General features: G+C 37.5%; 1 protein-coding gene across 3 annotated transcripts; it reads left to right on the top strand.

Moving 5' to 3' along the window:
* Nucleotides 1–39,161: 39,161 nt before the first annotated feature.
* On the top strand, nucleotides 39,162–103,392 carry LOC131075068 (transcription initiation factor TFIID subunit 14b). Of its 3 annotated transcripts, XR_009113164.2 has the most exons (7): nucleotides 39,164–39,383; nucleotides 60,584–60,681; nucleotides 60,981–61,202; nucleotides 61,330–61,520; nucleotides 61,682–61,806; nucleotides 102,611–102,875; nucleotides 103,086–103,392. XR_009113164.2 is itself a non-coding variant. In XM_058011862.2 (6 exons), exons 1-6 carry the CDS (start codon nucleotides 39,279–39,281, stop codon nucleotides 102,695–102,697), a joined length of 819 nt encoding a protein of 272 aa, XP_057867845.1. In that variant the 5' UTR covers nucleotides 39,162–39,278; the 3' UTR covers nucleotides 102,698–103,392. The 3 variants fall into 3 exon arrangements, 2 of the variants coding, with proteins under 2 accessions (XP_057867845.1, XP_057867844.1); XM_058011862.2 differs by having other exon boundaries at nucleotides 39,162–39,383; nucleotides 60,593–60,681; nucleotides 102,611–103,392; XM_058011861.2 differs by having other exon boundaries at nucleotides 102,611–103,392.
* Nucleotides 103,393–144,179: the final 40,787 nt, after the last annotated feature.

Raw genomic sequence — 144,179 nt, 5'->3', positions numbered from 1 at the left:
GAGGATTAATTCGCCCAGGGTCTAAATTTTGGCCAAAATATAAAGTATTATATATCGTTGAAAAGCTCTCAGAGTGAGGAATCCGATTATGAGGTTAATTTTGACAAATGTGGGATATTTTGGAAGCAGTTTCCACGGGAACAAAATTTAGTTAGAGGGAAGACACTTGGCAATTCAGTTGAAGATTTGATTTGGTTCCATATCCCTTTTTATTCCCCATTCTTCTCAGTGGTAAGGGTTCCAGAAATTTGGAAAAATGCTCCAGATTTGATGGCTTCCATTTTCTGAAGATCTTGACCCAAGTTTGTAAATGCTTCTGTTTGGTTTCAGGGTATAGAGATTGCAGTGCAGTGTTGTAAATATGGTTGTAATTACAGGTCTTACTGGTGTCAGGCATGAGTAATTTCCCACAAGATTGTCTCTGTGATATGTTTTTTCATTATTATGAATTCAATCCTCAAGGAGGATGAAATTTGTCACCTCAAGGAGATTGTATGATTGTTTGTAGGCATTCTTCAATGAAGAGTTTAAATTCTAAAGTCAGTCATAAATAATGAAATATGTATCCAGATCTGATGAATTTGTGAATGAATCAAATAGTGCATTAATATAAGGTATTGATGCATGAATATCTTGTTTAAGGAAAACAAACTTGCATCTATGATTCATATTTGTAGTTCTGTGAGTGACTCTACTGCCCAATGAACAAGGCATTAGTCTTTGACAGATTTGGGAATGGTCTCAGATATACATTTTAAAAGATAAATCTATTTCCCTTTATGTTTAGGGGTTAATGTTCTATCCTTCCAAAGCTCTATTTCACCTATTATTTGTATAAGATCCAGCCCATCTGTACATGTTACCTAATTTGGTGAGCTTGTGGAATGGTTTGTCTGCTCATTGTTGATGCAGTCTTATGTTTGTGATTGTTGTATTCAATGCATCAAAAGGGTGTCCCCCCTAGGTCTAGCAGAACCTGAAGTGCAGGAGGATCATTAGGATCCTATGTTATGTTGTCCAAGCCCTGAGGTGTTTCATTGATTGAGATTGGCTATCTCATAGATAGATTTGCAGGTATACTTGGGTTATCACTTTTGGTGAAATTACTCAAAGTTTTCCCTATAGTTTAAACTATATCATTTATTCATTTTAATTTTGATTTTTGACTCCATTTGTCGTTTTCCCATTTAGTGAATAACACTAGTCTAGAGGGAAAGAGAGCTTCATTTTTGGAGATTTGCCTGAGTGTTCGCGCATGGGCCCGCCTTGGGCGCCCATAGGCACCATTTGTCAAAAGCCTTTATGGCTTAGACATATTATTATAGTGCGCTTTTGCATATAAACATTAAAAAGAACTACCTCCCAGTGCATGTGGGACAAAGCAATTAAGCCTGGAGCTTCATTTTTGGAGATTTGCCTGAGTGACTGCCTGGAAGTTTCATTCGCCAATGCGATTTGGTTAAAAGCTTTTGAGTTTGCCTCCTTCCCATGCCACGCTGAAGGATCTGGAGGAATCAATGGCATTTGCATTTGTTGCAATAAACTTCAATGCTGCCACCAAGTTCAGCTCCATTACCACACAGGTTATTCTAATTCCAAGCCACGTAGAGGGAGGAGGAGTGAAAGGGAGGAGCCACCACCAGAGAACCCCATACACCACGCTACGATAGAGAGGGAGGACATTGAAGTTTCAATGCCTTGCTGCTTTCCACATCCCTCCCCAGTCTCCTACGCTGCTCCAGAGGTTTCTACGCATGGGGCATTACTTAGAATTTTAGAACACTCCAAAACCACGTACATGGAGGCACTTTGCATTGTCTTCTCCCACCTCATGAAACTTGAATGTTGACACTACAACACCTTCCCATTTTCTACGAGCCATTGGAGGATGTAAAGCTGTTGGATGTCAACGCCATTTTGAACACTACGCAAGGGAAAGAAGACATAGCATTGGTTTGCAATTGCTAAGGGCATCAGCACCCTCTACCAATCATCACGTGGAGGAAGGAATGAGTGTGGGCTGGGTTTCATTTATCTCTGTAGCCCCTTGTCTCTTGCTACATTAACATCCTCATGCCTACCTTTCACCTTCCAGCATAAAACACACTTTGCATTCGGTGCAAATCTGAAAACCCCCACGCAGAGGAGTCACAAGCTCTAACATACCAAATTTGCATTGCATCTGTTTGATTTGCTGGTAACTTCAACGCCCACATAGAAGCCTGAAGTCTTCTACGAACTACTTCAAAAACCACGCTACCTTTTTGTTGTTCACCAAAAGTGATAACCCAAGTATACCTGCAAATCTATCTATGAGATAGCCAATCTCAATCAATGAAACACCTCAGGGCTTGGACAACATGACAAGGATATGAATCCTTCTACTCTTCAGGCTCTGCAAAACCTAGGCGGGTATACCTTTGATGCATTTAATCAGACCTATTACACACAAGACTACATCAATCAAAAGCAGATGGATCTCAAAAGGTTCAAAAACTAAGAGATAACTGCAGATGGGCTAGATCCACACTTGCAACTCAACATTTTGAATCATGAGATGGAGGGACACTTCCACATAACATAAAATATAAAAGATATTCGGATTTTGGATTTTCAAATGGTGTTCTGACAACCTTTCAATATTACAAGAGACCAGTGCCTTATCCAGGCCACAGAGTCGTGCATAAAACTGGATGAGAAATCTCAGATGCAAGTTCTTTTCAACATTAAATTTTCATGTATCAATGCCTTACATTAATACAATCCTCTGCTCTATCACAAAACCATACTTATATGTAGATATCCAATATGCATTCAAAATCATTAATGCTGGGCTTTAGGATTTAAATCCTTCCTTAAAGAATACCCAAAAGACAACATTACACTCTTAGAGGAATCTAAAAGAGAGAACTCAAATTATCCTTGATAATATGAAATTATATGAATCTGAGTACATTTTGGAGACAATTTCATGGAAACTCACACATGCCTTGCATATGTGTGAACCTGCAAACTGAAACTTAACCTACAGTAAAGACAACACTGAAAACATAAACGAACACACTGTCATTTGCATTGATAAAAGGATGCCATCACTGGAACCTGCAATTTCAGATTTCTCCCTTGGAGCAAATCTCTCAAAAACTGGAACCCTAAAACCCACAAAGACAATCTTGTGGGAAATTACTCATGCCTGACACAAGTAAGACCTGCAATTAAAACCATATTTACAACAGTGCACTGCAATCTCTATACCCTGAAACCAAACAGAAGCATTTACAAACTTGGGTCAAGATCTTCAGAAAATAGAAGCCATCAAATTTGGAGCATTTTCCAAATACTTGGATTATCAATTTTGTTAAGAAACGAGTGAGATATGATCATTTTACTGAAACTGGTTTTTTGTCTGTTTTAGCACTTCCAGTCAACAACTACATTTGTCAACTACCAACGCGTTCCTTCTTTTTTTTAGATGCATTAATGACTAAAACCACTCATAAACAAAATTTTAATCATTCTAAAATACTTAACATTTAATAATGACCATTAATCATTATTTAGCATTAACTAGCTAGACATACAAATGTATATCAAACACCATTAATCCTAGTTAATGCTTCATAAAACTAAGGTAATGTTTGGAAATGAATTATAAGGACATTATAAACATAAGTTAAAGGTTCATAAATCATGGAATAATATGGTCAATTTATAGGCTCACCACACTCAATCATTGGGCAACATCTATGTACCCATATATGCAATCAAGATTTCAACTAGCAATATTTTACCAATTTTAATGCAATGCAATCCTTTCCTTAAGAAAGAAGACTTATGAATTCATTTATTTGTGAAAGGAGAGATTTGGTGTCTCACACACAATGAATATACCTAATGCATGACCAAGTTTTACTTAAAGTGTCATATTCACGAGGTAATAATGTTCACAAGGGTCTCACACAAGATACATCTTAATAGCATATTCATCACACAAGGTCCATCATGATCTCCCACAAAAAGTGTTTACACATAGACATACACTTGATGGTGAATCACATGGGTCATGCATGAGCTTCCACACAAGGTTCATGGCTATCATAGTAAATGATACTAGCTTCTCAATAAAAACACTTTACGGTACACTACGTGAGGTAAGCACAACACAATGGCATGGCTCACAACACACTACACACAAGATGTAGATGAATTGAATGATCTTATTTGTGATGTTATAAAACTATAAGCCTAAGGATTCTCATATGAACTCAATGAACAATGCAAATATAGAAATGCCTAGATTTTAAAAACCTAAACTAATTCTATTTCTATCATAAGGAGTACAACTCTCGCACACAAGTGTTAAGAATTGCTCATTTAGGATCCAATAATTAATATCCAAATCTAATAAAAAAACAATCAATCACATATTCCACTAGGGACAAAATCAATAGGGCCACTCAAAGGCCAACATACACCCAAGAAAACAAGAACTAATCATCAAGGAGATTGTCACTCCATAGAAACTCCTTGATACACAGGAGGGTCATATATACCCTAACTACATACACTCATCAAATATTATGCTAGATCATGCCAACCATTGTAGCCTAAATCATCCAAACACACAAACTGATGAAGGCCAAACAAGAGCTCACTCTCACAACGTAACATACCAACAACTAATCCTTATCCCACTCAAGGCTCTCACACAAAGGTATCCATTCCTCCTTCAAAAGTTTCAAATGATCTAGGAGAACTACTCTTCCTCCACCACAAGATACCTCGCTCAACTCACCCTAAACTCTCAAAATTGCCACACAAGGCACCCAAGCAACAAGCTAACAACTATCCCTCAACATAGACACTCACACAACTATGCACCAACAATATTAGCTTCATGGGAAACAATGCAACTAGAGATCCCAGTGTTGCAACATGAGCTCTGATACCATATATAATTCATTGTCAAGGAAACCTATAGGATAAGAGAAAACTATAAAAGAAATGCATAGAAATATATTTTGTTTTAAACAAGATCAATTATCATTAACCAACTACGCACATGTGAAAGTTTGACTCTTGGAACTCCATCCAAGATAACTCAAGTCACCTCTACGGGCTCCCTAACATCACTACCTTAGAAACACATGCAAGACTGGGTCAATATCTCTTCACCCTTAAGGAGATGACTAAATCAACCTCCAACACTAAACCATGCATATCTATGTTCATTTAAAACACTAATTGAAATATTCATATGATAACCATAATGATATATCAAGAATAGAGAAGAATAATAAATCATACATCATGCCCAAATCTAACACTAGTGCGCGAAAAATAATACCAATACATCACCACCATCAACTATTACATCCATATCTAGCTGGAGTGTTCAAAATATACATGATCATTGATATGATATGTAAATGATTACATCATACAAGAAATAGAGGAGAATAAAAAGAATCTAGTTCTGAGGAGGGGAGGTATAACCCATCAAGCCAATCACAAACCAAGTCCTTCAATCCCTAATGGTGGTTGGCAATGCCACCCGACCATGTGGTACCCTTAGATCCACCCCATTGTGCTCGTGGAGATAGTCACACAACCTAGACAATCATACAAGAGTACAATGGAGAGTAATAGGTTTTCACAAGAACCAAACATGGAGCAAATGCTCAATATAATACATAAATACAACAAGAGTCATAAAGACACATCAAGATGACAATGTCAACTATTCATCACCCATATCAAAGAGCAACAATCAAGTAAGAGAAGGTGCTTGAGAAGACAACACATAAAATACCAAAAGAATGAGGAAGCATCCTCAATCGACAACAATAAGGTCAAGGAGGCACCCATAAGGACAACACCAAATTTCCTAGACAATGTATATCACAATGAGATAACCAAAAGATCAAGCAATAGTAAAACCATAGGGTGCCACTCAACTATCAAGATCTGGATACTAGAGTGCTAGTGTAGTGAGTGTCATCATGTGTGCTCATGAGGACACACCGCATGAAACCAAGAATTCTCTCATATGGATGAGAATGATGATCATGCAAGTCCAATCACTACATGTGTGGGCTTGCCTCTTCAGACAAGTCCTAATTGCTCAATGTGTAGGCATGCCTTCCCAAGTAATCATTAGCCTCATACTAGTGTTCAAGGAATGCTTGGGGGACCATTTATCTTAATTAATGTGTTATCCCACATTATTAATTTATCACTGGATTACAAAACTCCCCAATCAGATTGCCAAGCGTACCACTTACGGGTTGAGGACATGATTGGGAGCCATTCCCTAAACCCACTTTAGTACCTAGACCTAGGCTCATCCCATTCAATCAAATGAGGGATCAAAATAAAATATAATGCAATGATACACTTTCCATATCTTCAATTGCATCAATTATCTCTTTGACACAATGCCATATCAACCACATATATAAGGCATACTCAATTGGTCTTACTACCAAGAGAATGAATCCACTTGATCCCACAATGAAGTAAAATCATATAATATGATTCAAGCATCTATTTAAAATATCCATAAGTACTCAAGAATTCATAAGAATCTCTCGTATAAAGAGCTATCAATTCATTACTCCCGAAAAAGGTATAGGTCAACAACAATAGCAACCTCATTGCAATTCAGCATACCAACATTAATGCATCATCTCGAGCATCAATAACACACACTCAATTACTCATTAGTGAATGGGAGCAAGGCATATATACAAATACTAATCATAATAATAACATCACAAGAGGTCACATACTCAATGCATAACAAAGCTATACTCAAGGAGCAACCTCTAGATCTTCGACCTAGGAATACAATCCCAGAATGATCTCAATTCAAAAGAATGAACACAAATACTCTTTGGCACCTCAATGGATGCATGCCTAGACATAAAAATCCATCATACCACTGTTGGATATGCTTGGTCATTTCTGCTTCTAGGATATATTGCCATTGATGTCAACATATTCCTGTGATTTATTCTGATGTGATTGGGAAGATTTTCTGATCCAGTTTTGTAGTTTGGTTTTGTTGATCACTGTTTTGCAAAGTCCGGTATTCCCTCCGGTATACTTCAATGTGATTATATTTGGTGTTGTGACTTTGGGATATTGTTTTGGTTGGTCTTGTGTATCTTCATTTTAGATGGTTCATGATTTGGTTCTCTACAAGTTATCTTTCTTCGTGATAGTTGTTGATTGGTTGTGTTCTTGAGCTTCTAGATGTTGATAGATGAAAATTTGAAAAGTGGTGTTGGTGCAACTGTTCCAGATGATTCTAACATGCTTGTTGGTGTTTCCTAGTCATGTCCTATTCATTTTGGTGATCCACATTGATTGTTGTGTGAGTTCTTGGTGGTTTTCATCAACCGATATCGATTTTTGTGTTGTGTGGTACTTCTGGTGGTGTAGCGTGTTGCGGTTGATCTTGGCATAATTTCTGGTGGAGTTGATCATTTGGGAATTTGAATTAGGTCCATGTTATGTCATGTAAATTATTATATTGGTCCGATGGTCAATCCTTGTATCTTGTGATGTAATTTTGTAATTGAAGGTTGAGGGCTTAGCTGAGCTTGTTATCAAGGTTGATGAATTGTATTTATAGGTGATATAGTCATGTAGTTTGGGTGTCGTTGTTGTGTCTGCATTATCAGAGAGAGATTTATGTGCGAACAAGTGATTCATCATTGGGTGTTGAGTTTGAGGTGAGATTGGTGTTGCAAGGCAGACATTTGTGCTTAATCAGAACTGTAATCAAGCATTTGAAGATGCTACTCATTTAGTTCACTTCTTTCGGATTGTAGTCTGAATCTTATTGTAATTCAATGAGACATCCCTGAGGGTTGTAGCTTTCTAGGCAAATATCTTATGAGCAGTGAGCTCTAGGCAGTGTGTCTGAATGCATGTGCATTCCCCATTGTAATATTTTCACATACTACTGCAGAGTATTATCTTACTGTGGGTAGGTTCCCATCGTGGTTTTTCCCTTAACCGAGTTTTCCACGTCAAAAATATTGGTGTTGTGTTGTGTTGTTAATTTTCTTATCTATTTATTGCTACAGTTTGTTAGATCTATTGTTGTGCTTAAAATTTTATATTCCGGTGAAGACTGATTCACCCCCCCCCCCACTCTCAGTCTTCCATCTTGGTTGTTGCTAACAACCACAAGTCAGTTAGGTCCATACACTAAAGCAACAAGGAGGGACAACTCATCGAACCCTCAAAGAAGGTAAAAAACCCAAAAATCAGTTTAGAGCAACCAATTACGAAATTATGGGAGCAAATGCAAAATACAATTAACAAATTTAAAATTCCTCAAGAAAATACAAAATTCAATTAGAAGATGTGAAATTACTCAAGAAAATGCAAAATTTAATTAGCAATTACAAAATTCTACATTTAGTTATGGGAATCTAGAAGTAGATGCTTAATTCAATTATGAAAACTCAACCAGGACATCAATTTTGGCAAAAATAACACGTGGGAGGCGAAATTGGAGACCAACGTATTTGAGGACTACATCATGACACCTCAAAACCATAATTAAAACACCCATACAAGATTTATAAAGTGAATTGGGCAACTTTTTTTATCAAGACACCTCATATGAAGCCCACATACACTAAGATTGATTCACATATCATGCATACACAACCAATTCAAATCACTACAAGTTTGAAAACACTTATTGGACCATTACAATTAATTTGCAAATAGTTTTACATTCAATAATAAGAAACCAAGGGATATTTGAAGAGTTCTACCTCATTTGACCCAAATTGGAAAAATGCAAAGATCATCCAACATACCCAACCAGTTCACACACCCTTTGGGTAGCTAGACGAACTCCAGATTCCTACTCCATTGCAACAAAAGACATCCAATTCCACCCAAAAATGAATTCAAACTCTCCATTTAAAAATCCAACAAGGAGGGGGTTTGTGGGAGAGAGAAAGAGGAAGAAAAATGACTAATTGTTGAGCAAATGAGCTCAATCACACAATATAAACTCACTTTTCTTATTGAGTAAGGAATATTTTAACAATAAAAAACAATTTAAAATCCAATTATCAATTAAACTCCCAAAAGACCCCCAGACTAAAATCACTCAATACTCATGATATCCAACATATATAAGGCATATTTCACATTTTAATAATAAAATTACTTCTATAGTATCAAATTGTCATAGATGCATGCGATAAATGACCAACTATTTGAATATGCACAAACAATCATTATGACTCGACTCAACATGATGAATGGGTTTTCAAAAGTTACCAATTTTAGTAATTGTGGCTCAAAATAATCAAAATAATCAAATAATCAAATCAAGGAAATTTACCTAATCAGGGGCACGGGTTTTGGGTTGGGACAATTGGCCTATATATTATCTCTTGTCAAACACCATTGGGGATGCAGACTCATTCAGACTTGTGGAGCTAGGTGGAGTCGATGCCTTGTACTTTAGTCACTAAAACATAATAAAATCAAGGGAATTGCCCTAATCAAGGGCACGAGTTTTGGCTTGGGACAATTGGCTCGTGTGTTATCTCCTATTAACCACTGTTGGGGATGCAGGCTCATTCAGACTTGTGGAGCCAACTAGAGTCGATTCCCTCACTGAAACATTCACACATCAAGCATTTTTGCTCATATATATATATATAAACACACACACACACACATATATACATAATCAGGGGCACGGGTTTTGGCTTGGGACAATTGGCCTATATATTATCTCTTGTCAAACACCATTGGGGATGCAGACTCATTTAGACTTGTGGAGCTAGGTGGAGTCGATGCCTTGTACTTTAGTCACTGAAACATAATAAAATCAAGGGAATTGCCCTAATCAAGGGCACGAGTTTCGGCTCGGGACAATTAGCTCGTGTGTTATCTCCTATTAACCACTGTTGGGGATGCAGGCTCATTCAGACTTGTGGAGCCAACTAGAGTCGATTCCCTCACTGAAACATTCACACATCAAGCATTTTTGCTCATATATATATATATATATATAAACACACACACACACACATATATGCATATATATGTGTGTGTGTGTGTGTGTACACATATACATATGTGCACACACACACACACACACACGCGCACACACACACACACACACACACACACACACACACACACACACACACACACACACACACACATATATATGTATATGTATATGTATATATATGTATACATATACATATACATATACATATACACACACACACACACACACATATATATAGATATGTATATATATGTGTATATATGTATATATATGTATATGTATGTAAATATATGTATGTATGTAAATATGTATGTGTGTGTGTAAATATACATGTGTGTGTGTGTACATACATACATATACATATACATATACATACATACATACATACATACATACATATACATGCATACATACATACATACATACATATTAATATATTGATGTTCTAATATAATTGAATGATAAGATATCATCATTTTCACATCTAATTGCCAATTAAACTTTGATAATAATAATTACATCTAATTACCTACATAAACAACACCATCAATATGATTCATCTACCATAATGAGCATATAACTATATTCCTCGAATGGGGTCAAGATCATGACTTTGTTAGTAACATGATATCTCATCAAATCAAAATAACATAAAATATGATTCGCCACTTTTAATCAACTAATCTAGTTCACATCATTTATCTCATGTTGGTGATTACTCAAATTAACATTTCACATATGATAATAACAATCATGTCATAGGTCCATCTCAATCATCAAAACACAAGATGTCTAGATTATGCCCTAACAATCACCTAATGAGTTAAGTATCCAAATCAGTCATGCAAAGGTTCTCACGACTAAAAAAGAAGAAAACATCCATCTCAAACCAACAACATAATCAAGGTCGCCATGAAGCAGTCCAACACATCACTGACTAGAACGATCATGAACATATATCAAAGAAGAGCATAAGATAACACTCAAAATCACCTACACAAAAAATAATAAAGAGTCTAGAGCAAGATCAAGCACCACAAAATTGATTCACATCCAACTTACAAACGATTCAATGCATGGTTATAAAACCAAGTCTACAATGCAGAAAAGTAGACAGGAGGGGTGAACCAAGGGAAAACTAATGCAAGGCTAGAGTGTTAGTTTAAATCTAAATAACATAAGAAATCAAGTGAAAAAATTAAACCAACGAATCAATATACCTTGAAAGAGAGAGTTCTCTCTTGTTCCGTCGATTAGACCTTCAGTGAAGCCAATAATGTGCCCCATCAACTTATTTAGATTGGTCCCAGATGGGTAAGTGGATTGCTCTCCAAAATGCACAACAAGGGTGATGGATATGAGGGGATGGATAGTGTATAATGGCTGGATGAGATGATTATGGATGCTTAAAGGATGCAAATTGACTATAATATGGATGCTAAGGGATGATTTCAAAAGCTAAAATGACAGCATAAGATTACTTGACTTGGAGATGTCAAATGAAGGGGAGGAGACCCCAATTTATAGATTTGAAGGGGGATAAATAGACAGTCAAGATTGAAGATGGATCAAGGGTAGAGATTGAAAGAGAGGAAGCACATGGATTGAGAGGACATGAGAGGACAAGGTGTGGAGACCAAGAGATTTGCCATAAAGGCATTTCTTGTCTCCACACTCCACAATATACATGGGGAAGACATCCCAAGTACATTGGGAAGACAAGAAGGAATTAAAAAATTCCTTGGGGGATGAACAAGAGAATTAAAAATTCTTAAATAATGAAGTGCATGGGGAAAGGAAATGAGAAACTAAATTTAAAATTCCTTGGGAAGATGAGAAATATGGGAGAATCTGAGATTTTGAATTTCTTGAAATGACCCAATTAGGTGCATTTAAGGTTGGAAGGTGAGGAGGGCACACGTGGACTTAGCCATTTATGGCTATTGGTTGACTTGGTGGCTAATCATAGGGATTAGCCACTAGCAAATGATTAAGGGAGATGATTAGGTGGGATGATGAGGGATTAGAAGACAAGTGGGATTTGTAGGAGGATTTGACAAGAGGAGAGAGAATGAGTGGGGGGAATTAAAAATTAGGAAATAATGTTAAGCATGATTATGAGGGATTCTAGAAGAATTCATTAGGCTAATCAAGAATTAGAGGAATTGATTTGTACGAATCACATGACCAAGTTAATTAATTGTCATTAATTAACTAAAAGGTTATTTTGGAAGAATTAATTAATTTTGATGACTTTAGAAGAATAAGGGATAATCAATTTATTTAATAAATCAATTATTTAACTATATTGATAGGATTAATTAAATTTAATTTAAGTAATTCTGAGAAGAATAATATTAACATAATTAAATCAATTAATTACGTAGAAAGGCTAAAATTAATTAAATCTTTAATTTCATTAATTTTAGATGTCTATATTTTGCCCCTCTTTTACGCAGTGGCAAAATTGGCGATGGATAAAAGACCAGAAAAAAGATGCCCGAGTGTGAAGACATGAATGGTGGATGCCCCCTCGAGAATTTAATCGGGAATTTTTGAAATTTTTTTGGGAAAATTCTCAAAAGAAGAAGAATTACAAGTGAGGAAAGAAATGAAAAAGATGAAGAATTGAAGAAAGCGGAAGAAAAATGAGGAAGGTGAGAAAAGAGGGCTACAGGGGGCCCAATATAAGGCACACGGGGCCCAAAGAAGGGTCATTGTCACATAGACCTTTAGAGATTATGGAGAACACAAAGCCCTAGGAGAGAGATGGAGTGCATTCCTCTTCACGAGCACCGCGCAAAGAGAGTCCAACAACACCAAAGACCCGAGAAGTATGACCCACCGGTAGGTACCCTCGCCCCATCTTGTGTTTTAGTAGGTTAGAGCATTTATTAGCGATAGAATTAGGGTTAAAAGGATAGCACGGCAGAGGCATTGATCATCGTTTCAACGCCTCTGCCTTAGGTTCAGTGTGTGCGCTGGCGATTAGCGCCAACGCGCGTGAGGAAAGGGTGAATAGGGGGGATTGACTTAGGTGTACGCGTTTAGCTTGTGTGCTTGCGCTGGTTAGTCTGAGAATAGGGGTCAACAGGGTCAAAGGGGGCGGGGGCCTATGGATTAGCGCCTCCACCTGTGGCATGGCGCATGCGCTATGGTTTCAACGTGTGCGCTGAATGAATTAGCGTGAGGGCTAGGGAACTAAAGGGAGGGAAAATGGAAAGGGGATCGGGGTTGAAAGGGGTTGAAGGGGCATGTGGATGCCCTAGAAATAAGCCAAGGTGGACATAGGGTAGAATTAGATAGGATTAGATAGGGTTGAGATAGAATATGAGGGCTAATGAAGTTGATTGGTTGGGTGCAGGAGATTCTAGGGCCACTCACATCACGTGAGCACTGGTCAGCCACCATGAGGCTATACAAGCAACTAGAGGCATATGAGAGGGAGATATTGAGCGCGGTGGGCTTGGTTTTCATTGGCAGATGGTCGAGGATCAGGGTGTATATTTCGATGATGACTACATTAGTGGAGAGATGGGACAACAAGACGTGCTCATTTCACCTACCTACATGGGAGGATTATATCACCTTACTTGATGTCTAGAGGATCTTGAAGATCCCCATCCACGAAGTTATTCTTGAGTATCAGTTGGACAAAGCAAAGTATTACCTACACCAAGTGTGTGAGCATGACAGGCTGCCTATGGACGGGACACAAATGCATCTCAGACAGGCGATGTAGATTAGGCACATTCCGCGTCTGGTGCTCTTTATTTGCGAACTGATCAGTGGACGAGTGCTACCAAATCTGGGTGGACATGGCTTCCCAATAGGATGGAGCATGTGCATTTACTATATGGTGCATAACTGTATGGAGTATGCGTGGGGTGCGGCGATGCTGGGACAAATGTACCATGATATGCATTTGGTTCTATATCGGGAATACCAGAGTCTATCTACAAAAGTGAATCTCTTACACATATGGGCATGGGAGCATGTTGTAGTTACATGGTCGGTGGGGATATAGGATAGGCGACGATGGTTCCCATATGTGGACCACTACAAGGTTCTACTCCATTACACTAGGGTTAGAGCAATGTGGTTTTGGAGGAGGATCTTAGATGAGCTCATGGTCTTCACGTGGAGGCCATTTTTGGATTGCAAGAGATGGAGGGCAGATTGGTAGCTACATTGGGCGCAATCAGAGATGTGGCTATTTGATAGGAGTGTGTATGTGATAGAGCATTATGTGCCACATCGGGTAGCAAGGCAGTTTGGTGATGTGTAGGATGTAGTGGGTTATGAGCAACTATATCAGAGGATTGTCAGGGAGCCAAGGATATGGGGGCAGGCCATTAGCCCTTTGGAGGTGCATGTGAGCTGGGAGGGTATAGTCACCATGATATGGGATGAGCGAAGAAGAGCGAGAGAGGATCTAGGTATGACTGGAGCTTACAGGTGTTGGTGGGAGGCTCACCTACCAGCGAGACTCACGATTCCTGGTATGCTAGAGGAGGATGAGTTGCGACCATCGATTGATGAGGTCATAGGGGGAGAGGATGGTGGTCCTACAGATAGAGGAGAAGCGGGAGGGGGAGAGGGAGGTCAACGATAGAGGAGGGGGGAGTGAGGAGATAATAGGATCGAGGGAGACAGCCGATCTCGCTACAGGTTTAGCCACCAACCACACAAATTGGACATATGGCAGCAAAGGGGGTAGGAGGAGAGGAGAGGGGGGATCCCATGGACAACCCCGACATACAGGTACAAGATGAGGGGGCACCAACATAGGTACATGCACAAATGATAGCAGAGGATAGGGTGTCGAGGGATGAGTATGACAAGGTCGTACGGGAGAGGGATGGAGCCAGGGAGAGGGAGAGAGACTGGAGGTCAAGCTATAGGCCTTGGAGGCTGGATGGGGGAGGCTAGGGAGCTTAGAGGAGGAGCTAGTGGTGGAGCGGGCCAGGGCAGCGAGCCTACAGTCTGAGGTGGATAGGCACAGGAGGGAGGCAAAGGATCTGACAGAGAGCCTATAGGTACCTCGGCATAGGTGGTAGCTCTGAGGGAGGAGAGGGAGGAGACAAAGCAACTCTTGGAGGAGGCTAGGAGTGGGGGGGCCATTAGCCAGCTGAGGGTAGAGTTGGAGAGGATGGATGGGGAGATGGATACACTTCGCACCCGAATGAGTCGGGAAGAGGTAGATGTAGTTAGACTGTGGGGAGAGAAGGATGTGGCCCTCCAACTTTTAGAGCCTACAGGGTTTGCATAGGTCTATGGCGATCTGACCAGCCAGCAGTGATGGACAGAGAGTCTGAGTCAAGAGGTAGCATATTACAGGGGACTATACCACGGGGCAGTGCCAGTAGACCAGAGGGTAGCATCATACACCGAGAGTATGCGATCACACAGGACTCGTAGTGAGTAGTTGGGAGGGTCAGTGACGATGAGGCCACCTCGAGGCCGCGGGCCAGGATCATCCAGGGAAGAAGGTAGAGGAGGTGGGGATGAGGAGACAGGGAGTGTGGGCTAGCCCTTATGTATGTGACATTTTGATTATTTAGACCCTTCGGGGAGGATGTATATTGTACCATGATTGACACATTCATTGATTTTTTATATTTATGAGATGATTTTTAGCGGCGTATATGCAAGCATGGACTTTATTATGGACTTGATGGACTTTGATTGTTATTTTATAATATGATGGATGATGATGCTATGATTATGATTTGACGTGATGCATGTAATGGATAGTATTTGACTTTTTGATGCAGGATGGATGATTTTATATGTATGCATATGTTATCTATGATGATACTAACATGTTTGTGGATACAGGATGCCTATGGATGATGTGCATGTTTTGCATTTTTTATGTGATGACAATGCTTATGCTTATGTGATGCAAATAAATATCCTATATGCATTTTTGTGGTGTGATAAATATGATATGATTAATGAAATGCACCTAAATAAATAATAATTAAATGTGTTGGGTGATGCAATGAAAATCCTTATTTAGCCACTAAAAAAATAACAAACCAAAATGTGACTAATTAGGCTGGTTAGTGATGTATGGACTACTTGATGACTTACCATTCACATGAGATATTAATGTTTGAATAAAAAAATTAATGGACCTAAAATGATCTAAGGATGCAATGCAATGAGATTACTTTCAAATGTTTTATATTGAATAGAGTGATTATTAATGATTGCAGTTCTACATGAGATACTAATGTTTGAATGAGATTTAATTAACCTTACATTATTATGAACCTAAGATGTGTAATTGTAAACATGCATGACATATACATTTCGATAGATAGTCAAGATTGTATGTACCAACTTGCCTATCTCAAATGCAATGAATAATGCAACTAAATGCACTTAATGATTATGATACTAAATGAACAAAATGATTATTATTATGAATAAAGTGATAATGCAACTAATAGATAAAATGATTATGCAACTGAATAATTCAACTAATGACTCTGCAACTAAATAGATAATGCAATTAATGATTATTATAAACAAGATGATTATGTAACTAAATGAATAATGAGATTAGATGGTAATGAATTGATTTTTTTTGGAATGTGCCAACCATAGCACAACAACATGGGACTAAAAGAAATCAAGAGAGTAAATAAATTGAAGTCTCCAAAATGCATAGTGGTAGGATGAAATGCAAATGATGGGATTGAGATGGAGGGATTTGTTGTGCATAAAATGTGGAGAGAAACCCTAGTTTTGATTTTTCCAAGGATAGTCTACAATCCTGATTATAGGAATCAGAATGTTATGAAAAATCGGAGGCGTGGACTGACTCTGAGACAAACAAGTATCTCTAGTACGCAACCATGTAAACACCATATAGATATAGGTACAGGGCTATAGGTTTGTACATGAGAGACCTTAAAACACGCCATACCACAAAAACATGCCCCAGTATGACCCCATCCTGTAATATACCAAGATATAGATTGATCCTGGCAGCCGTGGGTAGGAGTAGTCATAGGAAAAAATGATGCAAATCAAAGCAAACAGAGCAAATCATGCAAGCAAAATGCACAAGGCCAACTGACATCTGTTACCAAGAGTAGGACTTAGAATTTTTGGATACACTGTCGGTTAGGGGAAGGATGCATCCCAATGGGCAAGACTAACTGATGAAACTGAACAGACAATAGAGCAGATGGATATACACATGAATGCAGATGTGGTACTTGACTGCAAAGACTTGATGGAGTAGATGTGGATGGATGTTTGAATAACACGCAAGTCAAGAAGAAGCATAAGCTCATGATTCAGGATTAAGCTCAGCGTGATGGGTGAAAGCTTAGTTTGATGGGATGGAAGCTCAATTTGATGGGATGAAAGCTTAGTTTGATGGGATGAAAGCTCAGTTTGATGGGATGATCCTTATTTATGACTCAAGAAAAGACTCATCATCATCATATGAGGGTACGGTTGTTGTGGAGGATACTAAAATGAATCACAATATCTGTGGGGGTGATCAAAAGCACCTTGTTCCTTTTCCTTTTCTTGCAAAGGGAATGGATGACAGTATCATTGGATCAATTTTCTGATAGAATGAAGGAGACAATAGACAGCAAGCAAGGTGGTGGATATTGTATGAGAAGGTTTATGTAGTGGTGTGGATTGAAGAAATGGATGGGTCAGATGGTTGGAAGAGAGCAAGGGGAACGGGACAAGAATGTCTTTTTTTGTAGAATGAAGGAGACAACCGACTGCAAGCGACGTGGGGTGAATGATGGCAGGAGTCATCCTACATAGATGTTTGTTTAATTAGGCTTGTACAATCCTCCTCATTGGTAAGGGGCGGGGATGACGTCAAAATATTTGATTTTTATTATGGAATATAAGCATCAGGCGGGATATGTTATGAAATGAAATCGGGCGAGGGGGGGGGATTTGAGTCTATCCAGATAGACAATGGATCTATATTATTTACTGTGGTGCCTAAAACCAGGTTTTCACCAAGGTACTTGTCCATAGCACCACAAAGTGGTTTTCATTGATGGACATATTGATTTTTCTTTACTTTTTCCATTTGTATATATATATATATATATTTGTATTTTTGTGCTTTTTTATTTTTATTTTTTTGACTTTTTCCATGCTTTTAGACAACTGGTGACCTTCTGAGGACCAAGCATAATATCTTTAGGTGCATGATGTTCATAGGCTCACCCAAGGGATCTCCTTCGGGAGTAGCCAACTGATATGCCCCTGATCCATACTTTGTTGTGATCACATAAGGTCCAAGCCCATTGGGCTCAAACTTGCCTTTCTTTTCTCTTTCTTGAAGGTTTCTCTGATATTCCATAAGGACAAGATCATCAACTTCAAATTCCCAGGTTCTGACTTTCTTGTTGTAGCTCAAGCATAAACGATTTTGATATACTCAGAGATGGTTCAAGGCCTTGAGGCGTCTTTCATCCAGCAATTACAGCTCTTGCAACTTGACAACTCTATATTCCTCATCAAGGAGGATATCCTGTAGCGACACCCTTAGGGAGGGGATCTCGATCTCAAGAGGGAGGACAACTTCAGAGCCAAAAACAAGGGAATATGGAGTGGCACCTATGGGTGTGCGGGTGGAGGTGTGATAAGCCCACAGAGCAGGATGGAGTTGGAGATGCCAGTCACGACCAACTTCATTGACTATCTTTTTAAGGATTTTGATTAGGGTTTTATTAGAACCTCAGCTTGGTCGTTACCTTGCGAGTAATAGGGGGTGGAGAAGCTATGTTGGATATCAAACTTCTGATAGAGTTCTTTAACATCCTGATTTTTGAAGGGTCTACCATTATTTGTGATGATAACTTTGGGGATTCCATAGTGGCAGATCAAGTAGTTCATAATGAATTTAGAAATATGCCTCCTAGTGGTGAACGTAAGGGGAATAGCCTCCACCCACTTGGTGAAGTATTCAGTGGCGGTGATGATGAATTTATGATCGTTGAAGGATGTGGGGTGGATTTTTCCAATGAGATCGAGCCCCCACTGTGAGAAGGGCCAAGGTGTGATAAAAGGTTGTAGATCTTATGATGGAGCGTGAATTTTGTCACCATGCTTCTGACAAGGGATACATCTTTTTACATAATTATATGCATCCTCTTCCATTGTAGGCCAGTAGTATCCCGTTCGCAAGAGATTTTTAGCCAAAGTGAGACCACTTGAGTGTGCCCCACAGATACCCTCGTGCACTTCTTGTAGTGCCCATTCAACCTCTTCTCTATCTAGACACCTTAGGAGGGAACCATCAAAATGCCTTTTGAAAAGGGTGTCCCCAAGGATGGTGTAACAGGCGCAACGATGGATGAAGGTTTGTTGTTGGGTTTTGGTGAGGTGGGGAGGGATAACGTTGTCTCTTAGGTAGGTGAAGGTTTCTTGGTACCAAGAGGATTCGGGACCAATGAGTACACACACCATTATAGACTTAGGTAGATAATATGTCGGTATGAAGAGTTTCTTGACCAAAAACTCACATTACTGACTATGTGTTAACATCTGAAGGAGAGAACCAATAGTAGCCACTGCATCTGTAGCCTTATTGTTTGTGCATAGAATCTGCTCAAACTAGATTGTCGTGAAGTATTGTTTTAGGTCTTTTGCCATGTTGTGATAGGGAAGAAGCTTGTCATCTTTTGTTTGATACTCATCATTGACTTGTTTAATGACAAGTTGGGAATCACCATAAACATGTAATTCCAATATCTTCCATTGGATGGCCAAACAGAGCCTAGTGATCAGTGCCTCATATTCTACAATGTTATTGGTGCATGCAAAGTCTATCTTATATAATTTAGGGATGCAATCTCCTTGTGGTGTGATCAACAATATGTCTGGCCCCAATCCATTCTAGGTGTAGGAACCACCAAAATATAACTACCATGTGGAAGATGTGGTGACAGTCATTATGGACTCATCAGGGAATTATGTGAGAATGGGGTGAACACCTTGAAGCGGGGCATCTACCAGTTGATCTGCTATCACTTGTCATTTGATCACCTTTCTATCCACATACTCAATGTCAAACTAACTCAGTAACATGACCCATTTAGTAGTTCTTCCTGTGAGTGTATAGCCTTTGATAAGAGATACTTGAGGGGGTCAATTTTAGCAATCAATTTTGTTGTGTGGTTAAGCATGTAATGCCTAAGATTCTGTGTAGTGAAGACAAGTGCCAAGAATGCCCTTTCAATAGGGGTATAATTGAGCTCATACCCTACTAAAGTGCGACTGATGTAGTAAATAACATGCTCTTTTCCTTGATCATCTGTTTGTGCCAGTAATGTCCCAGTGCCACTGCGGTTGGTGATATATACAAAAGGAGTGGTTGTCCTGGAATAGGAGGCATAAGGACTGGAGGTGATGATAGGTATTCCTTGGGTTTCTCAAAAGCCTTCTAACACAGGCGGTCCCATTTGAATTTGGTATCCTTGCATAATAAGTGTGCAAATAGGTGGCACTTATCTACGAGTTGTGAGATGAAGCGTTTGATAGATTGGAGTTTTCCTTGAAGGCAGCATAGTTGTTTGAGGGTCTTCAGAGGAGGCATTTCTAGGATGGCTTTCACCTTTGCAAGATCAATTTCTATGCCTCTACAGGAAACAATGAAACCAAGCAGTTTCCTAGATGTAACACCAAAGACGCACTTCTTAGGATTTAGGTGCAACTTATACTTTTCCAATCTCTCAAAGATGTCTTAGGATAGGAACATGTTCATCTCTTGTCTTATATTTTCCTAGGATATCGTCCACATAATCTTCCATGATTTTGTGCAAGAGGTCATGAAAGATGGTTGTCATTGCTCGCTGATACGTTGCTCCGATGTTTTTGAGACCAAAAGGCATGACTTGGTAACAAAAGGTGCCCCAAGGCGTTGTGAATGTTGCTTTGTGTTGGTCCTCTTTTGCTATACTGATTTGATTGTACCCAAAAAATCCATCCATGAGTGACAACATTTCATGTCCCATTGTGAGGTCTATGATCATGTCTATGTTGGGAAGCGGGAAATCATCCTTAGGGCATGCTTTATTCAAATCCCAGAAGTCTGTACAAATTTGGAGGCCCATAGTAGCTTTGCCAATGGGGACAATGTTGGATACCCACTCAAGTTAATATATTGGTTTTATGAATCAAACATCCAACATCTTTTGAAGTTCTACCTTGACGAGGAGTGCAATATGTAGATGCATTTTGCGTAATTTCTGCTTCATAGGTTTGGCATCTAGACGGACAACAAGATTATGGACTATTAAATCCGGATCAAGGCCTAGCATGTCAGCATACGACTAGGCAAAGTTAATCTTTGTTTCTGTGAGAAAATTGATGAAGTTATGTTTTTCTTGATCCGACAAAGACTTAGCAATGAGAAATTTTTTAGGAGCATCTTTAGTGCCCACGTTGATAGTTTTTGTTTCCTCTATAAGTAGGGTTGACCTATCCTATTGTGGAATCATGGTAGGGAGGTCGAGTCCCTCATCCTCAAGTGTCTGATTAAGGTTTTTGCTTGAGGATACGCCTTTTATTTTTATTTTTACTTTTTCCTCATCCATAGGTGCCTCAGTCGGTTTTCACCTAAGGAATCATGTTTTTCCTTTTTATTGTCTTTTTTGCTGCTAAGGGCATTGACCTGACTACCAAAGTATCCTTCCTCATGCAATTGGATCCCATGGACTTTGTTGCAGTCTTCCAAGTTGTGCATAGTCAGGAGAGTCATGAGAGCATTGTCGTCGGCACATATGTCCAAAGCAGGTTTTCCTCATTGGTCCCTGTCTATTAGCTCAAGATGGACAAGTTGTAGCTCATATGGAGTAGAAGGGATTACGAGGGTGATGGTGTTGATATGGGTGTCAAAGAAGATATCATCTTGGTATTCAAAAGGCATTTCATGAAATTCCTTTTCGTCAGAGTCTTCAACATCCAAAGGAGAGTCTAAAGGGGGACCAACGATAGTGATATTAGGTACTGGAGTATAAACCAAGCCCCTGTTATGTTTGTATGAGATGGGATTTATCGGTGCTTTGATTCCTTTCTCTTCTGGTCCCAAGTCGTGTCCTTTATGACCCATCTTATCCACTATAGTTGAAGATTTTGGATACATTTTCTTGATAATATTTGATGGTTCTTCATCCTCTTCATGGTATAACCAAGAGGAAACATCTGCCTCTAGACTTTCTTCATCAAGTGGGCCCCACTGCTTGAAGGTGGTGTCTTTGCATTGCACAGTGGGTTTCTGGTCCTTTTTTATTTCTTTGGGGTTGCCAAATGATTTGGGAGATAACAAGAGTTTGCCCACATATAAGACATCCTGAAGTTTGTACTCTCTGCAACCATCATCTACAATCTTGACCTTAGGTTCTGGTTGGGATTAAGTGGAGGCAACGTTAGATGCATTGGATGGAGGAGGCAGAGCGGGTTTGTTAAGCAGGTAGTGGTATGGATGCTTCCCCTATAGAAGTTTGCAATACTGAAAAGGTTGCGGATCACCCTTAATAGTGATCTCTCTGTCATTGAAGGGGAATTTAAGGCATTGATGATAGGTGGAAGGAACAACTTGAAGGGAATGAATCCATGGACAATCGAGGAGGATGTTATAGGGGAGGTCAAGATCCAAGACTTGGAAAGTGGTTTCAATTGTCGTAGGGCCCACTTAAAGAGGTAAAGAGACTTTGGAAACTCTTTCCGCATCTTCATAGGCTTTTATTGTGATTCAGCCTAATGGGTCAACTGGCTCCTCAGAAAGTCTCAGTTGCTTTATTAACTTGTATGTATAGAGATTGAGTCCAAAGCCACCGTCTATTAGGATCCATTTAACCTTGTGCTTCTGGATGATAGCTTCAATGTGCAATGGTTTATTATGATCATCATCGAAGGGAGCATCATTGGAGGTAAAAACAAGGTGGTGTTGGGTAGCGAGGTTTCCGATAAGGGCTTGAAACTGGCTAACATTAATGTTGTCGGGGACATGTGATTCAAGGAGGGCTTGTTCCAAAATCTCCTTGTGAACGAGAGAGGTCTTGAGGAGCTCTAGGATGGAAATTTATGTAGGAGTCTTTCCAAGGTGATCTAGAAGGTCATATCAGTGGGTGGATGAAGTTGGGGGAGGATTGGGTGAGAGAGGAGCCCCTTGGAAAATTACTCTTCGACTACGATTGGTTACATTACATTTATTTTGAGAATAGGAAGTGGAGGGGGCGACGCCTTGAATGACTATTTTGGTAGAGTTGGGCTTGCTTGCCGGTTGTGAAGGGGGAGGACCACCTTGAATAGTGACCCTAGGTCTATTTTGGGAAGGGGGAGGGTTATTTCCCTGGATAGTGATGACATTGACATGGTTATCTGTAAGATTTATATGACCCACCAAGGAGTCAAAGCCAGATATATGATTAGTATAATCATAGTTGACAATGTTAGATGATGAGGCCTTGCCTTTATCATGCTTTAGGAAAGATTCCTGGTACATCTTGAGTTTTTCATTATTATTACCAAGTTTTTTCGTTGCCACCTCAATATCGCCCTTATCAATGAGATCTTGGATATAGTTCTTTAATTTCATACACTTTCGTGTATCATGCCCATTGATGTGATGATACTCATAGTACTCATTCTCATTATACCACCTAGATTTGGGTTGATTAGGATCAAACGGGTGAGTTATTGGGAAGACAACTGCACCAGCTTGGACAAGTTTTTGGAACACAACCTCGATGGGCTCGACAAGAGGAGTATACTCCCTTGGAGTCTGATTATTAGATCGGGGTGGTCACCTTTGGATTGGGACATTGTTGAGGGGTCTTTGAGATCGACTTTGATTATTTTGTTGATTGTTGAATTGATTGCTAGTGGTGGTGGGTTTAGGAGGAGCGGCCACAGTTTGAACTTGCTTTGCATCAGTGACACCATCATTGACTATGTTCTTGTTTTTTGACCAAAATTTTGGTTTATAATTGTTATAAGAGGAAGTGTTCTGATTTGATTTCTGATAATATTTTAGAGTGCCTTCCTCTAACAAGACACGTTCAAGGGCTAAGCCCCTGCTAGTCAAATTTTGAAAAGATTTTATGCACTGACCTATCAAGGGTTTTGATAGTTCGGGTACTAGATTCTTTTGGAATAATTCAATTTGGTGTGCCTCTAGCATATCCCATTGGAACCTTTTGATAAGATGCCACCTTTGCAAGAAGTTGGAAAAGGTTTCTCTGGGCCTCTGTTTTGTGTTACATAGGTCCATCATGGAAACATCATTGACAATATTGTAAGCATAGTGGGCCACAAACGTTTTTGCTAAGTCTGAGAAGGAAGTAATAGAACCTCGAGGTAGGGACGAGAACCATGCAAGAGCATCTCCTATAAGACTTTCAGGGAAAAGACTACGAAGGTACAAATCTTTATAGGAGACCTCTTGACATAAGATGTGAAACTCACATATGTGGTCTTGGGGGTCACCCTTGCCTTCATATTTCGTGAACTTAGGAATCTCAAACCTTGGTGAGTAAGGTGTGACTGACATTGATGGATCATAAGGGCAGGGATAGAATTCCTCAAATGAATAAGGTTTTCTTTTGTTAGTACCTTCCTTCATGTTCTTGATGATGTTCTTCATGTCCTAGATTTCCTTGATTAAATCATGTTGTGGATCTTGGACATGATGGACCGTGATTGCCTCGGGCATTTGGTGAGTCGTGGATGACACACCACCACCACTAATATATTGGTAAGACATAGAAACAAGGATTTGAGACGTAATGACTGATGTGATGGGGACTTGAGAGGTGATGATTGGACATGTCCCGCAGGTTGTTGTGGCATGATAAAGAGAAGTGTTGATGAAGTTAGCGGCATTGTTGAGGGGAATAGAAGATTGCTGAATAAAGACATTTGGGAGAGTGGAGGAAGATGGGATAGAAGCATGCTGAAGAATAGATGTGATCGGGTTAGATAATGACATAGATGCTAGAAAAGAAGAGGAAGGTTGGACATAAATCATGGGGATGGATATCGCGGGTGCTATAGATTGAGGATGAAGGATAGGGGCAATGATGTGACTAGGAGCAAATTCTCCCTATGGTTGTTGATCAAGAATGGATCTATCAAAATCGGGGGGAAGGCGAGCCCCATTTTCAATGAGGGTCCTTAAAAGACCACTAGGATTATGTCAGATGAATTTCTCCATCATTTTCTGATTGGAGGAATCCTCTAGGAATGTTCACATTTCTAAGGGGAGGTCGTCTTGATCAACCATGTTAGGGTCCACTTGCGATTGTGGATATTGAATGTCTAGTTGTGAATTTTGACCTTGTGTAGGGTCTTGATATAGGATACTAATATCTAGCATATTGTATTCTTGTTTGACCATCTTCTTCTTTTGAGATCGAGTTGTGACCATACAAGAATAACCTTAGAAAATATTGATTGGAAGAAAAGGCTTGATGAAAGGACTTAGCAAAATTTTTGGATTTTTGATTCGATTTAGATTTGATTGGATGATTGATTAGGTCCTTAGATTAGGAAAAAGTTAATTAATATTGCACCTTAGGCCTTGAACAGGGATTTCAGGTGGAGGAGATTGATGACGAAAACCACAAACAAGGTGACAATCAAGTTGGGTGAAATTTAGACCTTGGGATAATGATCAAAGTCCTTTTCTACGAAGGATTAACTAATGATCCTAAGTAAAATAAAGACATAGGATTAGGATCTTGATCGACCCAAAGGATGAGGAAAAGGTACTTGGAGGAGATTCTTTCCCAAGCACAAAAGCCAAATGATTAATTGATTTAAAATGAGGTCTAAATAAAACTTCACAAGTTACAAAACCTTGGAATGAGGCTGATTTGATTTGGATGATTGATTGAAGGATTGGATGATTAATTAAAGATTGATTCGATTAAGGTTTGATTGTTCGATTGATTGATGTGCTAAGTCCTTAGAAAATTTAATGTTGAAAGATCAAATAAGGGTGATAATGATGACTAGAAGAAAGTGGTGACTAGATTATTCTTGACAAGAGAACGATTCAATAAGTGATAGGTTCAGACGATAAATTGTATGAAGGGATGCAACCACCCTAATTTTGATGATAGTTGGTATTAAAAGACAAGCCTAATCCTTGGTGTAGGGGACTCTTAGTTCATCACTAGCATCAAACTCGTTGCTATGACCATGGGTGTAATCATGATATCGGTGCAAGAAGATCCTATGTTTAAGCAAGAGTTTGTTGTTGGTATACCAAAACTTCCAATGTCTAACAAGTTGTGCTTGGGTGAGTTTCTTCTTCTTGACTTGATGATGGATAGACTTCTTGGGATGCTTATACAACTTAGGCTTATGGAACATGAGGTGAAAATGAGGTGGACTAGATTTGGACTTTGTGTATGCAAGTGCAAAAGTTTGGGTTTGGAATGTTTGTCAAATGTGGAAAATGAGGAAGTTGTTTGTCAATCTACCCTTGGGAAGAAAAAAACAAGCATAGTAAACATGTTGGCCAAGTGTACCACCAATAATGAGAGTGCAAGTGATGGGGGGCGTAGATTGCCCCACATTGATTTTACGAATATAGCACAAATGAAGACACTTGAAGACAACACAACTTAGGCTGGAAAGTGGAAACCACTTGATAGGCCCCTCGCATAAGCAATACCTCACTCAGGTGGACAAATAGAGATTCTAGTAGGACTGGCTCCACTCCACGACACTCACTTCTAGGGCATACTAGATTCTCTTACCCCAAAGATCCAAGGATCTATTACATGGGGAATTTATGTCTCATCCAGAGCGGATACACGAGGAGTAACTTCGGGGTATGATCCACATCCCCTACACTATCAAATGTAGGATTTTGCCTACTAAAATTGGTGTCTAGTGTAATTTCCGAGGGATCACTAATCTAATGATAGATTCTTGAAGCAATCCACTTAAGGCTCTAACTAAGCTTATCGGTGCAGGGAAGGCCCCCACATACATTGAATTCATTCAGCACTCCAGCCGTTTGACCGGCTTATTTATATAGCAGCTTTGAAAACCTGCTCTAGATTGCATCGGGAGAGTCGATATCCCCGACGTGTCCCAATTCGAGATACTCTTGTGGGGTGATGAAATCCCCAATCAAGCCAATCACAAACCAAGTCCTTCAATCCCTAATGGTGGTTGGCAATGCCATTTGACAATGTGGTACCCTTAGGTCCACCCCATCGTGCTCATGGAGATAGTCACACAACCTAGACAATCATACAAGAGTACAATGGAGAGTAATAGGTTTTCACAAGAGCCAAACATGGAGAAAATGCTCAACATAATACATAAATAGAACAAGAGTCATAAAGCCACATCAAGATGACAATGTCAACAATTCATCACCCATATCGAAGAGCAACAATCAAGTAAGAGAAGGTGCTTGAGAAGTCAACAAATAAAATACCAAAAGAATGAGGAAGCATCCTCAATCGACAATAATAAGGTCAAGGAGGCACCCATAAGAACAACACCAAATTTTGTAGACAACATATATCATAATGAGATATCCAAAAGATCAAGCAATAATAAAATCATAGGGTGCCACTCAACTATCAAGACCTAGATACTAGAGTACTAGTGTAGTGAGTGTCATCATGTGTGCTCATGAGGACACACCACATGAAACCGAGAATTCTCTCATATGGATGAGAATGATGATCATGCAAGTCCAATCACTACATGTGTGGGCATGTCTCTTCGGACAAGTCCTAATTGCTCCATGTGTAGGCATGCCTTCCCGAGTAATCATTAGCCTCGTACTAGCATTCAAGGAATGCTTGGGGGACCATTTATCTTAATTAATGTGTTATCCCATTCCAAGTTCATTATTATTTTATCACCGAATTACAAAACTCCTCAATCAGATTGCCAAGTGTACTACTTATGGGTCGAGGACATGATTGGGAGCCATTCCCTAAACCCACTTTAGTACCTAGACCTAAGCTCATCCCATTCAATAAAATGAGAGATCAAAATGAAACATAATGCAATGATACTTTTTCCATATCTTCAATTGCATCAATTATCTCTTTGACACAATGCCATATCAACCACATATATAAGGCATACTCAATTGATCTTACTACCAAGAGAATGAATCCACTTGATCCCACAATGAAGTACAATCATATAATTGTTAGACAGATCTGATACCGGGAGAAAACTGAGAGGGGGGGGGGGTGAATCAGTTTTCTATCAGTAATTAGAACTATTGTAGATTATAACCTTTATATTGGAGAACAAGGAAACAAACACAATGAAATAAAACATGAAAGCACAACACACACAACACCACTATTTTTGACGTGAAAAACCCGACAAAGGGAAAAACCACGGTGGGAAACCCTACCCACAATCAAATAATACTTCTACAGTAGTATGTGAAATAATTACAACGGGGATTGCACTTGAATCATGCCAACTGTCTAAAGTTGACTGCTCATCACAAAACAAAAGTCTCACTGACTTAAAAAACCATCAAACTACAATCCGAAAAGAATGAACTATGAAAGTAGCATCTCCTAATGCTTGATACAGTTCCGATTAAGCACAAATGTCTTCCCTACAACACCAAAAACCTTCTATCAAATGATATATCACTGTTCGCACATAAACTTCGTCTGATAATGCAGACATAACCGTCGATCCCATACCATCGATACCCATACACGACATGTTACATGAATGAGTTACCTATAAATATAGATCATCAACCTTATGATAAGGTCGGCTAAACCCTAAACCCATAAACCCTATAATTACAAAAATTACATCACACGATATCACAAGACCAATATTATGATTTATATTACATAGCATGGACCTAAATCAAATTCCCAAATAATTATATCCATCGAAAATCACGCTAAGACCAATCTCCAACACGTTTCACCAATCAGTAGAAACCCTCAGTCCAATAACACATAATATCTAATCGGATCCAAATAGGACCACCATATTAGCACGCCAGCCAATGCGAATCCACCAAACAATTGGGACACGATCAAGAAACACCTTCAACATGTTAGAAACCATTCCCATAAGTCGGACCAAAATCACTTAACCAAATCATCAAATATCACTAATCGGTAGAGCTAATCGATACCAGGAAATACCAATCGGGAACATAAGCGATAGTTTTGAAAGCACCAAATCATGAACCAACTGAATATGACAAGCATATAACCATCCTGAATAACCACCCAAAACCAAAACCAGGGATTTGATCATATCGAATCATAATCATAGCCAAAACCAAGTCTAACCGGGATAGGTCCAACCGAGATAGCAGAACCATATCCAACTGGGATACGGTGTTGACATCAATGACAACATTTAACCAAATCCAACATATTGCCAACAATCTCCCCCTTTGACATTGTTGACAACACTGAATGTGAAAAACATCCAAGTGCCAAGGAATGCCAACAATATCCCAAAGACTGATCTGAAATATATCTCCCCTTAGATTAACATGAATACCATCTCCTCCAAAGATTAACTATTTTTCACATGAACCCCTTTGACATCAATGACAATGGACGGATACCAAACCAAAAAGAAAACTGAACCAAATGGCTGACTACTCCCCCCCGAGCAACAACAACATCTCATCAACCCGGATCGAAAAGTATGTCTGATAGGTTCACCGGATTGATGTATTTATGCATCTCTAAGTCTCTTCTAGAGGGGTGGTGACCCCAAATGATCTCCGAGATATTCAAAAGTATCTTTAGGCAATGGTTTTGTTAGAATATGTGCAATTTGTTCCTTAGTAGGCACATAAATCAATCTGACTTCCTTTGCTTCAACCTTTTCCTTCAAGAAATTATACCTTATAAAAATGTGTTTTCATTTGGAATGAAATACCGGATTATTTGACATATCAATACCAACAGTATTATCACAGTGAATAACAATAAGCTCATCATAACTTACCCCTATATCTTTCAACATCTATTTCATCCATAAAATATGAGTGCAGTTAGTTGCAACAAGTACATATTCAGCTTCAACAGTAAATAATGAAGTGCATGATTGTTCTTGCTAAGCCATGAAACCAATTTCTTTCCAAGAAAGAATGCACCACCTGTAGTCCTTCCGATCATCCACATCCCCTACCCAATCAAAGTCTGTATATGCACACAGTATGAAATCATCTTCTTTTGGATACTATAACCCATAATTTGTTGTACCTGCTAAATATCTTAATATCCTTTTGATAGTAATATCATGAGTTTCTCTAGGATCTGACTGAAATCTAGAGGTAATACAAATAGCATTCATTATATCTGGTCTAGTATGAGTTAAGTACAACAATCCACCAATCATTGATTTGTATCTGCTTGGATTTATTCTAGGAGATTCATCATCCTTTGACAATTTGCAACCGGTTATCATAGGAGTACCGACAAGTTTAGAGTTCTCTAATCCAAAATTCTTAAGAAATTCCTTCACATACTTAGTTTGACAAATGAAAATACCTTTATTAGTCTGAGTAATCTGCAAACCTAAGAAAAATTTCATCTCACCAATCATAGATATTTCAAATTCATTCTTCATATCATCAGCAAATTTCATGCACAAAATTTCTTCTCCACCAAAAATGATATCATCCACAAAGACTTAAATGATCACTATATCATCATGCTCAATCTTATAAAATAAGTTAATATCAACATTACCTTTGCTAAAACTGAGCTTTGAAAGATATTTATCTAATCTAGCATACCATGCTCTAAGGGCTTGTTTCAAACCATATAAAGCTTTCTTCAATATGCAAACCATGTCTTTGTCCCCTGATAAAGAAAATCCATCAAGCTTCTCAATGTAGACTTCCTTTTCAAGATCTCCATTCAGACTTGCACATTTGGCATTCATCTTATATACCTTGTACTTCTTGTGTGCAACATAGGCAAGAAATAGTCTTACCGCTTCAATTCTTGCAACCAAAACATAAGTCTCATCATAATCAATTCCTTCTTCATGTGAATAACCTTTGCAAACCAATCTAGCTTTATTTATCACAACTTGACCTTCCTCATTTAATTTATTCCTGAAAACCCATTTAGTTCCAATAATATTCTTATCTTTAAGTCTAGGAACCAATTCCCAAGTTTTATTCTTTTCTATTTGATCTAGTTCCTCTTCCATTGCTTTCAACCAATTTTCATCATTACATGCTTCAATAAAAGATGTCGGTTCAATTTGAGAAATTAAACATACCTCTTCAGCAACTAACCTTCTTCTAGTCATCACACCTTTCCTTTTATCTTCAATGATTTGATCTTCAGAATGATTCAGTTTCACATACCTGGGTGTTTTCTGATTGTCTTGACTTTCTGATTCTTTCCACGCTTCATCAGTCACTATGAAATTCTATGATGCTACCAGAGCAATTGGACCTATGCTCTGAACATATTCTTGCATTGTCAGTTATGATCTGACAAATTTATCTTCCGGTCCATAGTCATAAGATCTGATCTGATTGTTATCCTGCTCATCCACCTTGACATTTATGCTTTCCATTATCCTATTCAATCTTTTGTTATAACATCTATATGATTTTCTCTTAGTGAAATAACCCAAAAATATTCCTTCATCACTTCTAGGATCAAATTTTCCTAATGCATCATCTCTTCTAATATAACATTTACTTCTAAAAATTCTTAAATATTTGACAGTAGGAGTATGGCCGAACCATAATTCATAAGGAGTCTTACTCGTATAACCTTTTATGTGTACTCTGTTGAAAGTGTATACAATGGTATTGACAACTTCTCTCTAATAGATATTAGGTAATTTGGCTTCCATCATCATTGTCCTTGCGACATTTAAGATAGTTTTGTTCTTCCTTTCCACTATTCCATTCTGTGGTGGGGTTCTAGGTGCAGAAAATTGTCTTTTGATTCCATGCTTCTCACAAAAGTTGTTGAACTCATCGGATGTAAACTCACCGCCTTGATATGATATTAAGCATTTTATCTTCAATCTTGATTCTGTCTCAACCATAACTTTGAAAATTTTGAATTTCTCAAGAGCTTCAGATTTTTCTTTCAAAAATGCAACCCACATCATTCTAGAATAGTCATCAATAAGCAACATAAAATATCTATCACCTTGAAAATTTTTAGTCCTTGTCGGTCCACATAGATTAGTATGAATAGGATCAAGAATTTCATCAGATCTATCATGTATGCTTCTGAAAGAAGTTTTGACTTGCTTACCCATTTGACATTCTCTACATACCGAATTGTGAGGTTTAACAATCTTGGGCATATCTCTAACAACTTGTGTTGAACTTATCTTGACTATGCAATCAAAGTTTACATGACACATCCTCTTATGCCATAACCAACTTTCATCAATCTGAGAAATCAAGCAAGCCTTCTCACCGGAGTTCAGATGAAAGATGTTACCTTTGGTTTGAGTTCCAGATCCAATCTCCAATCCAGATCTATTGATAATCTTGCATTTACCATCCTTAAATTGCAAATGAAATCCTCTATCCACCATTTGACCTACACTCAAAAGATTATGCTTCAATCCTTCAACATAATAAATATTGTCAGTATTAGTCTTACCATCCAAGGATATTGTTCCTTTGCCTTTGATCCTACATGCCTTGTCTCCAAATTTGACTAGTCTGCCATCAAATTCTTGCAGAGTTAAGAACTTCCTCTTGTCACCGGTCATGTGATGTGAACATCCACTGTTTATAACCCATTCATCCTTTTCTTCAATTTTAGCAGCCAAAGCCTTCTCCTCAGTATAAGTTGCTTTAATGACAGGTTCCCGAGAATCATCCTTGATAGCAATAAAGACCCAATCTTTACTGGAGCTTCCATTACCAGATCCACTTATAGGTTCATCATCATCGTCATCAGTAATACCAAAATCATCATCACCAACATAATAACATGATTTATCCTATTTCTTCTAAATCTAGGTATGTTATGATATTCCGGATTAGGCTTATAATTCCTCATAAATCTTTCTTGATTCCTAGCAGCTCTCTCTGGACATCTATAAGCAAAATAACCAATCTTATTGCATGAAAATATTTAAAAGGTACTTTTCCTTCATGCTTACTTGCAGCTGGTCCTTTAGGGATTCTTCTAGCAATCAGGGCTTCCAACTCTTCAAGTTCTTTGTCTTCTCTCTCAATGTCTTCCAAATCTTTAGCATATAACTCCTTCCAATCTATCTTCTGCTTACCAGAGGGGGATGCTTTAAATGCAGTCTTAGATGCTTTAAATGCAGTCTTTGTTTTAGTAGCATTATGATCTCCAAGTTCCTCAAGCTCAAAAGTAGTCAATTTACCAAGTAATGTATCTTTGGTAACAGGGGTACTTGACATTGTCCGAAGTTCATTAATTGCAGTAGCCTTCATCTTGTAAGCCAAAGGTAGAACTCTCAGAATCTTTGACACAACCTCATCCTCACTAACTGATCCGCTACAACATTTGATTCCCATGACAATCTCATTCACTCTATCCATGAAAGAACTTATCTTCTCATCTTCTTCCATCTTCAAAGTTTCTTATCTCACCCAGAAACCTTCAAGTTTTGCAATCTTTACAACTCGGTTGCCTTCATAAAGAGTTTCAAGCTTTATCCAAATCTGCTTTGCATTCTCCAACTCTATGACATTCAACAACTTTTCATCAGATAGGGCACTTAGCAATGCTTCCTTCGCTCTTACATCATTTTCAACTCTCTTATGTTCATCATCAGGTGTCGGTGTTCCAGAATTAGGATCATGAGGTATATACCCTTTCTCCACTATCTCCCAAACTTCATCTCTAAGACATCTCAGATGAATCTGCATTCGCTCCTTCCATATTTTGTAATTAGTGCCATCAAATCTAGGACTCTCCTTCCGGTAGGGATTAAATGTGGAACTAGATGCAGATGCCATCAGATCTCCTCAAACGGTTAAGCTTCTGTAGAGATGACCAGGCTCTGATACCAATTGTTAGACATATCTAATATCGGGAGAAAAATGAGAGGGGAGGTGAATCAATTTTCTATTAGTAATCAGAACTATTGCAGATTATAACCTTTATTCCGGAGCACAAGGAAACCAACACAATGAAAGATAAAACATGAAAGCATAGCACACACAACACCAATATTTTTGATGTGGAAAACCCGATAAAGGGAAAAACCATGGTGGGAAACCCTACCCACAATCAGATAATACTTCTGCAGCACTATGTGAAATAATTACAATGGGGGTTGCACTTGCAATCAGACCAACCACCTAGAGCTCACTTCTCATCACAAAAGAGAAGTCTCATTGACTTACAAAAGCATCAGACTATAATCTGGAAAGAATGAATTATGAAAGTAACATCTCCTAATGCTTGATATAGTTCCAGGTAAGCACAAATGTCTGCCTTGCAACACCAAAAACCTTCTACCGAATGATATATCACTGTTTGTACATAAACTTCCTCTGATAATGTAGACATAACCATCGGTCCCATACCATCAATACCCATACACGACATGTTACATGAATAAGTCACCTATAAATACAGATCATCAACCTTATGATAAGGTCGGCTAAACCCTAACCCATAAACCCATAATTACAAGAAATACATCACACGATATCACCAGACCAATATTATGATTTACATTACATAGCATGGACCTAAATCAAATTCCCAAACAATTATATCCATTGGAAATCACGCTAAGACCAATCTCCAACACGTTTCACCAACCGATAGAAACCCTCAGTCCAATAACATAGAATATCTAACCAGATCCAAATAGGACCACCATATCAGCACGCCAGCCAATGCGAAGCCACAAAACAATTGGGACATGATTAAGAAACACCTTCAACACATTAGAAACCATTCCCATAAGCCGGACCAAAATCACTTAACCAAATCATCAAATATCGCTAATCGGTAGAGATAACTGGTACCAGAAAATACCAACCAGGAACATAAGCGATAGCTTCCAGAGCACCAAATCATGAACCAACTGAATATGACAAGCATATAACCATCCTGGATAACCATACGAAACCAAAACTAGGGATCTGATCATACCGAATCATAATCATAACCAAAACCAAGATAAAAACCAAGTCTAACTGGGATAGGTCCAACCGGGATAGCAGAACCATATCCAACCAGGATACAGTGTTGACATCAATGACACCATTTAACCAAATCCAACATATTGCCAACAATAATATGATTCAAGCATCTATTCAAAATATCCATAAGTACTCAAGCATTCATAAGAATCGCTCATATCAAGAGCTATCAATTCATTACACTAGAAAAGGTACAGGTCAACAATAATAGCAACCTCATTGCAATTCAACATACCAACATTAATGCACCATCTCGAGCATCAATAACACACACTCAATTAATCATTAGTAGATGGGAGCAAGGCATATATACACATGCTAATCATAATAATAACATCACAAGAGGTCACATACTTAATGCATAACAAATCTATAGTCAAGGAGCAACCTCTAGATCTTTGACCTAGGAATACAATCCCAGAATGATCTCAATTCAAAAGAATGAACACAAATACTCTTTGGAACCTCAATGGAAGTATGCCTAGACATCAAAATCCATCATACCACAAGTTAGTAGGGTCCATACACCGAAGTAAGAAGGCGGGACAACTCATCGAACCCTCAAAGAAGGTCCAAAACCTAAAAATTAGTTTAGAGCAACCAATTATGAAATTATGGGAGCAAATGCAAAATGCAATTAGAAAATTTGAAATTCCTCAAGAAAATAAAAAAAATCAATTAGAAGATGTGAAACTACTCAAGAAAATGCAAAATTTAATCAGCAATTACAAAATTCTACATTTAGTTGTGGGAATCTGGAAGTAGATGCTTAATTCAGTTATGGAAACTCAACCAGGACATCAATTTTGGCAAAAATAACACATGGGAGGCAAAATGGAGACCAACCTATTTGAGGACTACATCATGACACCTCAAAACCATAATTAAAACACCCATACAAGATTTCTCAAGTGAATTGGACAACTTTTTTATCAAGACACCCCATATGAAGCCCACATACACTAAGATTGATTCACATATCATGCATACACAACCAATTCAAATCACTCCAAGTTTGAAAACACTTATTGGACCATTATATTTAATTTGCAAATAGTTTTAGATTCAAGAATAAGGATTCAAGGGATATTTGAAGAGTCCTACCTCATTTGACCCAAATTGGAAAAATGCAAAGATCATCCAACATACCCAACTAGTTCGCACACCCTTTGGATAGCTAGACGAACTCCAGATTCCTACTCCATTACAACAAAAGACATCCAATTCCACCCAAAAATGAATTTAAACTCTCCATTTCAAAATCCAACAAGGAGAGGGTTTGTGAGAGAGAGCAAGAGGAAGAAAAATGACTAATTGTTGAGCAAATGAGCTCAATCACACAATATAAACTCACTTTTCTTATTGAGTGAGGAATATTTTAATAGTAAAAACCAATTTAAAATCCAATTATCAATTAAACTCCCAAAAGACCCCCAAACTAAAATCACTCAATACTCGTGATATCAAACATATATAAGGCATTTTTCACATTTTAATAATACAATTACTTCTATAGTATCAAATTGCCATAGATGCATGCAATAAATGACCAACTATTTGAATATGCACAAACAATCATTACGACTTGACTCAACATGACGAATGGGTTTTCGAAAGTTACCAATTGTAGTAATTGTGGCTCAAAATAATCAAGATAATCAAATAATCAAATCAAGGGAATTGCCCTATTTAGGGTCACGGGTTTTGGCTCGGGACAATTGGCCTATGTGTTATCTCTTGTTAACCATTGTCGGGGATGCAGATTCATTCAGATTGTGTGTGTGTATACACACACACACGCACACACACACACAAACACATATATGTCTGTGTACGTCGTGCGCGCGCGTGTGCGTGTGCATATGTATATGTATATGTATGTATTAAAATAGGTATGTATGTATGCATGTGTATATGGTGAAAATGGATAACAATAATAACGATATTGAAAGGCTAAATGAATTCAACCACAAAACCCTAGCCTAACAACAACAAAGATCCACCATAACATATGAAGATTACCTAAGACAATGCAAATCAAATGAAATCACAAAGATTATACCATCACATGTCCAATAGGGTTTGGATCTCCATTCTTCCTATCTCCATTGATCTTGCTTGGTATATTTGCTCTTAGATTTTATGTGCACAAGAGCTCAACAAAGAACAAAATGTGGTTGCAAGTAGGATCGCCTATGTTCAAAAGCTTAGTGTAGTCAAGTAGTCAACGGGGGGGTTTGATAATGAAGGAAGCATCTCCTTATATAGAAGACACTATATGAAATGGAGGGATAAGATTGAGAGGTGTAAAAGGAGGTCAGCTATGATTAGAGGGTAGGTAAAAGAAATAATAAAATAATGAAAGGGGTAGGTAGTGCATGAATTAAGAGATGAATGACATGTGTCATGGGTAGAAAAGGTTAATGACTTAATTAAATAAATAAAGATTTATTTAATTAATAGAAGGAGTGAGATCAATTAAATAAATAAGATATTTATTTAATTTAGGAAAAGGATAATTTAAATAAATAAATGTATTTATTTAAATGAGAAATAAGGTTAGAAGAGGATAAATGAATGAATTAAATAAATAAGGATTTATTTAATTAATAGAAGAATTAAGCTTAAATAATTAAATAAATAAAATTTATTTATTTAGACTGGACAATTTTGGGTGTCTACAATATGTATGTATATATGTGTGCGTGTGTGTGTACATACATATATATATGTGTGCGTGTGTGTGTGTACATACATATACATACATACATACATTAATATAAATATATTAATGTTCTAATATAATTGAATGATAAGATATCATCCTTTTCACATCTAATTGCCAATTAAACTTTGATAATAATAATCACATCTAATTACCTACATAAACAACGCCATCAATATTATTCCTCTACCATACTGTGCATATAACTATATTCCCCGAATGAGGTCAAGATCATATCTTTGTTAGTAACATGATATCTCATCAAATCAAAATAACATAAAATATGATTCACCACTTTTAATCAACTAATCTAGTTCACATCATTTATCTCATTTTGGTGATTACTCAAATTAACATTTCACATATGATAATACCAATCATGTCATAGGTCTATCTCAATCATCAAAGCACAAGAGGTCTAGATTATGCCATAACAATCACCTAATGAGTTAAGTATCCAATTCAGTCATGCAAAGGTTCTCACAACCAAACAAGAAGAAAACATCTATCTCAAACCAACAACATAATCAAGGTCGTCATGAAGCAGTCCAACATATAACACTCAAAATCACCTACACAACAATAATAAAGAGTCTAGAGCAAGATCAAGCACCACAAAATTGATTCACATCCAACTTACAAATGATACAATGCATGGGTATAAAACCAAGTCCACATAAAAAGACTGCAGACAAGTAGACAAGAGGTGCACTACAAAATATTACTTTTTATAAATTCATTTAATCATTATACTAAGAGGCGTTATATAGTTATAATAGTGGTGGTGAGTACATTTGTAGATTTAAAACCTTCCATTTAATAATGTTTATGAGCAATAAGTCGTGACTACAAATTATGTATAGAACATTCGTATGACTTTATGAATGAAAAGAAAATAAATAAAAATCATGTAAGAATGAGTGAATTAAGAGTTATTTTGATAATGAAGATCATTTCTAATTAAATACTATAAATAAACAATTTTTTATATAAAAATGAACAATTTTTTTCATATATATATATATTAAAGAGATATATACGCTAGTTATTATTAAATATTAATGTTCTGTTTTGATTTTATTTCTTTTTAAAATGCTTGAATCAGCCCCTTCAAATCATTGAAAATATTGCCTTGTAACTGCATTAATTATATAATATTCAAGAATGCAGTTGTGAGCATTATCAACCTTAGCAAACTTAAATAAATAATAAGAATAATAGATCAGCCCTGTACAGGGAGGGAGGGAAGGAAAAAAAACCCAAACAGAGAGGGTTGGGTTGCCCTAAGTGAAAAGAGAACATCGAGCGTTGAGATGGGGAAGAAGTTGGGAGAGCAGACGGACTTAAATTCCCGACTGCAACGGGCCAAGACTGCCAGGGTTGCTGACAACGAGTACCCACCTAACTCCCATCCCAAGGTATCTTCTGGACAATTTCCTTTCGTCTAATTCGCTTACAGATCATATCACCAAATCGACCAATGTTGTCTACATATTTAAATTCTTGTGTACACTGAATACGGTATGTAGTATTGCCTCCCGAGCTCTGTCGAAATGCTGGAACGCTCCAGAAGTGAAAGAGTGGTGCATCTGTGATGGTCATGATCGACATGCTTAGAGGTCTGAAAAACGTACCAGTGGGGTGCACGAGACGATATCTTTGTTTGAGTGAGGCAAGGATAGGATGATGTGCTGAGAAAAAGTTCGTGTATTTTGTATTTTGCTACGAGTTTGATTCGCAGAGATGCATTGCCGTATGGCGCCACCAACAAAAACTAGCAGCTTGTTGTATTGCAGATGTTGGTCTAGACACCACCCAGTGATAATTGTCTGTGTCAAGCACCACTACAAAAGAGAACATGCTTGTCTGATTCTAACATGCTAAATTTTAAATTGTACCTATTGCTGACATTGTTGTAGTGAGACTAATAAAGCCAATAATTCTAATGCTTTTAGTAATCTGATCTTAACCAATCATAAATCTCAAAAGCAACTGCTGTAAAATCTGTTATGGAAACAATCGTTGAACTCAGACGCATGCCAATGTGTGTATTGACAATGAAAACACTATATTGCAGCAGCAGCAAAAGAGACATTTGAAGTATCTGTTGGAATAACCAGATGTCATCATTCATAGACTAGATTTGTTCAGTTCCTTTTCAGTCACTACAAACATTAATTTGTTCACTGTTTTTTGAGTCAATAAAGCTTGAATCCATGGTGTGATTAGAGGAGTCTCTTTCTGTTTACCTTTGTTATGTGAGCAGCAAATATTGTGAATAAAAACCATAATTTCTATCTATTAATTTGTTTCTCTCTTCTCTGTTTGCATTCCTTGTCACCGCTTAATGGAGGGCCATATTTTGAATATGTTCAGAGCCTAGTTTATAGTGAAGAGAGAATGTGAAGGCCAGGCCGTGGACTGACGACTTCCTTTTGTGGAAGTTGAAGTTGAATATGCTGCTCTTGGTAGAAGATTTATGAAATATTGCTAATGGGACTGAGCTGAAACCTGCTAATGGAGAATCAACAACCAAGTGGGAGTAGAGAGATGGCAAAGCATTAGCTACAATCTGGGTCAAGCTGAAGGATACACAACTATTGCATGTATGTAGTGTGAAAACCTCAAAGGAGGCATTTTGTTAAATCTTAAGATGAAGGATGTGACAACAAGGCTGTATTTGCAAAATAATTCTTTCATCTATGATGGATGATGAAGAATTGGTGTCATCACACACCAACTTTGTCAAATCTTTGTTGATTATAAATGGGCCCTTGGTTTCCGGTGAAGTTGAATGGTTCTGAATAAGCTCACCAGGGATCAAGTCTTGCTGAGTGCAAGACCCTGACATCATAAGGGATGAGGCCAAGATTTTGCCCTGGGCGACTTTTGTGAAATTGATACACCTCAGTCCTTGGCTCTCAGCAGATGAGACCCTCCAACCCAAAAAAAATGAAATAAAAATCTTTGTTGAATTAGTTGGCTACAGTTGGTTCTCCATTCTCAGAAGAGGATAGCATTATGATTGGAGAGTCTTCAACCTTCAGTTGAAAGCTGGTGGCCTTTTTGGGCACACAAGCTGGCTTTAAACTCCAAACAATAATTGTGCTATTGTTGCAGGGGAACTGAGAAGAAAAGGCAGGGGAGTGAAGTTAGAAACTCCATTGCCTTGTATGCTGGAAATAAATCCTATCTGAAGAAAGAGAAACCAACCACCATTGATGGTGAAAGTTCTTCGAAAGAAGAAGAGGTTCAAATGTCACGATTGCAAGAAGGTAGGGCACCATGCAAAGGACTTTTGGAACAAAGCAACAGATCTTGCAAGAGCAAACGTCACAAACTCACAAGCAAACACAGCAAATGAAGGAGCTGAAGAGTCTAAACTATTTGTTTAACAGTGTTGGTCACCATTGTAAGTGATCAAAATCTATGCAATATTGATTTGGTAGCCTCATATGCAAAACTCTCTGATTGGAAGAAGGTTTATTTAGGTGATGACTCAAGTCACAAGGTTTGTGGTGAAAAAGTGATTTTGGTAGAGCTCTTGGATTGTGTATGCAACAAATTCATAATGTTTTTCATGTTCTAGGCTTAATAAAAAATCTGTTATCAATTAGTAAAATTGCAGATGAGGGAATGAAAGTGGAGTTTGACACAAGCCTGTGCATGTTGAAGAATAGTGAATGGGAAAGTCATGGCAAAGGGAGTACAATGTGGTAGCCTATACAAATTGTGTATGTCAAGTGTGGAAAAGCATGCTGTTGTTGCAAGAACATTGTAGAAAATCTGCAAGGCAGATTTATGACATCAAATATTGGGGCATATCAACATGCAGAATCTAAAATTTATTGATAACCAAAAGCTCTTGTTGGGTGCAGAGTTGAACAAGGGATAGGGTCTAAACCTGTGTGAAGCATGCAAATTGGGCAAACATCAAAGGACAGAGTTTCCAAGGAAGGAGGCACTCGAGAAAAGGAGCTGTTGGAGCTAATACATTCTAATACGTGTGGGCTGATGTAGACCATGCCAATTGGAAGACCAAAGTATTTCACAACCTTCATTGATGATTACTCAAGATATACTTATGTTTTCTTACTTAAACAAGAGTTTGAAATTTTTGATAAGTTCAAGTGCTTCAAGAATTTTGTGGAGAAACAAGCAGGAAAATGCATAAAGAATATCAGGAGTGACAATGGTTGAGAGTACAGCTCATGTAATGTCCTCTTCTTAGGAGCATGGTTTGCAAACTCAGCGAGTACTCTCCTAGTTGCCAAGTACTCTCTATTTTTTTTGCGGGATGAGTTTTTTCAAGTTTAACTCCCGCGTTTTTATAGATAGAGGAAAAACACTAGTAAATATGCAGACACATGTAAAACACTAGTTAAAATGCATTTTTCACACGTTGTTTTGCCATAAAACCATGCAATTTCTCTTTCAAGATATCAATCTTTATTTAATAAATTTTATTTTTTAGTACTTTCTAAGTTGCCGAGTTTTTGTCGTGTATTTGCTGAGTCAAATGTTTTGGGCTTACTGAGTATTCTCTGAGTCCGAGTCTGCAAACTATGCTTAGGAGTGAGTGTTCGGTGAAGACCCTCAGCTTATTTAATTCCTATAGGCTAATCAGGATGTTGGTAAGGGAATATTTATTTGATTAAATTAAGTTGTCTTAAATTATTTTTTTATGGGCAACTATGTTTAGGTAATTATTTTTATAAATTTGAACATATAATAATAAAGTGACTTATTTCGGGGGATGACCCACAATGCAGTGGTTAGCTGCGAACTTTCTACATGGGAGGTCTTGGGTTTGAGTCTACTTGACTGGTTCTTAGCTACAGGGAAAAGCTAAAAAATACCTCTTTGGCTGTGACTTATCAAAAAAAACAAAACTAAGTGACTTATTTCGGGGCTCAATAAAAAATAAAAAGGGTCACTTTATGACAAATAAAGTAAGATTTCTTGAAAGTTTGAAAATGCAATGTAAAAGGGGATTGCAAATGAAAATTACATAACTTTGGAGAATGTTATCTTTCGTTGTGGAGTTTGGTTATTTGGCTCAAGTTTAAACCTTAAGACGAAAACCCTAAGGGAAAGTTGGTTTAGGAGAAGAAATTCTTCCTAGCCAATATCTGAGGTGAACTTAGGCAGGGTTCACAGGTGCACATATTGTCTCATTTTCTTTGGAAATTTGGTGGAATATTGGTAATTTCAGATTTTAGACGATCAGAATGTGTTGGGAAAAATCGAAATTAAAGATTTTAGTTTTTGGAAGATATGTTATAAAAATGATGGTGACATTTTGAAGTGACAAAAACAATTTATACATTAATTGCTGGGAGTCCAAAACCTAGCCGTACCAATTTGAATTTCCTTGGAAGTGATTGTACCATCCAAGAAAGGCATCAAATACAATTGGGAGAGGCGATTCATGATATTGAAGGCTTTTAACCTTCCTCACACTCACCTGCAGCCTTTGCATCAGCTAGGAATTGGACATAGCATTTGGAGAATTAGGCTGCCAATACACCTTGTTTGGGGAATAAATTCCCTCCCACATTGTTGATAACGACCTTTAGTAGGTTTCTTAAGGTTTTGTACAGGTTTGGGGGCTACTATGAATATTGGGAGCTGACACTGATTTTGAATTTATATTATCTCTGATTTCTAGGTTTTTACCAGCAGCTCAGTTGGAGGTCAGAAGTTAATTCCCAGTCTATATATGTATTTCTGATATTTACGTTAGCATTCTATGTGATACTGTTAACAGTTTTTTTCTATTTTATTTATTGAGATTTGAATAACCATGGTTAGTGAAATGAATGCATGACAACTATTTTTCAACATTTCTATGATTAAAATAAGTAGCTGCAGCTGTTATTAATCAGACACCGACTGTTTGACAAAATGCCTGTGTGCGGAAATTGAAAACAATTTCATATATGTTGTAATATTTGGTAGGGACATTACAGCTCAAAAGTGTTTAAAAGTTCTGTATGGATGCAAGAAATCAAAGACAATAGACATTGCCATGCAACCCATAATAGAATAGAGTTGCTAAACACAAAAACTGAACTCTAGTCGAACAATTGGAAAGGAGCATGCTGAACCATACTTTACTATCAAATAGTTTTTGGGCAACTGCGACTGCATCATACCTTGTTAATAGAGTTCCAACCAAGATAGTGATTGGAAAAACTCCAGAAGAATTTTGTTAGGGATCAGACCAATAGTAACACATCTTTTTGTATTTGGCTGTGCAGCATATGTGTACATACCTGATTAGGAAGGAAGAAACTAGATGTGAAAATTTAGAAGTGCATCTCCTTGGATGTGCATTGGGAATTAAGGGCTACAAGGTGTATGATCCTGCTAAATGTGCAGTTATGATCAACAAAGATGTCATATTTCATGATAGCATGCACATACCAAATAAATTGGGAAAACAATGAGCTTCGTATAGCTGATCTGGATTTTAATTTAGTGCAACTGCTCTACCAAGAGATTGCTCAAGTAGTGCGAAGAAGAAAGTGTATACCCTAATGAAGAGGAAGGTGGAGCTGATGGTGCATGCAAAGAACAATTATTTCTCTGATATCATAATGAACTTGAGAGCATCATTTAGCATTTCATAGTGATAAATAAATAATGAGAAATGTCAGGTAGAAAGGAACTAGTCAACAGAACTGCATATGTTATCAATAATAATAATAATAAGACTTTATTATTGTTAATAATTATACACTGATGTAATATTATATATTTATATATTCTAATAGGTGTCCCTATTGTAAAAAAAGCTACTGATATTTTCCAGAATAATAAAGTATATTGTGGATTACAAATTTATTCTTATCTAAGCTTATTGTTTTAGTTTTTCATGCTTTTAGTTTTCTGTGTATGCAGGTTAAGGCACTCCAGCTGTGAGTTTGATGAAGGCCAAGATAGTTGACATCATGTGCTGAATGTTAACATGGTATTAGAGCATTGTTATTGAGATCTAGATTTGTGAATGGAATTTGCTGCTGCTCGTGATAGGGAATTATAGGAAAATTTTAGTGCCTTACTTCAGTGATTTAAGTATCTGGGACCTATGAAAGGCTGCACAGTGTGATGTACCTATTAGGATGCTGATTTGAGTTTTTTCAGCTAATTTATTAAGTTTCAGCACATTCTAGTAACTGCAAGCATGACTACTCTCAATCTTAGAGAGTGTGACCACTTGAAGGAGCCTCAGATATTATTTGTTGGAAGTGTAGGTTGCAGAGTGGAAATTGTATTGACAACTACTAATCTTGTGGAGTTGAATCAACATGACAAGATGGTTAAGGCAAAGTGTATCATCTTGGATTCTGTGAAGAATCATTTGATTCCTCACATTACCGAAAATAATCAACAAAGGAGATATATGCCTCAACCAATTTTTGTCAGAGTGTGAACATCTGTTGTAATATGTGGTTGTTAAACAAACTCAATGCCATATGCATGAGTAACGGATACAGTAGCCACCTACCTAAGTAAGCCCACAATTTGTAATCAACTTGCATCAATTCAGATTCAGATGGAGGATGAAGAGTTCGCATCCACAACTTTAAATAGTTTCTTTTCATCCTAGGAACCATTTGGTTAGGGTGTTTGTGCTCATGAGAAACATCCCACATATGAGAAGCGTTGGGATAATTTTATTCAAGAAAAAACCAGACTTGAAGCTTCCTCAGTTGAATTGGAAGATTTTTGAATCAAGCTCTCATTGGCAAGATGAAGAGAAGTGGCAAGAAAGGACTTAGGAAGGGTCAAAAAAGAAAGTAAAAGGATACAATCTTTCTCAATAAGGGAAAAATGATTTAAGTCACATCAAGTGTTTCAAGTGCCAAATGTTTGACCACTGTACTTTTTTTGTCCTAAGAAGAAGAAGGGGAAGGGCAAATAGTAGCCAGTAGCAACAACAACAACAGTTTGCAAGGAGTACAGAAACTTTGGTAGTGGATGAGCATTTATGCAAGCTTGAGACTACCTTTTCCATGGTTCCATGGTTTCATGTTTATCCATCAAAACTATTTTTAATGTAGGGTGTTATCTGGATAACAAAGCATTTAGACACATGACCTTCAATAAGAAGGCTTTCAATGGACTGCAAGAGCAGAAGTCTAGCATAAAAGTTGACCAACGGTGATCATGCCCCTTATCCTGTTACAAGGATTGAAACTATCTGTTTCTGCATGGCTTTTAGTGATATTCTTTATCTTAATGATACTCTTTATGTTTTGGGATTGACAAATAATTTACTTTTAGTTTTGTGATGTCCCCAAACAAGACTTTGTCAAATATGGTTAATATTGAGAAAGCTCCTTGTATTACCTGTAAGGATAGCTTACAATTCATTAGGCAACAATGAAGCATTGCAGACATGAGAGATATCTGCCGATATAAAATTAGAAGACCATTTCGCATATAGTGGCATTCCTTAATTATATTGTCAACAATTATGTGTAAAGGTGGGGTCATCCATATGACAACGATCTCCATAATAAATAAAGTAGCGATCTCCAATATGCAGCAATGAGAATTCCATAAGGCAAGCGATTATATGTCTATTCACAACAAACAAACATTAGAAAGAAGCAATTCTGTCTGACAAAGCGGACTTCATAAGACATATTACGCAGTGAACCATAAGGAATAATAATCAATATGTTTGAGTGTTTGACGATCGACCTGGTTGAGAGATGCAGTTTAGTTATGATTAAACATCAATACATCTCCAGGAAGCAGTGATTATATTATATAATACATATAATAAAGATGCAATATTACCACTCGATTAGCAAGTGATCATCCCTCACAAATCCAATTAACAAATAGCATTATTAATCCAACAGAAAGGTGCGATCTGAGGTAAGGAAGGGGTGCAAAAGACATGGTTATTAATCATTTGATGTACCGATTATTGGATACAGCGATTCTATTTAGAATCAAAACCTTAACTAAAGACATAGAGACATTTCTTGTCAATGAAGGGAAGGACGTACATTCAATAAGAAATTTGAGAAAGAGAATATGAAAAGATAGAAGTGCAGATTTATGATCAGGTTAAGGCGGACTTGAGAAGGAGATTACTTGCAGATTTTATGAAGAGATTGTAAGGAGATTATAGAAGTCTTCAAGAGAAGTTAGAACCGTACTTTAGGCAATTATATCGTAATCAACGTCATACTGAATCTGAGTCCATCAAATTCAGATCAGACATTATATCAAAGTTATTACTTATAGAATCCCTAAGATTGTAAGTAAACTTAGTTCTCATTAGTACAAAGACATTCGGCAATTACATTGATGGACTTCTTGCCTTCGTCCCACGCCAATTACGTAATCTAAGTTTATTGATCTTTGACACGACAATCCAATGGAAAGTTATTACAATAAAGCAAGATAAGTTCTATCTCCCAAACTATTCTTAGAATTCTAAGTTAAATATTGTAATGAAATGTCTTTAGATTCGATGAAGTTATATTTATAAATGTATTACAATTCTCATTTTAAGTCGAAAATGTTGTCCCAGGACTAAAATTAAGGTAAATCCCAAATGGGGACATTATAGTGGTATCAGATGTATGATCCTGCCATCCTGCAGGGTAAAGATGAATCAATGAATCATTCCAATCCGTATGAAGGAAATTAACAATATGAGTATTTGAGTGTATGCTTCATGCCTACATAGATCCATGTGTATGCTTCATGTTTTCAAGTGTATACTCCGTCTCTTCATGCATTCAATTGTTTACTTCATGTATGCTCTGTGTTTGATCTAGAGTATAAGAATAGAAAGAGATGTGATTTTTGCTCATCTTGTGGGAGAGGGTATGAACTATGAGGTGTAATGGAGGAGGTGCTGAGGGGCTTGTAAGAGGTCATAAGGACCTCGAGTCAAGGAACCTAGTTACATCCTCTATCCCAAACTCACAAGATGTTGTTTGTGTGGGAAATAGACTTGAGGGGCCAGCAAGCATGAGCTGCCAAGTGAAGCAAGGGGCTTAGAAGCAACCTATCTTGGGCTTGGTGTAGAAATGGCTCCACGCAAACCCTTCATGTCTTTTCTTCAACTCCCATATGTTATAGTGGTGTCTAACCTATCTTGTGGAGTGGCCTTGAGATGTAATGAAGAGGTCGCGAGGGGCTTGTAAGTGACCTAAAAGCAGATCCTTACAATAGAGGAGTCAAGTCACTTGGTTACATTCTCACGCCCCAACTTCACAAGATGGCAAGTGCCTTCAGGGTGATGAGGCCTTGATGGGAAAGCAAGTACGAGCCACCAAGTGGAGCAAGGGGGTTAGAAGCAACCTCTCTTGGGCTTGGTGTAGAAATGGCTCCAAGCAAACCCATCCCGTCTCTTCCTCCCAAACTCTAGCATGCTTGTATTATTGAATAAGACGTAGTTGCTTAACCCTAAGTATAAAATTTATGCTTAATTGTTATGATATACTTGGAAGAAATTATATTTGTCATCTTATAATAAGTTATGATTAATTTATCCAAGTTATGCCACATTCACTATAATAAGAAATATGTTCCCCGAGATAATGTTTATCTATGTTTGCTTCATAAGTGCATCCTTGTGGTGGAAGGGTATGGATGCGATGATAGGGTAACGAGGGGCTCATAAGTAAGCCATTCTTGGATGACCAAAGTGGCATCGACGCTTGAGTGGCCCTTACACGGAGGAGTCAAGGAACCCGGTTGCTTTCCCTACCCACTTCACCACAAGAATTGATAAATAAGAGAAGTAGAATTGATAGGTGAGCTGGTGAGCCGCTAGGTGAAGCAAGAAGGTTGTAGAAGGCAACCTTTCTTGGGCTTGGTGTATAAACAGCTCCAAGCAGGCCTTTATTTCTTCCTCTCTCCAACTTTTATATATTTTAATCTTAGTATTTTTTATCTAACCCTTTCTAGAAGATGAATATGTAGTTGTATTTTTCCTTATGCTTTATATACAGGATTTACATACAAGAGTTCATTTTGTCTAGCAAACTGTTGATTAGATCTCAGTTTGATTCTATGGTTGAACCAAATCTTGTCATGGGTCAAGATGAGGCCAGCCATGTCATCTATTTCGGTTGGAGGAAGAATCATCAAATTACTAAAATCAAAGCAACGCAACATCAATGTGAGGGTACACTCGTAAGGATGGTTTGGGATCCAGGAATTGATTGGGGCTCAAAGGTTGATAGACCTCAGATGAATTATGATAAATATAGTAAAGGAGCTGATATCATCGAATGACATACTTATAAAGAGGTCATACAACATTGGATGACTCATCCTAGAATCATCCATCCTAGGGCTAGACATCACAAGATCATTATTATGGATAATCAACCTAATTACATTATGTTCAGTGGGTGCTATAGCCATCAGGACCTAGGAATTTACATGATAAAAAATTGCATAAATTGTTTCATAGATTAATGAAGTTTGATAGTTTCAGTGGCATCCGCATGAAACAAGGACTATGTGCTAGAGTGTTCTACATACTTATTTGAGATCTGGGAATAATCATGATGATTTAAGATTGCTTGTGGGCAAGCAAATTCAAGGAGGGGAGATTGTGATGTCCCCAAACAAGACTTTGTCAAATATGGTTAATATCGAGAAAGCTCCTTGTATTACCTTTAAGGATAGCTTTCAATTCATTAGTCAACAATGAAGCATTGCAGACATGAGAGATATATGCCGATATAAAATTAGAAGACCATTTCGCATATAGTGGCATTCCTTAATTATATTGTCAACAATTATGTGTAAAGGTGGGACCATCCATATGACAACGATCTCCATGATAAATAAAGCAGTGATCTCCAATATGCAGCAATGAGAATTCCGTAAGGCAAGCAATTATATTTCTATTTATTACTCACAACAAGAAAACATTAGAAAGAAGCAATTCTGTCTGACAAAGCGGACTTCATAAGACATAATACGCAGTGAACCATAAGGAATAGTAATTAATATGTTTGACGATCGACTTGGTTGAGAGATGCAGTTTAGTTATGATTGAACATCAATACATCTCCAGGAAGCAGTGATTATATTATATAATACATATAATAAAAAAGCAATATTACCACTCGATTAGCAAGTGATCATCCCTCACAAATCCAATTAATAAATTGCATTGGTTAAGCATTATTAATCCAACAGAAAGGTTCGATCTGAGGTAAGGGAGGGGTGCAAGAGACACGGTCATTAATTATTTGATGCACTGATTATTGGATACAATGATTCTATTTAGAATTAAAACCTTAACTGAAGACATAGAGACATTTCTTATCAATGAAGGGAAGGACGTACATTAATTAATAAATTTGAGAAAGAGAATATGAAAAGATAGAAGTGCATATTTATGATCAGGTTAAGGCAGACTTGAGAAGGAGATTAGTTGCACATTTTATGAAGAGATTGTAGGGAGATTATAGAAGTCTTTAGAACTGTACTTTAGGCAATTATATCGTAATCAACGTCATAAGGAATCTGAGTCCATCAAATTCAGATCAGACATTATATCAGAGTTATTACTTATAGAATCTCTAAGATTGGAAGTAAACTTAGTTCTCATTAATACAAAGACATTCGGCAATTACATAGATGGACTTCTTCCCTTCCTCCCACACCAATTACATAATCTAAGTTTATTGATCTTTGACACGACAATCCAAGGGAAAGTTATTACAATAAAGAAAGATACGTTCTATCTCCCAAACTATTCTTAGAATTTAAAGTTAAATATTGTAATGAAATATCTTTAGAAAGTTATATTTATAAATGTATTACAATTCTCACTTTAAGTCGAAAATGTTGTCCCAGGTCTAAAATTGAGGTAAATTGCAAATGGGGACGTTACAATTTTCGGCCATGACAAATTCAAGTTGTGTGGTTGAGTTTGATCATCAAGTTATCATCATAACTCATAGCCAAGATCTGGGTCAAATATTGTCCAAAGGTGTTCTTGAAGAAGGCCTTTACAGGTGATCAATAATCCATTTAATCAAAAAACCTTGATACATGACAGCGAAAAATTGTGTGAGCTTTGGCACAAAAGATTTGGCCACTTGCATTATGGACCTCTAACTCTAGTGAAGAATATGGTGCCAAGGTTTCTTGATTTTAAGGTATAAAAGTTAGTGTGTGCAAGGGAAATGCACTTGGCATTTACATCAAGATTGTTTTTTTCAGCAGTGAACATGAATTAAGAAAAATCCTAGATTTGATCCATTCAAATGTTTGTAGACCTATGCCAACAACCTCGTTGGATGGAAATATTAATTATGCTTCATTGATGATTCTACAAGAAAATCTTGCATTTATTTTATGAAGACAAAAGATGATGTCTTAGGGAAATTTCAAGAATTCAAATCTCTTGTGGAAAATCAGATAGGTAGGGATCAAGGTTGTTGGGTGAATATTTTGTCACCAGCGTACTAATGACAAAATATATGATTCACACAATGCTATGCTGAGAAATTAATCTCTCCTCTCATCAAGTTGAGGTTTCCTATGAAATTTCTCCTCTAATTAATAAGAAATTAAATTTGTGGGTTGGTGTTGGGCATATAACTCTTTTTTTTCAGAGTTTATGTATTCTCCCTTCACCTAGTTACAATTTCTCTACCTCTTCAAATACTTAAAGAAAAGAACTTTTAATCTAATAAACTACACCAAGAGTTACTATTAAGCAGCACAAAGTCTCCTTTAAGGTAACACTAATTCACACTGATCGTTACAAATTAAACAATTAGAAACTTAGCTTAAAGCTCAAAGTCTTCAAGTATAGATTTCTAATCCATTAAACTACAAATAACTACAGCAATACAAAGCTTACCACAAGTTACTTAATTTATCAGCAGATTTCTCAAGTATGCTAAGAGCACAAAGTCTACTTTGCAAGATTTGAGAGCTCTCTAACCACGTAGCAATATCTTAAAGATCAAAGAAGTAAAGATGATATATATTCAATGGACATAGGAACATTAAATTATATAAACGATTTTCTTGATACAACACAAAGTTTGTGATCAACAAAACTGTTTTCTTTATTCGTTTGATAGGATTTTCACCACAAAAAGCCCAAAGTCTTAATTGGGATAAAAAATTTGCGCAGTTTTGCTAAGCATGAAAAAGATAAAATATTTACAAAAGAGGTCCTCCTTGTATAGGAAAAGAAGTTGAGAAAAAGGTGGGCACAGTTGACTTATTCAACTGCACAGTCCCATTTTACTATAACTACTACATAAAGAAAACGTGCAGCTGCACAAAAATTGACAACATCTATCGGTGCAACTGCATGAAGAAAAGCTGCCAAAAGGGTGTACTTCATTCTTGATTCTCTTCTTCATTGGATTTCTGGAAATCTTCGAATTTAGCAAGGATGGCTTTCATCTCTGCTTCATTCGGCATCGAGGTAGAACTTGTGATGACTTGGACGCGGGAAATTGCATCTTGAATCTTCACCTGTTTCTTTTTAACATCCTTCAGCATGGATGCGAGGACTTCAAAACTGACCTTGATTTCTAACAGTTTATCAAATGTATCAAGTGAGAAATCTTGTCCCGCGCATTGAGCCATCAAGGAAAGGAATTCTTGCATGACAACTTCAGCAGTAATGAGATTTTGATCGCCATCATATAAATAGCAAGGGAGATCACCAACTTTGGCAAAAATGAGGTCAACCTCGTCATCACCTTCTTTTTTCTCCCAGTCCAGCTCCGCAATCATTAACTTCATTGTCTCTTTCTTATGAGATAATAAAGATAAGATTTGGATGTACTTCTCCCTTGTGGGAATTACCTTATTCTCAACTAGGACATCTATCCTGAAGTCCTCCATTTTGCTCCACAAGGTATTACTTTTCACAACTTCCTCAATCTCCTGTGATAAAGAGGTTTTGAGTCCTTGCATCTGACTCTGGATCACTTCATAATCTGACAATAGTCCCATTGTTGAGCTCAGAAGATGAGAGCCTTCCGACCTTAGTCGTGATATCCACTCATCCATCACTCGGCCTTTAGCTCCCACCTGTTCAATCTTCTTGAGGGCTTCGGTATCTATTGAGGATCCTATGGGTTCAACCTCTCGAGAAGATTGTGTTACCTTTAGAAGAACGTTGGTCAACTGTTCACACTTCTGCTTCAAGATACTTTTCTCATCCCTCTCCTGATCCAATCTTCTCAACAAGGAATTAAAGGCTGTCTGTGAATCCAATTTCACACTCTCACGTGTTTCTACCCCGAGCTCTACGACCTGCATGGTATAATCTTCAGATCTTATGTTGCCTTTGTTCTTGTTTGACGATGGCACCATAACTTCAGCATATTTTCTCTTAGAAGCCGGGTCTACTACCACCCGAGATACCGTCTTTGGCTTTTTTGTTCCCTTAGGCTTTGGAGGAACCAAAAGTTCAAAGTCAAACTCGTCTGGAGAGATCACCTGTTTTTTCCTTTTAGGGGCCTCTACTTCCATCCAAGGGGGTAGTTCTGGATTGGCTGATGGAGTAGTAGCTCCTTGCTGATTTTGAGTTGAAGCTTCGGGAGCAAGTTGACTGGAGCTTGGAGCAGTTGTGAGTGTTACTGATGGTGCTGATATTGAGGTATCTAGCGGGGCATTTGTTGCTGCTACCTCTTTTGTTATAGATGGGAGATTTGAGGGTGCCGTGAATGTAACTTCAGCACTTACCAATGGAGGAATTGCTGTGGTGGTGGTGGTAGTGACGGGTAAGTCTACTGAAACCTGTTCTGCAAGTGCATCTTCCAAGGTTTCATTAAAATCCATCATTGCGGATTCAAAAGTAGATGAAGGGATATCATCTAAATTAGAGAAGTTGGTTATTGTGAAAAACTGACCAACGGTCTCTGATTGCGTCATGCCCATACTCAGATCTCCATCTTCTCGAAAATCCTCATCCTCTTGGTCAGAGTCTAAGTCAGATTCAATAGAGTGGACGATTACTTGTGAGGTAATCGGGGCATCAACTTCAGTTGGGTGTGATACTTCTTCTGCCTGTATTTCCTCTTGTTGAGGAATTTCACCTTCTTCAATCTCTTTTCCTTTTCCAACTTCACTGGCAGGCGGTTGTTCTGGCTCTTTCGCTACCGCTTCCTGTGATGTGGATGATGATTCACCCTTCTTCGACCCTTTAACTGTAAATTTGATTTTGGGTCCTTTACCTTTCGATTGTACCACAGGAGCTGAGGATAGTGCTTGTGGGTCTGCCCTGCTCTTTGTTCTTGTTTCAGCTGTAGTTGTCTTGCCTAATGGGCCATCACTGTTGTCATCATCTCCTGAACTAGCAGGAAGCTGTTTCATCCTGAGATTCTTTTTCAGCAACCAAGCATTGGTGTTTGCTAAGATAGGAGAGATCCTCTGAGTAATAGATTTGCTTTCTTTCTTCGACAATTGCACAAGTGGAATTGGGGAGTCAACAATCTTCTTCTCATAATAAACAGGGTCCACTATGTCATCTGTGTCTTCCATGGTCATTGGGATCTTAGCTAAATCCAAAATTTTAATTTGTTCCAAAGTAAGACGACTGAAATCCATCCTTCTTATATCCTCCTCATTTTGACAATCTGCCCAAACATCCTCAAACCTATAGACATGAGTATAACTCCTCCCGAGTTTTCTCTTTATGCCACGAAAGTCAAAATTGTTTCGTGCCTTGAATCTTCGCATGGTATTCCATTGCATTTCTTCTTCCATGTTCTTAGCTTTAGGGTTGGTTAGTACTAAGTACCTACCGATTGATTCTGGAAATTTCAGCCCAATCTTATGTGCTTGTGATTGTTTCTCATGCACACTAATCAATTGCCTGCACAACTCCATAAGAATGATCTTGTCTAAAGGGGAACCTTGGTAGAATAAAGGGCTCTCCCGAAAAACATCCGATTCGGATGTAGGTGAATGTAGGAAATTGAAGAAAAACACAACCATAATGAGATACCCTGTTGTAGGTGGCCTCTGACAATCTCTGCTTTTGAAGGCCCTTATCAAACATACATTTCCACACAACAAAGAAAGCATCATTAACTCTCCTATAGTGGCTACCTTGATTCTTGATGGTAAGCTGATCATAATACTCCTAGACGGGCACTACTCTCCTGTCACCCTTGGTAGACAAGCCTGGATATTGCCTCATTGAAGCAGCTGTGTAGACCAGGTACGAGGTCATGTAAAACTTCAGTGTCACCTTGACCTCCTTCAATTGAGCACAAAGCGCATCACTGATCTGCTCTCCCCAATCGATTTTCGCGGCCCTCTTTCTGATTATATTTATGTAATAAGACATCCAGTTTTGAAAATAACGAGTGTCTTTTAACCCCCACTCTGGATAACATGGTGACCATGTCGTTATATTCCTCATTAAAATCGCTCCTGTGGAAGGACTTAGGCCATCATGAGGTGAGGGAACTCCTTGCAGCAGAGAGATAAACAGTATTGATCACCTTTTTGCATTTATCCTCATGTTTCTCATAGTACTCTTGAGCACTCTCTTGAGAAATATCAGCTACTTCTTCAACTGATGAACCTTTGAAGACACTATTGAAGAATACACTGTCTAGGGTCATGATGACATTTTGATCTTCATCTTTTACTTGCCTTGTGTTTGGATCAAAGTGATCAGCTATTGCCAGTACAAATTCAGGATCATGAGCCGCAACAGGGAAAGATGCATACTTATGCAGCTCAGATTTGATTAAACTGGTTAGACGAGCAAGTGCCTTCTGAACCTAGTCAACAAATTCTTGCATATCTACATGACCAATTTTAGTGTCTCTGATTTCTTTGATATTTGAGTCTACTGAACTCTCTGGATACAGATTCAAGTACTTGTCGTACTTGTATTTCATCTTTCTTGATGATGCTTTACTTGGAGAAGATTCCAACTGACCTGAAGAAGACTCGGGCTTGTTGTGAGGAAGCTTTGACATTCATGATGACTGCATTCAACACTGATGATTAGCTATTCATCCTTATCAAAATCAATTTTCTCAAACGGATCGAAAAACGGGACTCAAAACAGGCTTGGGAGTAAAATTGCCAAAAACAGCAGGTCGGGGAAAAAAGTCCGACATATTGCACATCGGACTTTAAAGTCCGATGTGCAAATCCGAGATGGGTCATCAACACATCGGACTTTAAAGTTTGAAGTGTCAATCCAGGGAAGTCAATAACACATCGGACTTTAAAGTCCGATGTGTTGGGGGTGAAAACAAGCACATCGGACTTTAAAGTCCGATGTGCTTACAAAGGGAAAAACAATTGGTTGACATGTCGGGTTTTAAAACCCGACATGTCAACCTATCCTTCTCCGCATATCGGATTTTAAAGTCCGATATGCGAAGGTTATGATCCCGCATATTGGACTTTAAAATCCGATATGCGGAGATCCTTCAATCCAGCTGCATACCGGATTTTAAAGTTCGGTATGCGGCTGGAGAAGGGGGACTTCGAAGGGCAATCGGGTTTTGAAGTTCGATTGTCCTCTGAAACAAGGGAGACAATCGGACTACAAAGTCCGATTGCCTCTTAAAACAAGACTCGAAAAAAAACAAAAAACAAAAGGAAGGACAACAAAAACGCAAACCTAAAAGAGAAACCCGGAAAGACAAAAGAAACACAAACCCTACCTCTTCCGCTTCACTGATGATGGAAAAAAATCCGACAATGGAGCAAGGAAAATCCGAAACACGACGAGCAAAAGCAGAGGAGGGTGCGCGGAGAAGAAGACAAACCACAATGAAGAACAAAAACCTCAAAAATAACTTAAAAAGAAATTAAACAAAACCCTAATTAATCAATTAATGCGTCATTAATTACAACTCGCAGTTGCATGTCGGACTTTAAAGTCCGACATGTATTGCCCAAACAAGCAGTCTGTAGGTCGGACTTTAAAGTCCGAACTGCAGGCAAAGACCACCTGTAGGTTGGACTTTAAAGTCCGAACTGCAGGTTTAGACCAAGATAAACGCACATCGGACTTTAAAGTCCGATGTGCAGTTAGTAAAGAAAAGACCTTGCAGTTTGGACTTTGCAAGTAAAACTGCAAACTTAAGGGAACTAGAAAAACGTTAAAAACAGAAAACAAGAAACAAAATGAACTAACCGACGAAGTCGATTAAGCTCTCCCGGAGACCATAATGTACGAAACGGACCAGTTTCGTAGGGTTGCCTAACGATTTTGGCCATGCTGAAATCGAGGACAACAAAGGTTTTGAAGTTTGACAATGAAGAAGAGAATATTTCCTAAGAATTTGATTCTGTAAAGATGCAGGGATCAAAAGGGAGTTGACTGGCAGTATAACCCTTAGTAGAATAAGGTTGTAGGGATGAAGAATATTTCTATCAAAGTGCCGACTAAGTCTATGATTCATGACTTCGATACACTCAAGCAGTTGTGCTTTATACTTATTAATCAGGTGTCGTCACAAAGTGTTGAAGGGCAAGACTCCAAAAGAAGCCTTCATTGAAGAGAAACTTGATGTTTCTCACTTTTAGGTGTTTGGAGGACCTATTTATATTCATGTGCCATAAGAGATTAGGATCAATTTTGAATGCTCAACTTGAATGGTGTCTTTGTGGGTTGCAATGAGTCTTCCAAGGTTTATGAAATTTATGTTTCATAACAAAGAAAGATTGTAGTGAGCATAGATGTTAAGTATGATAAGCATGCATGGTCCTCTAAGCCTTAGGAGCCTTCCATGGAGGTTGAGGTCAATATACATGCTACTATTTTATGTTTTGATCAGCAAAGTACAATAGGTCTGAATTGCTGATTAACTGGGTTCTAGTAAGGAAGAAGAAACCTCAGCCTTTTCCAAAATAGCCAGGAAGCCTAAATGGCTGGCTCAAACATTGTAGGAGGCACAAGAGCAAGTTGGAGCACTGAAAAATTCTTTTTAGGGCGAATCATCCACCTAAGAAGTTTCCCAATTATTTTTCTCTAATGTCTTCCATCATTGATATTGGGCCTTCAAGTTATAATGAGACTAACACATAGTATGGTGAGATGCCATGGTAGAAAAGTGTAACGCCATTAGTCAAAATGATGTATGGGAGATTGTGCCCAAACCTGAAAGAAAATCAGTGATTCGATACAAAGTAGTTGTACAACATGAAGCATGCATTAAATGGGAGCATAGAGAAATTCAAGGCTAGATTTGTTGCACATAGGTTCTCTTAGAAAGAGGGAGTTGATTATTATGAAACTTTTGCTCTAGTTGCTAGGTATACTTCTATATGAGTTATCGTGTCTCTTCTCATTTTGGTTGGCCCTTATATTAGATGGATGCAAAAGCAATCTTTCTTAATAGCAATATAGAAGAAGAGGTTTACATAAATTAACTTAGAGGATTTCAAGTGCATGTGCTATAAGTTTAGAGTTTCACTTATGGCTTTTGATGTCCACTTTAGATACTTGTGGCTATAGGTTTAGACTTTAGAGTGGTACACCTTCTTTTTGGGATGTCTTCCTAGCTGTTTGCTATTTTGTCCTTCCACGTCTCCATTCAGCATTCACATTAATGGGGACCCATACCTTGAATTGTATCTAGAGATCTATCAATACTCCACTATTGGTGATATCATTCTAATGGGCAATTTTAATGCCCATATTATAAACCTTCAAAGTTCAAACACCTATTCATGACCTTGCACAGGATGAGTTATGTCTTCATGAGTTGAATCTTGAGAAATTTGGTTTATAGAGAGACTTTGCCAGCGAGAGCTCTACAATTATGTCCTATGGGAGACACCACCACCTGTTGGGAGAGTCCCAAAGTCTGCACATTCTTAATGGGCTTCCTCAATTCCTTGACTTTAGTAGATTCTCTTGTTTTCCCCATGGCAATGGTGTGAGCATTATGGACTATGTTGTCCCTAGAAATTCCCTCATGCTCAACATCTATAGCTTTCTTGTTTACAGTCAGCTACCCATCCCCGACCATGCCCTCTTGACATCCATACTCCATTCAAGTTCTCACCATTCATCCCCCTTCTTTCCCACCATGTCTGCTAGCATAAGACATGCCACAATCCACTTTGATGATGACTATACCATTTACTATGCTGCTCGTCTCTCCTTTCTTGTGTCTGAGTTCTACTTCTCTCTTTTCCCTCTGTCAAATCCATGTATGAGTTCTTACGTCAAACCCTTTGGGATGCTGTCCTTGACTTTTATCTGCCACCTTTTCCATTATCAATTTATTTTTCTTGGGTTTTTGTGCATTTCTTTGATGTCTATTATAATTTATTGGGTTAGCACTGCAATCCTTAATCACTTTTCTTATCTCGATGATGGATCATGTAGTGCGATCGAAACAATTGTTGTAAATAAGCATAGAGTTTTTTACCCAAAGTTTTTTACTCATTCTTGTACTGTGAAAACCTCATGTTCATATAAAGATATGTGTGTATTCCTAATTTGTTGCTTCATTACCTAGGTAAATTCCATCTTTATTTGACTAAAGAAATGAAGATACCAAGATGTTGATTGAAATTGCCCTCTTCATTGATCCAATCATTAAACATTATGTTGCAAGTTCATGCTGGATGATTTGATAGGCTGTAAGAGTTTTTTGTTTTTTTGGCAATAGGCTTTAATAGTTACATAAGTATGACCTCAAGAATAATCGCAAAAGTTTCTATTAATTGGCAATAGGTTTTAACAGGTACTTATGATCTTATACAGAATCACTTGCATTCTGGTCGAAATTGTTAATATGGATGGTTTGATAGGCTCAAATAGAATCATAAGTACAGCCTAGAGGATATGCACTTGGGCTTCTAATTACACATTTTACATGATTACTTGGGCTGATAATCTAGTGCAGTGTTTTCTACAATTTCAGCATTTTTTTCAATCTCCTGTTCGGGTAGCTTGAGACTGGATTCCTTCTATCACATCAAATTAGTTGGCATACTTTGCTAGGGGTAAATACGCCCATTTTGCAGCCATGTTCCATGTGTTTGGTGTTGGTTCTTTGGGGTCCTAGATTATAGAGATACTATTTGTGCATCTTACATGCTCCTTTGGCAGCTATACATTTGGCGATAATGATGGTCTATTATTTATGTGCATTGTGATCGAAATTGTTAATATGGATGGTTTGATAGGCTCAAATAGGATCATAAGTACAGCCTAGAGGATATGCACTTGGGTTTCTAATTACACATTTTACATGATTACTTGGGCTGATAATCTAGTGCAGTGTTTTCTACACTTTTAGCATTTTTTTCAATCTCCTGTTCGGGTAGCTTGAGACTGGATTCCTTCTATCACATCAAATTAGTTGGCATACTTTGCTAGGGGTAAATACCCCCATTTTGCAGCCATGTTCCATGTGTTTGGTGTTGGTTCTTTCGGGTCCTAGATTACAGAGATACTGCATCTTATATGCTCCTTTGGCAGCTATACATTTGACGATAATGATGGTCTATTATATATGTGCATTGTGAAATACCTTTCACTTGCTGTGATTGCAAGGTTTTAGCCTTTAGGTGATGAAATTATGGGTTTTTTGATGAAGAATAATTATAATAGAGGATACTTATTTTTTGATGCGTGGCTTGCTAGAATTTGCAGAATCAAATAAGAAGGGTGAAGGATGTGGAGATAGCTATACCTATAGTTTATGGAACAGTATCATTCTGGCTGGGTAAAAAGGCAGATGAGTGAGTGTTTTCTTCTTTGAGATGAATAATTTTCTCATCTTTATTTTAATTTTACACTTCTATAATTTCCTTTTGCCAGTCTGATGGATGCTCCATCTTTTGGAATAAGCATTACACTATACTTTTTTTTGTTGTTTTAAATTTTAAATTGTATGCTTCTGATATTTCCCTTTGCCATGTAATGGATTATCATTAAGAACTTCAAGTTTTCTATGTTTGAAAACATGAATGCTGCAAAGAGAAGTTTCTGTGGGGCCACTTTCTGACAATTTTAAAAAGTTCTGCATTCTTTTTGACAGGTATCACTCCCATAAATGGACCGTATATATTCGTGGAGCAACAAATGAGGATCTTGGGGTCGCAATTAAAAGAGTTGTCTTTCAGTTACACCCAAGCTTTAATAATCCAACTAGGATTATTGAAGCTGCTCCTTTTGAGCTGTCTGAAACTGGGTGGGGTGAATTTGAGATAAGCATGACTATCTACTTCCACAGTGATGTAGCAGAAAAGCAAATAGAGCTGTAAGTTAACTCAGTGTAACTCATGATTGGTGGTCTATACTCTCTTTTTCCTGTCACAACTGTGTTTGTTTTACAAATATCCATTTTCAATTTCTATTTTCATTGATTTACCTTCTCTCATGAGCAGATTTCATCATCTAAAGTTGTACCCTGAGGATGAATCTGGACCACAGTCAACAAAGAAACCAGTAGTCATTGAGTCATATGACGAGATCGTCATCGCACAACCTACAGAATCTTTCTATTTGCGGGCTGGCAATCATCCAGCAATAGTTGTATCTGGAGCATCAACTGGGTTGAGCTTACCACCTCCTTCGGGTTGGTTTATTCCTTTACTTTGATGTAACACAAGGACATTGGATTTCTATTAGTTCTACTGTATATTTAGCTGTCTAGCAAACAGATAAAACATATCGCAGTTCTTAAATTTTAAGATCGTATTATTACATTTTCAAATTATAAAAGGCTCTTCATTTCAGGGATTGCAAATGACAATTTTAGTGAGAAGAAAAGGGGGGATACAAAGGAACATGCTCTAGGTCAATGGTTTTTGAGACATTCTGAAGCTGATGAGCTGGCTCAGTTAACAGCAGCACGTCAGCAGGCAAGCACCCTTCAATTTTTTCTCTGCAATTTCAGTTGCTTGAAAGTTAATTGTTGATGAGGAATTGCCATAAACATTCAATGAATCTTCCATGTTGATGTCACATTGATGTCATCAAGGCATTCAAATTCAATTTTGGGGTTAGTTCATTGTCAGATAAATATGTTACTGATAATTACTCTATTTTAATTTATAATCTAAATTCTAGTAATGATTTGATTGTTCAATTTGCTTGGTTTGTTCTTTTCTGTTTGTTTTCTTGGTGTACATTTTATTTGTTGAAACGGTAGTCATCATTGAGATGTTTAGAGGAAGCTTGTATTCAACTAAATTCACAAAAGAGACAATGCAAGGACAAGGTAAGATCATTTGGATCAACTGGTTCATATCCCCTCTGGGTAATGAAGTTCTTGCCTGAATTTGCAAATCAATAAGTGGGCAAACAAATTTGTATTGTATGCATTTTATCCAGCATTTCATGGTATTATTACTCAGTCTTATGCAGATTGTGAAGATGGAGCAGATTGTTTTCTTACATTGCACAACTCATTGTGTAATGTTATGCTTTGTGAAAAGCCTGATGTGACCCTATTTGTTTGCTTGTGGTATGTGTATGCTTAGCTCCAAAGTATTTATGTGATGTGCATACACATTGGCACTTTCAAGGTAAAGAAGGATATTTCTAAAGGAAGCACTAAAAGGTGCAAATTATTTTGAGAGTCACTTAGGTATAGATTAGTTATGAAAAAGATGTGAAAATGCTACAATTGAAGACAATTATGGCCATCGCTTGATCTCTCACACTCTTTCTACTATAGGGAGTCCCTAGAAGTCAAAAGATAACTCTGCAACAATTTTATCTCCAGTGGGATGTTAAAGTTTTGAGGATTAGATGCGTCTCTTCAAAATAAGGTGTGGATCAGTTTCCCTTTTTCCTGGGGCAGGGGGCAGGGGTGTGGGGCACTATTAAGATGAGATCAATAATGGTGAAATGATCATCATTCCCTATAAATATAACCCAATAGGTCATGAACTCAACATCAGACACCCAAAAATGGAAAGAATTGTAGCGTTTGAGTAACATATGTACTTGTTTGGTCCTTTAGAAAAGGAAAAAAGAGAGATGCATCAGCCCTAAGAATGTGGTAAAGGGAAGAAAACCTTGCAAGCTGTACTATCTATGTTCCCACCAAGCATATTTTATAAAGGGTGGTGGATCCAATTGGTCATAAGGGTCTAAGAGTAAGAGATATAGTTGTTCTGTACATATAACTAGATCTCTGGCCTATTTGGTTACATGCAAAGACTTCATCTTTTTGATGGGAGGGGAAAAATCTTGATTGAAATCATATTCCCTTTGGTGGGAAATTGCAACCTAATACACAACGGATAGATGGGCCTACATAATAAAGGGATGGGGGACTTTTTTCTGGTGCTAATGAGAAAATATTCGACTCAAGGACCATTTTCTTCTGCCATTCATTTGTTTTGATGAATAATATTATTTCTCTTGAATCTCATTTCAATTTAGGGCTGATTATTAACTTGAAGTCGTGAACTATCTTTATTTTAGTTTTCCTGTATTAATTTGATTAAAGAACTTCAAAGCTTTGTTTATTATTGAGCTTTCTAGATAATTCATTACATTTGGGCACAACTAGTTTTCTTGGATAGTGTTTGGAACAGAATTGTTTGCTTTCACAATCTTGCACAAATTATAGTTGGCCTAATGGTGAAGATATGTGTACTCCATAGGGGTCACATGCTTGAATCCAAACAAGGGTAAGGTTTTATACCTCATTGAGTGATAAGGGGTCTCATAGTGGAACTGGTATCCCACTTGTTAGTGACCTAAAAAATTACCTTTACCTTTTTGCCATGCAACAATTTTGGACATTGTCAGGAAGACAAATTTAGTCAAACATAACCATGTATTTCAGCTCTGATATTAACCACTGTTGGTTTTATCTTGTCTTGTACACTCAATTACCCATTGAGCATATCCATGTAATGATAGTTAAAGCACAAACATGGTAAGTGACCCACATGAATGTAAATCAAGCAAGGCACATACGTCTTGCAATTCATAATATATAAACCACAATACGATATCAATCCTTGAATTTTAACATAATTAGGATAATACAAAGATGCATGATGAAATCACCTTTAATCATTAATCAAATCACTAATATAGAAGCATTGAAATACATAAATTAACATCTCATTATCAGTGAAAGTTGTGAAGCTGAATTATATATTTTGGCATCAAAAAGTGATGACCAATGACTACACTACATCCCATAAAAACTCCAATAGAAAATTGCACAACAATGAGAAATGCATGTTTGTGGGCGTTACATTGGGGTCCCACTTTGTCTCAAGCGGGAGGAATGGTCATGCTGGTAGAATTCTTATATTTTATCCCTCTCTCTTTGACCTAGAAAAATACATGCTACAAAAAACCCTTGGCTTATGAAAATCAAAAGAGAGATTTGAGATTACCTTCACCAACCAATATTTGTACAATTTCTTTATTAAATAAAGTGCGCAGACCTTGGTAAAGGGTCTGCATTCTATTATTTGTTCGACCAGAGACCAGATCTCATCTAATTTCTTCTTCAAGGTGTCAAACTCTTTTTCTTTGTCCTTCATCTTATTCTTCTCTATTGCCAACTATTTTTTTTCAACTGCTCATTTTCCTTTTTTAAGTTTGTTATTCTTTCTTCCTTCTTGGAATTCATATTTTTTAGGTGTTCTTTGATAGGGAATTGGTTGTAGGTTTTGTGGCTTGTGCCCTAGATCCCTTTCATGCCAATTGAGCCTTGAGACCTATTGTGACATGATCACACATTGCCCCATTGCAAATGGGGACCCCCTCTTTTTGCTTTTTAGGTTAGGGTTTCATCATCTTAGGGTTTTGTCTCTAGTCTCTAAGCCTCAGAAATGAGTCAAGTTTTGTGAAATTTGGACAAGTCGTCTAAGTCAAAAAAGTGAAGGAATGGCTGAATCAATGTTTTGATGTTGTAGATGGGTTCAGATAGGTTGAAGGAGTAAAATCGCAATTTCTCGAAGTCAATTATGACAACTTCCTACTTTTTAGGAAATTTGCTTTTTTGCTTTTTTTTTTAAAATTTAGAAAGTTTTGTTTTTGTCATTTTGGGACCAATCCGGGAACTTTCTTTTTTGGTCTGCTTTTTAAAAAAAATAGAAAGTTGTTTTTTTAGAGAGTTGCTTTTTTGCTCTTTTTGGGGTTAGGGATGGTTTCGGGATTAGGAGAAGTGTCAAGTCGGAAGAATTCATCCAAGAACAAACCAAGTGTGAAATAGCTGTCAAAATCCAAAGATGTATTCCTGAAAAGCTAGTTGAAGATCTTGAGGAAATGGTTAAGTTTGGAATCAAAATCATGGAATTCCTTTTTCAAATCATGAAGTTCACCTGGAAAGAGGAAAACTTTCAAGTGAAGATCAAGGCATGGTGAAAACTTCTCAACCACATGACAAGTTAGGTAGCATGAAAAGTTCCCTCTGAGCATGCAAAGTCTGCTCTTAGCATGGTAAAAACTTCCTTCATCACAAGCAAAGTCCACCCTTGGCATGATAAAATTTCCTGCCCTAGTGTGAAGGCCGCCCAAGGAGGGGGTGTGAAAAGTGATTAAGTGTTGGCACTTGGAAGGGGAAAAGTTTGAAATCTTGGTTAAGCATGGCAGATTTCCAAAGCACCTAGCAACTTTGCCCTACCTCATGACAAAGTTCCTCAACCTCATGGCAAGTCCGCCCTAGGCAAGGGGTAAAGTTCCTTATGACATCATCAAGTCCGCCCTCCAAGATGAAAGAAATTCTAAAGCAATCGTGACGTTTGCCTAGGGAAGGGTGAAGTTTCGAAGTCAACATCAAGGCCGCCCAAGGTGAGGAAGAGAAGATTTAGCTAAGTGTTTTGGCTTGATAAAATTTCCTATCTAAGTGTGAAGTCCGCCTAAGGAGGTTGGTAATCTTCCTTGTCAACATACAAAGTCCGCCCTACCTCATGAGAAAAGTTCCGTAAGCTATCATGAAGTCCGCCCTTGGTGGACAAGAATAAAGTTTGAATATCAATAAAGCAAAAAGGATTTGTTTAAGGGAAAAGAAAGAATTTGAAAATTTTGGGCAAAATGGAAATGGCTAAAACAAAAAAGCCAGGCACATGAAAGAATTCACCTATGGAGCTTTACACTTGGCTAAGTTGAAAAGAGAATAAAGCAAAAAGAATTGAAAAACAAGGAGAAATTCGCCCAAGTTAAAGAATTTGAAAATTTTGGGCAAAATGGAAATCGATTAAAACAAAAAGCTAAGCACATGTAAGAATTTGCCCAAAGTCATGCTTAGCAAAGTATTGAAAGAAAGGAAAAACAAAACAAAACAATTAAAACAAGAAAAGAATTTGCCTAGCATTAATAAAAACAAAACAAAACAATTAAAACAAGAAAAGAATTTGCCTAGCATTAATAAAAACAATTATAGCAAAGGGTTCGCTCAAGGAAGGCTTCTAGAAGGAAGCAAAGAAAGAGAATTGCCATAAGTTTTAGATGAAAAACCAAAAAAATAGAGGAAGGCTCGATTTGGAGAGCAAAACATGACCGCATACATTGCCAATAAAACTCATTAAAACACAAAAAACAAGGCAAGAAGAGTTCAAACTCCCTATAAACATAGGCTTTGGCAAATCACTATTCACAACTTTCTTCTCAAGCTTGGGATTTCAAACTCTTCCAAGCATCTCTTCAAAAAAAATTTAGGCGAATTTAAGGTGAAATTGCAGGTTCAAACATTTTCAAGGAGGAATTCAGACAGTTGAAGGCAATTTGGAAAATTTTCTTCAAGATTTACAGGTCTAGAAACATTTTTCAAAGCAGAATTTTGAAATTCCAGCTCTTCAAAATTCTTTTGAGTCCGAATTTCTGATTCTCAGACCTGCACATGGTTTTCCTTAACAAATTTTTCAAAATTCATCAGAGAACCACACTGCTTTTTTGTGCTTTTTCAATTTTGAAGGGAAAAAGTTTACAAATCAGACTTAATTTCATGATTTCAAGAGTTTTTCTAAGTCTGATTTCAAATTTCAGAATGTTCTCAAGTCTGATTTTCATTTCTAACTTAATTTCATGATTTCCAAGGTTTTACTAATCTGATTTTCTTTTTTCAGACTTTACTCAGTATGATTTTGAACCTGATTTCAAGAATTCAATCAGAAAATCGGAGTTATCTTTCAAAATTTGTCAAGTAGACATCAAGTTTTTATTTTCTAACTTAGGAATTTTCCATATTTTTCAGATAGTTGATGACAACTCAAGGGGGAATTTCTTGAAAAGTGCAGATGAAGTTTAACAACAAGGGCCCAAAGTTGGATTCCAAGATTCAGACAAAGTGGTAAAAAGTCAGTGATACTGACCTTGGCCATGTTGACGTCGAAGATTTCAAGAAGGTGGTGTACAGGACAGATGATTGTCTCCCTTCACCATTTGCACGTAAGATTATGCAATACGGGATTGTCCAAGCAGCTGGATTTCCTCCAGCAATGCAGTGTTATGAGCTAATGGTAGAATGTGCAAAACATTACAACATTCAGGAAAGACAAGTCGAGGCACCTGATGGAAGAGTGTTGGCCTACCTTGGAGAGGATGCCATCAAAGAAGCACTTGGCATTCCCAACCACCACTCTACCATGTACAAAACTAAGGAGGAAGCCTTAGCCGTCTTTGAAGCTGATCCTATCGCCTGCACTGAGAAACTTAATAAGCAATGGCTTCTTAAACCAAGACCTCTTTATACCAAAGTTCCTAAAAGGCTTTTCCGGACTGACTTCATTGAAGAATATGGAGACCTCGTTCTTTTGCTCAATAGGGTCATGGGAAATCCTCAAGCTGCTTTATACGAGCATTAGATGTATCACTTCATTAATGAAATCACTTCTGGTGTCAAAATGATTAACTGGGCAAGAATAATTAGTAATAACATTGATGAGCAGCTGTAGAGCTTAGAACAAACAATGTCTTTTTACATTAGTTCCTATGTCATCTATGTACTTGCATGGTGTTACAGGTACAAGGGATTGATTTGTAAAGGCATTGTGGGAAACAAAGATGGTCAATTCAAGGCATATGATTGCTATCCGCAATTGCATATGCAGGAGAAATCCCATTTCAAAAGAGTTAACGATGCATTCCTTATGTGCATCACTAGGACACTTCAAGGAGGCACCCATCAGAGATTGACACAAGAAGCAAAGGATTTGATAAGTAGGTTTGGGTCTTGGTATATTCAATTCCCTAGGTTCACATACTTGAGAATCCAAGGATTCACATGATGCCCATATAAACTTCCAAAATTTCCAGCAAACAAAATGGTCCTACTTGAAGTCATTAGGCAACTAGATACATTTGGGAAAATCCAAAGAGCTAAGCATAAAGCAGGAATTCCCTTTCCCCTCTTCATTGGAAGGATGTTGGAGTCATGTTCATCAACCCAAATAGCAGAAAGTGCAGATGTTGAGATGCAGTGGTATCCATTCTCCTTCTATCGGTCAAGTTCTAACTTTGATCCCCATCACCATATTACAAAGGCGAATGAAAGGAAGTACAAGCACAAGGTGGATCTTGAAGATTTCTGGGCCAATGCTGATGATGAATTTGAAGTAACGAAGAGAATGTTGTCCAGGCTACTAGTCAGCATGACTAGTGTTGGGTCTCAAATCAACAGATTGGATGGGTTCTAAGGAAATGCCAACTCCTATGATCAAACCCTCTAATTGACTTGGCCAACTTATAGAGTGAACCTATTTAGTTACTAACTCTCTCACTTTAGGCTCTGCAGGACCTAGGCGGGTATACCTATTCACTGAATGTCTCCAATAAACAGTGCTTTTTATAGCAAATATGTTATCCTATTCTGATATCTCCTGATCTTGGAATGGCATGAGTTCCTTGAATGGAGATATAGCAGACGAGTTCAAGATTGTTATTTTGCTTTGTGTTTCTCAATTACTCCTGTAGCTGTCAAAATAACTAATTATGAAAAGAAATGATGAGTATAACTTGAGATTTTAGCCAGTGCCTTCTTCACTGCATGGGTTACAGAGTCATTACAATTTTCTTCAGGACTTATAGTGCGAATCTGTGAGATAGTTTTTTAACTCATCCCTTATGAACCTGTCAGTTACTATTTCTTTCAAAACCAAATGAATGCTTATATTATGTGCTGATTGAGTGAATTTAACCCTACCCTTAAGGGACCAGTCAATTAAGCTTTGCAAGGAACAATTACAATCCGCAAGCAAAACTTTTGTTGCAACGTTATAACATAAAGCATAGATTTGATCATAAGAATATGAATAACCTTATCTTTATCAGATAATATCACAGACGATTGCCAAAAGAAAATGAAATAATCCACAACACATATGCAGGGAAACAATTGATCAAGATTTGTATTCCATTGAAGTTCGTACACAAAGGACTTACAGGCTGTCGTTCTTTCGCTCATTATCCTCTCTAATTCATTCTCCCTACATTACAAAAATCATTCTCATATATATATGAGGACGAAAGTTTTTCACGAAGAGACACGACTTTTCAAAATATTAGTCGTTAACTTGAGTGTTTCTAAACTTAAGCAAAAAGAGATTCAAAAGCCCCAAATGATGAATGTAATCATCGTCTTTGAATGTTCTGATTCGAGGCGTTTGCTTTCTTAATTCATCCCCTAGCGTCAGGTACTTGAATATCATCTGGTTGACGGTAGGGGCCATATCCTTACTCCGATCAATTTCTGACAAGGCCCAATCCTTGACGCTGACAAGTTCCTTTCGCAAATCCTCCAAGGTTATTACCTCTCCTTCCTTGTAGACGGAAGGCATTCCAACGGGTTTTTCATCATCTAATTCTTGTAAATCTCTTCTCAGCATATCCTCGAGTTTGACATGATTATCCATATACGCTTTACCCTCAGCCTTTTCTTCTGGCGTCATGGAATCGTCATTGCTTAGCACCCCCTGCAATCGTGCTCTTAACCGTTCATGCTCTGTTAGCGCTTTTATTGTTCCATTGTAAACTATCCAGTATGGTTCGACCTGTAGGAGCATGGTGTTAAACCGATGTCCTATGATGTCATTGACCAATTTGTCCATCTTTTGCTGGATATTGTCTGCGCGTTTATTGGCCTTCTCTGCCTGATATTTCTAGTACAGGGCATCAGAGACGTCATCCAAGCTGCGTCCTGCGGGGTATGAGGTGTATTCGCTGATAGGAGTCCCCGTTTCTAATTGCAATACCTTTGCTTGCAGCTTCTGATTTTCCTCCTTAGATTTTTCATATAATCCTTTGTATGTAATGTTCTCTCTGACCAAAAACTCTGTCTGGTCCAAGTTCAATCTTGCAACATCCAGGTTGAGCTTTGCAGTGACCCTAGGATCAGTCTTTCCAACCTGATGAACCATGAGATGCCCAAAGGTTTCTTCTATATCCACAATGATTGGCCTCTTCCCTTTTGGATATAGTGCCCACTGTAGGAGAGCCTTTTTGTCTGGATCATATCCAGAGCCTAGGAACAGTTTATCTACCTCCTGGGGCAATACCTGCTGATTCAAATCTTGTTTTTTCAAAAAGCCATCAAATAAGAGTGCTGAGTTGATATCCCAACCAGAGAAGATGATCACACCGGCCTCTTTTAATAATTTCCTCCCTTTTTCAGGAGTCATATCTTTCATGAGGACATCAATTTCATCCTGTAATCTCTTCATCTGTTCTTCCTCTGGTTTTCCAGCCATGCTTCGTTTGACATGAGCCCCTTTGTATTGATATAGAAATGAAAGGAATTCCCTAGAGGAGGCGAATCCATCATCAGCAATGAAGTCCTCATGCTCAGTCATTCTTATGTCAACAACATCTTTGATGTTGATTTCTCCTGTGTCCATGTTCATTTCTGTTTCGAAACCAGGAGGATAATCCTCTCTAGGAGAATCAGGTGGGATACTACTGGTGGTTGATTTCGGTGACATGTGAGCTAGGGGCTGACTGTCCCTTTCAGTATTAATGAAGCGAAGGAATTGTGAAGGAACTCTGTGCATAATTTCAGCTTCATGTTGAAGCAGCCTTTTAGCTACCTCCAGAGGATCTTGGAGATTTCCAATTAGGTCTCCATCTATCATTCCCCTTGCCCTTTTCCATTTGTAGGCCTCCCAGACTAACTCACTCTTTCCTTTTAAAGCTTTGGCCTCCTCTCGCTCAAGGTTCTTAATTAGGTCGTCTGGCATTTTGGCCATATGTATCCCAGCTTTGAGTTTCTGTGAGGCTCTGGCAGCTCTTATATATCCTTTGGGATCAAAATTCTCCCTAGGCTCACCCAGAGTCATGCCATAGTAATTTAATTTATTCTGTAATAAATGATAACTCTTTGAACTTTTGACAATGAAATCAGAGAAAACTAATAGACCTGGAACAATAGATTGTTTACCAAAATCAGTTAAATGTTTAGCACTGGCAATAGACAATTGCCTTATAATCTCCAAGCTAGCCACTCTGTCTGGCACCGTAATTGGAAGCATGTGCGGTTGCCCTTCATATCCAAATACCCTTATTTCTGTGTGATTATCATGGCAATACCAATCACCCCAATTATGTTCAATCTGTGATTCTGGAGAGAAATCCTTTGGCCTGAGGAACCTCTTAATTTCAGGGGACAAAGTATAATCCCTGCGTTGTCCAAAAGCTGCACTGAGAGGTTTCACAAAGTATTCTTGAAAATGCCAATATTGGTTGTTCATAAACCTCTGGTCCCATGCTGATACCCACAACTGAACCGGCTTCTTCAGACCATTCTTATCATAAGACTTGATGCTGAACTCATCTGGCCAGAAGTTAATTTCTTGTCCACAATAAAGAAGAATATGCATTAGCATGGAGTATAATGAAAAGTGAACATTCATAAGGTCTCCTTTCATTTTTTCCAGCCCATGATTCAAGGTATCCGCAACATAAGTAGCAAAATCAAATGACCTAGGGTCTTTTGATTGAATATCAGCACACAGAACCATAATCCCAACATCCATGAGTGGATGAGCCTCTATGCCTAGTACTTGGGCTGCAGTATAATACGTATATTTGAAATATGGATGGAAGTGGTTGACATCAAATGGCACCTTGTCACTTTTGCCAAACTGAACAAATGACCCACCCACTTTTGGCCTGTGAACAGGTAGCCTCCAAGTCCTGTAGATATTTTCCAAACTAAAGAATTCCTGTGAAAGTTTCTTCATATCGATGCTTTCCTCGACTTCCCAGTCTAGATCAAAAACCATATCAATAGTCTGCTTGTTGATTACTACTAATGTATTCCCTCTGTAATCACATATGGTTTTAGTTCTCGGGTCGTAGCAATTTACCAGAGCTTTCATTAATTCTACGTCTACAAACACATTTGGAACTACTAACTTGCCTAAGTTTCTCTTCCACAGATTACTAATGGGTTCGGGTGCATCCCTTCTTTTGTAACCAAACAAAAATAACTCATGTCCTCTTATCTCAGTCCAAATGTCTCCTAGATTTTCAAATTTGTCCTCTAATCCTTCTTCTTCACTTTTAATCTTTTTGGACCTTACACTAGACGATGGACACTGGTCTAATAAGTCCTGAGTCAAAGCTCTCCCTTCTTTCTTCTGTCTCTTGGGCTTCTCTTCAGGGTTTAACTCTTTTCCTTTCCTACTCTTTTTAGAAGAGGAAGATGAAGGTTCCATAGTTACAGTAAATAAGAGAGACAACACTTACTTGGTAAAATGCTCAACTCTTCTGGTTATCGTTTGCAAATCTCTGCAAGTTCTTCACAGCTTCCAATCTCTTAGCATCGATCTGATTCTTACGAAAATTCACTCAGTTCAACTGTAATTGAATGGGCAACTTGTGTACAGTTAATGTTCTGCATCTGTAACGGCTACTCAAGTGTTTTAAATTTAATTGCAGATGTGACACTTTTCAACTGGGCCTTTAATTCCTTCGCGGGAGGTACAGTCCGCTCAAAGTGCGCGCGTTTCAAATTATCGATGAAACCCTTGTCTTCGGCCGAGTGTTTGAGTCTTCCATCGAAAGCCCATTCTCTTCGATAATATTGTTTCGGTGAAAAACTTACGTCGAGAAGCCGCTTTTAAGACTCATCGAAATCACTTTTTCATCGATAGTCCCCCTTTTCGACAAGTTGCTCGTGAGTTTCATCGATGCCATACTTTCGATGAGTTTCTTTCTTCGATGAAGGCTTATGAGTGTTCATCGATATCCCCTTTTTCATCGATATCCTTTTTATCGATGAAACATCTTTTCTTTTGTTCGACACCACGTTCATCGATAAAACTTGCATTTCGATGAATGTCTCTTGAGTTTCTTCGGTAACGATATTCCTTCGAAATCACCTTTTGCCTTTTCGCTTTTTGCTTTTACCTTTTCGATGAAACCTGGAGTATCGATGAGCGGTTTCTTGCGTTCATCGAAGGTAACTTCTTGCCGAAACACCTTTGCTTAATGCTTTATATGCCCTGTGTCGATGAAAACGCTCTTTCGATGAAACTTCTCCTGCAGTGCTCGATATAGCTTATTGGCCGAAATATCCATTAGTCTTCATGCTTATGGGAACATATATTATTATTTTTTTATTTTTATTATATTTTTTTTAAAAAAATAGTGCTCAACAACTAGAACACTTGGAACTTTTCCCCGTACCAGATCAGTTAGAAGATGATGGAATTTTCACCTAGCCGCACTATGAGGAAGAGAAAGATAAACCCTTCCTGCAATAGATTGGTTCGGACCTGAGCTTTCAGATTTGGATACATTGATGAGACCAGTCATGAAATTCACAAGGTGGTGGGTAGATCAGCAAGTTCACAAGCTAAAGGAGAAGAATATCCTCTTCACCTATGACTTGATGAAAAACTTGGATTCTGGTTCCTCAGAGGATGATGAAGTAACACATGACATTGAGAGGCCAAGAAGTGAAAATTCCAGGATAAAGAAGGATACAATAGAGGGTTCAAAAGAAAGAAGCAGAAAACAAATAAAGCATCTTCCTCTATCAAGACTTTTTGGGTTGAAGAAGTAGGGTCATCCACAAGCAAGGGCAAAGCTCTAGTTGAAGATAATCAGCAAGTTGAAATAGAAATGCCTCCTCCAGTTCATGAAGAACCAAATGTATGTTTTGTTCAACAACAAACTATTCCTGATGATCCAGTAACAACAATGGATGTCGACTTGGAAAATATTGAAGTTGACATTTTGGAAGAAGGTTTTCAGGAAGGAATGATTTCTGCACTCAGGGGAATTGAGGGTAAAAGGAAAGATGAAAATAAAGAAGAAGATAATGGCATTGAACAACCAATGATGCCAAGTTGGTTGTTGCAAAGAATGAAAAGGAAACCTATTGTGGAAGTCCAACCAATGGACAATTCAATAGAGTTCCTAGCCAAACTGAACCACCTTGTGGAGAAGAAAGCAAAGATATATTCCTTATTTAATAGGGATGGCATAGGATCCCGTTCAGTGCAGATGGCTGTTCCAAAATTTGACAAATCCAAAGAAGACATTGCTCCTGAGGAATGTGAGCTAATGAATGTGGACATAGGTCCTACCACAAACAAGAAGTTCAAGAGCTGGATGATTCAATCAACACCATCAAAAAAAGGCTAAGGGGGGAAGTTAAAAAGAAGAACAAACTCAAGGAAGAAAATGAACAACTAAAGAGTTATATCGAGCACTTAGTAAATCCATTCAATAGAGAAGAGGCAGTAGTCGCTCCACTCGGTAGCTGAAAGTGGTTGGGAGGACAACAGGAGATAACTAGGCATGGGTTAAAGCTGCCAAACTTCTAGAAGACAGATTAGGGCTGTTGGATGTATTCAATCCTGGCCTTTGATTCAAATTGTAAAATCTATAAAAGGTAGAGGCCTTTCTCTTGTAAAGGGTTAGAATTATTAGACGGTTAGATTTTAGTAGTTAGTTAGATTCTTAAGAGTTAGAAATTAGATAGGTTTTAGCAGTTTGCAGATTAGAATTAGAATAGAACTGCTGTAAGAAATTGTTGTAATGATAGCCAAAATCAATATATGAACATTGAATCTGGTGTTTGTTATTTTGGTTTTTATTCTGTTTGCATGGTTTCCTTTCAGCTAGTTAATTAGACTTCAGTGGTTCTAATTGCAAAGTGTGGGGGGTATTTGATGCATTTCAGGTTCATACCATTGGGGACCTGCTGGTTGTAGGTCACCGCGTATGGTTAGTTTGAACCCAAAACTGTACTTAGTTCAACTGTAGGTATTCATCTTAGGCTACGCTAGAATTGGGTGCCTAAATGAGTATCTCCAGTCTGAAAATCCTTCATCCCTTTGGAGCTTGCACTGTTCTTGTCGAGTTGTGAGGGTGTCTTTGGCGAAACAAGAATTGGTTTGTGGAAATCTGTCTACCCGCAACACTAGTCATTCTTATCATTGCACTTAGGATCCCTAAACCCTTCTCTTTTGATTTTATTTTTCCCAGCTTGAGAATCGCAACATTGTTAGATGCAGACCAGCTTGTTGTAAACGTAAGCCCCTTTGTGTTACCAACAAAACACATCAAACCATTGAGTTATCCCGCAGTCATGACCTGACATTTTCAACCTTGAAATTGTCCCCTTTGATCATCTAAAACAACATAAGGGATTCCTTATGCAAGAGAGGATAGGATACTCAACAAATTCTATTATGCGTTGATCGGAGAGTTGGTGATCCGACTTTAGCCATGTCAACAAGTACTTTATCCTAGCTGCCATCCTTGCCTATTGGCCAGCTGTAAATGTTGGAAGGCTGCATGGGTTTTGAAAGAGCCGCTGCTTTTTATATAAGTGAAAGTGAGTATTAATATTAATCTATGTTCAGGACAGCAGCTGTGCATCTTTTATGAGTGGTCATAGGCAAAACTCATATGTAATCACATCTATCAATTTTGTAAGTGAACTATTAATTTCTGATTTCATTATTATTGGTATTTTTAGGGATAATTTCTGGTAGTTGCAAAATCGTGGGTTTTAGAATGATAAATACAAAGTTGGTCTACCTATCTCTTGCAATTCTAGCTCAACATCTTGTTGAGGTCTAGGGATGACACTTACTTAGGTCCTTACAATAAACATAATGAGTTTGCTTTGGGGAGGGGTGAGGAAGCACACTCAAATGGTGAAGAGGTCCCTTGTGAGAAATGCAAGAACCTTCTTGGCCTTTAGATTGGGCTGGAAGGATTGAGATTCTTTTCACAACAGAAACTGGTTTGTGACACTTTTCACCAGATGAATGAATAATTGTATGAGTATCCATTGTTGCCAATTTTAGGAATTTTAAACAATGGAAACCCCTTAGCCAACTGTTGTCTTGAATTCAAAGGAATCTGTAGAGAAGACGAACTTCTTTACTTATCTAATTCTATAGTAATGCCATCTACTAGTAATCTACCACTAGCCCATGAAAAATGATAGAAAGTGGTAAAAAATTCTGATAATAGGGAAGGAAAAGAAAATCAAAAGAAAAAGGTAGGCAATGTGCCATAAGAATTTGATCAATTTGACACCCTTTTCAACGTTCAATCTTCCATTAGTATTCCTGTGCTATATGCAATTGGGTTGATTTAATTAATCTTTATAGCTTAACATGCAAACATGGATGCTTTCAATCAGAAAAATTACAAACTTACATTAACATGAACATGCCAAACCTTAACAACTAGAGGAATATAAGCAAGCTTAAAACACAAACACTTCCAAGTTTAATGACTCCCTCGAATATCAGATGTTGGACAAGAAACATGTAAAGACATCTTTTAATATAGAACTAGCCAAAGATCCTTTACAATCGAGCATAGCTCATGTTTATGTACAATAGTGGACAACTAGATCACAAATTACAAACATACATTCACATGAACATGCAAAACCTTGCTCCAATATGAGATGTTGGAGAAGAAACACGTACAAAAACTTTTAATAGACAACTAGCCAAAGATCTTTTTCAATTGAGCATAGCTCATGTCTACATACAATGGTGGACAACTAGATCACAACACCTATCGTGAAAAAAGCATCAAACATAATTGTAGAGGGGGAAAAGTGAACCACTTCGATAGGGGGATAACAATCTCTCGGGGACTCACTAATCAACCTCTCTACTCGGGATAAGCACAAAGCACATGGGTTGTCAAGTGCAAGTTAAAAACATTGGATGTGTCACAAAGATCTTCTGACGACCTCTGCCGATTCTTTGCTTGAGGATGCACTTGTGGGCCGTGGATAACAGTGCGACACGCTGGTGTCCTGTATGGAGTTCCATACAAAAAAATTCAATGCAATAGGATGGATGTTTTTAGATGAACTATATGCTCAACATAAATTAAAACCGTAACAGAAAAATAGAAAGACAATGAAGGGGAAGAAAACACTCACAATGGGTGCACGATTGAAGCCTCTAGCAATGATCAATCTTTTCAGCAACCTGCACACAAAACAAAAACGAAAATGTTGGGGCTGTGTTTTAAAGGTTTTCCACAGTCAAACCTTCGTTTTGGCGTTTCCATCTTGTTGTGACGTATTCACACATCGCCCCATTGCAAATGGGGACCCCTACTTTTTTTTGCTTTCTGGGGTTCGCTTTCTAGGTGTTTAGGGTTTGTCTGTTAGCCTTTGCATTTTGAGTGTCGCTAGGGGATCAATAGGATGGTAGGCTTTGCTTGAGCGAGGTGAGTCTTTGGGGCCCCCGAATTAGGGTTTCTTTGAGAGTCTTCCTTAGGGCCTGGTTTTGCTCTTGTTGCTAATTGTGTCTTGCTTTGTGAGTGGGTATCATTCTTGAAGGTCCGAGCTAGGTCAAGTTGGTGAGTGATGAAGTCTGGAATGTCATCCTGATCTTCAAATGCCCTGAAATTTGGCTAAGTCTGGAATGCCCTGATCCTGAAATTTGGCTAAGTCTGGAATATCTTGATCCTGAAATTTGACTAAGTTTGGAAAACTGAAGCATCCTCCAAAAACTAGATTTTTCAATATAACTCCTGGAGGTCCAAAACCACTCTCAAACATCCTGGAAGTATATATGGAATATAACTTAAAGTATAAGAAAATACTTAAATGTTATATTCCATAAAATGATCTTGACGGAGAGTCCAAAATGTCAAATTTCGCTCCTGACCCTTCCAAAGGGTCCAGAGCGAAAATCCTCCTAGACCTCATTTCTTTCCTTATTTGGCCAAGTTTTGATGTCCAAGGCACGTTGAAAGAGAGAATGGGCATATTGAAACCCTTAAGGACGTTTGAAGGAGTTAAGGAATGAGTGTTTTGGCCAAGGAAGGAAATTTCGCTCCTGACCCTTCCAAAGGGTCCAGAGCGAAATTCCTTACAAGCATATATTTTTAACCTTGCTTGAGCTTAAAACTTTGTTCCTAAGGCGAAAAGAGATGAAAGTTCACCTTGCAAAGAAGATTGGGATTGAAAAAATGATGATTTTGGGCTAGAAAAGGAAAATCGCTCCTGACCCTTCCAAAGGGTCCAGGGCGAAATTGTGTAAAACCTATCTTTTCCCTTAGTTTCATGCCAAATCTAGTGTGGATCATGATTAAAGGAGTCCTTAGGCATGTCCTTGAATGGTCAATAATTATCAAGTTTGAAGGAATTGAGCCAAAATGAGAATTTCGCTCCTTACCCTTCCAAAGGGTCCAGGGCGAAATTCTTATAGGGTCTGTTCCTGGAGAAAATCTTGGGCAAGTTTCATGTTAAATTCTTTTCGTTGATGATTTAAGTTGAAAATGCTATGTTGAAATGAATTTATCATGTGTCCTTAATCATCTTTTGATTTGTTTTTGCAGATGAAAGAAGATCAAGCCAAGACAAGGACAACCTTCTCCAGTCCAGCATCAACAAGGACGGCCTTCTCCAGTCCAGCATCAACAAGGATGACCTTCTCCGGTCCAGCATCATCAGGGACGACCTCTTCCAGTCCAGCATTTGAAGGAAAGGTACACCATCCATCCTGCACATCAAAGACAAAGGAGGTTAAAGCAAGGGTTCGTTGAAGGAGCAGACAGTTTCAGAAGAGTTAACTAAAGTTAACTTCTCAGCATCATCAAATTGAATATCTACCAAGTTGCAAGTGTCAGACAAGGTGGCATCCCAGTCATCACTCCTCCAGTCGGATTGGTCCACCTCGGCGTGTCCAGATTCAATGTACCTAACTGCTCAAAAATGGCACAAACTTCGATGTACCTATCCCGGTTATCCATTGGTCAAATATTCCAGAGAAGACATGTGTCCAAATAATGCAATTATTTCATTGGCCAGAATTGAGTTTGTTGTAACAAACCCTAATTAGGGTTTTCATTATAAAATCTCAGCCATTGATCTCAAGTTGATTTGAGCCATTGAATTGTATTGAGGGCACTATATAAGCCCTGGCTCCTCTTTTGTAAAGGCTAATAATAGTTAGTCATTAATAGCTAGAAGGTTAATAGTTAGTAATTAATAGCTAGAAGGTTAATAGTTAGTTCATAGAGGTTAGAATAGCTAATGATTAGTAGCAAATAGAATAGCAGTTAGAGTAGAATAGAAAGAGAAGGCAAAGATTGTTGCCAAGATGTTGTTGTAAAAGGCTTGTAAACTTCATTGAAGAAATGGTGAAATCTATGGGTCGATTCAACAATTTGCATGGTCTCTATACTTCTTAGATTTGATTTCATGTTGTTAGATGAGTGGAAGAAATGTGTTTGATTGATGGTGAAATTTGTATATCCATACTACTAGCAGTTTGTTGATTGCAGACTTGCCTTGTGTAGTCAACTGGAATCATTCAGCTTAAGCCTAACTTCAATTGTCGCTTCTTCACTGATATGCATCAACCTGATGGTGTCTCTATCTGTAGTGATGATCTGAACATCATAAAGCTTTTCTTCGAAGATCGCACTAACCTTGTGGAGATGATGCTGGATGTCAAAACAAGACTTAGTTAGAATTTCATCAAAGGTCATTCATTGCTCTTACATTCTTAGTGTCAGAATTAAATCCTTTCCTCGCCCTCATCCTTTTCCTTTTTTTTCAAAATCTAGACTAGAGAAATCCTATGTTCCAGTAATATTCAAAGCAAATCAGACGTTTAGTCATCAAGTGTAAGCCCCCTTGTGATTCCAGCAAAATCACATCATACCACAAAGAGCTTATCCACAAGTAGAGAACCTACATACAAGAACCTTGGAGTTGCCTCGACTTATCCTTCGGCGAGATCTTCAGCAGTCGGGAACTTTGTTCAAGAGAGGATAAGATACTTCGGTATTTTATTCTGTGTTCGCATGTGCATAAAAAATACATCAACACATCTCCACTGACAGCCAAGTAGATAGATAGATAAACCAATAGACGAGATACGAGATGAAAAGAGACAATAGATATGCTATGGAGATAAATAAAATGATGAGTGCAAAATGAGAAGAGAAGAACTCCCCTTCCACACCCAAAAACGAAGAGCTTTCTAGATGGGAAAAGAAATACGGGATCCTCTACTGAATAGTGAGAGTCTCAAACACGAAGTATATCAATGAGAGCCAAGAGAATGCTTCATAGATTGCTTAGAATGTTGGAAAGTGTGATTAGAGAGCTTAGAGAGTTGCTAGAAGGTTAGAGAGTCTCATTCAATTCGTTAGAGAGCCAAAATAAAGCTAGAAAGGCAAGATATGAAGCCTAGAAGTGAAATGGAGGTCAGTGCGCGTGGTAGGAGTGTTACGAACTTTGCCAATCGTAGGCATGGCACTCATACATCTCCGCGGCGAGTAGGCATCCATGAGTGGGTAGTCAATAGAGCCGAAAAAAGGACAAAAGCAAGGGCGACAGGGCAAGCCAAGCAAAAAAAAGGACAAGAAGGTGAAGGAATTCTCCAATCAGCTCAAAGAAAAGGTTCATATGTAGCATGGAGTTGCACAGGATACAATTTACAATGTTACATTTTGCTCCCACTTTAGCAAGCATATCATTATCATGAGATGTGAGATAAAGTAGAAAAAGTCAAAAAGATTTTACCAAGATATGAATGGGAAGCAAAATCCCTAGGGAAGAGATTGGGACCTTCATGAGATGCTACTAGGCTGTTTCATCTTGAACATGTTAGCTGTAGACAAACCTGTTAGACAAAAAAGTGAAAATTTTGATAAAACGATACGACGAAGATAACAAGATAGTGATTATTGATATAAAAGGATTTCGCCGAAATGGGTAGCAAGTTGTGTTATGCTAGATAGCCATATGATAGGGCGACCGTAGATTTATTAGATAGTGGTTTGGGCCTCACAAAGGCGATAAAATAAAGATCAAGTGGTTTGGCCCCCAAAAAGGCATTAGATACAAGATAGGATCTGAGATCATTAGATGAATAGATACTGAGATAAAATGATGCTAATATGCAGATATGGGAAAATGCAAAGATATGATAGCCCCCCCTTAGAATGGTATGTGTGAAACACATGTCATTCTAAGGAGAAGAGATGTTGTGTCAGTTCAACATAATGAGATGTTTCCGTGGAATGCCACCTTGCAACAGATGACACATGATACTCACAACATCAACCAAAACACAAAGAGACAAGGGGATCTGATAGTTCGGTGCCAGAAGAATCCACAATAGTGAAAATGAATAATGTGTATGGTTGTGTATGAGTTACTCATCATGGTCCTTAAGTTGTTGGATTTGAGGAAGGGACATGAAAACAAAGATTAAATAAAAATTCAGGTCAACACGGAAGAGAGTCTAAATGCCCCCAATGCTTTGCATCGTCCCTAAATGTCGAAAATCAAGATACGACAAATAAAAGAAGGAAGATAAGCAAATAGAGGTAGATCACGGCATAAAATCCCCTTTTTCCAAGCACCTATAGAGTGACTTGGGTCCTCTAGGAGAGCACAAACACATAAAGACGATCATCACTTGTTGTTTCTAAGTACCTACAAAGTAACTTGGGTCCTTGAAAGGAGCACAAAACATGTAAAGCAAGCATGAGGGAATACAGATGGGCACGCTTTAATCTACAAGAAGGGTACTATCCTAATAGTCACACACCATTAGATCATCATCCTCTCAATCTTGATCATACGGGGAAGGAGACCGAGATCAAAGATGGACAACCACGAGGGCAGCACTAGGTGCTTCGCTAGTGGCAAGAGCTAGGGATGATGCAACTTCCACATCCTCATACCAGATTTCTTGAGAAGCCAACAATCGTGTAAAGATCATAGACAATGTCGGGATATCCTCTAGAGAGTCAAACAAATGCCCCCCAACAAAAGAGGTAGGTGACTTGGCCTAAGGTGATGAAATAGGAGTTGCACTGCTGACCTTTAGAAGAGGGGTAGAGACAAGCTCCGAAGAAGAGGGATCCTCCTCCAAAACACAAACAAATGTAGGCAAAGAAATAGGCATTGAAACAGACAGTGAAACTTAAACAAAGGTTGTTAAAATTGGCTTCTGGCGACGAAACTCAGGGATGGGGCCATACTCAAACTTCCGCTTAGGTTTCTGCGGAGTCAAAGGCCTCTGATCAACCGTAGCAAGTTTAAGTTTCCCAAGAAAACTTTGATGAGGAGGTGGCTGCGAGGAAGACAACACTATATTGGACACCACCTATGTATGCAACATGCCAATGGGTTGGGAAAACGGAGGGATATCAGACAAGGAAGTGATGAGGGGTGGCTCCAAGGAGGGAGCAATGAAAACCTGCACCCTTTTGGGGCGAGGCTCATTAACAGTCCTTGGAGCAGCAGGCAACAACATGAAAGACAAAGTAGGCATAAATGTAGCAAGAGAAGGAGCGAACACCGACGAATCACTCATAGCCTTCAAGGTGGCCTGACGTTCTTGAGCCATCGCTCATCAACAACGTTTACGCTCACACGCAAGCTGGTTCCGACGTAAATAGGGACTAGGAATAGAAGCTTGAGAAGGTTTAGCGACATCATGCTCCATGGGAGAGGCCTTTAGGGCCGTTGCTAGTAGAGGAGAAGGCGCAACCAGTGAAGTAGGTGTTGTTGAAATAGGCTCTAGAGGTGTAGCCATAGTCACCCTTCCTTGTTTTGCTTGAGTAGTTAGAGGAATAGGGGTACCCTCGGAGGCTGTGATGTAGGAGCCAGAGGTGACAGATGAGCTCAGTGTGACCGCCTACACTTACCATACCAAGCAGGTCGAGGGATATCTATGATGATCAAAAGCTTGAAGGGAGGGCGGTCTACGGACGTTGATAGCGCATGTGCCTTTCCTTTGCTTGCACTAGTTGTAGATGTAGGAACAAAAGACATTGTTGGGGGTTGAGTAGTCTTAGGTGGGTGGGAGGTCTACCCTGAGGAATAAGTCTATCCTTAGCGCCCAATGAAGAAGGGGCAAAAGTTAATCTACTGCAGTACAAGAGAAGACAGGGAAGGAGTGGAAACCGATGTAGGGGAAGATAGAGAAAACGTAGGCTGAAGCTAGCTCCTCTGTCTTATACTTATAATAACTTATATAACAAGTTTCCATAGGGAAGCATAGGCCCAATCGGAGTAGGTCAGAAATAATCTAATGAAAAGCCCCCACAAGCAATCAAGGGCTGAAATCCAGTGTCTTAGACAACATGCAATGTGCCCTTGTGAAGGAACTGCAAGCATTTATGAATATAACCGAGGGGATTGCTTCCATGGCAATCAACTAGGGAATACCCAGCTTAACCCAAAACAGGTCCAACTCGGGAAAGATAACAAAGGTACTCGACATTGACTTGGGTCCCACAAGGGTTGTCAAAGTGGTGTTACCTAGAGGAGGAATAGACAACCCATCATGGGTGCAAACAAAGGCATGGCACTCATCATATCTTGCCTTATGTAAACCATTAATAACTAGGGCCTCCTCAATGACTTCTACTCAGCATGTGGGATCGACCATCACACCTGTAATAGTGTGACCGTTTATCTTAGTCGGGATGTATAATGGAGCAGGTTCCCCATTGTAAGGAGCATCCAAAGGCGTAAAAGATTTCATTATTCTTTGTCCTCTCGCTAGGGGGCGAGATCAGAGTGATAGTGACCTTGTCAACATACAGGCCACCACTCGGCTCAGGGTTTGATGATGCAGAGATAAAGTTTGATGAATGAGGTGGGAAAGGATCAGTATAGATTTGGAGTTCACTGTTGGTTTTATCAACAAACTTATTAGATTTTAGTTTCCAATCACCAATCCAGATAGCATCGTTGTCTAAATCATCTTGGACTATATGTCTAAGACGAATATAATGCTTGGTATCGTGTCTAGGCACATGGTGATATTGACAGAATTTGGAACCATCATACCACCAATCTTAGGAAGGGTTGTAAGATTATCCTTTAAAAGCTTTTGCATTATACTCAAATAGGAATCGGATAACTTTGTGAAGACTTGATTCCGCTTTGGTTCCTGCGTAGATCTCTTAGTAGCCTGAGGCACAGTGGTAACATTCACCATAGCTTTATTCTTTTTAGACCCTCCTATAGAAGATGCACGTTCGAAAGTATTAGTATGTGAGCTTAAAGATAATTCTCCAAATTGAGTCATCGTGTGCTGGTAATTAGTGAGTGCAAAACATAGATTGGAAAAGTTAGAATAACGGTTAAGAGCTAGCTTCTCTCTTAGTGCTGGCTGCAAATTTTTGATGAACATCCTCTATAAATTGCTATCTAGTAGGGCAAAGGGGATCTTTGTAGAAAATGATTGGTATCAAGAGATAAAACTCTGTAATCCTCTTGCTATGTTTTTGCTTGCAGTTATCAAGGTCTATTATAGTAACCTTGTTTCAAATGTTCGCCTGAAATCGTGTACGAAAGGCGTCCATGAGTTGATCAAATGATTTGCTAGAGTAGTCATGCAATGAACTGTACCATTCTAGTGCGGTTCCCTTAAGGGATCAAGAGAATAGCTTCAACAACACAAATTCCATATTATGATAATCATTACAGATAGTCATGAAAGAGTTAATATGAATGTTAAGATATCCTTCTCCATTACACCGATCAAATTTTAGAGATTCCGCCCCTTGGAGGGTGATGGTGTTAAACATAATTAGATCAAGATGACTACGACGATAATAAGTAGGAAGCGAAGACTGTTAGCAGCAGATGCAATAGTAGTAAGTTGTTGCAGTTTTCCCATATTCTGCAAAATAGTGTATAGAAAGAGAAGGGGGAGGGGGAGGTGGAGTAGTAGAGCCACGAGGTCCAATACCATTGTTAGTACCGCCTTCAGTACCACCACCAGTACCCATACCAACACTAACGGAAGCACTGGAGGTCGTAGTAGTAGCTATGCCAGTACCCCAAGGGCGTTTGTGAAACGTTGATGCTAGGTATGGTACTACTAGTAAACAAATCAATAGTAGGTCGAGTTTTACCATGTGGATTGATGCTCTAGGAATGTCGACACCAATCTAGGGGCTAGTGGTGCCGAATTGATCGTCTTCGGTGAGGATCTCAACAAGTGGTACATGACTTCTAACAATCATAGAAATAGCCCTTAACACATCCAAGCTTTTCTTATCCGAGATAAGCATATCTCTTAGATTATGAATAATGGAGCCGGCTTGAGGGAGGACATTTTTTCGATCAAGAAAACCCTCGAAGTCCCTTTAGTTCTCATTCTAAAGAATGAATTTGGTCAAATGGAATGCAAGAGCAAACTCATGATCGATGACAAAAGGAGACCTGGGAGAACTATTCATTGAGCTATTATTTTGTGAACTGTTTGCAGAAAAGCCCCCATTGATAATACTCTTTAGGGGACGAGAATAAAGGGATCGTTCGGATCCGCCATACCTACGAACATTGAGCCTGACTAAGTTGGACAATAACAATTTGGAGGGATACTTGGTCTAGAATTTCTCCTCACAACAACCCCAAAGGCAGTTTGGGTCGTAAAGCTCATAGAGAAGCCCTATGATGCTTCAACTACTCCGAAAAAGATGCAAGGAAGGAACCTGACACAAGTATTTAAAGTAAATATTAAAGTGTTCTACAATTCACATGTAAATTAGGTAAGCCTTCACATCAGGTTCACCAAAATGTAGAGGGGGAAAAGTGAATCACTTCAATAGGTGGATAACAACCTCTCGGGGACTCAGTAATCAGCCTCTCCACTTGGGATAAGCACAAAGCACAGGGGTTGCCAAGTGCTAGTAGATAACACTAGATGTGTCACAGAGATCTTCTGATGACATTTGTTGACTCTTTGTCCGAGGATGCACGTGCTGGTTGTGGACGACAGTGTAGCGTGTTGGTGTTCTGTACAAACAGAGTACAAAGTTCTATATAGAAAATTCATTGTGACAAGATGGATGTTTTTAGATGAAATATACGCTTAACAAAAATTAAATTAACTGTAATTGAGAAATAGAAAGACAATGAAAGGGAAGAAAACACTCACAATGTGTCCACGATTGAAGCCTCCAACAATGATCAATCTTCTTAGCAACCTACACACAAAACAGAAAGGGAAATGTTGGGGCCGTGTTTTAGAGGTTGCCATAGTTAGACCCCTGTTTTGGTGTATCCACCTCCACAAAAGCCAGGTAGATAGATAGATAAAACAATAGATGAGATACAAGATGAAAAGAGACAATAGATATGCTATGGAGATAAATAAAATGATTATTACAAGAGGTAATTGGTAAAAACTAAATTAAATTAATGAATGATCAAACGATCATTATATAGATTACAAGAGATCAGAGTTTCTAATAAGAAACAACTGATAACAAAAACAAAATTAGAAACTCCTAAATATTTACAATATATTACAATATTGACCATTAAATAATTGAATAAAGATATTATTCTAATAATGATGAGTGCAAAACGAGAAGAGAATAACTCCCCTTCTACACCCAAAAACGAAGAGCTTTCGGGATGGGAAAAGAAATACGGGATCCTCTACGGAACAGTGAGAGTCTCAAACGTGAAATATATCAATGAGAGCCAAGAGAATTCTTCATAGATTGCTTAAAATGCTAGAAAGTGTGATTAGACAACTTAGAGAGTTGCTAGAAGGTTAGAGATTCTCATTCAATTCATTAGAGAGCCAAAATGAAGCTAGAAAGGCAAGATATGAAGCTTGGAAGTGAAACCGATGTTGGTGTGCGTAGCAGGAGGCGTTACGAATTTTGCCAATCATAGGTGTAATGCTCCAACAACCACCTTCATATTGCATATTCGCAGGATGCTAGCATGGTGCGCAGACATCTCCGTGGCGCATAGGCATCCAGTAGTCAGATAGTCAACGGAGTTGGAAAAAGGACAAAAGCAAGGGTGATGGGGCAAGCCAACTGAACAAAAGGACAAGAAGGTGAAGGAGTTCTCCGATCAGCCTGTTGAACAGTATATTTGAAATAAAAAAAAATATATATTTCCATAAGCGTAAAGGTTACAAGATTTCTCGGCAAATAAATTGTATCGAGTATTTCAAAAGAAGCTTCATCGAAAGAGTACTTTCATCGAAATAAAGTATGTAAAGCACCAAACAAAAGTATTTCGGCAAAAAGTCACCTTCGATGAATACAGAAAACCGCTCATCGATACTCCAAGTTTCATCGAAAAAGTGAAAAACAAAAGGCAAAAGGCAAAAAGTGATTTCGAAGAAATATAACTACCGAAGAAACTCATAAAGCATTCATCGAAATGCAAAATCTCATCGATGACATAATGTCGAACAAAAGCAAAGGTGTTTTATCGATAAAGGAGGATATCGATGGAAAAGGACTGTCGATGAACATACATGAACCTTCACCGAAGAAAGGAACTCATTGAAATATGATTTCGATGAAACTTGCGAGTGACCTATCGAAAAGAGGTTTGTCGATGAAAAAATGATTTCGATGAGTCTTGAAAGTGGCTTCTCGACATGGGCTACTCACCGAAAGAATAATATCGAAGAGAATGGGCTTTCGATGAAAGATTTAAACACTCGGCCGAAGACAAGGGTTTCATCGATAACTTGAATTACGATTATTTTGGTCGAACTGTACTTCCCGCGAAAGAGTTAAAGACCCAAGTGAAGAACGTCACATCTGCAATTAAGTTTAAACACTTGAGTAGCCGTTGTAGACGCAGAACATTAACTGTGCACAAGTTGCCCATACGATCACAGTTGAACTGATTGAATTTTCATAAGAGCCAGATCAATGCCAAAAGACTGAAAATTGCGAAGAACTTGCGGAAACTTGTGAACGACAATCAGAAGAGCTGGGCATTTCTCCAAGTAAGTGTTGTCTCTCGTATTTGCTATAATCATGGAACCTTCTTCTTCTTCTTCTAAAAAGAGTAGGAAAGGAAAAGAACTAAACCCTGAAGAGAAGCCCAAAAGACAAAAGAAGGAAGGGAGAGCTCTGACTCAGGATTTGTTAGACCAGTGTCCCACATCTAGTGTAAGGTCTAAAAAGATCAAAAGCGAAGAAGAAGGATTGGAGGATAGATTTGAAAATCTAGGAGACATTTGGACTGAAATCAGAGGACATGAATTATTCTTGTTTAGCTACAAAAGAAGGGATGCTCCTGAGCCCATAAGTAATCTATGGAAGAAAAACTTAGGGAAATTGGTAGCCCCGAACGTGTTTGTAGATGTTGAATTAATGAAAGCTCTGGTAGATTGTTATAATCCGAGAACCAAAACCATATGCGATTACAGAGGGAATCCATTAGTGGTGATTAACAAACAAACTATTGATATGGTATTTGATTTAGACTGGGAGGTGGAGGAGAGAATCTATATGCAGAAACTTTCACAAGAATTCTTTAGCTTGGAAAACATCTACAGGACTTGGAGACTACCTATTCACCGGCCAAAAGTGGGTGGGTCATTTGTTCCGTTCAGCAAAGATGACAAGGTGCCGTTTGATGTCAACCACTTCCATCCATATTTTAAATATACATATTATGCTGTAGCCCAAGTATTAGGCCTAGAGGCTCATCCACTCATGGATATTGGGGTTATGGTTCTGTGTGCTGATTTACAGTCAAAAGACCCTAGGTCATTTGATTTTGCCACTTATGTTGCAGATGCCTTAAATCATGGGTTGGAGAAGTTGAAAGGGGACCTTGTGAATGTTCATTTTTCGTTGTACTCCTTGTTAATGCATATTATTCTTTATTGTGGACAAGAGATTAACTTCTGGTCAGATGATTTCTGCATTAGATCTTATGATAAGAATGGTTTGAAGAAGCCAGTTTAGTTATGGGTTTCTGCATGGGACCAGAGGTTCATGAACAACCAGTACTGGCACTTTCAAGAATATTTTGTGAAACCTCTTAGTGCAGCTTTTGGGCAACACAGGGATTATACTTTGTCCCCTGAAATTAAGAGATTCCTCAGGCCAAAGGACTTCTCTCTAGAGTCACAAATTGATCATAATTGGGGTGATTGGTATTGCCATGATAATCACACAGAAATCGGGGTATTTGGGTATGAAGGAAAACCACACATGCTTCCAATTACAGTACCAAACAGGGTGGCTAGCCTGGAGATTGTAAGACAATTATCTATTGTCAGTGCCAAACACCTTACAGATTCCGGTAAGCAGTCCATCGTTCCAGGTTTATTGGTTTTTTCTGACTTTATTGTTAAAAGTTCAAAAAGCTATCATTTACTACAGAATAAGTTAGATTACTATGGCATGACTCTGGGTGAGCCTAGAGAGAACTTCGATCCTGAAGGGTATATAAGAGCTGCCAGAGCGTCACAAAAACTCAAAGCTGGAATACATGTAGCCAAAATGCCAGATGACCTGATTAAAAATCTTGAAAGAGAAGAGGCCAGGGTTTTGAGAGAAAAGAGTGGATTGACTTGGGAGGCCTACAAATGGAAAAGGGCAAGGGGAATGATAGATGGAGATCTAATTGGAAATCTCCAAGATCCTTTGGAAGTGGCTAAAAGGCTGCTTCAACATGAAGCAGAGATCATGCATAGAGTGCCCCCACAATTCCTTCATTTTATTAATACTGAGAAGGATAGTCAACCCTTAGCTCACATGTCACCAAAATCAACTGCTAGTAGTATCCCTGCTGATTCTCCTAGAGAAGATTATCCTCCTGGTTTTGAAGCAGAGATGAATATGGACACTGGTGAAATTAATATTAAGGATGTCGTCGATATAAGGATGATTGAACATGAAGATTTTGTTGCTGATGATGGATTCGCCTCTTCTAGGGAATTCCTTTCATTTTTGTACCAGTACAAAGGAGCACATGTTAAACGAAGCATGGCTGGAAGACCAGAAGAAGAACAGATGAAGAAATTGCAGGATGAGATTGATATCCTCATGAAAGATATGACCCCTGAGAAAGGGAGAAAATTACTAAAAGAGGCCGGTGTAATCATCTTTTCTGGTTGGGATATAAACTCAGCACTTCTGTTTGACGGGTTCCTGAAAAAGCAAGATTTGAATCAACAGGTGTTGCCTCAGGAGATAGACAAATTATTCCTAGGCTCTGGATATGATCCTGACAAGAAGGCTCTCCTACAATGGGCATTATATCCAAAGGGGAAGAGGCCTATCATTGTGGATATTGAAGAAACCTTTGGACACCTCATGGTTCATCAGGTTGGAAAGACTGAGCCTAGGGTCACTGCTAAATTGAACTTGGATGTTGCCAGATTAAACCTGGACCAGACAGAATTTTTGGTCAGAGAAAATGTCACATATAAGGGGTTGTATGAAAAATCCAAAGAGGAGAATCAAAAGTTGCAAGCAAAAATATTGCAACTTGAGACAGGGACTCCCATAAGCGAATACACCTCATATCCCACAGGACGTAGCTTGGATGATGTCTCCGATGCTCTATACTGGAAGTATCAAGCAGATAAAGCCACCAAACATGCAAATAGTATCCAACAAAAGATGGATAAACTGGTCAATGATATCATCGGACATCGGTTTAACACCATGCTTTCGCATGTCGAACCATATTGGAAGGTATATAATGGAACTATAAAGGCATTAACAGAGCATGAGAGATTAAAAGCACGACTACATGAAGTACTGAATAGTGTCGATACAATGACGCCAGAGGAGAAGACTGAAGGGATAGCGTACATGGAGAATCATGTTAAAATCGAAGATGCGCTAAGGAAAGATCTCAAGGAATTGGATGATGGGAGACCTATTGGAATGCCCTCAGTCTATAAAGAAGGAGATGTAATATCCCTGGAGGACTTGCGGAATGAGCTTATCAGCGTCAAAGATTGGGCTTTGTCAGAAATGGATCGAAGTAAAGACATGGCCCCTACCGTCAACCAGATGATATTCAAATATCTGTCGCAAGGAGAAGAATTGAAGAAACAGAGTGCTAAAATCAAAATCTTTAAAGATGATGATTATATTCATCATTTAGGAATTCTTAATCTCTTTTTGCTTAAGTTTGTTAGAAACGTTTAAACTAATGATTAGCATTTCGAAAAGACGTGTCTTTTCATGAATAGCTTTCATTCCCATATATATATGAGAATGGTTTTTGTAAAGTAATAAAAGGGGGACGAAAAAAATACACAATAAGAAGATGGCGATGTATGACAGCCTGTAAGTTTTACAAACTTCGATGGAATACATGCTATGAACTGTTGTTTTTCTTTGCGTATGTGTTGTGGATTATTTCACTTTGTTTTGGCAATCGTCTGTGATATTATCTAAAGTGATAAGGTTATTCATATTCTTGAAATCAAATTTGTGCTTCATGTTATAAGGTTGAAACAAAAGTTTTGCTTGCGAATTGTAATTGTTCCTCGCAGTACTTCATTGATTGGTCCCTTAAAGGTAGGGTTAAATTCATTCAATCAACATATGATATAAGCATTCAAATGGATCTCAAAAGAAATAATAACCGACAGGTCTATAAAAGGGTGGATTAAAAAACTGTCTCACAGGCTCGCATAATAAGTCCTGAAGAAAGTATAATGACTCTGTAACCCAAACAGCAAAGAAGGCACTGGTCAAAAACAGATTACACTCATCACTATATTTCACCATTTGTTATTTTAAAGCAAACAGAAGTAATTAGGAAACATAGATCGAATAGCTTCTACAACAACAATCTTGAACTCATCTGCTGTATCTCCATTCTAGGAACTTATGCCACTCTGAGACTAGGAGATATCAGATTAAGAAACTAAATCTGCTATAAAAAGCATTAGTTGAAGGAACAGCTAGTGAGTAGGTATACCCGCCTAGGTCCTGCAGAGCCTAAAGTGAGAGAGTTAGTAACCAAATAGGTTCACTCTATAAGTTGGCCAAGTCAATTGGAGGGTTTGATCATAGGAGTTGGCATTTCCTTAGAATCTATCCAATCTGTTGATTTGAGACCCAACACAGCCTAAAGCAAAGGCGCATATGTAGCGTATAGGACGCTTGGGATAAATAAGAGTGGTAGTTTTATAGAAGTACATCTATGGGCAAAAATTACATTATGATGTTGTTACATTAGATCTTCCACAACTTTTTCCATTGCAAAGATGGCCAATCCAAAATAGGGCTTGCACATATCCATATTGATTCCCAACATGCCTTGTCAAATTTGTTTATTTGGATTCCATGTTGTCTCCCTGTGAGTAGACATGGCCATTATTGTGTATATGTTATGGTTATTAGGTACATAAAGATAACTATATTGATGCCTTGCAAGAAGGGGTTCTTTGTTGAAGACATTGCCAAGATGTTCTTCAAAGATGTATGGGTCCATCTTGGCTTGCCATAAATCATTGTGTTAGTAAGGGATAGTAGGTTTCTCAGCCATTTTTGGTCTTTGTTGTGGTTGATGATGGACACAAAATTGACAAAATCCACAACATTCGTCCATAGATAGATGAGCAACTAGAGGTTGTCAAGTGCATGATTGTGCACATTCTTTGAATTTATCACTCAAAAGCATCCTTGCATATGGGATGGGAACTTGCTCTATGTCCAACACAACTACAATTGAGCTCTTCATGGCTTCATTGGACATAGTCCATTTGGTGTTTGCCTTGAGTTTCAACCATTGACACCCATTGATGTAGTGCTAGCTATTGTATTAGATGAGGCATCACCACATGCTAAAAAGGAATTGGATAAAGTTATTGGACTTTGTAAGATGATTTGACACATTCAACAATAGGTTCATGAGATTTTGTAGATAACTAGTGACAAATACAACCAACTTGATCAACAACAACTCCCTCGTCAATTCTAGGTAGGAGACAAGGCATAGTTGCACATTTAGAGAGAAAAGGTACAATACCCAAATAGGAAACTCAAACTTTTGCAATATGTTCCATACACCATTACCAAGAAAGTGGCTGATAATGCATTTGAACTCAAGTTGCCATCTCAACTTGGGTTGCCTCTAGTGTCCAGTCCATAATTACTCTAGCCATACTTTTGATCATTGTTGGACACGTTAGAGGTTGCTCAACAGTTGCAGAGCTTAGAGAACTTTGATCATCAAATCATTGATTGGTCAAGGGGATGACTCAACACATTCCACTCTATTGGGTGGTGAAGGCAGGGCAATTTCCACATTAGAGCAAGTGATTCACTAGGAATTAGATTCACCAAAGTTTCCATATCTAGTGCAAAAACTAGGATCAATGGGGCCCATGCTTGTCAAGGAGAGGGAATGGTCCAAGGACATCCCAGTTCATACAAGTGGCAATCTTGGAGAGATCACGAGGAATTTTGAAAATCTATTTTAGTATTTTTTTGTACATTTTTTATATTTTTCATTGTTTTAGGCCCTTTCAAAGTGGAGTTTGACCATGGCAAGTAGGGGTACCAAAATCAAATATCTCCAACATATCCAAGTGTGTTCACTCTTTGGATCTCACCAAGGACCCTAATTTATTACTTCCAAATTTCAATGAGTTTTCAGTACCTTGTATGAAAATATATTCAATGAGTTTATAGTATTTTGCTAAGTCACCAGGTTCAAATTTGAATTCAAAGTTCGACAACTTTGAAATTCGAATGAAGTTCAACAAGGAAAAAATTCGAAATGTATAAAATTCGAATTAAATTCGCCATATGTAATTTTTTTAAATTTTTAATAAATATATGTAATATATCTATAAAATTGCCTAAATAGTTTAACATTGATAAATAGATTTGAAATCATTACAAAAAGATGACACATTTATAAAATATAAACCATAGGAAACATATGCTTTCACGATTGCAAAGATGTTCTTTTGTCAAAAAGGTACATATGCTTCCACTTCGGCTTCCACACTTCTCCAGCGATAACTCACAGCGGCTTAAAGACTGTGGGTTTTTGGCGCTCATTTATAAAAAAAACCCGAAAAAACCCTAAAATCACGATTAAAAAATATTAATTTTTTTCAATGTACAAATTTGAACGAATTTAATACTTTGTTTTAAAGTTCTGCGAATTTCGAACTTCAAGGAAGAAATTCGGCCGAACCTGGTGACTTAGGTATCTTGTATGAAAATATATACAAAATGGTTGGTTTCGAAGCATGCAATCTGAGTAGAAGGCATATATCTCTTCTCTAGAGTTTTCCCATTTTGTATCATCTCTTGAAATAAATATCTACTTTGTTTAACTATTCAGTAATTAATGATATCAAGTTTCCATAATCCATAGCGAGTATGAAGTTTTTTCAGGATTAGATTGTGTAAAGAATTTTTTTGCATCAATGTTTCGGATCACACTCTATGATCCACCATCAGGATGATAAAGCGAGCTCAAGGATATATTTAAAAATTCTTTACACAATCTAATCCTGAAATAACTACGTATTCAGTAATTGCCAATACTTTTTTGTTTAATTATTGCTTATAATATATTTAAGTTCCTCAACTAGTTTGTCCTCTAAATGACCATCTTATTTCACATCATGCTTGGTGCTGCACTACGAGGTAAGAAATCTAGAATGTTTGTAATTTATTAATTTTGTGTTGTTTGTTTTTATTTTTAATTTTAATTTTTCTATTTTTATTTCACCTTCATTCTAATTTTGAAAAACTTTATCATTCACTTTAAAATTTTGATTTGTTATTTAAACATTGATTGCAGATAATGTTTCTTTGTCACATCATCTGTGTGGGTAATTAGGTATGCTGAACCAAACTCTCCTAGCCTAGGAGAGATTTATGAGATGTTTGACAACATGATTGACCAAATGAAGGGAGCTTAGATTGAAATTCTATAAAGAGCATTTTAGGTCTATTGTGATACGAAGGCAGAACACAATGAAGATCCCAAGTCATATGGGAGCTTACATGCTCGACCCCAAGTGATATGCATCTTGGGTTGGCAGAGTTACTTTTTTGATGATTATCAAGTAAATGAGAGGTTTACGAAGGACCTTGGGAGGATATATAGTGTTAGCAATACATTTAGACTTTGGGAACATTGACTTGCATTCAATCTTTGGGGTCTTAACATTCGGCAACCTAGAGGCTAGGATGGATAGAGCCACTCTTGACCCTATTGAATGGTGAGCACAGCATATGGAGGATACAATAGAGCTGAAGCAACTTCTCACTCGCTTGCTCCCACAAGTGGCTTGTTCCTTTGTTGCATTGATGAAGTGGTTCACCCATAATTTTAATTTAATCAAAAGGAATAAGCTTACTTCTAGATGAGTGTAGAAGCTAGTTGTAGTTTAAAAGATAAATTCTTATATTTTTGCTATTATTTCTTCCCAAAATGACAAAATATGAAAGGCTTATTACACGCAATCCTGTCTTTTTGAAATGAGTTGAGGGAGTAGGCATTATTAATAGAGAAGTAGTATATTGGAGTTTATCAGGACTCATTCTATGAGCTTCTAGAATCCAATGGGGTATTGGTAAAGTGGATTGTAATGAATGTTATGATGAATCGGATTGGGAAATCCATTGGCACAAAGGAGATTCGTTAGCTCGTTATTTGTTTTGAATCGGGGAAATGAAAGAAACTATAAATGTCTTGTGACTTTTGGATCAACAAACTCTTGAATATCTAGTTGTATGTTGGGTTTTTGATCTTGAAGATGCTAGATAGATTGATCAGATGAAGGTGCATGCAATAGGTATTTGTAATGTCTCCTAATTAGTTATACTTTAAAGTAACTTTAACTTGCTCAAATACTAAAATAGATAATTAAGTTTATGGGAGTACCTTTGTATACTATTTTCCTGCAACACAAATTAGAGAACACATACGAAGTAATACTCATAAACTGAAACATATGCTAATGTATTAGAGTGAGTGATTCAACTATATTTGTGAGATGAATTAGATTGTAGGTTAATTGCCATTCTTTATTATCCAATTTCTTAGTGTACTAGGATAGGCTAGCTGGATAGGGTGTCCAAGAGATCCTCCATGCTAGGTCCAAGAGCAGATGCTACATCCCTCTTGGCTCCATGTGGTAGGTGTTAAGCATCCATCACGGAATGGCATACCTAGTGAGGTGTCCTATCGCTATTCCTCCTCATCACAACTACCTTCCCCCTTAAGCCCAAAAGAAGATGCTACACCCCTCTTGGCCCCGTGTGGCAGGTGTTAAGCATCCATCATGGAGTGGCATACTTAAGAGAGAGTCCCTCAAATACCATGAACCATTTGTGATATTCTAATGAAGTTATAATTGTTATATATTATGATAATCAATTATACTTGACATAGTTACCATGTTACATTATATTACATTAGTGCCTTGTATTAGATTCTTATCAACGCTTTCTGTTAGTACTGCTTATATCAGCCTTTTTTCATTATTCCATTACAATCATTGTGTTAATCCTTATATTATTAACATTGTATGAATTTGTGCAGACTGAATTTGATTTCCTCAGTCATTTCTGAAATATATATATAGTTTAACAGTAATGTAGCTTTAATGCTGTTTGAATAAATTTATGTTATTTGCCCTTTCAATATTATGTTATATTGATGTCACCAATTTAATTATAATCATACACAGAAGTTTAATGATATATAAATACTATTTTAATATATATAAATTACTGACTGTTATATTTAATATTACCTCAGAAAATTACCCCTATACGTACCTGTCACTGCTCTTACTTTTCTTTTCTATCCTTGCTGGCAGTCTGGATGATCTGTCTTCTTTGCTGTCAGCCTTGAATAATCCTCTCTATTCTTTTCTTATCTTCCTTGGTCGATGCCTTTGGAAATGATTGGGATTGTCTTCATATACGTTGGAAAAGGTGACTTAAGAGACATGTCTCTTGTCTCCTAAAATTGTTACTCTAATCGTGCCCCTTTATATCAATAAAGCATAACTGATGGTGTTTGATTATTCAACCCATTTCTTTTCATAACAAGGTTAACATTTATAAAGTTGGTTAGTTAAACTGTTCCATTAGTAATTGTTATTATCGCTCAATTTGATTAGTTTCTTCATACTTTGATATTCTTGGAATTAGAGAATGTTTGATGACAATGGTGATCTGCCTATTCATACTTTGTAATTAAGTAAGGTATATTGTATTAAAGCCATCAATCATGTTTATTAATGAATATGTAATATTAATAAGAATATTACTGAATACGTAATATTAATAAGAATATTACAGAATACGTAAATAAGAATATTAATGAATATTTAATATTAATAAGAGTATTAATAGGTGATGTGTAACTTTAATGAATGTGTATGATATTCTGCTTATTATTAACATGTTTATGAATCTGACTATTGGGTTATGGGTGGGGAGTGGGGACATGACAGTATTGGTGGGGATCTCATTGGATGAATCATAATTTATATAGGGAGTGACTTAAAGTTAGAGACTGATTTTGATATCAAGAGCTCAAATAAGGTGTAGCTCATATTGCTATTGTTGGACATTTATTCATTTTGTAGCTGGGGGTTTTTGTTGTAATGAAAACCAATGAAACTTTAATTTTTTGAATTGCAGCTATACTTGAATCAATGAACATTGAACATTGAATCTCAAATTTGATGCATTATATGCATGTCTAGGACTCTAAACTTGAATCTTGATGTGATGTATAGTTAAATTAGTAATAATTTGAATTTTCCACATATATACTGCCATCCCCCAAAAATGGCCTTGTGGACTCCATCCCAAAAATGTGTCACCCTGTCCCCTGCTGTCCGCGTACCAGAAACACTGTGGAACATAATGAAAAGCAAAAACTATTTGCAATATGTTCTCTTTGCCAGCTAGGAAGAGAAAACCATAATGAAAATCAAAATTTCGTCTTTGCTGAATTGGTAATCTGGTATTTTGAATTCCTTTTAATTTTTTTGACATACATTAATACAAAATGTCCTTAGATGGTCAAATTCTCACAAGTCAATGATGTTTTGAAGCAAATCAATAACCTCAAGGTTGGGAAAATCAGGACCTAATCAAAGAAAGAATTTATATCCAATGTCCGTAGATGACAAAACCATGTAATTACAAACTGTGAAAGGAATGTTTCATAATGAAAAGAGAAATGTTGATAGAGCCATTGGAGACAGCAAAGACCAAGGCTTTAGTCTGCATCAGGGTTGGGTGCAGAACATAGTTTCATGGAGTTTCTTGATGGGGGGACCAAGGGCTTAAGTTTGGGGACAGTGGGGGGACAGCAGCGGCGGGGCAGCGGGGGGGGGTGTGGCACAAATACATATACTTATAGTACTTGAAAATTTAGTTATAAAAAGATATGTAAGAAATGAGTATAAGAATTGCAAATGAAACTTTAGCATTTTAAGTTTAAACCAATAAACATAAAAAACATGACAATGATTGCATTAAAATTAGAATTTTAACAATTATGGGCAGTGTTTTGAAACTTCGGGAGCAAATCAAGAATAAGTATAAGAATTGCAAATGAAATCTTGGCATACTAAGTGAAGTTTAAACTAATAAACAAAAAAAAATGGCAATGATTGCATTAACAATAACAATGGTGGGTGGAGATTTGGGGTCAAGGGATAGTGCCCCTTGTGGGGATTTGGGGTAGAGCTTGACCCAACAGGGTCAAGGGGCAGCGCTTCATGCGAGGGTCTGGGGATAGATTCCCCAGCGGGGTCAAGGGTTAGTGCCCCTTGCAGGGGTTGCGCCCCAGTGTGTTTGAGGGGCAGCAAGCACAAATATGGCCTCCAAAACCTCACACACCTTCATTACGAATGTCATTTCACAATTTCTATCATCTTTTTTGGTTTTCAGTTGGAGTTCTAACTAGAGGCCTTGAGAGACTCCTAGGTGCCTCAGGGACAATCAGAAGTCGCCTGGGAGTCCTCAGGACGTTCCAGGGACATCCTGCTATCCTCAATGTCCCCAACATCTCGGTGGCAGTGTGGCAGGGGGATGTTTTCCCCAAGTTCCCATATCCTGGAAATTACGTGGGGATTTGGAGGGGCACACACATCCCCATGGAACTATGGTAGAATGTCAGCATCCATTCTTTTATACAGGTGTTTTAGTCCTTGTGTCCCTGGAACATTATATAATTCTGTTGATAATCTTGAACTCGTTGTATTGCATGATCAATTGGAACTTCTGATTATTTTCTCAGATGAAATCATAAGATAAAAGATGCTGCCTTAAAAAAGACATCGAGTCTTGTCAGGATGAAGTCAGATTTATCTGCAGCAGTCATCCTTTATACAGCTGCTATTGTTATCAATCATACTGCCTATACCTAGAAGCTTGCCAGTCTCAAAATCAACATTTGTGCAGTTGAGACTCCCACTGTTATTCAGAAAGGCCTGCTTAATCCTGATTGGGGGATTCATCTCTAGATAGAAGTGTGTTGCTTCCACTCATATCATTTTCAATCTTTAAATAGTCTACTATATCAATCTATAAACGTAAAGATTATAGTAAATAGAAGAAAATAACAGTTTCTAGACAGTGTTAGGAGGTCACCGTGTTTTGAAGAAGAGGACTTTAGCTACTTTGTTGCTGCAGAGAATGCCACGGACCATGTTATGTCAGCGTTGTTTAAATACTTATGAATTACACAATGACCACACTCTTTATCTGCTGTTCTTAATTGGGTGGGATAGCCATAGGGAAACCTCCTAAACATTGTACAATTGATACCAACCATTGAGTGGTATTAATTTTTCAGTCCATGTTGAAATAATAAGATAGCTTCTAGATTTGCTGTGTATAAGTACTTACCAAGTGAATCCAGACGCTATCTTATTACTAACCTTTGAATTATCTTACCACAAAGAATTACTGATTATTAAAGGGCATGAAAAGCCTCAAAATATGGCCATGCCCTCTGCAAGAGAACTTGAAGACACTACCACCAGCATCATTATTATTTCATAGAACAAGTTAAAATTGGTAGTTTAACTAATTATTTATATAGTTTAAAATTTATCACTTCTCTATGTTTTATATTGCCACTGCTACGGTCCATTGTTTCATGAAGAGTTCGTTTTAACCGCCTTCCATTGCCCTGAGACTAGCTAACCATAATGACTTTCAAATGCAGCTATTTGTATACTTTGCCTTTAGGTGACGATAAAACTAACGTCCTCTAGTCACATTTTGAAGCTAAGATAATTATTGAAGGGAACCCTATAACTGAAACATGCTTGAATTGATTAAGGAAATGTTTTTAATTGATAGGAAAAAACTTGAAAGCACAAAAGGTAAAAGGTTTTCATTTCATGGAGAATGCTTTGCTGACAAAGTTAGCCAATACCACAACATCCATAGAGAAAGTAAAAAACTAGCAATCAATTAGCAATCGCACTTTGGTGTGCAATGGGTATGCCGAAGAGGTGTGGAAGGTCAATTAGGAATTTTTTTGGTGTATTTTGCATACAATTTGTTCAGTGCATAAGTTCAATTGGCAGGACATTTAAAAAATGATGATGTTTGTGCTACCAAAGTCTCAATTGATAAGTGATAGCTTAAAATCAACTATGCATCCATTTATATGGTTCTGAACATGACAAAAACAAAAACTAATTGGGAAGATAACTAGGTTCTATTACCAACAGGATCATGTTATGGTTGCAATAGGTGGAGAGAGATAAATATATATAATAGGTAGAGAGGGAGGGAAAGGAAAGGAAAGGAGAGAGGACAACGAAGTAGAGAGATATAAAAGGAGTGATAGCGAGAGAGAGAGAGAGAGAGAGAGAGAGAGAGAGAGAGAGAGAGAGAGAGAGAGAGAGAGATGTGAGGGGAGGGGTGGAGAGATGGAGACATAAGAAGATAAAGATACGGTAAGTGATATCTAGAGAGAGAGGTAGAAGGATATATAGAGAGAGAGGAGCAATGTAGTGAATAAAAAAGAGATAGAGATAATGAGATATAGATAGAGAGGGAGAGGGAGAGATGGGAAGATATAGCTAGAGGGAGCAAGACAGAGATAACAAAGGTAATAGAGAGAAGAATAGAGAGGGGGGAAAGAGAGAGATAGAGATAGGGAGGGAGAAACAAGGAGCATGTGTGAAAGTGAGACATATTGAGATAGATATGGGTAGGAGTAACAAGGAGTGTGTGAGTGAGAAAGATAGATAAATAGGGGATAAAGAAATAAAGAGAGAGAAAGAGGGAGTGATACACAGAGAGGGAGAGAGAGAGGGGGGAGGGGGGGATAAGGAAATAGAGATAGGAGAGATAGATAGAGAGAGATGACAAGATAAATTAAATGCATTATATAAATTAAAATAAAAATTCAAAATATAATTGTTATACAATAAATTAAAATTTAAAAAAGATAAATAATTATACATTAAATTATTCAAATAACTTTTAATTATTATTTGTAATTTCATAAAAAGACACAATTAAAACAAATTTCAAACTTAAATATTAATTAAAAATTAAAATAGAATAAACTAAATGCAAAATCAAAATATATGAAAATTCAAATATTAATAAAAATAATATTTAAATAAAATAAATAAATAATAAATATTTTAAATTGAAAAATAATTAAATAAAAAATAAAACTAATTTTTTAAATTTATTAGAATTGAAATATTAATAAAATATATACTAAAAAAATTTAACTAATAGAAAGATTTATCATATCTTGAATGATGTATTATGTAGTTAGTTAGGATATGTTTTCACATTATTTAAATGAGATCTTCCGATACTAATAATACATATTTTAAAAAAAAAAAAGTATTTTTAAGTACAATTCTATTTCTATGAGGCATAAATATTATTGGATTTAAAATTATTAATCAAATCACTACAATTTTTTTAAAGCTTACAATTAATTATAAAATTGTAAGTTTTAAATTTTTAAAATATTTATTATCTAATACAAATGAATTAAATTAAATTTAAAAATAAATCAACAATGACTAATTATAATTTTAGAATAAGTTAAAACTAAAATCTAGATTTAAAACCAACTTTCTATTCTATTTCATTCTTTTTTGAATCCAAATCATTTTATATTAGAATTTTTAAATGATAAATAAACTAAATAAAATTAAATATATCAAATACCACATAGACATATATTACATAAAAAAATTATCCATTTTATTTAAAAAATCACTTTTAATTGTTTCAAACGTGTTGATATCAACTGTGGATCTCCAACTTTTGAAAGCTTGTGTCTAAACCATTTTAAAATCAGTGTAGATGTAATTGTTCTAGTCACAGTTTCATTTATACCTTCACTGATTCTACTGTAGCTGTCTTAATGTTGTATTTTCAAATGGTAGATAATCTTAAGTATGCCATTTATTTAACAAAGAAATGCCAGAGTTGAGTGGATCTCTTATTTTAGCTTGTTATAATTTTTGCTTGCAGATTCAACATCATATAATGAAATTGAGAAGACAGGTCACTTCGATTGAAGCGGAGGCTCAGCGGATGAAATCAAACTCTGGTCAATGAAAATTGCTGTGTTGGGAAATGAAATTTTGTTCGGTAAGCTGGTCATTGAAAATTGCATCATCACTGCCCAACTGGTGGTGGCTATTGGGTGCATATGTAAAATTGCTATATGAAGATGTGCAGTGTGTCAGATTGAGAAGACTGCAATTCTGCGTTTCCGAATTTTTGGGCACTTCAAGTATGTTTATTTGCATTCCTTAACTGCGAAGAGATATTTGAATATACTGCATACATGATCTAGATGCATATTTACGCTGCAAGTTAATTGCAAGTCAGTATTTTGCTTCATTATAAAAAATGTCTTGTTTGAGATTCAAGTTGGAAATGAATTATTATAACATTAACTTTATGATGATTACATCTTTCTGGCCTACTTTAATGGGCACAGCTGGCCTACACAGAATTTCTTGAGTTCGCTGACTTGATTCAAATGGTGGATCGCATTTTTATGGGTAAAAGAATATCCTTTTCCACCGAGCTTCCCTATGCATTTGGATTTTCTTGAGACATCCAAACTGTATCGCTTTGTCTGAAGGCAAGGCATGCTATATACCAAAATCTTTCTTTGTTAATAATTTGCTACAAGAAAATAATTTGTACCATATTTCAAAATCTTGTTCTTCTGCCTCTGAATGTAAAACATTTGTTTCAATGAAGTTTGAGATTGCAGATCTAATCATTTCTATTTATTTTTAGCAGATGTGCAGTGCTTATTTTATTTGGATTTGTAATGATGAGAATATTGATCAAGAGATTGCCCACCTTATTCAAGTCTTCAAATTAAATGGTTACAAAAGTAAACACATTGCTAGAGTGATTAAGCATACTAAATCTTGGGCCTCCACCAAGTGTGGGGTTGTCTTCTCCTCCCCTTCCCTCAGCCCCTTCTTTGTAGCCTCTCTACCTTATGTTGAAAGCCTCTCAAAACAAGATATCCTCTTAAAAAAGGCTTTCATTACACCTTCAAGTTTTTTTGTATACTTAGAAATTGCATCCCTTCCTCGAAGGACCTTTTGGACCCCTTCCTTAATGCATGAGTCTACAAGGTAGTATGTTTTTATGGCCTTCCCTACATTGGTGAAATAGAGCGTGCTATTGAGATTAGAATCAAAGAGTATTGTGCAGATATAAGGCATGAGCGGATCTTAAAGTCAGCCCTTGCCGAACACTCTGCCAAGACCAAACACCATATCCTTTTGAAAGAAACTCAAATCTTGACCAAAGTAAATAACTACTTCAAGAGAAAACTAAAAGAGACTATTGCTATTAATAATTATCCCTTGTAACCTCAACCAAGACAACAAGACAACAGTTGAAATTTTAACCAAACTTAGACAACCCTTTTTGAACCACCTCAAAAACCAACCTAACCTCGACCATGTTGATCTTCCATCTACTTGACTCCCAACCTACACCCTTCCCCATCCCTACCCCTCACTCCCCCTTTCCATCCCTCACTCCCCCTTTCCCTTGCCTGTTGGCTTCCTTCTCCTTGCCATTATCCTTATTTAGTCTCTCTCCTTGTCCCCTTTTTCACTAGCATTCTTGTTCCTCTTTCCTCTCTCCTTACCTAGTCACCCATGTCTATTTTTGTTCTAGTTGGTGTCCTTAAACCTCACTCCTTACCTAGTCAACCATGCCTATTTTTGTTCTAATTGGTGTCCTTAAACCTCATTTATTTGTTTTAGTTCTTATTTCATTTTTGTTTTTAGCCATTATAGATTTGTCTAGATTTGTCTAGCTTGGGTAGTTTAGCATTTGTAGTTGATCATTAATTTTTATATTATTACTATTTATTGTTGTTTATTTCATATCTATTTGTGGTTAATTGCTTTTTCTTGATTAGTTATATTAATATAATCACTTAATTCTTTATTTTGTATTTTTTGTGTTTTATTTTATTTCTAATTTTGGTCATTCTACCATTCTGTAATTTTTTAATTTATTATTTGCAATAATTAGTATTATTATTTTTTTATTCAATTATTAATTAGGCTTCCTTTTTTATTTTGTATTTTATGTGCTTTTTGGTGTGTTTATTATTTTCATTGTTTCATTCACTTGTGTTTGTTATTTTTTGATCATCTAATTGTTTTACTCTTTTGCATTTATTTTGGTTCTTTTTATATTTTGCTTTGTATCTTATATTATTGCTTTTGTACTTAATTATTTGTATTTTATGTAACTTTTATGTATTTTTTGTATGTACTTATTATTACATTATGATAACTCTTGTATTTCATTTTGTCCTTAATGGTTTTTATTTAGTTTATGCACTTATTTATTTTAAGTTTTACTTCTATTAATTATTGATTATGCTTATTATTAATATTATTATTAGTTTTTATTATATATGCATGTGTGTGTGGTGTTTTATTTTCTTTCTTAATTTATTGTTTCTTATTTATTTTTATTTGTAGTTTTGTTTTTATAATTATTACATTATTTATATATTGTTAGTTTTTCATATGCTTGTTTGTTGTTTTGTTTCTTATTGTTATTTTAATTTATGTAGCCTTTTGTTTTAATTTGATTCTTTAGTTTTCTAGTCTGTAGTCGTTTTTGATTACTTGTTTTAATTTATAAAGTGTTTTTTATATTTTTCTTTTTCTTCCTTCTTTCGAACTCTACAATCCTTTTTTTATTTATACTCTCCAGTCTGCAACTAGCCTCTTATTTCTCCTCTCTAACTAATTCTTTCATCATGATTATAGATCATGTAGTATGATCCGAAATATTGATGATGAAAAAGATCACACAGTACAATCCAAAAAAACCAAAAATTAACAAAAACACCTCTATTCTTTGTTACAGAAAAAGTAACAATAAAAGAATTCCAATTTATAAGATTAAGATATTTGATTTTTGGGAAATATCTGTCATAAAATGACATTGAGGAGGTTAAAATACATAAATGATCTTTAAATGATTTGTTGATATCGTAACTAGTCAAAATAAATGTATAGTACTCACAAGAATGGAAAAAATCCAATGTGTAAAGGATAAGATGTAGGAGATACCTAGGAAAGATCTTTCATAAGATTACTGGTCTTTAAAAGTGTTATTGATATGGTAATAGGTTCAAATTCCATGAAGAGTGCTCACACTAGTAGATTTTACGAAAAATATGTCACATATGACAATAATGTACCTGGATGAGGATGTTTAGGACCTTTAAATAAGAGCAAAGTGCACATTACATTATGCAACCTTGACTTTTTTCTTGATTTCTCTTGGTTTTCTTTGATAGATCGTTAATTGATATTTTATAAAGGCTTAAAAAGATTCTACAATGAAAGTATTAATGCTAGATGAAGTATATATGATGATGATGTTAGTGTTATGTTGTGACATAATCACACATCATCCCATTGCAAATGGGGACCCCCTCTTTTTTTTTTGTTTTTCAGGTTAGGGTTTTAGTCTCTAGTCTCTAAGACTTGGAAATGAGTCAAGTTTTGTGAAATTTGGGGAAGTAATTAGAGTCAAAAAATGGAGCAACGATCGAAAGAATGTTTTAATGCTAGGGATGGTCTCAGATGGGATGAAAGAGAAATCGCAATTTCTTGGGGTCAATTTTGACAACTTTATTTTTTAAGGAATTTTTGCCTTTTTTTTTTGTCTAAATTTAGAAATTTTTTTTTTTTGCATTTTGGGGCCAATTTGGGAAATTGCTTTTTCGGCCCGCTTTTTTTTAAAATAAAGGCTTTTTTGCTTTTTGTTTTCTTTCTAAGGTTGCTTTTTGCTTTTTTCGACGTTTTGGATTGTTTCAGGTCCAGAGCAAGTTTCAAGTCATAGGAATTCATTTAGAATGCACTAGTTATGAAATAGTTTAAAATCCAAAAGATGCATTCTAGGAAAGCTAAGTTGAAGATCATGGCGAGAAGGCTAAATATGGAGTCAAAATTTTCAAACTTTGGAATAATTGATTAATGACAAAGAAATTTCAGTCAATATGAACTCCGCCATGGCGTGAATAAATGTTCTATTGGTAAATAAAGTTTCAAACTTATTCTCAGACCATCATAAGCAAATGCAAGAGAGTAAAATGTAGAAACACAAGATAATCAATGACAAAATCATAACACCAATATTTTTACCTGGAAACTCAGAAAGGGAAAAATCAGAGTGGGGTTGGAACCCACAATATTTATATACTGTGATCAGGAGTACATAAATATTACATAAGGGGAATGCACTTGCATTCATGCACACTGCCTAGAACCAAAGGTTCAATTACAATATGGAAGTCTCACTGACTTACAAATCATTTAAAATGATAACTACAATAATTGAACTCCAAAATAGCACCAAACAATGCTTGGAAGAGTTCTGGTTAAGTGTAAGAAGTCTGATTGTAACACCTCTGTAATTTTGCTCTGTTCTGCTTCTTAGTCAGCTACTGGATCAAGAATGCGCATGCGAAACTGCGCCAAAAAGGGTTCTCGATCACTACTCGCTCATACCATGCTCCAAAATGATCTCCTACATCGGTCATATGTATTCACAATCACAACATACAACATTTATCAAGTCGGCCAACCATAACATGCAATGTAGTGTATAACCGAGTGTCGGTTTAGACCGGATCACTAAAACATATGCGGATCAATCAAAGTGATTTCGACATGTCGGCCCTATCATCCCATGCACAAATTTCACCACCATAATCACCGCAAAGATTTCAGACCAAAAGTGCTTTGCTTATCCTGAAATACTAGAGACAGATTACCAGACCATTTCTTCTATTGGTTACCAAAAACCATGACTACCAGATAGGATTTCCAAGGAGAGTTGCCATCAATGACAACCCTAATCCATTATCCATGCACTAGAATCCACCGGATGAGTGTCAGTTGCCAACAATCTCCCCCTTTGGCATTGATGGCAACACTCGTGAAAAATGACTAAGTGTTGAAATTTATATACTGGATAAAAAATTTCTAAGGGCCCCCCTTAGACCAAAAAATCAAAAACCTGTATCAACCCAAAATATTGTATCCTTCTCTGTATATTTCCCACTCTACTCTCCCCCTTTGACAACAATGCCAAAGATGGCGTGTCACACAAAACTTATATACAGGGGTATATATCGGATATACTATACATACTTGAAGATATCTGCAAAAATGGTCTTCCAAAATCTTAAGTGTGTGTCCCATCCATTCTTCAACTTGTCGAAAACTATGATGAAAGCGCTGAAAACATAAGCATATATCTCCACATCTTTCAATTCTGACGGAACTGGTTGTGCCATTGTCTTCAAGCAATCAACTTTGTTGCTCAACATGGTGTCCATTCGGGGAGCAATAAGGTTCTGGAGTTCACCAACCCGCCTCAGTATCCTGTCCTTTTTTGTATTTAGGCTCGAGATTTGATCAGTTAGAGCCATCACCTGACCTTCTACACTGCTGGGAAGGGCAACATTGGAATCAAATGAATGAGATATACTGTCAAACTTGCCCTGACAAACACTTATCTGCTTATCTATATTTGAGGTGAATTTGGGCAGTATAAGGATGACTTGTATATCTTTCCTCCTTCACTCAATGCCTCGAAGATAGTCTGCAGTCCTTTGTTCAGTCTGACTCTGTCATCTTCAATCATCTTCCAAAAAGTTTGCATATGCACCTTGAATCTGTCCAATACTTCCTTGGTGGTTGCCTTTTCTAGTGATTCAAAATTGGTACTGATATTGTTGATTAACTGTAAGAGCTTGCTGGAGGGGTTAGAATTTGGATCTAATTGTAGTTCTGGGACCACCTTTTGTAAAATACCTACAAACATCTCAATCAACTTCTTGTCCTCATTCTCTGATTTGACTAAGTCTTGACTAGCTTGACCCTGGACTGCTGCAACAACCATCAACCTTTCAGCTGGAGACATATGCCCAATGTCAAGTGGTCTATCAAATTTGATGGAGATCTGCGGGAGAATTCTTTTCCCTTTGTCCTTTGGAGTGTCAATTGCCGTGATTACCGGGACATCGTCAGGTTTTTGCTTTCCCTTATCAACCTCTTCCTCCTTATCCGATGCCTTGTCCTTCTATGCATCTCCTTTTATTGCATCATTTTCTTTAGCCTGTGCACCAATGTCACTACTTGGTGCAGTATCATCTTTAGGAGTCTCTTGGGCCTCTTCACCTTTCATTTCCACCATCTCCAGGTGATCAACTAGAGGATTTTGACTGTCTGTTGCATCAAGGGTTGTATTGGCCTGGTCTACCAAATGAGAAGTATCTTCCTTCTGAGGTTCATCATCATTGATTGGCAATCAATTGTTCTTTAAGAACCTTTTCCAAATCTCTTCAGTTTCTTTTCTTACTTCCTCAACCCTGCCAACCATAAGCTTGTTTACTTTGTTTTTATTTCTGAATTTTTTTTTGTTGGCTAGCTCCACGAGTCTATCAACTTCCTCTTGAGAAATGCAAGCACTGATATTTATCAATTCACGCTCTTTCATTTCCTTATCTAATCGACTTGCAGTTAGCCTTCTAGCATCAAGAATGTTATATAAATCTTTCAGAATACTACGTTCTAACTCAATTTATGACTCGCTGAAGTTATCCAAATGCAACACAACTTCCTCAACTTCCCTCTGCTCATTCTCATCAAGATCATCATAGTATGCACTAATGTTCTTGAGATTACCATCATTAACTATTTCATCAGTCAATTCTTTTCAGTTAATGGGGGAATAAAGATATATTTACCTTCCACCTTGCTGGATTCAAGATCCTTATCAAACTTCATCCTTAGCCTTCTTCCTCTTTTAGGCCTGCTGGTTATAGAGGGTTCAGATTTTGTCTTCTTACTTTTCTCACCACCGGACTGGTGTTTCCTAATTACTCTGACAAATTCTCCTTTCTTCTTTGCTTTCTCTTCTTCCTCATCTGACTCTATCTCAGATGCAACAGGAGATATAGCGACATAGGTTCTTTTTGGTTTCTCCTGCTTTAGCATTCCTTTTTCAGATGAGCTTTGAGTTGTTGATGACCACCAGAGTGGGAGAAGACTTAGTCTCCTTAGACTTTGCTTTGGAAGGAACCGGTTCAGTCTTTGGCTTCTTTGATTCAATCTTTGCTTCCATCTGAGCCTTCTTCTCCTTAGCTTTCTTGATAGCTTCTCTGGTAAAGCCCATCTATTCTGCCACAACCTCAACCATTTTTGTTACTTTGCTTTTCCTTTCAGGTTGAGTGATCTTCTTATGCAATTCCATATCTTTTTCTTTGCAAGTGCCAAATTTTGGTTCTTGAGGGTCAACCGGTTTGCTCAGAAGATGTTTAGCGTAGCTTTCAAGAGTTTGAGCATCAACCTCATAACCCATCGACATTATCCATATTGTTCTTGGTTCTACAACCTCCATATGGCACTAGTCCTTGTCAACCATAAAACAGATAGTATCAACATATTTGTCCACCACTTCCTTAGGAATCCTTACTCTATTCTTCATTCTGCCTTGGAAGGTTTTGAAGAAACTCCACAGGGTAGCTGTCTGATTCTCTCTATTTCCCAATCTCTGCAAACCTTGTTTGATATGAGTGGCTACCAGTAAGTCATATGCCCATTGGACTCTGCATGTCACGGAAATCTCATTCATGAAGTACAGTGCTAGACAAATAATCAGTGAATCGAATTTGAAAACATTCTTCTTGTCAGTTTTGATTTTCTTCAAATTGCTCAGGAGTTCTTCAAGAAGGACTGTGCACAAATCATACTACATATCCTCTTTCACCATCTGATAAGATGCATATATCGCAATACCAGAGACCAAATTCAATCTACTAGACTGATAAAATTTGTACCCAATGATCATTGATGCAAATCTGACATCATGCTCTAAGATATCATCAATCGTCATTGACTTGCTGTCAAATTGAGCACCGATTAGCTTTGTGACGGTTGGATTTGTCACCTTCCTTAAATTAGGGTTTCAACCAGTTTGATTCAAGCATGTAAGTACATGGATTGCCTGCTTGGTTATCTTGTAGGGTCGGTCTAACCATTTGAATTCATTGTGGACAAGACTCAAAATATACCTTACCCACTCATCCTCGTCGAGAAAGTGAACAAACTGCGTGAAACCCTTCTTCTGTAATTGTGCATATTTCGGTTTGGGATTTCCAACTTCATCCATTATGTGGTCAGTATACATGGTTAAGATGTCCTTATTTCCGGTTTCCTCAATTTTGCAGTGAATGTATGCCCTAACATCATCAACATGCAAAACTTTGTATGACACAGACGAAAAAGCACCATTGGGATCATCCTCAACAAACTTAAATGGATGTCTTTTGAATTGAGGCCTTGCTCGCTCATAAACTTCTACTACCAAAGGTGTATCAATATAAGAAGACACCATCTCAAGAAATTCAGGGTTCAAAGGATAAACACGCTTCGGTAAATACCTTTTTCTTCTGTCGGATGCACAAGAACTCCTTGTCGGATCACCTTAAGCCTTCTGATCGCCTTGAAAACTGGTTCACCTCGCTCTGTAGCTTCAACTCTTCGCTTGCAATGTGAGAAATGATTCATATTTCGCTCCTTTTAACTTTGCAAACCCTAAATTTAAGTTGAATTAAATGCAACTGTAAAGTTCAACCAGATGTCCCATTCAACATAATCCATTCCATCGGATTCCAAGATCGGCATGATGAATTCCAATAATCATCTCCAAACATCTGCAATCAACCTTGTTCAATCATAGATCTCTTCATGGGGTTCTGCAAGATTGTACATGAAGATGCCAACTCCTAAGGCCAAATGCCTTAGTTACTAGATGAAGATCCTGCACCGGATTTAGGTGCAGATCCACTGTCTGTCTTTGATTCATCTTTTTTGACCCACATCTTCTCATGCTTGTTCTTGATCTCTTCTACTTTTGCTTTGCCTTTGTTTACCAGATCATAATTCTCACTTTTGCAAAATTTGCAATGTGACCAGTTTTGTTGCATGCACGACAAACAATATTTCTTTGCATAGGTCTGAAATTCATCTGATGTGGTCTCATCCTGAATTGGCTAGAGATATGTTCAAGCATCCCACAAACATAACATCTCTTGTTTTAAAAATTGTTCATTACTGCTCCGCACATGTTTGACTTGTGACCAAAATTATTGCATATGAAATATTGACCAGTAAAAGTAGGACCATTGTTCATATTGTTCCTCCCATTATTCTTCCTACTTCTGCATTGATTTGCCATATGACCAAAATTATTGCAAGTAAAACATCTACCATTGAATTTATAGGCATTAGGCTGTCTTATCGGAGGATTCTTGCTCTTCTTATGACTAGGCTTTGCATTGCTTTGTCCAGATTAAGAGGATTCTCCTTTCTCAAATCCGAGTCCTCGCATGTCTTTTCCACGTCTCTGTCTTTCCAACATCTCATCGGGCCTTGCTGAGCTAGCATTGAATTTGTCTTTGTATTCATTTGCAGTAGCAAGTTCATCTCTTAGGGCAACAATCTGTCTTTCAAGTTCTTGACCATTATTTCTTGATTGTGTCAACTCAAGCTTCAACTGATCATTCTCATAGGTAAGCTTGAAGCATTCATCTGATCTGTCTTTCAATGATTGAGTGAAAATTTCTTCATTCTTCTTTCGATTTTCAATCTCCTTAGTTAGCTTCATCACAATGGATTGCATCTCATTCTTCAATACAACATTCTCTCTAGCAAACTTATCACATTCATCAACTTTGTTCTCATTTTCTATTTTTTGTTCTTCTTTCTCCTTTAGCTTGTCCATAACCTCTTTCCTCTTGTCTCTTGAAGTGTTGACTTGGTCTTTCAAATCATTAATGAAGTCTTCAACTGCATTCAAGTTTCTCTTTAAAGAACTTATTTCATTTCTTGCTGCATCAAGATCCTCAAGTGCCACACAAAGCTATCTTTGCAAACTGGAATCCATTGATTCAATCTCCTGGACCTTCCTCAAGCAATTAGGCTTCCTCAGAGGAACTAGGCTCTGATACCAATTGTTGGAATCAAGGAACACTGAGAGGTGGGGAAGGGGGTGAATCTACCAGTAAATAAAGTTTCAAACTTATTCTCATACCACCATAAGCAAATGCAAGAGATTAAAATGCAGAAACACAAGATAATCAACCACAAAATCATAACACCAAGAAGGGAAAAACCACGGTGGGATTAGAACCCACAATACACTGCCTAGTGTTAGGGTTTCAAGCAGATCCGAAGCAAATATGAACTAATAATTATATGCAGATTTAAATACAAAAGATAAAGAAATAAAACAGGACACAGATAACACAGAGATTTAACGCGGTTCACCCAGAATGGGTTGCATCCACCATACACAGCCGTCCAATCTTTCTTATTATCCAGCAAAAACAGTACATCAACCTTACAATGCCTTAAGCATCCTAGCCGCTTATAACATGCGTTTTTAGGGCAAAAACAAAGTCAACCTTTTTAGGGTTTTATTACAATGTCGGTTTTCATCAACAAAAAAAATACCCAAATTTTTTTTTCTTGGGCCCCCGAACCCCCGCTTTCCTCAGGGGCTGCCGCCCTCGAACCCCTACTCGGAGCCCGACCCGACCCGACCCTGAACCCTGACAAGGATACGTGCTGAGTGTACAATACTTTGCTGATCAGTCACCACATTTCAACAATCTCCCACTTGGAAACTGATCAAGCTCCACACCGAACAATCTCCCACTTGGAGACTGATACTACATGACACCACTGTACATGCAACATCCGTTGGATAAAACACTAGGACTCGACTGGTATAAATTCCACAATTATCAATCAAGAAGACCAACAGAAACTGATGAAGAAATTAGCTTCTCTTGTGGAACTACCTTCGTGAACATATCGACAAGATTCTCACTTGTGTGAATCTTCTCAAGCCGTAACTGACCCTCCTAAAAAATAGTCTAGATGAAGTGGTACCTGAGCTGAATGCGCTTTGTCCTTAAATGAAAAACAGAGTTCTTTGCAAGATGAATGACGCTCTGGCTATCAGTATACAATGGGCGATCCTCCTGTGTCTGACCCAATTCCTCTAGAAAACATTGTAACCAAATCATCTCCTTGCTGGCTTCTATAGCAGCAACATACTCAGCTTCAGTGGTTGAAAGTGCAACAACCTTTTGCAGCCTAGAAATCCAACTGACTGCAGTTCCCCCTATAGTAAAAACATACCCTGTAGTACTCCTCCGTGAATCAATATCGCCTGCCAGATCAGAGTCAACAAATCCACTCAGAGCAACATTAGATCCTTTGAAACATAATGCCTTCGTAGTGGTTCCTTTCAAATACCGAAGGATCCATTTCACAACATTCCAATGTTCCATACCTGGATTACTCATAAACCTGCTCACAACTCCCACTGCATGTGCAATATCTGGCCTTGTGCATACCATTGCATACACAGACTGCCAACAGCTGATGAATACGGGATGTTAGACATTTTATTAACCTCTTCCTGTGCCTTTGGGCACATCTCCTTAGTCAATTTGAAATGACTAGCCAAAGGTGTACTAACTGCTTTGCATCCTGCATGTTAAATCTTTTTAACACCATCTCTATATACTCACTTCGGGACAAATTCAAGGTTCTATTTTTTCTGTCTTGTGTAATCCTCATACCGAGAATTTGCTTAGCTGCACCCAAATCCTTCATAGCAAATGACCTGACTAATTTCTATTTAAGATCATTTATATGTTGCATGTTAGACCCAGCAACAAGCATGTCATCAACATAAAGCAACAAGATAATATAACTGTCATTATCCAATCTCTTAAAATATACACAATGATCAGAATGACATCTATGATAATCGTGTTCAACCATGAAACTATCAAATTTTAAATACCATTGTCGGGGTGCTTGCTTTAGGCCATACAAACTTTTCTTCAACCTGCACACCAAGTTCTCCTTACTTTTGACCTCATATCCCCGTGGTTGCAACATGTAAATTTCCTCCTCCAAATTTCCATGGAGAAAAGCTGTTTTGACATCTAATTGTTCAAGATGTAAATCATCTGCAACCACAAGACTAAGTACAGTTCTAATTTAAGTCATTTTTACAACTGGAGAAAATATTTCATCATAATCTATACCCTTTTTCTGTGCAAAACCTTTTACCACAAGTCTGACCTTATATCTTTTCTAACCTCCTTCCTCCTCCTTCAGCCTATAAACCCATTTGTTAGGCAAAACTCTTTTTTCTGCAGGTAAAGGGACTAAGTCCCAAGTCTTATTTTTCATCAAGGAGTCCATCTCCTTTTTCATGCCTATCTCCCACTGTTGTTTGGCATCCACCTGCATTGCTTCTTCATATTCTTCGGGTTCACCAGAATCAGTTAATAAAATAGAATATAAAGAATGAGAAAATCTTTCAGGGGGTCTACTTGACCTTGTAGAACGTCTAACACTTGCAGGAGTTTGTGGGACAATCTGTTGTTGCTGAGCATCAGGTACTTGTGGCATTTCATTTTTCAGGAATCTCATCCAACACCACATATTCTTGTTTGTCTTGTTCATACTTCTTTTCCTACATTTGTTCTTTATACATAACCTTCTCATTGAATATAACATCTCTACTTCTAATTATTTTCTTATTTTCAATATCCCATAACCGATAGCCATATTTATTTATCCCATATCTAATGAAGGTACATTTATGAGATTTAGCATCAAGCTTGGTTCTGTTTTCTTTATCAACATGGACAAAAGCTTCACAATCAAAGGTTTTCAGAAAAGAATAATTTACCTTTTTACCAGTCCATGCCTCCTCTGGAATACCACCATCCAAAGGGGTTGAAGGTCTTCTATTTATCAAATAGACATCAGTATGTACATCATCTGCCCAAAAATGTAAGGGCAATCCAACATGCAATCTCATGCTCCTCGCGCGTTCCATGATAGTCCTATTCATTCTCTCTAACACACCATTTTCCTGTGGAGTTCCGGGAACTGTCTTCTGCTTTCGAATCCCATTTAAGGAGTAGTAATCTTCAAATGCTTTGCTGCAATACTCACCTCCATTATCCGATCTGAGACACTTCAATTTTTTTCTTGTCTCATTCTCAATCAAAGCTTTCCATTTCTTAAAAGTTTCAAAAACATCTGATTTTTGTTTTATGAAATATACCCATGTTTTTTTGGTTGAGTCATCAATAAAAATAATATAATAACAAGAGCCACCAAGAGATGATACTTGAGCCGGTCCCCATTCATCTGAATGCACAAGCTCTAACTTCTCACTCTTCTTCTGTTTCCCAACCTTGAGAAATCTGACTCTTTTCTGTTTGCCATAAACACAGTTTTCACAGAACTCTAAATCAATCTTCTTTAGTCCTGGGAATAGATTTTTGGAGTGAAGGATTTTCATCCCTTTTTCACTCATGTGCCCAAGCCTATGGTGCCACATTATCGAATCTGTTCTTGCAACATCTATTGTTGCTGTCCTGCAGTAACTTTATCTGTAGCAGCTAAGGTAGAGTAAGTGTTACCAATACACAAATATAATGTGCCTACCTTCGCACCTTTAACTACTACTAATGATCCTTTAGTGACCTTCTAGATACTGTTTGAGAAGGTAACTATGCAACCTTCACTACCTAGTTGCCCTGCAGAAATTAAATTTCTTCTTAAGTTAGGAACATGTCTTACCTCTTGCAGAAACCAACCATTTCCATTCCGCAACTTGATCTTTATCTTTCCTTTTCCAATAATTTGACAGGGCTCATCATCACCCAAATATACCTGTCCAAAATCACCTTGAACATAATCTAGAAAATATTTTCTATGGGGTGTAGCATGAAATGAAGCCCCAAAATCTATTACCCAGGAATAATTAACGTTATCCAAACATAAGATTAAAACATCTTGTAAGTATTACTTGCAATATTAGCTTCCTTATTGTCATTTTCATTTTTATCTCCTTTGTTTTTTCGAGACCAACAGTCTTTCTTTAGATGACCAGGCTTTCCGCAGTACCGACAATCTTTCTTTCCTCTAGATTGAGAGCGTCCTTTCTTTGACTTCCCTCGTGACTTCTCATTCCCAGGGCCTTTTCCTCTTTCCTTTGATCTTCTTTTGTTCTCTACATTCAAAACACTACCCGATGATGTTGGAGTCTCACCTTTGCTTTTCCTTCGCATTTCCTCGCTTAGAATAACACCAACACTATCATCAAATACCAAAGTATTTTTACTAGAGATAGAGTTACTTACAACGATAACCAAGCTATTCCAGCTTTCTGACAAAGAACATAAAATCAGAAGAGCCCTAACCTCTTCTGCAAAAGTAATTTTTACCGAAGACAATTGACTGGTAATTGTATTAAATTCATTTAAGTGCTCCGCTACAGATCCTCTCTCACTCATTTTCAAATTAAACAAACGCTTCATAAGAAACACCTTATTCGAAGCCGAGGGTTTCTCATACAACTTAGCCAATGTCGCCATCAAATATACAGTCGTTTTTGCTTCTGTTATATTGAATGCTACAGACGGTGCAAGATACAATTGAATGGATCTCAGTGTCTTTCTATCTAAAATGTCCCACTCTTCATCTGACATTGCGATCGCTTTCTTTGCATTTCCTTCCAATGGCCGCCACAAATCCTTTTGATACAGGTAATCCTCCATCTGCATTTTCCATAATTGATAATTCTGGCCGTTAAAATTTTCGACCTTGAATTTGGAATCCTCCATTGCTCCCACTCAAATCTGAAAGTCTTGCCAATTTACAAAAAATCTCGCTCTGATACCAATTGTTAGGGTTTCAAGCAGATCCGAAGCAAATATGAACTAACAATTATATGCAGATTTAAATACAAAAGATAAAGAAATAAAACATGACACAAATAACACAGAGATTTAACGTGGTTCACCCAGAATGGGTTACATCCACCATACATAGCCATTCAATATTTCTTATTATCCAGCAAAAACAGTACATCAACCTTACAATGCCTTAAGCATCCCAGTCGCTTATAACATGCGTTTTTAGGGCAAAAACAAAGTCGGACTTTTTAGGGTTTTAGTACAATGTCGGTTTTCATCAACAAAAAAAACCCAAAAAAAGGACCCCGACAAGGATACATGCTGAGTGTACAGTACTTTGTTGATCAGTCGCCACATTTCAACACCTAGAACCAAAGGTTTAATTACAATATGGAAGTCTCACTGACTTACGAATCATTTAAAATGATAACTACAATAATTGAACTCCAAAATAGCAACAAACAATGCCTGGATGAGTTCTGGTTAAGTGCAAAAAGTCTGATTGTAACACCTCTATAATTCTGCTCTCTTTTGCTTCTCACTCAGCTACCAGATCAAGAATGCGCACGTGAAACTGTGCCAAAAAGGGTTCTCGATCGCTACTTGCTCATACCATTCTCCAAAATGATCTCCTTTATCGGTCATATATATCCGCAATCACAACATACAACATTCATCAAGTCGACCAACCATAATATGCAATGTAGCGTGTAACCGGGTGTCGTCTTAGACAAAATCACTAAAACATATGCGGATCAATCAAAATGATTTCTATATGTCGGCCCTATCACGAATTTCACCACTGCAATCACCGCAAAGATTTTGGACCAGAAGTGCTCTGCTTATCTTGAAATACCGGAGACAGACTACCAAACTATTTCCTCTATCAATTACCAAAAACCATGACTACCAGATATGATTTCCAAGGAGAGTTGCCATCAATGACAACCCTAATCCATTATCCATGCACTAGAATCCATCAGATGAGTGTCAATTGCCAACACACCCAAGTCTTGTGAAAGTGTTTGGAAATAAAAGACAATGGAAAAACACAATAAAGCAATTGATGAAGAGGAATTCACCCAAGTTGAGAATAGAAAGTTTGATAATTAGAGCACAAAAACTCATCATATGCCCAAATTCACCTATGAAGAAGGCTTCTAGAAGGATAAAAAATGGGAATTGCAAGAAGCTTTAAAACCAAAAAACAATAAAGCCCAAGGAAAGTTTGATATGGAAACCAAAACTGGACCATAATCATTGCCTTAAAAAATTCATTGAAACAAAAAAACAATGTAGGGAGAATTCAAATTCTCTATAAGACGTCAGTCTTGGCCATTCACTATTCACACTTTTCTCTCATGCTCATGAAGTTCTATCTTTCCAAGTTTTTTAGGCAATTTAGGGTTGCAATTGCAGGTTTCAAGAAGTTCTAAGGAGAATTCAAGGCATTCAAAGATTGATTAGTAGCATTCTCTAAGACTTTTATTCATTTCTTGCAGGTCTGAAGTGTTTCCAAGGCAAAATTATGAGATATTGGACTCTAAAAACCCTTCTTTCATTTTGAATCCTGGTTATTAGACCAATGCAGGGTTTTCTAGCATCGGATTTTTGAGTCTCACTAGTAGAGCAGGGCTTTCCAAGTTTAATTTTAAGTTGTAGAATTCTTCATGAAGTCTAATTAGACTAATTTTTTTTTGAGTTTGATATTGGATTTCTATAATGTGTATGAGGTCTGATATTGGATTTCCATAATGTGTATGAGCTCTGGTTTTGATTTCCAAAACTTCCTTTGATATGATTTTCACCTCTAGAAGTTCAAATAAGACTAAATTTCAGGATTTCAAGATTTTCTTTGAATTTCTAGAGTATTACTACACTTGATTTTCAATTCTAAGTACAAAATTAGGCAATTTTTTGTCATAAATTCCTTGTTACTCTAACTCTGATTTTGTTTCTCAGACCATACTCAATTTGATTCTGAGTCAGATTTTCAAAGTTTAATCAGAAAATCAAAGTTATTATGTCAAGTTGACACCATATTTGTGCTTCCTAACTTATGAATTTATCTATATTGCAGATAGTAGATGTCAACACAAGTCTAGATGAAGTTCATTAGCAAGGGCCTGAAGATGGAATCCAGATTTCATTCAAAGTGGAAGAAAGTCAATGACACTGACCTAGGTCATGGTGATACTGAAGACCTCAGGAAGAGGATTTATAGGACAAATGATCGCTTTCCTTCACCACTTGCACAAAAAATTATGCGGAATGAGATTGTTAAGGCAGATGGATTTCCTCCTACAGTACAGTGTTATGAGCTGATGGTAGAATGTGCGAAGAACTACAATGCTCTGGAAAGGAAAGTTGTAGCTCATGATGACAAAGTGTGAGCTTATCTTGGAGAAGACACAATCAAAGAAGAACTTGGCATACCTAGCTACAATTCGACCATATACAAGACTAAGGAAGAATATTTGGCCATCTTTGAAGCTGATCCTATCACTTTTACTAAAAAACTCAACAAGCAATGGCTCCTGAAACCAAGACCACATTACTCCAAAGTGCCAAAGAGACCCTACTGAATTAACTTCATTGAAGAGTATGGAGACCCCATCCTATTGCTCAATAGGGTCATGGGAATTCCTTAGGCCTTTACATATGAACCTTGGATTTACTATTTCATTGATGAAATCACTTTAGGTGTGAAGATGATAGATTGGGTGAAGATAATCAGTAATAATATTGATGAACAATTAGGGAACTTGGAACATACCGAGTCTTTCTTCATGAGTTCCTATGTCATCTACATACTTGCATGGTGCTTCAAATACTGGGGGTTGGTATGTAAGGGCATCGTGGGAAGCAAAGAAGGCCAGTTCAAAGCATATGACTGCTACCCAATGTTGCAAATACATGAAAAATACCACTTCAAGAGAGTCAATGATGCATTCCTCATGTATATCACTAGGAAACTTCAAGGAGGCATCCATCAAAGGTTGACACCTGAAGCAAAGGAGCTAATTAGGAGATTTGAGTCTTGGTACATGTCCATCAGAAGGATGCTAGAGTCATGTCCATCAACCCAAGCAAAAGAGAATACAGATGTTGAAATGCAATGGTACCCATTTTCATTCTACCGATCAAGATCCAACTTCGATCTCCATCACCATATCAAAAAGGTGAAGGAAAAGAGGTACAAGCACAAAGTTGATCTTGAAGATTTTTGGCCAAATGAAGATGAATATGATGTAAGGAAGAGAATGCTATCCAAATTGCCAGTCAACATGATCAAGGCACTAGACCTTTTTCCAATACCAAATCAGTTGCAAGATGATGTAATCTTCACTCACCCAAGATACAAGGGAGAAAAAGACAAACCCTTTCCCACAATGGATTGGTCTACACTTGAGCTCGTTGATTTGGATATCCTAATGAGACCAGTCATGAAGTTTACCAATTGGTGGGTAGAACATGTTCTCAAGTTGAAAGGAAAGAGCAATGCCTTAACATATGATTTAATGAAGAATTTGGGTTCCTGTTCTTCTAGGGGTGATGAGACAACACAAGACACATAGAGGACCAAAAGCGAGACTCCCAAGAGACTCAAGGATGTATAAGAAATTTCAAAACAAAAGAAGTAGAAAACAAGTAAAGCAACTTCCGCAGTCATTACTTCTTTGGTGGAAGAAGTTGGATCATCCACTAACAGGGGTAAAGCTCCAGCTCTGAACAATCAATGAATTGAAAGGGAAATGCCTCCTCTAGTTAAAGAAGAACAAAATATAGAACCAATCCAACAACCCATTCCTGTTGATCCATTAACAATAGAAGATATGAACAAGCGATCTCCAAAGTGGTGAATGTGCGGAGGCAGGCCCAAGGCATGTGCAATAAACCTGCAAGGGAATTGAACTAGAAGTATCCCTATCAATAGGGATCACAACTTCTGTTGCACTGTGGGGCTTACCGCCACTGACTTGTCGTGCAAAGTTAGTTTGAACCAATACTTAGAAATGTAACTTCTATTACTTCATTCATTGTTCAAAATGTTGGTGAATGTAAGTAATATGAAAATCTTTTGAAATTACACAGAAGATTGCACCATTCTTGCTTAGTTGTTGAATTTGGCAAAGCTAGAATTGGTTTTAATTCTGCATTTGCAATTTCTGTCTCTTGAGTTCAGAGGAATAGTTTAGGGTTAGAATTATTTTCCTCAACCCTCATCTTTTGCCTATTTTTTCAAATTGAAGTAGAACTTATTTGAAAATTGTCCAAAACAAAAAGAAAAAAAGAAAGAGAAGTAAAAACTCAACATAATATTCAAATCAATTAAAGCTCCTTGGACAATTGTGTAAGTCCTCCTTGATATTACTAACATTTTCACAACAAACCAATTGAGACTATCCACATTCAATCTGGAATGTCGGAGTCGTCTTCATGATCACACAGGCCATTTGTTTAGCACTTAGAAAATTTTGATCAAGAGATAATAGGATATCTCAAGGTATTTTATTTTGAGTTGCACGTGCATAAAAACACATCAACATAATTAGCACTAGAAGGAGGGCCCCATAAAGAGAAATAAAAAAGTGTTGAAGATTTTTGCAATATGATAAAAAGTGGTGCTTTCAAGTAGTGGTATTTTTTTGGTACTTCAACTAGATTTAGGCTTCTAGGACGAGCAAGAGGCTGTTATTTCAGAATTGTATACCCTCGCATGGAGAAGTAGAAGAAATACTTCTGATTGGTTTCAAATGTGCTTTATCCTTGATGAAGAAGAACAAGGGGCACAACAAATTGAGGTTCATTTTCAAAGAGAAATTGCGGTACAAAAAAGTCAAGAAAATTCTCAACCAGCCCTTGTGAATCCGCAACCAACACCTGCAAATCCTCAACAAAATTGAACAAAGTCACACTGGATCACATTGGTTCCTTCTCACCTAAATTTTTTTGAAGAGTCCTAAAATCCTCTCCAAGCTCATCCAAGGAATTTGTAGAGTTGGAATCTTCTACTATATCCAAGCAAAGAAAAATGTCAGTTTCATCAAGTGGAGAAGCAAATCCACCAGGTGAGAAACACCCATTGAAGATGATATTTCTAGTTTGTTTCACATTAAAGTTTGTTCCAAATACTAGCTCCCAAAGCCTTAATTCCATGAGCTACCCAGTCAGACACTCAAGAAACTCCACTTCAAGAAGCTCTAGTTAAAGTAGCTCCAATTCAATAAACCCCAATTCAAGTAGTTTCACCACCAGTTATCCCGCAAACTCTAGTTCAAGAAGGAGTTCATCAAATAAATGTTCCAAGGGCGTGGGCGTGGCATCCTGCTAATGCGTTTCCCATGACATTTAGTGCATATCATGATTTACCCATGAATCCAGAACGTTTGTTCCGAGTTCCACAGTGGTGACCTAAGCCACATTGCGGGCAAGCACATCAAGTCTTCTGAAGATCTTCAAAATCGAGATATTAGAGAAGAAGTCATGGCTTGTAGGCTATTCCCATGTACTTTCAATAATGAAACATACTATTGGTACATCCAGTTACTAGCTGATTCCATCCGCAATTGGCAACAATTGAAAGATGCCTTTCTGGAAATATTTAGGGCACCAAATTTGCCAACAAACCTATATAAGCAATTTGTGGAGGTAAAGAGGCAAGAGCACGAACCAATTATTACCTTCAACAATAGGTTTCATAAGGCTTAGACAAGGTTGCGAGATCCATATAATTTAAATATCGCCTCAACATTGCCAATTTATTGTGCCTCCTTGGATCACCTCATCGCTATGTTTGTAAAGTCAGAGAACCCAACTCCTGCTAATTTAAAAGATGCATATGCTATAACACTCTTAGTTAGCAATGAATTAGAAGTTGGAGCTACCTCAGGGCCCCTGAATTACATAGGCAACTCCACTATGTCAAATCAAATTCACAGAATCAATCGGGCATTGGCTCACAACACGCAAGTCATGAATCCGGTTCCTACTCTAAACAATCAATTGGTACCCCATCCAGGAGTCATGAATCCGGTTCCTACTCTAAACAATCAATTGGTACCCCATCCAGGAGCACCTGTCTTTGAAGCATTGCCATCAACACTAATCTATCTCTATGACTCAACTTCATCTTCGAAAACTCGAGAGAAAAAAGAAGAAATGAGAGAGGTGATTGAGCAAGTTAAAAAATTGTCAACTAAGGTCACATACCTAAGAAATCAAAATAATTAGATTCAAAGTATGCTAAGAAACTATCAAGGACATTAAAGCAATTATTAAGGGAATCAAAGTAGCAATCAAAATAACAATCAAGGGTTCCATAGCAATAATCAAGGATATCAAAGGAGGACATGGGATGCTGTACCCAACAATGGAAATGTGCTGTCTCCTCCAAATCCAAAAAACCAACGACTAATAAAGTTTTCCTTGCCAAAACTGCATTAGCAAGATGATGCCAATTGCATAACACTAATCAACATTCTGAGATGCAGTTTCATGAATTTAAGCTTGCAGCAGGCATCTTTCAGAAGAAGTTGCAAAAAGAAACTAAAGAGAGCTCGTCCAAAGCTATTGTTCTAGTAGTAATATATGATCAAGCGTTAGTTTTGGAAGACTTTACATTCCCGCCGACTTTTGATAATTATGAGCCGCAGGATCAATATCCCAGAGTTCTTCTAGTGTCTGCGAATGATCCAATGGAGGTTTCACCTCCAGTTTTCCCTCCCGCATCTGCAAAACCAACCGCTCCAAGTAGGAGAGTATAGCTTTCTTGCTCTAAACATCATCTTAGTAGAAGGGACTAGAAAAGTGCAAGCCTTTCAAAAAACATGAAGTGATCAGCCGAAGGTATACCAAAGAAGGAAACAAGAACTTGTGACATCATCAATGTCTCCCAACAATTTTCAGATTGCACCACATCCGACTGCAAATAATAATCCATATTTTCCAAAAGATGCGCTTGAATATAGACAACGAAAAAATGTGAATCCTCCCATTACAAAGAGTGAGTTGAAAAGATTAAGTCAGTATGTCATAGAGGAGGTCAAGAAAATTAAAGTTATTTGATCTCTGTTTGAATTAATGTGGGTCTCTAAAATCAGAGAAACATTCTTTGAAAGTCTCAAGGATACAACTCAAAGCTCCACTAGTGCTCCTCAAAGCACTACAAGTGTAACTCACCTTGTGAATATGTTTCAAAAATGACCCCAAACTAGAGAGGAAGGGCGACAAGGTTTGAGAGACAATTCACAATCTATGAATATGGTACAAGGGACCTCAAGTCCAAGTCCAATCTAAAACATAAACGAGGAAAAGGTAATGCAAAGTCGAAATGCTCCTAAAAATCAAGAGGTTTCCCAAAGTCCCAAGTAGAAGAAAATTGAGAATAAAATTGAAAAAGAACAAGAATTCTCCGAAAGAGAATATAATTCCCTTAGGTGAAGCTAAGGAAGTGGAGAAGGTGGCGCGTAAAGAACAATCGATTGTCTTGTACCAAGGGAAGGATGATCTTGCTCCTTTTCTCATTTCCATCAAAATCTTAGGAAAGCTCTTATATAATTGTTTGATAGATTCAAGAGCGTCGAACATTGTCATGCCCTTGGAGATATATCACAAGATGGGTTTGACGCCCACCAAAACAAACAAGAAGGTGACACAGTTGGATAAAACTGAAGTTCCAATTGTTGGGGAACTAAACAATATTCACATGCAACTCTCAATTGATCCTAGAGTCCAACAATTCATCATCATCTCGGTGGTTGACCTATCAGATGGGTATGGTATGATTTTGGGAAGAGAGTGGACACAAAGGTTGAATGACTTCTTCTCAACAAACTTCTCTCCCTTATGGCTACCTTGGAGAGGAATCCCAAATTAATTTAGAATAGAGAGCACTCTGAGACTCAAGTTGATGATTACTGAGTATTGAGATAATAATGGAGTTTTGTTCATAGAATCCGACCTTGAGCAATACAAGTTAAAAACATTCGAGGTCTTGATGCTAATTTGTTGAGCTCTAGAAAAGAACTTGAATGCAAACTCATGCTCAATCGAAGTCCTGATTGAAAATGATCATGATTCCTCATCCGATGAAAGCAAAGGCACTTTTGAAAATTTAAGAAGTTTATTCCTTAAATGTGTTGAACAAGACGTAGAATTGGGAAATCACTTTTCAATGCAATATTTATTACTACCTAACTGGTGTCGAATCCATAATGCTTATCATTCTGAGTTCTTTTGCACAATGTGCAAGGTGGCATTGGACCAAGTTTTGAAAAGGATTGTCAAATCTCAAAGGAATGCATGTTTCAACCCAATCGAAAGTGAAGAAAGTAATGTTGAAGAAATTTTATTACAAGATGAAAAGATCCTAGAAGAAGAAGAAATAAAACAACTCCCATCTTCTCAAATACTAGGTAATCAGGGAGTTGAAGATAGTAATCAAATATGAACTTTGAGGTTTGATAGTTCAAAATCTAGGAAGGGATCCAAAGTGAGTTATGAGCTAATTAGTCCATCAGGAGAAGCATATCTTGCTGCACTTAGATTGCAATTCCCTTTTACCAACAATGTGGCAGAGTATGAAGCCTTAATACATGGCTTATTGCTCGCAATTCAAAAGGGAGCAAAGATCATGCATGTTACCAAAGATTCCAAAGTACTTGTCAGACAAGTAAGGAAGAAATATGTCTCCCATGACAAGAGATTAGCTAGATATCGGAATTGAGTGTGGGATTTTCTAGAAAGTTTTGATGCATTTAACATCAAGTCAATTCCATTCACAAAAAAAAGCGACAAATTCCCTCGTGCAAGTGGCAAGCTCTTTGGAACCCCTTATGATGGAAGGGATGAAAAGCTTCATAGTTGAGTTCACTCTAGTGCCATTAGTTCTTGACAACATTACGAATTTCCAAGTGTTTGAGGATGATAAGCATATTCTAGAATTCCTTACAAATTCAGACGTCTTCTTGATCCAAGTCGTCGATGAAGAGGAAGACAAAGGAGAAGTTGAGTTCGACATTGATGGATTAATGAACTTAAAAACCAACATAATTCTAAGAGGTATGATAGAATCGAAAAGAATTTTTGATCAAGACCAAATCAATGTTGTCGAGATCAAGAGTCCGAAGGAATGCAACATGAAGTAGTAAATTTAGGAATAGTAGATCAACTAAATAATTTTTTCATTGGAAAGATCTGTACGCCAGAAGAAAAGGCTAGCATTGTTAAAAGTTTAAGAGTTTTTTCAGATATTATTGCATGGAGCTATGAGGATTTAAAAACATATGATACTTCCATTATTACTCATACAATTCCTCTCAAGATGGATATAAAACCATTCAGATATTGTCAAAGGCCAGTTAATCCTTGGCTCGAACCACTTGTACATCAAGAAGTGAAAATTTTTATCATTGGGAATTATATATCTTATATGCCACTCAACATGGGTCGCCAATCTCGTGCCTATTAGAAAGAAGAATGGATAAATTAGATTGTGTGTAGATTTTCACAATCTCAACAAAGATTTTGAGAAAAGTAATTATCCTTAGTCTTCACTTGATGAAGTTTTGCAAATAGTCAATGGCTCACAAATGATGTTTCTTGGATGGATATTTAGGTTACAATCAAGTGATAGTTGCACCTGAAGATACGATGGAAACTGCATTTAGGACAAAGTGGGGCACATTTTCTTACAAGAGGATGCCATTTGGTTTGATTAATGCCGATGCCACCTTCTAACAGGCCATGGATATCGCCTTTAGAGATTTGGTCAGAAGGTGCATAGTGATCTATATGGATGATCTCATCGTTTTCTCAAAAGAAAGAGAAAATCATGTTGAAGAATTAAGAAAGGTATTCCTTAGATATAGAAAATATGGAATCTCACTCAATCTGAAGAAATTTAACAAATGGAAAATTGCTAGGTCACATAATCACAGAGAGAGGGATTTTAATAGATCCCGATCAAGTGGAGGCAATTTCAAAGATCAATCCCCCAACCAGCCAAAAGGAATTAAGATCATTCTTTGGCAAAATTAATTTTGTGAGAAAATTTATCGCTGGATTTGCTGAAATAGTTAGGCCCTTAAATAAAATGTTGAAGAAAGGTGCAAAAATACAGTGGACACCTTTTTCCAAAAATGCATTTGAAGAAATTAAAGAAGCTATAATCAACGCACTCGTGCTGGTTAGTCCTGACTATAAAAAGCCATTCTGTCTGTATTCCTTTGCATCCGAACAAACTTGTGCAATAAAACTCACTCAACGCACTAAAGAAAGGGATGAACATCCAATAGCATTCATGAGTTCCCCTCTCAAAGATGCAGAGCTGAAATATCCAAGCATTGAGAAATAGGCTTATGCCTTGGTGAAGGCAATAAAACTATTTGGGCATTATATTCTTAGGAGCAAAGTCTTTACTATAGTGCCAGGCGTGGCTGTTAAAGCTCTCCTCATGCAGAGGAGAAAGGAGAGGAAAGTGGGTCACCACCATACAAGAATACAACATTGAAATTCTTCTAGACAGTTTAGATAACCGAAAGACAACTGAGAGAGGGGGGGGGGGGGGGTGAATTGGTTGTCACAAATGCTAGAAGCATTAGCAATTTAAACTTTAATACCGGAACCCAAAACATGAATACCAAAATATCAAATAAACCAATTAAGCATAAAAAATAATCATAGAGTAAATACCATCCACATGACACCAAGATTTGTACGTGGAAAACCCGGTAAAGGGAAAAACCACGGTGGGAAGTGTACCCACAGTCAAATAATACTTTTGCAGTAAGTATGTGAATTACAGTGAAGGGGCCTGCACTTGCAGGAAGACCAACAGCCTAGAGCACACTGCTCATCACAAAAGGAGCCTCATTGACTACATATAAATCCAGACTACAATCCAGAGAAGTGTTGAACTGCAAAAGATAGCATCTCCTATGCCTGAGTACAGTTCCGGTTAAGCTCAATACCAGAGGACTAAATCCTCTTACATAAACCCAATTCCATCTCCAATGATCGACCAACTCCTCTTCCTGAATGATATTACTTTATTCGCACATTACATTCCTTGACCATGACCTCTTACATTAACCATGATGATCTACAATGAGATCTTACATCTATTTATACAAACCCTCGACCATAAACACTTAGGTCGGCCAACAGACAATAAACCGACTACATATTTACAAACCATGTCGGCCTTAGACCAAACAAGTAATATCAACACATAAGACATCCCAAAAATACATCAATAGGTCCTATCCACACGTTATATTAATGTCGATGCATAACCTAGATCAATCGAGACCAAGTATAGGTCCACACGCTTGAACAATGATCTCCAAACACCAAGTCTCGAACACAATCACCAACAACATCCCGAAACTCCATCAAAAGCTACACCAACACCACTTAAGCAATTCATCAAAGATCTCCACTAAAAGCTCTGCCGGTGAAACCCTCACCGGAACCAGAAACCAATCTTCTAAGCAAGCATGATAGCATCCAATCACTAGACCAAAACCAATTGATCAAATAAGAGTATAAGTATGTTGGCGTTTGCATGAAGATTGCATTAATGAAATGTTATGTTGTCATTGATGTTAATTAACCGGTAATGATATTGTTATAATGTTGTTTTGTAACTGGTAGGAAGAGCTAGTGAAGGAAACTGTAACTGGTAGGTAAGTTTGTGGAGTGAACCGATGTTGCTAAGTATTGGAGAGTTGAACCGGTAAACCCTACATGTTGATTTGATAAACCCTAACCGATTAAGTTTGGTGAATTGGTTGTATTGGTTTATGATCTGATGATGAGAGGTAATGATTATGACATGTATGCATATTGTATGAAGAGAGTTTCAAAGTGTTTTTGGCACGTTGAGATAACGATTTTTGTCTAGGGAATGAGCAAGTATATTGCATGTAATGCAAAGTGCATGATGAGTTACTGAGTTCAATGAAGCGGTGATCAAGGAGCGGTCGAGGCTTTTTTGAATTATGTGCAAAAATTGTTATGTAATCCAACGGTCATACTTGAACTGACTTGTTTGTAATCTCTATGAGAGAATTAGGTTTTTGTTGTGTTATCGACCTATTGATTTGTGTATAAGGTCGACGAGTTGTTTTGTTTTAGAGTTGGCAACGTTTCAGTTGAGTGTGTGGCTGCCAAACCGGATGATGCATTTGCAGTTTGTGTAAAGGAAGATAGGAGCATGAAAAGGATATGAACAAGCAAGTGTAGTGCTATTCAAACAGATTAGCAAACCCATGTTGTTTTCTAACAATTACAACAATTTTGAAATCCCCTAACCGGGTAAGCTCTAACAAGCTTGGTGTTATTTAAATCCTCTAACTAGGTGGTCCATTAGCTTGGATTTCAAATCCTCTACCGAGGTTACTCCTCACAAGGTATTGCTTCTAACAAGGCATTATAGTCAATCCCTTAACCGAGTGGTCCCTAACAGGATCTGTTCTTAACAAGACTTTTTGTGAAAGCTTTAACAAGCTTGACTCCTAACAGGGAGAACTTCAAAAGAGTTCAGATAGTTATCTTGTGAGTCTCATCTCACCGTGGTTTTTCCCATTTGGGTTTCCACGTCAAATTATTGTGTCAAGTGGTGAATGTTTTTGTGGTTATGTTTTCTATGGTTGATTCGCTTAACTACTTAATCCACTTTGATAAGTCATGATAACTGACAACAATATGAAATGAAGTTTTACTTATGTCAGTAAAAGTATTTAGATGTTTATGAGTTTCAAGTTGTTTACTGTTAATTTGTTGTAACAGTCAACCGGTTTATTATGACAATGATATTGTATTTATAGTTCAGTGGTTTAACTTGTTAGTTCTAAGTTTACTTTGAGATGTTGAGTTTGAGATTAGTGAAAGTTTATTATTATTTTTTCTATCTACTGATTGACCCCCCCCCCCTCAGTAGTTGATCGGATCCTTATTCTTTCATCATACCATCAAAGTATCATGAACAAGCCAATTCCATCACCAGATTATACCGGAGTCTACTGGATAATGCCGGATCCAAGTTAACTAGAAACCATTCATCCTACCGAGACCAGAAGGGTGCCGTTAAAGAATCCAAACAACTGGCGTTGACATCAATGAAAAAACATCAATGCAACACATAATTAATTCCACCAAATGGCCAACAAATTCAACCCATGAAGTTGGTGCGAGGCCAAGCAAACCATTGCCACAAGACCCAAATTGATAAAATAAACTTATGAGATAGAAAATGTATCCCCAGATGAATGGTACAAGGATATAGTCTACTTCCTCGTCAATTATAAGTGCCCAAGTCATTTGAATACAGGACAAAGGAGAGCATTGAGAGAGAGAAGTCAGAAGTACAAGCTTCAAGGAGTAGTTTCATATAGAAGAAACCATGAAGGAATCTACCTCAGGTGTGTGGGAGAACAAGAAGCAAAGCAATTTATTGAAGACTTCCATTCTAAGTTCGGAACCAGTCACGATGGGAGTTTAGAAACAACTCACCAGATCTTAAGGGTAGGATACTATTGGCCCACAATTTTCAAAGACGTGTACGAGCATGTGAAGACCTTCCATACCTGCCAAGTACCTGTTGTTCGAGAGAAGAATCTTGCAATGCCACTCTATCCCATTACCGATGTAAGAGCATTCACGATGCGGGGACTTGATTTTATTGGTACGATAAGTCCACCATCCTCAACACAACACAAGTATATTCTAATCGTGACTGATTATTGTACAAGATAGTCTAAAGCCGAAGCACTGAAACTTAGCACTACGAATGTGGCAATCAAATTTCTAGAAGAGAGCATTATCACCATGTTTGGATGTTCTAATGCTTTAGTTTGTGAGAATGGTTATATGTTTACTTTGAAATTTTCTAAATGGGCTTTTGATTATGGAATTACCTAAAAAATTTCATCCAACTATTATCCCCAAGGCAATGGCTTAGTAGAATCAACCAACAAGAACTTACCGTCATCAAAAGACTGATTGACAAGAACCCAAGAGATTGGCATTCCCAACTTAAGTATGCCCTTTGGGTAGATAGGATACGAGTCAAAAGATCCTTAGGAAACTCCCCGTACCATTTGGTCTATGGACAAGATCCCATATTTTCGGTCCAATTTAGGATCCCAATGTTGAGATTTATGCAAGAATATTTAGAACCCGAGGAGAGAGTTCAAATATGCTTATCATAGCTGTTAATGTTGGAAGAGAAGAATAATCAAGCTCAAGATAATTTTGCAAAACACCAAGGAGTAGTTAAATGATGGTTTTATAGATGAGCTAGAATCAAAACCTTTAAAATTTCTGATTTGGTCTTGTATTGAGACAAAGCACACAAGAAAAAAGGAGATCACGATAAATTTGACAACTTATGGAAGGGTGCTTATCAATTTCAAAGATAACGTGGGTATAATGCTTTTAAGCTAAAAAACCTGATAGGAGAAGAAGTTTCGTTGCCTATCAACGAGCAATTCTGAAGGATTATTTCCAACCATAAGTTCCCTGGGGGCTTACTTGTACATAGTTATTTTTCCGTTTTTAGTCTTGTTTTTCTTAGGTTTGCTTTCTTTAGGGTTTTGATTTGGATTTTCTTTGGCTTGTTTTTAGTTTAGTTTTGTTCCCCAGTTTGGTTATAAATAAAGGATCCTCATTTGTGAGAAAAGTGATGTTGCTTCCGCATGTACTTTGGTGTAGCCTACTAAGTTATGTTTCGGGTATTCTTTTGATAAATATTTATGAAGAACCTTTGAGTCCTGGATTAATTATTTCTAAAGTATCTTAAAGTTAAGATTAGTGCTTGACTAGAAAGGAAATCATCTATTGTGTCCTGACACCAAATTTTGTGATCATTATATCTTAGAGACATAATCAAGTTCTTTGATTCATTGTAGTTTCTTAGGTGAAGTCGTGGCTAACTAGAAGACTAAAATATTACTTCAACATCACTGTGATTCTCAAGCTCACGTTAGCTTCATTTCTCATGAGCCAAAGTGTGGAAATATGTGAAAAGAAAAGAAATATCCAAAAAATAAAAAAAATAAAAATATGATATCAAGATACTTAGCTTTGGGTGAGCGCAAATATCCATAGGTGTAAAAGAAAAGAAAGAAAATAAATTGCCAAAAGTGTTGCAATCTCCATGATATTATAGAGATAACCTCGTTGAGGCTATGGATGGTCATTGGTAGCGAGACTATATCCAAGGATGCTTTTGGAGTTAAGGCAAAACTGTGCAACTTGTCATGATGGAACTGAAGGGTCACCTTCTTCTCATGAGACATGAATGAAGACATTTGCACACACTTATGATTGGAGGATGAAGTGTCTTGATACACTTAGCCCCCAGGTAAGTTGGTTAAAATTAATCTGAGATTCTAGGCTTGGAATGGGTTTTATTTTTGGAATATTCAGTAACATTTCCTACCTAGAGTTGTCAGATGTTGTAACGTAATCACACATTGCCCCATTGCAAACAAGGGCCCCCTCTTTTTTTTTTTTTTTTCATTTTTTAGGTCAGGGTTTTCGTCTCTAGTCTCTAAGAATAAGAAATGAATCAAGTTTTGTGAAATTTGGGGAAGTCACGAGAGTCAAAAAATGGAGCAAGAGTCAAAAAATGGAGCAATGGTCAAAAGAATGTTGTAATGCTATGGATGGTAACAAATGCGATGAAGTCAAATCACAATTTCTCAGGGTCAATTCTACCAACTTGGCTTTTTTAGGAATTTCTGCTTTTTTGCTATTTTTAGAATTTAGAAAGTTTTGTTTTTGGCATTTTGTGGCCAATTTGGGAACTTGCTTTTTTGGCCTGCTTTTTAAAAAAAATAGAAAGTTGCTTTTTTTGAGGTTGATTACTCTAGAATCATTGGTTCATGGTAAATAAATTTTAGTCAATATGAACTCCGCCATGGCATGATTTACTTCTTCCTTGTGCTTGTTTCAAATCTCCCCAAGAAGGGGTAATAGAGGTGATTGAGTGTGCAAGAAAGGTTTGGAATTTTGTTTAACTATTGTAGCATCATGAAAAATTCCTATCAAAAGAGTGAAGTTCGCCCTCAAAGAGATACAAACTTCCTTTCTCACAGAAATAGTCCGCCCTTCTTAAGGTGGAAAATTCCTAAGCCATGGTGAAGTCCACCCTCAAAATGGTATAGACTTCCTTGGCTAGAGGCATAGTTCACCCACTCCTCTTGGTAATGTTTCCAACCTCATGTTGAAGTATGCTTAGGTACACTTAGAAAATTCCTCAAGCCATCATCAAGTTTTTCGTAGGGGAAATGCCAAATGATTTAGTGTTAAGGAGTTAAGAAGGTTGGTTAAGTATGGAAAACATTGGCAACTTTCCTTGGTAAGACCCCAAGTCTGTCCTACCATGTGAAGGCAACTCAAATTTTTTTGCCATTGGCTAGGACGAGGATAAAGAAATGGCAAAAAGAGGAAAAATACAATTAAAACATGAAATAAAGCACAAATCTTGCAAGATGAATTCGCCTAGCTTGAGGATGAGGTGGATTACAGTAATAAATCTAGGCACATGTGCAATCCACCCAACCTAAGAGAAATTTAATTATTTATTTGAGTTTGGCAAAGTCAAATAAAGAAATGAAAAGCAAAGTTTGCTCGTCTCGTGAAAGTGTTTGGAAATAAACCACAATAAATCAATTGATGAAGAGGAATTCGCCCAAGTTGAGAATAGAAAGTTGGATAATTAGAGCACAAAAACTCATCATATGCTCAAATTCACCTATGAAGAAGGCTTCTAGAAGGAGGAAAAATGGGAATTGCAAGAAGCTTTAAAACCAAAAAAATAATAAAGCACAAGGAAGGTGCGATATGGAAACCAAAACTAGATGACATTCATTGCCTTAAAAAATGCAACGAGAATTTGAATTCTCTATAAGATGCCAGTCTTGGCCATTCACTATTCACACTTTTCTCTTCCTTGTGGACTTCAAACTTTCTAAGGCACCTTTCAAAGTTTTTTAGGCAATTTAGGGGTGTAATTGTAGGTTTCAAGTAGTTCTAAGGAGAATTCAACGGTCTCAAAGATTGATTAGCAACATCCTTTGAGACCTTTCTTCATTTCTTGCAAGTCGAAAGTGTTTCATAGGAAATTTTTGAGATTTTGGACTCTGTTGGTTCCCAAATCAGCAGATTGCAAAACCCTAAGAATGTGCCAGGTTCTATGTTTAGGCTGTGCAATTGACTTGGCGACGAACAATAATCTTCTGAAAGAAGATATCTTCTACTCTTCAACCTCTGCAAAACCTTGGTGGGTATACCTTAAATATAGCACATTTATAATCTTATTTAAACCCTTGTTTCAGATCCATTCATTATGGCACATATACTTGAAGTGAATTCTTAATACCTTATTACTCCTACTCCTACTTATTTTCGGGAATAAATAAAGAGAATTGAATCTCCAACAAAAACTATTTTACGTGATTATGGTCAATGCCTCCTTCAGGGCTACAGAGTCACATACATCCAATTCTTGATTATAATTCAAGTTACTTGGCATTCAGATGTATTCATATTAATATAAACATGCAAGAATGTAGTATTATATGGTTCTTCTTATTAATCACATTATTCCCTCCAAACTGTTGTAATTTGACCAGATGGAATTTAATTTTGCCTTATAGAAACCAATAAACTAAATCACACAAAATAGATAAAGCCAAATCAACAGTCAACAAATAACTAAGCATAGGAAATCTGGATTCTTTCATTATATTCGGCCACTGTAAAGAAGTACAATTTCTTTTAGTACTTTCTCATATTCTTCTATATTATATATCTTTCTTTAATCGGTCATGGTTTCTCCCTTACATAGAAAAATGGGGAGAAGCAACAAGATTCAGACCATTACATTAATACTTTTCATAACTCATTATAAATGCTTAACTAAAAGAAAACTTGATTAAAACATCATAAATTTTTTGACAAATTTTTATAACAAACAGGAAATAGATCATAACAATAAAATGTGAGAATAGACGGTGGATGCAAGTAAGCCCGTTATCATGACAATATGATGAGCAACCCGTGACCCTTGCGTCTAGTCAAGGTTATTTTTTTAGTTGGGCGACCTCCACATCCACCGACTGACTTCTTGTGCTCTTAATCTCCTCCGACCTTCAGATATGTTGCCTCCCACTAGTATACCTCGTAATCGCTCACCACTTGTAATTCTGAATGATAGGCATGTTCATAAGATGATCTCAAACTTTTTGTCCGTCACTGTTCTCACCTTTGTAATAAACTTTGAATAACCAACATCCACAATGAGTATGTCATATAATAAATTGAAACTTTGAATACATATCCTTTTCTTCCTTCATATGTGTGATAATTTTTGGTACCATTTGACAGAAATCAATTTTGCAATCATTGAAATCCTTCATATGCTTATCCTTATTAGTGATTTGTAGTATGGTCTAGTGTTGGAATTTGTGAAAAGAGTCAATCTTGGCCTTCACCTTTTGTTCCTCACTATTAACATACTTGAGCTCTTCAATAATTGCACTTACTATTTTTTCACTCTTTTTTTTGCTTGGCGAGCATCAGGATATGTATGTATTACTTTGCACAAGGTGACTATAGTGTGGTATGTTGGTTGCCATCTTTTTGCGAAGCATTCCAACTTAGGGTTGTTTTGTTTGAACACATCTAATATATTCAACAAGGACTCATAGCCCTTATACACCTCATCCTAATTGTCATTAATGAACTTTACCCTATGGGCCAACATTTTCTCAAAGGTGCTGATGATTTGTTGTAGCATTCTTTACAAGGCTTCTTCATTAGCTAGTTTCAATTCTTGGATTTCTTGTTCATATTTTCTCTTTTCTTCATTCCATCCCTTGTTATCTTCTATGGTATCCACATGTGCAAGAGGAGAATGTCTATGCAGGATGATGGCCTTGCTTTGGTTATCAAGTTGTCCCTTTGCCCTATCTTTCAATGTAGCATTCTCAATATACAATCTATTAATCTCATCATTCATTTCCTTATGCCCTTGTTCAAGGTCAACTATTTTTTACTGCATATGTTTTATTGCATCTCTTGTAAACATATTAGAATGCATAGTTATTGTGGCCACCTCCTATGGGGTGGTGTCTTTCATGGTTTTGAGGATTGATGTCCTTTTAGTTTCTTTTACCATATCTACTAGCCTTTGTTTGCTAGTACTCTTGAAGTTCAACCAAGCAGCTAGTATTTCAGCCTCTGGATTATATCTTGTGCCACTTACCCCCTCCTCAGAGTCAAACTCCTCTACCAACGTGGGGTCTTCTTGCTGCCTTACTTGGTCTAATAGAAACATTTGTTTTAGGGTTAACCCTAGGACAATCAGCATGTTACTTTTCAGGACCACTTCTCTTTCTTTTGCTGGAGTACTATGTATATCATCAAATTTTATTTCTTTGAAGGTTTGACCAATAACCTCTGCATGCTTTGACTCATCCACTCCCATAAAGTTCATCTGCTTTCTCTCCTCAAATTCCTTCAGTTTTATTTTCATCCAATTTTTTTTTAAGTATGGATGAATTCATCATCCTCTAGGAATCTCATTGACATTGCCACCCTTTAATCAACAATATTCACTATCTCTACTCCTTTCATTCGGGATTCATTGCCATGGGTCCCTTCTTACTATCTAGGTGGATCAATCTGTGATTACTCCACCCCTTCATCTCCTTTTAGAGCCCTTAGTGCACTGATGGCTTCATCAGGGTCACCGTCTCCTTATGATTCTTCATAGGGTATAGGGGGATCTTGATCATCTAATTTTTGTTTTTTGGTTGGGGGAAGAGTAAAAGAAGCCTCCCATTTAGATTCATCATCAGACACTTTACGATTAACAACCCCTTGGGGTTTTTTGGGTGGAACTATGACCTGTTTTGGTGGAGATCCACCATTTGTTGATTTCCCATAAATTATTTCAAAGATGTTTAAGCACAAATCAATTTTTTCAATTCATGAGTTTCTTCATTAAAAAATCCCAGGGAAGTGGGGTCCTTTTTGTTCTTTTCCTCTTCTATGCTCATTTGAATATGCCACTTTTCCCTTCTTTGCACAATATCTTGAAAGGATATACATTTTTAATCAAATATTGTTAAATTAGTACCTCATGTGAAACTGTTTTCATAAAAGAACCAATATGATATTTAAGATCATGTACTCTCTCCTTTCCAGATTTTAGAGAGTAATTGGTCTTCAAGTAACCTTGCGATTTTTCTAACATATTTGAGCCAATGTAAAAATTTGCACACGTAGTACAATGGGGCAAGAATTTCCCCCCCTTCTTTTTCTCAGTCACTTCTTTCTCAAGCCATAGCATTTGCCACATGAATTCCAAGAAGGAAAGTCTATCTAACACAAATAGGAGTAACAAGTGAGGAGTTTGTGGGCAACCATACACTTTGATAATAGTATGTTCTCCCATGTAGAACCAATCAGCAAAAATTTGAGTATGGCCCTTTTTCAGGATCATAGGCCAATGGTCTCAACACTCTCCTTAGGTCCAGTAACAATGTTTCAAATTGATGGTTGAGGGAACCAAAAACTACAATAACAAATGAATCATGGAAGACTTTGTAGTCGCAGTCTTTGTATCTCTTATACCACAAATAACACCACAGATGCATCGGTAGTCTATTGCCATTCTCATCCACCATTCCTAATTTTAGCCCCTGGGTGAAAGCTTGTTTGTTTTGATACATGATTAAATAACCCAATAAGGAGTAGTGGCAGAAGTGACAACTTTTCTTTTCCTTTCAAGACAACAATTGTTCATGCATTTTCCTTTCTACCTCAGATGCAAAATAAAATTCCGAGTTCACTTCTGAATTTTGGATCCTTATAGCCATGTACATTAATGATACTGCCATCCTTACTTTATCATCTTATCCTAATATTTGACACAAAGCAAAGTTAGTTCTTCGCAAATATAAAAGAAAATCATCAACAAGGAAGGGTTCACTACTTGTAATCATTAAGGGCTTATTATTTATACCTCTCCTTCTATAATATGGCAGCTTTTCCTTCCTGAATATTTTGTGCAATCTATTATAATCCATTTCAAACTACTTAAGGTCAACATTGGCTACCTTTGCTTATTCAACATGAAATAGTCAATGATAGCTGATTTTGTGACTACTAGCAAAGGATTCCCACTAGGCATCCTGACGGTTCTGGTTACAAGGTGGTAATTCTTTGCCAATAATTGAATTAACTCAAAATCTATGTGTTGGCATTATCTGAACCGGTATGAGGACATGATGACATTGTATGTTGTCATTGATGTTAATATGCTGAAGAGGAGAGAACCGGTATATGTGAGAACCGGTATGTTACCAAGAACTAGTATATGTGAGAATCAGTATAACACTATGAACCAGCATTTGTGCCAAAGTGAAGCGGTGTGTTTGTTTAAGGTGAACCGGCATGTGGTTATGGGAACTGGCACATGGAAGCTTTGTATGACTACCGATTGGTAGTCTCAACTTCAGGGTTTCCAGTTGAAGTGCCTCAAGCCTGTGTGACTCAATCGGTGACTTTGTGTGATGAGTTAGCATTGTAACGAAGAACAGATCATGTTGCCATGTCATCCTTGTGCATGTGAAGGATCCTGCATAAAGGAGATTGTTCCTATCTACCTCGGGAATGTGCGAAGTCTGTAAACGATGATAACGTGTGATGGGTTATTAGCTGCCATGAAATCGGTGGAAAACGAACGATGGAGAACGTCTTGAGATTGGTTCAAGACTATTGCATTTAATGCAATGTGCTCAATGGTCAGGATTGAACGATTTGAATTGCTTAACCTAACAGGTTTAGGGTTTAGGGTTTAAGCTATCGACCTGTTTGTTTCCTATAAGGTCGATATTGTGTTTCTTTCTGAGGTTGTTGGCAAAAGTTGTGTGTGTGTATCCAAGTGAAGGGATACGTGATTCTTGCCAGACTAGAAGAGAAAAGTGATACTTGTAGAGTGTAAGTGCAGAAGGTGAAGAGGAGATAAAGTGGATCTGCATTGGCATTGAGTGTTATTACCAGATCATTCTAATACCTATTGATCTCTAACCACTTCAACAGTTGGGAAATCCCTTAACAGGGTAGCTTTAACCAGCTTACTGTAAATCCTTTAACAGGGTGACTCAAAACCATTGAGTTCTTGAAGTCCTCTAACAAGGTAACCTTTAATAGGGTTTAACCCTTAACCGGGTGATCCCTAACAGGATCGGTTCCTAACAGAACCTATTGTATCAGTCTTTAACCAGACAAGGCTCCTAACAGAGCGGACTTCTAAAGAGTTCAAAAACAACTTGTGGGTATTCATCCCCATCGTGGTTTTTCCCAGTGGGGTTTCCACATGTAAAATCTGTGTGTCATGTGTGGTGTTATTCATGTGATGGTTTGAGTGATTTGTGTCTGAAGGTAAATCATGTTGATCTAGCTGTTTATATATATCCTTGATGATAGATTGTCTGTTCATGCACTAGGGTGAAATGGAAATGAAGTATTAGATTGTATGAAAAGATAAGTGTCAACCGGTTTATGCTTGTCTTAGTTACTCTGGGTTTTGCCGGCTGTACTTTATTTAAGACCTGTGTTACTGTTTGTTTGCCAAAGCACAGTGTCTGCTGACAAACCGGTTTAGGATTGTGTTTTTGTCTATACTGATTCACCCCCCCCTCTCAGTACCGGTTTGGTACTATCCGTTCATCATTGAGTTATCACTATGAAGACATTAGGCACTAATAACTTCGCAATGTCAAGGGTTGAGGGATTTGACACAAGGAACTTTCCATCTCTGTTTTTATAGAAATACCAAAATAAATCCCTCCCCGAGATGAGGATTATGGCATCCCTACAACCCTCCAATTTATCTTTGAAAATAGTTTTGGCTCCAGTGTCTACTGAGCCAGGTAATGCATCCAACAATGACTTCTTCATAGGCATGTTGGCAAGGTTCGGTGTCCTAGGTTTTTTCTTAGAGTCTTCTCCCCCTTTGAAGTTCCACTTTCCCTAGGTTATTCCTTCTTTCTAGGCATTTCTATCTTATGCTTTTAACTAGAAATTCAAATGACTTCTATAAATTTTGCAGTTGCAGAAGTAATTGAGTACTTACTTGTAGCTATCACAAACAATTCTGGCTTGTTCCTCCTAGTTGTAGAGCTCACTTTGTGCAATTCTATAGCTTGAGATGAAAAATTTGAGCAAGAAATCAACTATTAATGGTGACTTTTGAGGTCTTTTCTGCATTTAATTTGTGCGTGCCATTAACAGCTTTGCCACTCTTTTCAAAATTTTGATTTATTATAATGGTGATGTCACCCTCAATTTGCCTCGACTCACCATTTTCACATTATTGCAAAAATTTATATTTAAACTTGTTTTATTGTTGCGAAATAGAGACATTAGTTATCATTGTATCACAACTCCCATTTCCTTTCTATTTTAGCTCCCTTGTGATATGGCGATACCATGTTTAGCTATTATCGTTATATCACAACATCATTTTTCATTTTTTATTTTATTGTTATGCAAGGAATGCAAAGTTTGGAGGTTACAACAGTGGCTCTGGTTGGGGATGAATGGTTGTTACAGTCATTGCAATAATCCTAGGAGTCTTTGGGGTGTAGACCAAAAAGTAGCAAGAAAAGGGGAAAGGGAAAGGAAAACTTAAACTACTGTGCATGGGAAATATCTTCTTTTAGTAAAAGAAGCGTTTCAAGAACTATCCATGCACTGACAATTCGTAATTTTCACCAGCCATGTTTTGCAAGTAGTAAGAATCCTCTCCACATTTGTTTGTGATGACAAATTGTCCTATCCATAAAGCTTCAAACTTTCTGAGCTTACCTTTATCTTCGCTCTTAGTGTTCCACATGAGATCCCATTCATCAACTTTAAATTTTCTTTCTTTTGCCCTTTTGTCATGTAGATATTTAGCTTGCTGCTACATCTCAATATTTGGCTTTTGAGCCTCTAAACTGATTTCATCCAATTCTGCGAATTGCTCCATCCTTTCCTCCATGGGTTTAGGTATATCTATATCCTCTTGCAAGATGAATTTGTAGACTGGCAGTATGCTATGTACATGCATTCTTGCCTATGCCCCATACACTAATTCAAAAGGATATTTTCGAATTGCCTTTTTCACTATCAGTCTATCTACCCAAACAACCAATCTTAGTTTAGAATCCCATGCTTTCTTGTTATTCTCTAGCATTCTCTTTATTATCTTTAATATACTTTTATTGCTCGACTCTACTTGCCCATTGCCTTGAGTGTGATAAGGTGAGGAATACAAAACAACAATGCCATATGATTCATAAAACTCTTTGAACTCCTCTTATTTGAAACTCATTCCATTATTCATGACGAGCTTGATAGGTACCCCAAAACATGTAATGATATTGTCCATTAAGAGATTCATGACTACCTTACTAGTAGACTATTTTGTGAGGACAACTTCCACCCACTTGGTGAAATAATCTGTAGCTACTAAAATCCATATATGTCCTCTACTGGATTTATCAGATATCTCTCCTATGAAATCAACCTCCATTGATGAAATGCTGCTTCCACTTGCATAGGCCTCAAAGGCAATGCTCCCTGGTATTTTATCTTACCAGAATTTTTTTTGTCAGGACTCACATTTTCTTACATGTTGATAAGAATCTTTGATCACTGAAGGCCAATAGTAGCTAGCCCTTAATGTCTTGTGGGCCGTGGTTTTGGCTGAGAAATATTCTCCACATACTCCCTCATGCGTTTCTCTTAAGATGATGTCGACTTGTTCGTCATCCAAGCACAGTAATAAGACCCCATCCTTATCCTTCCAAAATAAATCTCCTTTTACAAGGACATATTGAAGCAGTCACAGTGAGGAGGGACCTGAAAGAGATCAATGAAAACACAAATATATGATGGAGGCAATGCAGAACAAATAGTTTTATTGCATGCAATTTGATTGCATCCAACTAGTAACAATTGTGTTACAACATACCGACACACAGGCTGGTAGAATAGATCACAACTGGGACCTTGAATCTAAAGATCTATCTTTTATGTACAGCCTATCTATCTGATACTGTGATTGATTTTAATTGATTGCATTCTAAAGAATGATTACAAATATATATATCGATCCAAAGGATCTAGTTGGCCCAAAACAAATCAAAACTTGAAGAACAAGACCTAACATGAAAATAACAAAGGTGGGCCTTTGCCAAGAGATTCCTTCGAAAAATCCAAAGGATCAAATGCAGAAGGTCGGCCACACACCAAGGACCAATGAAATCAACACCCAAGGCTCTGCAAGCTTCAGAATGGGTTCCGGTAGATCACCATAATAGGTCTCAGGCAACTGGTAACAAATGAACAACTAGTAACAAGAATCTGTCATGGAAATCGGTAGCGATATCATGCCGAAAAGTGATCCAAATGCGATGCGGTCTGAAAGAAAGAAAGATGATCAATTCTTCAAGTAGAATCCTACTCCACATGATCCGGTGAGCCAAAAATGGGACACACAGAAAGGAAAAATGAAAGTGCAAATAGAAAACAAAACAAAAAGGAAAATGGTTTTGGTTGATGCAAGATTGTTGTGAACCAAGGATTCTCCTGCATCAAACATCCGGGGTTAATGAAAAAAGTGACCCTCTCATTTTACTAGGGTCAGAGGGAAACCAAGGCAGTCTACCTTTGCTTGTGAAATCCAAGATGAATCTTCAACTAGTCTGTTCTTCCACTTCACAAGATATTCCTTATACTAACTATTCCTGGTACTACGCCCAATCCTACTGTCCAAAATCTCTTCAATTTGATCCAGTTCCTTTTGGGGCAATTTCTTTTCTAGTTCTACAACACTATCCTCACTGAATTCTAGTTCATGGTACTCTTGAAGATCTGCAATGTTGAATATAGGTGAAATACTTAGACTATCCGGTAGCTCCACTTCATATACATTTTTAGAACTGAACTTCCTCAAAATCTTATAGAGTCCAAACTTCTTCATCTGCAACTTATTATAAGTTCCAACCGGGAATCTCTCCTTTCTCAGATATACCATCACTTCATCACCAACTTCAAATTCTTTATGTCTCCTCTATTCATCTGCTTTCTCCTTATATTTTCTGTTCATGTCTTCCAAATGTTGTTTAACTTGAATATGCAATGCTGCCATGTGATCTTCAAAATCTTTTGCTTCTAAACTCTTCCGGTCTTCACTACTAATGCCTCTCAAATCTGATATTCCTCTAGGGTACACTCTGGTAACAATCTCAGAAGGTGTTTTTCCAGTACTTCTATTCAGTGAGTTGTTGTAGGCAAACTCTGCTTGTGCAAGGATCAAATCCAAACTTCTGGTTTTATCTCCCACTAAACATCTCAACAAATTTCCCAAACTCCAGTTAACAACTTCTACCCATCAATCAGTTTATGGATGAAAACTAGAACCGAACTTCAAATCTGTCTTCATCTTCTTCCAAAGTGTTCTCCAAAAAAAGCCAACAAACTTAGTGTCTCTGTCTGAAACTATTCTCTTAGGTAATCCATGCAATCTCACCACTTGAAAAATAGGTCTGCTACATGCAATGCATCTGATGTCTTCTTACAAGGTATGAAACGAGCCATCTTCAAAAATCTATCCACTACCACAAATATAGAATCATTCTCTCT

This window comes from Cryptomeria japonica, chromosome 3 (assembly GCF_030272615.1).
Source record: "Cryptomeria japonica chromosome 3, Sugi_1.0, whole genome shotgun sequence".
NCBI classification, from domain to species: Eukaryota; Viridiplantae; Streptophyta; class Pinopsida; order Cupressales; family Cupressaceae; genus Cryptomeria; species Cryptomeria japonica.
Note: the sequence above shows the minus strand (reverse complement) of the source record. Positions and strands in the feature narration are given on the sequence as shown.

Coding starts and splice junctions, on each gene's coding strand:
- LOC131075068 (XM_058011861.2), top strand. CDS start 39,279: ATGGGGAAGAAGTTGGGAGAGCAGACGGACTTAAATTCCCGACTGCAA. Junction 60,682..60,980: donor CTGGGTAAAAAGGCAGATGA/GTGAGTGTTTTC, acceptor TCTTTTTGACAG/GTATCACTCCCATAAATGGA. Junction 61,807..102,610: donor TAACAGCAGCACGTCAGCAG/GCAAGCACCCTT, acceptor TTTTGCTTGCAG/ATTCAACATCATATAATGAA.